The sequence below is a fragment of the Cuculus canorus genome, chromosome 2 (genome assembly GCF_017976375.1).
Source record: "Cuculus canorus isolate bCucCan1 chromosome 2, bCucCan1.pri, whole genome shotgun sequence".
NCBI lineage: Eukaryota > Metazoa > Chordata > Aves > Cuculiformes > Cuculidae > Cuculus > Cuculus canorus.
The window spans coordinates 27,383,627-27,527,805 of NC_071402.1; the positions used below are offsets into that span (position 1 = coordinate 27,383,627).

General features: G+C 39.4%; 3 protein-coding genes across 7 annotated transcripts; 2 read left to right on the forward strand and 1 right to left on the reverse strand.

Moving 5' to 3' along the window:
* The first annotated feature begins 6,826 nt into the window (after positions 1 to 6,826).
* PIP4P2 (phosphatidylinositol-4,5-bisphosphate 4-phosphatase 2) lies at positions 6,827 to 30,747 on the forward strand. Of its 2 annotated transcripts, none has more exons than XM_054058603.1 (7): positions 6,827 to 7,196; positions 12,946 to 13,091; positions 14,495 to 14,601; positions 16,382 to 16,505; positions 21,976 to 22,028; positions 27,974 to 28,064; positions 29,164 to 30,747. In XM_054058603.1, the coding sequence occupies exons 1-7, from the start codon at positions 7,091 to 7,093 to the stop codon at positions 29,305 to 29,307; spliced, it is 771 nt and encodes a 256-aa protein (XP_053914578.1). In that variant the 5' UTR covers positions 6,827 to 7,090; the 3' UTR covers positions 29,308 to 30,747. The 2 variants fall into 2 exon arrangements, with proteins under 2 accessions (XP_053914578.1, XP_053914577.1); XM_054058602.1 differs by having other exon boundaries at positions 6,832 to 7,196; positions 12,943 to 13,091; positions 29,164 to 30,744.
* NECAB1 (N-terminal EF-hand calcium binding protein 1) lies at positions 22,044 to 118,737 on the reverse strand. 4 transcript variants are annotated; one of them, XM_054058598.1, is made up of 15 exons: positions 118,516 to 118,737; positions 115,021 to 115,045; positions 113,438 to 113,617; positions 103,194 to 103,302; positions 89,260 to 89,285; positions 86,951 to 87,048; positions 75,012 to 75,148; positions 72,852 to 72,964; positions 70,393 to 70,469; positions 65,793 to 65,846; positions 64,788 to 64,900; positions 62,689 to 62,766; positions 61,024 to 61,115; positions 25,666 to 25,685; positions 22,044 to 23,915 (listed from the first exon to the last, which is right to left on the reverse strand). In XM_054058598.1, the coding sequence occupies exons 3-15, from the start codon at positions 113,562 to 113,564 to the stop codon at positions 23,913 to 23,915; spliced, it is 1,047 nt and encodes a 348-aa protein (XP_053914573.1). In that variant the 5' UTR covers positions 113,565 to 113,617; positions 115,021 to 115,045; positions 118,516 to 118,737; the 3' UTR covers positions 22,044 to 23,912. The 4 variants fall into 4 exon arrangements, with proteins under 4 accessions (XP_053914573.1, XP_053914572.1, XP_053914574.1 ...); XM_054058597.1 differs by lacking the exons at positions 22,044 to 23,915; positions 25,666 to 25,685 and adding an exon at positions 58,169 to 59,561 and having other exon boundaries at positions 118,516 to 118,734; XM_054058600.1 differs by lacking the exons at positions 22,044 to 23,915; positions 25,666 to 25,685; positions 113,438 to 113,617 and adding exons at positions 58,250 to 59,561; positions 117,802 to 117,823 and having other exon boundaries at positions 118,516 to 118,733.
* Positions 48,443 to 57,973, forward strand: C2H8orf88 (chromosome 2 C8orf88 homolog). The gene is made up of 6 exons (XM_054058604.1): positions 48,443 to 49,086; positions 50,423 to 50,509; positions 51,320 to 51,396; positions 52,038 to 52,122; positions 54,854 to 54,960; positions 56,693 to 57,973. Exons 2-6 carry the CDS (start codon positions 50,437 to 50,439, stop codon positions 56,729 to 56,731), a joined length of 381 nt encoding a protein of 126 aa, XP_053914579.1. The 5' UTR covers positions 48,443 to 49,086; positions 50,423 to 50,436; the 3' UTR covers positions 56,732 to 57,973.
* Positions 118,738 to 144,179: the final 25,442 nt, after the last annotated feature.

Below are 144,179 nucleotides of genomic sequence, written 5' to 3' on the forward strand. Positions count from 1 at the left end.
GTGAAGAAGGCTGGTCATTGAGAGTAAAATGGCAAAGAGAATTCAAGTCAGACCAGTAATCATCCAAACTGGAGTTCCAACAAGATGCTGCTTCTTGTGATATGAGTCATGGGACAGCTCACCATTAAAACTGTTGTAACTTTGACTTCAGTTTTAAGCTTGGTTCCTTATACGTTGTCTCCATTTGGTACCAGGAGGGTACAGCAGCTCCACTCTTCCTCAGGGTAAAGGGTGCTATCTACTGAAGCACCAGGAGTAACTTTAGGTCTTCGCTTGTTTTACTTTGATATCTCTTATCTAGGCATTGACTAAGTCTGATATTGCTTAGTTGCATGACCCAAGACTCAAGAGGTATTTCTGGCTAAAAAATAACTCCAATTGAGACTGAAAAAAAATGTTCAAATGAAAATATAAATCCACTTTTTCCCTGTTGTCTCCCCCAAGTCCCCACTCTCAGAACTAAAAATTTGAGATTGAATGAAAATTATGTATGATGCCAACATTTAGAAGTGTCTACAAATTTAGAAGCATCTAATTATCTCTGTAATATATCCATTCAGGAATAGAAAAGTAGGAATGAAGGAAATAAATGGTTATTTAAAAGCTACCAGTATGATACCATTTGACTGACATTAGCAAAGAAATGGAATGATTTTACAGAAGGAAAGCATCTAGACACTGATATATATTAAGTAGCAACCTCTGACAAATAATAAAGGAAGGAACCTTCAGTATATGTAATGTGATTAGAAGGAGATGAATATATTAAATTAAGATTTTTTGAAAGCAGCTAGTGTCTTCAAGAGGACCAAGAAAGTGCTCAGATGATATGGAGCTGGGATGGAAAGGAATTTAAAACCCATGAACAATTTTCCTGCCAATCAAGATTAGATTTTCCAATGTGAACTGCTTCCAAATTGAGACTGAAAATTTCTCCATTATTCTAAAAATAAGGTTAGCTAAGACATAGCACCTAGTCTGTAAAAGAAATGACAGATGTGCAATCAGGGAAAGATGATAACAAGAATAAGCTTTACAAGAATTGCAATTCCAGTTAGGAATACAGAAGAGGTCTCTTTTTATGTAAATGTAGACATCTTTACCATTACAATTTCTGTCACAATCCACTGTAGTAAAATTTATGCAATCCAGTAAATTGCAGCAGTCTCCATACATACATTTGCATGAGTGCTCTGTAATGACAGGAGAAGAATATATGGGATAAAAAGTTACCAAAAATAGACTCGTTGAGTCACTGGCTAGATGCTACCCATCACATTTGGAAACAGAGGGTAGCAACAAGCAGAGGCTGTCAGTGCAGTGAGCATGACCCTACCTGCTGCTCTCGTGTGCTGCTCTCCTGCCTTTATAGCCCTGCAGGTGGGAAGGAGTGGGTTGGAAAGAACAATCACTTTCTGCAACATTAGTTGTTGTCAGCCTCCTAAGTCATCGCCGAAAAACATCATCTTCTTTGCCTTTATTTTGCCAGTGGGAGGCTGACTGATCTAATGGGACGAGCAGTGTTGATGGAACTAGAGATAAAATTCTTCTGCACATAAGAGGTTCATATTTAATTCCTGTGCTCTGTAGATATACCATCTAATTTCTGCTGTATGGGGAGGAATCAGCCTTTTCCCAAGTACAGATAAATATGGAACTGCGTGATGTTCCCATTTTCATGGTTCTTGCATAATTTCCCACGTGACTAAATGACAAACACATATATTAAAAAAAACCCACAAAACAATTAAACATCCAACATAGTAACAGTTCCAGAGGTTATCACATGGTTGTGCATATCCATGCCAATTTACAATCCTATCTGGAGTCAGAGCTAGGTTGTGACACAGCACAAACGACGTAAGTGAGATGTGTTTTCAAAAGACTTGCCAATCTATCAAAATATGTGCTCAAATACTATCCTGCATACTTTATTGTAGATATGATATTAGGTTATGTTGCATGACCTTACCTGAAACCACAGATGCAAACCTATAACTTGCTATTTTTATAACTGGTGCTAATTATTATATTCTATATTTCTTACTATACTAAACAATGTTATTACATTTTTCAGATTGTGTAAGGTACAAAGTTTTATCTTCTTATAGACTTAATCTTGCAGCACAGGATACCTATGCTAATGAAAATCCTGAGAGGCTTTTGTGTATATGGTATATGCTGCTCCTACGTACTCTATATTACAATTTAAAAATATAAGCCAGGTCTTGTGTTATCTTACCGTGCCTCTCTCTAGGGCAGTGGATCTGCAAAAATGTAAGAATAAGCACTTTTTCTTCTATTTTTATTCAATATCCTTGCCAAATAGCAGAAGAGAAATTAATGTATTTCAGTAACACAGGAAAAGAGACAGAAATCAATCTCAGAAAGCTTTAGTCCAATTTACCTTCTCCTTCCCAGCATGGCTATATTCAATATTTGACACCTCCAGAAATTCATATATTATAACAGTTACCTGCAGACAACAGCCAGATCCTTCAAAAACTATTTGAACTGGCAAAAATTATGCAAACTTGTTAAAGCAGATTTGTATTGTTCTTTTGTGCTGTCTTACTCACTATAAAACCTGGCAGTACATGGGCTTTTCATTGTTTTCAGCCATTCTCAAGTAAGATTGCACAATCCAAAGGTCTGGACATATGATACAACTTTAATTTCTGTCTACTTAGGTTATTATACTCTTTGCGTAGCATCTGAAAACTGTGGTCAGGCTATGCTGTGGCACGGAGCTGCGCCATGTGTGAGACAAACAATCCTAGGCTTTTCTTTACTCTTCATTCAGACATAAGGAAGAAACTTGGTTGAGCAAATAGCCCTTTGACTGGACCTGAGAAAAAACACACTCCATTTCTTACGCTACTAGTGAGTTATTACGGGAATTTACATAACCTGTATTATGTTTGAATATTTTTTCTTCTTTTTTTTTATCTTTTAAATGGTCAGGGTATTCGGCAGTGTCTTTGAAAAGCTCCTGTCATAGAGGATTCAGTCTCTTAGCATTGTTATGAAAATAAAACTAATAGACAGATAAAAGGTGATTATTGGAGGTTATTTTTCTTAAATACAACACATAAATTTACTAGGTTACCTGAAATAAAGTCTAGAGAACACAAACAAGACTCTATGCTATATTTTTTTGCACTTACTACTTATTAAAAAGAGGCAAGATTAACAAAGAGCTGTAGCTATCTGTAGTATTGGTACACTAATATTCTGCACGTGACAATAAGCATCAACATTTGCAGTGTTTTTTCTCACACTAAACTAATTTGATTCTTTCTTTCAACTAGGGACAATAAAAAACAGTGGGGATGATAATATGGACTCAAAATACTGAAAGCCAGGCAGGTAACTGAACTATTACCTAATTTCTGCCAAATAGACTGTTCAGCAGCTCAGGTAGGTGACTATAAGTTTTAACGGACTCTGACAAGTCAAACACAGGGAGTGGAAGAATGCATTTTTTCTTTAATCCTGAATGGGTACTTTGATGACAATCGTATTCCTAAGAATAGGTCAGCATGCTGGGATGCTTAGTGACAATAATTCTCAGCTGTATGGGCAATGCTGAGCTGTCAGGCTGAGTTGTGAAGTACAGTCCACTGGGAGTAACTGGAGGGTTTTCAGTCTTCTGAGGCACAGAACAGCGGTTCAGTGGAAAAGGAGGTCCCACACAGACAATCGACTGTAATGGCAGCAGGAAGGACCACACGTTGGTGGAACTCAGTCCTGCCTAGTTGGCAGCTTTAACAAGACACAAAATCTTTTCTCCTTGTCCAAACAAGAGAAATAGTAAAGAAACGTGGTTGCAAATGCCAGTTCTTGCAGTAGGACACCAAAAGAAAGCCTAGGGCTCTGTACTGGCTGAAAATATGATAGCACAACTGTGGGCTGAAGGTGCGCTTGAAGATACATCCTGAGTAGCAATATTAAGGATTTTCTTTTGAGCTGCCAAATGTCAGCCTCACAGTACCTCAGCAAGATGAAGGATTTGGGGGCACAAAACACACTGAGGCCTAAAAATCCTCAAAAAAAAACAAACCAAAAAACTTTTAAGTATTGATTTGAGCCTGAGAGAGTTTTTTTAAGCTGACTAGAAACTGAAAGCTCCATCTAATTTATACCAAAAAAATCATCTTCCAGGTTAGTTGCCACATTTTCCAAGGGAAGAGCAGTTTGACACGGCATAACTGCATTTCTTGCATTATGAAGACAGTTGGTGTAACACAACCAGCTGCCTTGTAGCGTACTATTCCTTACGTGGTAGCACCAGAGCTCACTGAAATTTGGAGTTTATTTCTGCAAGAAACAACAATGTTCAAACCCACAATTTAACCCAAGTGAGAAAAAATTAACTATTTCAAAATTTCCTTCAAAATAAAAACTTTTTAAAAAACATTAAAATAATCTATGAAATTTGTTTTGCCATCACAGTATTGCCATAGCTTATTAATTCCATATTATAAAGTAAAAAGGAATAATTTAAATCTTACAGAAATAAAATACATCAGCCTCTATTTAATGCATTGTTTATTTCTTCCTGACCCTGACATCAATCTGTTTTTGTAGAACAGTGTGATTTCCTAGATTAAAAATCTTTTGGTGAAAAACAGCTCCCACAGAAAATATTCAACATGATACAAGAAATACCATTTTATTTTATAGAATATATTATTAAAGAAATATGACAAATTTCTTCACTGCGATAGTGGTGAGGCACTGGCAAAGGTTGCCCAGAGAAGTTGTGGATGCTCCATCCGCAGAGGTGTTCAGGTTGGATGGAGCCTTGGGCAGCCTGATCTAGTGGGATGTCCCTGCCCATGGCAGGGTGTTGGAACTAGATGATCTTCAAGGTCCCTTCCAACCCAAACTATTCTATGAGTCTATGATTCTAAGATGTAGCTGGTTTAGGTCAAGCGATGACCTGTCTTAGGGCTACAAGAATTTATTGACGTGCTTAATTGATTTGTGAGATACAGTTGTCTTGGGTCAGGAGTTAACCGGAATGGAGTCTCCAGACATGGCTGGATATCCTAAAACTAAGACATTCTTTGAGGACTTACACAGTTCTTTGTCTATAACTAGTATACATACCTAGTGCTTTTGTAAGACAGGATGCCCTTTTTAGAAGGGCATCTGATTCAGTGCTGAATTGTAAAATAAAAATATTATTGCCTTTGCTTCAAAGATTTTGTCCTTTTCAATATTTTAATGGTGAATATGTGTTTCTCACATAAATAAGGCATACCACCTTACAAAAGCAGTAGGTACATATACTAGTTTTAGACAAAGAACCGTGTAAGTCCTCAAAGAATGTTTATTTATTTAGGTTATCCAACCATGTCTGGAGACTCCCTTCAGGTTATCTCTCGACCTAAGAGAACTACATCTTCCAAGGCAATTAAGCATATCAATAAATTCTTGCAACTCTAAGAGTGTTTATTCTTTCTGGTTATTCATCCATGTCTGGAGATTGCCTGCACATTATCTCTTGATGCTAGACAGATTTATATTACAAGATAAGTAAACATGCAAAACAGCTGCAGCAAAACTTATCAATTAATTCTCACACCAACAAGACAAGGGAAGGGATCACCTCCCTATACTTAGTCCTGGTGATACCGCACCTGGCAGGGCGATTGGAACTGGATGATCTTTAAGGCCCCTTCCAACCCAAACTATTCTATAAATCTATGATTCTACGATCAGCTTGTAAACTCTCAGGCCACGATCTCATCTTTACCCAGTTCTTATGAAAACATCTGCCAACCTTCCACGTCCCGCGGCTTAAGAAGTAGCTTGGTGCTGTGTAACTGTGCCGTGGGAATTCCGGGTGGCACTTTGGGCAGTCATGTCTGCTTCTGTACACAGTAACTGCTTATCTTCTAGTATTACAACAGCTTGGCAATCTCTGACCTATGGACGATGGAATAGAATACACACAGGTGACAAACATCTGTCTTACGTCAGTAGAAACTGAAAAATTCACCAGGGAAGGCTATTTTCTCTCATTGCTGGAGACCTCCAGATGATGCCTGAGCCGGCTGCCTAGCAGAAGGAAATTAAATCCTTACATCCTCAGGGAACTCAGCGACACCAGGGGAGAGATTTCTCAGCTGAGCAGCAGATGTGACAATGCGTGGACGCATCTCCTCGCGTTTAGAGTGGCTTTAAGTGTTGCCACCGTCCTCAGAGCCCGGTGCGTCCCGACGCCTTAGCGAGTCCGTCACTGCGCTCTGCACCCTCAGAGCCCCGGAAAAGCCGACTGGTAGCAGTAAAACCGAATACAGCACCTTCCTGGCACCCGAATTTGTAAACACAGAGTTTCAGATAACAGCAAAATAAACAAGAAGTCCTTTATTTGAAAAGAGGTTGTTGCGTTTCCCCTCCCGACCGCCGAACGCGCCCTCGAACGCCGCCTCCGACCTGCGGCTCACGGGGGGCGAGGGGCGATCCGCACTACGCCGCCTCGCTCCGCACCGCACAGCGCTGCCCCGCACCACACCACACCGCACCGCACCGTACAGCAAAGCATCGCCCCACACTACCTCGCTCCGCATGCATCGCGCCGCTCTGCGCCGCTCCCCTTCGTCCCGCACCCGCTTCGCACCGCCCCGTTCTGTGCCGCACCCGCGCCGTTCCGCCCCGCAACGCCCCACCTCACTCCATCCCGCAACACTGCGCCGCTCCGCGCCGCTGCCCTCCGTCTCCCGCCCGCCCCGCGCCCTACCGCTCCACGCGGCTCTGCACCGCCCCGCCCCGCGCAGCCCCGCCCCCTACCGCTCCTCTCCGCTCCCCTCCACCGCGCTCTGCGCTCGTACCCTACCGCTTCGCTCCGCCCCGGCGGCGCTGCGGCTGCCGGTAGGCGGCAGGGAGGCTCCGGGCCCGGGGGTCGCCGCGGCGCTGCCCGCTCGCCCCGCTCATTCATCGCCCCGCGGCTGCAGCCTCGCCCCGCCCCTGCTCCCATTCATTCCCAGCCCCTTCCTCTGCGCTCCTTCCCCGGCGCTGCCGGACCGGCCGCTGCCTCCGCGAGATCCCGGCAGCGAGAAGGGCCCCTGGCGCCGCAACCATGGCCGCAGAGGGGGTGGATGAGCGCTCCCCGCTGCTCTCCGCGCCCGGCTCCGGCAAAGTCACCCCCACCGCGCCGCCCTACCTGCCGGACAGCAGCCCGCGAGGTGAGCGGGGGGCACTGCTCACGGGGGCCTCCTTTCCTCCCTTCTTCTCGGCATTCCATCCCTCCCCTCTCCCCTTCCCCTCTCCCCTTCCCCTCTCCCCTTCCCCTCTCCCCTTCCCCTCTCCCCTTCCCCTCTCCCCTTCCCTCTCCCCTTCCCTTCTCCCCTTCCCCTCTCCCCTTCCCCTCTCCCCTTCCCCTCTCCCCTTCCCCTCTCCCCTTCCCCTCTCCCCTTCCCCTCTCCCCTTCCCCTCTCCCCTTCCCCTCTCCCCTTCCCTCTCTGGGGGCCCGGAGCTGGGGGAGGAACAACAGGTCCCGCTGCGCAGGGCCGGGTGGGCCGAGCTCCGCGGCGAACTCTGCGCAAGGGGAAGGGGGGGAATAAATAAAGCATTAAAACAGTGGTTCGCAGCGGGGGAACAAGCCCGAGCCGCTCTGCTCGTTGCAGCAGCGCGTTCCCATGTCGGAGCCCGCAGGGCGATGGTGGGGTTGGGGTTCCCTGGTCTTTAGGAGCGGGATTAACCAGGCGAGGTTCGGTGCCTGCCCCAGCGGATCGGGTTCCGGCAGCCCAGGGGCTCTGCGCCGTGCGGTTGCCGGAGCCGCTGGGATGTCCTTGCAGACGCGTTTCAAGGCCATCGCTGGTTTCGGCTCTATCTCTAAAGCAAGGCAGATACTGGGCTTGCAAATCTCGAATCGTGGCCTAACGATATGGGATTAACTTTCTCTAACAGGTTTAGGAAAATAATCTTGTTCATCAGTACTGAATATTTAATAACTAGGTGAAAATGTTTTTCTTAGAAAATATAAATCAGGACACTTACAAAACATATTAGTACATAGTTGTTGGTTTTTTCCACTTAAGCATTTTAGAGCAGGAAGGGAGTGGAGAGAGAGCTGAACAAATCAAGACTGAATAAGATTACTGTAGCTTTGCTGGCAGTAGCTTTTAAGATGTAAGATTACAGCCCTGATCTCACTGGCTCCAGTGTGTTAGCCCTTTCTTAAAGATTTTTGTGTAATTGTGTAGTTATGTTACATATGTATGTAACTAGAATGCTGCTAGTAAGCATCTGTCAGCTTTGAGTAAAATTAAGACCTGTAGAAAGCCAGTCCTCTTTGCCTTGATATGAAAATGTATTTCGATTAGTGTTATTCGCTTTCAGTTGGCTGTCCGCTTTCATTTGAATTGCACAAATGATTATCAGCCTGAAAAACAGTAAAAGGTTTGGTTTGTTTAATCCAATTATGTAGAATTGGTATCACCCCTTCAGTTTTGTAGTTAAGAAAATCCAGAAATCCTTAGTTTAAATTCTGGTATTTGATGTTTTTATTCTTAGTAGTCCTTACTTCTGTGTCCACTTCCAATTTATTTCTAAGAAAGTCTTTATGGTTTTAAAAAAATCATGAAAATGCATTGGATCAGTGACTCTTGTTTGAGTGCAGGGTGTATAACTTGTGACCTGGAACCAAACTGGGCCCCAAATGCTCATTTCAGTTGGTAACTGTGTCCTGCTGTGCCTTCAGCCCATGCTGGTAACTCCTGTTAACCGGTTTGGCACCAGTGGTGCCGAGTGGCCCTTGAGATAAGTGGCTCACTCCGGAAAGTCAGGAGGAACCATGGAGCTTTTCTAAAGTGAAATATCTTTGCAAGTCGAGGTTCTCTTGTTTAATTGGTCCACAGGCAAGCATGCTAGGTAGCACTTCAAAACTGCTCTACAGAACTTAGAAAAAGGTATCTGCGGAACAAAATTTTGCGCAGTTTCGACATAGACTGGGTAGCTCTAGTTTCCTTGCTCTGGGAGTTTTCCTTAGTGAAAGGATCTCAGCAAGCTAAACTGCCTTTTTAGCTAACGGGCAGTCTTTATCTCTCCCCTTAAACTCAAGTCTAGACTTAGAGGGAGGAAGCGTTCTGGCAGGGAGATGGGGTTTGCTTCCAAACCTCAGCTTTCTGCAGTGGTTCCTTGCTCAACATCACTTGACTGGTCTGGAGCTGCAGAGGAAGGAGGAAGCAGCCCTTTGCCCTCCAAACTACCACCTGAATGTACATTAATAGACTTATCCCTGTAATTATCTACTTTGCCCAATATGTCATCCTGAGCTTCAAATTAGAGAGGCCATGGTTTGAAAGTAGCTGCCTTTTACCCATCTGGGCTGCAGCTGAGACCCAGCTGACCCTTTTCAGGGTAAGCTGGTGTGTGGTTGAATCTTGATAATAGTTTGATGGCTCGTTATTTGTTCCTAGTGATGGAAGCAAGCAAGAAAAATCTTTTCCATGTGGACACTGGGCACAGTAACTTTGCTTAAACAAAGAGTAGGACAATCAACTCTGTTCCCTGTAGTAAGGTGGTTATTCAGCGCGCTTTTTTAGTTTCTCGACGTCTATCTAAGTTCTTAACTACCTGTTTCTGGCACAGATCACTCTTTTTCTTTCCCTCGCTGAACCCCTCCCAAATCAGGCTAAAGAATCTTCTTCCTTCTTTAATCCAATAAACAAAATTAACCCCAAAACAAACTCATTTCTGTTTGACCCTGGTAAGCCTTAGAGTAGTTCAGTGTGCTTTCTGCCCTTCCCGTACATGGGGAGGAAATGCATTTCTGACGTTGAATTGTGATATTTCTGTCCTGTGGTGATGAGGAGGGAATCATAGGTTAGAGTCAGGTGTACTGCATGGTAGGATGCTCTGCTAATTTTGCTGAACTAATTAGTGTTGGAGTTTACTTTTTTTAAAGAAAACCTGATATAACTGTAATCTGGTGTGTCATCCGCAGGAAATCAGTATTATACATGTGGTGAAACCTCTGATGTGTGTGTGAAAGTAGCCTACCATCCAGTCACATCCAACATTATGGACCTTTCAGCCTGAAATTCAAGCTGTCAAAAAAAGTCATACCGAAGTATGTTAATGTGCTTTGAAACCTTTTTATTAAGCGGTAATGAGCAGCAAACTCTGAGACAATACCTCTATTTTCCCCTTCACCCCCCTCCCCCCAATATTTCTGAACGTTTCCCCCTCCCCCTAATATTTTTCTTTCAACTTAATTTTGGTGGCTTTTGCTGGTTTGTTTTTTGGAGGTTTTCCAAATGCACTTTTTCTTTAAGCATGAAGGTTGATTCTTTAAGCCAAGATACCTCTGGCTTTCTGCTCCACAGCAAGTGTTATTTGCTGCAGCACCACTCTGAAAAGCAGCCATTATTTGCTTGCTCTCTGAAAATTGCTGAGCCAGCAGGACAGGAACAGAGTCTGCTTACCTGGAAGCTGAGCAGCTTCAGTAGGAGGTGTGAGAAGTGGCTGGTGCTGTCTGCAGGTGTTCACACACCTTGTTTAACTAACTTTCAGAATCCTAGGAATGGGCACTTACAAGTAGGATATGGAATTTTCCAAATGTCTAGAAGGGGATAGTTGCCAGTTCTTGAAATATTGCAGGAGCGTGGAGAGCTGGAAGGTGGGAGGGGTGTTGTGTCTCTCTTTTAATTCCTGGTACCCTTCAAGGTGCTGCTTGCCTTTCCATAGTACAGCTGCCCTGTGCCCAGCTGCTAAGAGTTGAGAAGTCACAGTTTAAATGCAGAGGACAAAGCAAAGAAGTTTGGTAACATGATTGAGGTTGCTTTTCTGAAAAGCAACAAAACTGGGATTTAGCCAAAGGGGTTTCTTGACAGGTAGTTTGGTGTTCCGTCTGCTGGACATGCCTTTTGCTTTAGGGCTACCTGTTCTCGCCAGAAAGTGCGTCAGCTGCTTGTGGCAGGAGCACTTAAGCAGGGTGCTTGCAGCCAACCTCCTCTTGCAGCAGTCTTGGCTTTGCCACTCGCAGCTAAGACCCTGCTGTTCCCGTCAGCTGAATCTCATACCTGTTTGCTGCAGGAAACTAGGAGGCTTGAGATTGCTTCCAGTTGCTAAAGTGTGTGTGTGTGGGGGGGGGTGGTGGTTTGGGGTTTTGTCTTGTGTTTGTTTTGTTTGTTAATATCTTGTAGTATCTCCTCTCACATGTGGCAGTCTTGTACTGAAGAGAAGGTGTCACAGTACTGCAACATTTTGTTATTCTTAAGAATTTTTTACTGGATGCTCTATTCTCTCAGAATGTAGTTCCTCAGAAACAAAAAATCAAAACAACACTCTTAAGTAACTTGATATTTCTTAAGGAAGTTGGTTTCTGCAACTGATACATCAAAGCTGAGGATGTGAAGTTCATTTGCTCAAATAACAGAGCATTGGTTTATGATGACTTCAGAATTGCATTGCATCAGATAAGTTTATTTTGTTTGTGTGAAATAATTAATGTATATTGGCTATAATTCTGAGACCCTCAAAGTGTCCACTTTCCCTATGTGACCCCTGCAAGTTAAAATCAAGTATGGGTCCAGATCATTTGTACACCAAGCAGCAAAGAGTGCACTGAACAGCAATGCTGCTCCAAAGGTTTGTGATGCTTTTTTTGGATTTGAAGGGCAGGCAGATTTTCTTATATCCCTCCAGCCTATGACAATCACTTTAAAACAGCGTGAAGGAGTGATGAGTGCTTTCTCATAGGTTTACATCTAATACTTGTGCTTGTCAGCTTTGATAGAAGCCTGTGATTTCCCTCTCCACCCCTCCAGCAGATCCTGTTCAGTGCTGTTTGTAAACTGAAAGTAGGTTGATTTCTCGTTGATTTCTCATTGCTTCCCTGGAGATTATGTTGGCTTCTTGGATGAAATTATGAAATAATTTATTAAAGTCCAAGGCTAATAATTTCAAAGTATCACTATTATTCAATTACTAGTACGAAAAAAGCTAACAGTGAGCTACTAAATATACCCATTCTTTGTTTGCTTACCTGAACAACCCTGAACTTCATGATGAAATAAAAACTAGTGCTACTAAACACCAAATAGTTGTAGTAATAAGCTCATGAGAGATTGCTTGGCTGAATTGTTTTCATTCCATGGATTCTTAAACCAAGAAGCATCTTGAGTGTTTCCTCCCTAGTTTGCCATGGGCAAAGCTGAAATCTCCTTTTCCACAGGGTCCTGAGGCCTCTCCCTTGTGTTAGCCTATCTTAAGTGACTAAAACTGTCCTTGTCCATCTGTGCTTTGGTTCTTGGAAAGCAAAAATATTTAGAACCGTTAAAAGATTAAGCTCTGATGGTTCTGTTGGTCTTTATTTCTTCAAGATAGCATAAATTTGCTGTTGTTGCACTCAAAAAAGAAACGGGTTGTGCCACCTCCCATCTAAGACCTGTTTCTTTAGGAGGACTTTTCTGCATCTTTGCCTGTAGTATTTGATACTAAATGATAAATAGTTGACTGTTTCAGTCATGTTTGAAAATGCTGTTATGGCTCTTCTGCCTACCCATGTCTTCTTTTATCTTATATTATTCCTTCAGAAGCCAGTCTCTAGTTGCTACTTATCTGTGGTGGGTTTGGGGTTTGTTTGGGTTCCTTTTCTCCCCTTTTCTGAAGATGGGAAAAAGTTGGTTTGAAAATACAGTTGCATAGATGAGTCTTTTGTCTGATTCACTTTTCTGGGATGATTTACAGTCTGGTTGTGATACTGGTATGCTTTATATACAACTAGAGCTGATGTCTGGGTACACAGAAGTTGCAGGGAAGGGGAAAGCAGACTTACTTCTGTCTTATGTTTATACTAATTATTAACTTCTTAAAAAATATTTTTTTCTTTTTTTGAGGCTGTGACTGTTGGAAACAATCTTTGCTGATGGCGTTTTAGGATCCTCTGTTTAGTTTTTTCAACTGAGATTTCCTGATCTCTTGCAGCAGAGCTTCCTCCGCCCTATACTGCCATTGCAAGTCCAGATGCCAGCGGTGTTCCTGTTATAAACTGCCGTGTGTGCCAATCGCTAATCAATTTGGATGGCAAGCTACACCAACATGTTGTTAAGTGCACAGTTTGCAATGAAGCTACGGTAAAACAGATTTTCAGCATTTTCTTTATCAGAAGGGAGGTGGGAAGGAGGTTGAAGTATGCCTTAGGTAGAATTCATGTTCATACCCATGAAGAGTGAGTCCCTTCCTGCCGTCCCTGCAAAGAACCTGTTGGTGCAACTGGCTGCTGGTGCAACTGGCTGCTAGTGCAACTAGTGTGCAAGTTCAAGGGTTGCTGACATAAGGATTGCTGACATAAGGATTGCCGTGAGCAGCAGGAATGAATCTTTGTGCTGTTGATGAGACTGCACAAGACTTTTTCCTTCCGAGGCAGAGAACAAAACGCAAAGATGCTGGTTAAGTAATTACCCTACTGTAAAAGAGGGTGAAACTGGTTGTGGTGGGATGAAGAGAAATGAATTGAATTACTTCGACTGAAAGAAACAATAACTAACTCACACCCTTCCCTGGATGTGTGCTTACCTGCTGCACTGCTATTTAGTCAATTTGTTAGCTTGCTAACAAACCACACTGATTTTGAAATGCAGAAATTGTAGGTTCTGTTTTTGTGATCACAGACCTCTTTGCTCTTCCTTGCCTTTTCTTAATTCATCTTCAGCTTTTGGCCTCCTGCTTCTATTTTTTTTTCCTTCCTGCCGGTTTTAGTTTTGGGATCTAATACAACAACCCTCCACAGCTGGGAGCATTTGCATGAAAAACACTGGATTTGATTTGGTTTGTGAAAAGAACTTTAAATTGTATTTAGAAAACAGGAAACCTTATATCTGTAGGAAAACATTTTCTTTTTTTTCACTTAAAAGAGAGAGTGGAGAACTTGCTATTAATACTCTCTATCCCTGCCGACTTACTTTGTTTGGCCTGAAACATTATATCTTGCAGCTTTTGAAACTTGTGATTTGTTGTATGAAAGAGACTCAGAAACTTGACTCCCAGGTTGCAGAAAGATAGTTTCAGTACAGCTTAAAATAAGACTACAGTTCAGTGATGTCTACATACTCTCTTAGTGATCGAAAGCCAGACTCTGATCCTTTCATTGTTGAATAAAACCATTGTACCAGGCATGGAGGCTTGTTTTATGTTTTAACTGTTTAGGGTTTTTTAGGTGTATGACTACTTAACCTCACGTTAAAAAAAAATACTAAACTAAGGCCTTGACTTGCTGAAATATGAATGTTTTTTCTATTAGTTTGCAGAATCTTTTGTGTGTTCTGGTGATAAAATTTGCACTTCTTTCTCTGGGCAGAGAGAAAATTTCTAATTTTGTCTTGACTCTCAAGTTTCCTTGGTAAGAGGAACTGTATTTCTCTGTTAGCAAGAACTTATCACTGAAGTTGTTCTGCTTTGTCATACTGTTACAAGGGAAAAAGGGAATTGCTCTGACTTATGTGTGTTCTCTGGTGTGTTTTTTTTTTGTTCTGTTTAGCCAATCAAAAACCCTCCTTCAGGGAAGAAGTATGTTAGATGTCAGTGTAATTGTCTCCTTATCTGTAAGGATACATCTCGGAAAATAGGCTGTCCAAGACCTAACTGGTAAGAATACAAAACTGTAAGTGCCTTGAAATGGTTTTCTTTAAAGCAACGCTGCTCTTTGTGTATTTCAAACTAAAAGAGGTTCAAGCCTTGGTCTCTCTATAGGGACACTTACCAAGTGTTACCGAGTTTCTGCAGAGACAGGTTGTATTAAAGTCAAGTTTAAAATTTTTTATTAAGATTAAATTTAAAAAAGAAAAAATTCTATTTCTGTACTTGGTGGTAGTCTCTAATGTATGTTCCTGTTTTAGGTATGTTATAAGGAACAAACAAAATAAAAAATGGAGAAGAAAATCACTTCTTGTTTCTGGGATTTAAGGTTCATAATTTATTGCAGATCTAATTATTGTAAACACACAGGTTCAGCAATTTGCCTGGTTCAGAGTGGGGACTTCAAAATGAAACGGGAGAGGGAGCAGCAGGTTGTCGTTAGTCCCTTCTTTGATATGCTGCATTTTCAACTTCTCTCAGCCCTTGACTTTAATGTAACAGCAAATGGGTAAATTAATAAGCACAATTGACACGTTGATTATTCTTACTGTTGACCTTAGGGTGTTAAAGATCCTGCTGAGGTAGGAGTAATTTGATTGTAAGTGATGCAGCTCTAACAGGAGAAACAGATGGAAGCTAGATCTGTGACTGCTGTGACTGCTTGAATGGAAGCTCTACCACACTAAGTACCCTAGTCACCACAATATCCACACCTGTTGGATATTCTGGTCTTGAAACATTTTGTTCATCCTTTCAAAATTTTGTTTATTTTTTTTTGCTAATGGAGTATTGGGGAAAACTTCAAAACATTCCACATATTTTCACTGAGTGAAAAAATGTTCAGGAGATACTTCAGTTGTAATGCATCACATGGTTGATAACCAAGCGGAATCAGAAACTCTGTAATTTTGTTAAAATCTCAAAAACATGCATCTCTACAGTTTCCCTAAGACAACCTATGTATTTGCCTTACTAAAAGATGGGCAAAACTGGGATACTTTGAAGCCGAGTGGTGGGAGTATGCCTGAAATGGAAGGCTCCAGACTGAAGGGAGTCCTAGAATACAGTTTTGGTTGTGTATGGAGATCGATGCAGTGAGTTAAATAATGCTTAAATTTTTATCTTCACTTTTTTCGTGCTAGATAGTCTGATCTTCGTTCTGCTTTGGGTTGGTTAATTTGAGTACTGTCATTTTGAACAGAGAAATTGTATAACGAAACTGGAAATACACTGAACATAAAAGCAAATACTTGCAAACTGTTTTTCAAATTAAATTGATTGCATTTAGTCAGCCTTGGGTGGTTTTCTGTTTTTTAGTTCATTCAATTTGAATGGAATTTTTACTATACAAATGTGGATGTGTTGCTTATATTGACATAGTTGTCAGTAGTGTGGGAAGGAGTAGTATCTGACTTTAGAAGAACTAGGTTATGGGAGAGTCCTTGCTCTTCATGTTTCACGTGGGTATGTACATTACAGTTCACAGGTTGGCTCAGTCTAGGTATAAAGACTGTTTTCCTGAGGAGTGTTTCTACCATGTGATGGCAGGTCTTTGATCTCCACATGGTTCTGGCTTACATGGCTGATCTTACAGTGAAAGAGGATGTTTTCCAAAATGAAAAGGAAAGCACTTTGGAGGGAGAGTAAAACTGGGTGCACCTTCTGTTTAAAAAGCAGATTATAGTTTGAAAGTGTAAAATATTTGGTAATGGCTGAGCTAATTGCTTAAACGCATTGTGCTTCTCTTTTGCTAGCTTAATTACATGTACATCTAATGTTCTTAACACAGTAGACGCATCATTACCCTTGGTCCAGTAATGCTGATCCCAGAAGAGCAGCCAGCTCAGCCTGCTTTGCCAGTTCAACCAGATGGAACTAGAGTGGTATGTGGGCACTGTGGAAATACGTTCCTTGTAAGTAAAGCATCTGATTCTTCTTCTCACGCTTAAACTATTGGTTGTAAGCAATTTAAGGGCTTGTTGCCTTACTCTGTTGCTTTATAGGAAGTAAAGCTGCTCTGTGCTATGGATGTATGGTCTATATTTTGTTATCTTTAAATGCATTTCAAGAAATCTTTTCAGTGTTTTTCTGTGCGTGCATGGATAAAGCCCAAAGCTAATTTTATTGCTTAGTGATTTGGTGCTGGAAAAGATAGGCTTCTAGGTTCTCTTTAGGCACAGTGATGGTTATGTTCTGCCATTGCTGTACAGATCCCTGAAAGCTCTTCATTAAAGCATTTATCATTAGCATATCTGTTACAGAATTAGAGATTTTGGGTTATATGCAAGGCTGACAGTTGAGCCATTTTCTTGCATCCTTCAATTTCAAAATACTTTTTGTTGAACTGCTTACAGCCTCTTTACATGGCTAAGGGGCTGCCATACTTGAGTTTTGATTTAGGAACAGTCTCTGCAATACACAAGTTAGTTAGCTTTAGCTTCATTGTCTAGCAATGCTTGTATGTTTGTCAGGCTAAGAGTTATAAGAAATGGCTTAGATAAGTGGTACTGCTGAAGGACCTGCGTAGTCACCAGGGTGGTGTTACATTCCTAAAACAAAGGATTGTCGGATACATAAAGGCTAGAGAATGTGAAAGTGCATTCTGTGAAAGGAAAAAGAAGGCCCAGGGGATGGCAGTTCACATTGGTGTGTATCAGCAGTGAGAAAAAGGTTTGCTTGTGAATGGCTGTGATGGAATAGACTTGTTTGTTTAGCTCTTTACTTCAGGTTTATGGAACAGTGAGGTAGGCAACAATGGCTTAACTGCTATAGCAGGTGATGAATGCAGGGAGCCGGAGATGGCTCTTACACCTTTTTTTCAAAAGGGAAACTAAGAATTTGGTTATGAATTTACAAGTAATGTGGGATCTGAGAAACCATTAGAGGTGCTTAAGAAATAGTCTGTCTACTAATTCTCTCTGTATATTTAAAGAAATACATATATTCCTACTATACCGCTTGCTGAAGAACAGTAAGCTGTAACTGGAGATAGCTGAAGTGGGTTTTGTTTGTTTTTTTTAAATGCAAGCCTATGACTTTAACTAGTGAGAATGTCGTATGCAATATAGAATAATGTTACTAACAAAGCTACTGGATCTACAGAAGTAAAAGGCCATCTCGAGTACATATTCTAAGTCAGGGAGCTTTTATTAAAGTTTGCCTTTTCTTTTAGCTTTTTTCTTTTTAAATATAATAGCGCGTTACAAACTGTTAAGTACCTGCATGAACGCTCTAGTTTGGTACAGTGTCATAATTTAATTCTTAATGCAATTACGCTTATTAGCACAGCTCTAAAACTGCACATAACTGTAGTCTTAACACAAAAGGCTATCTATACTATATGCGTTAATCTTTTTTTTTGGTTTTTTTTGTTTTTCCTCAGGGACAATCAGTGTTATGAAGTAAAATTCTCATTGCTAAATTATTGACCTATCTTTGGGGGCTTTCAGCAGCATGGGAGTTTTATTTATCTTTATGCCTTTACTTTCTATAAATGCAGCCCAAAATAGTTTTGTAGTTTACATTATGAACCTCTTTAGGTGAAGATAAGGAAAAAACCCACAAACCCATAAAGGCTGATTTTGCCCATAACTACTATGCACTGCTTTAAAAGGCAAAATTTTCTAATTTGGAATTTGTGTCTGTGGCTTCAGATCTGATGGTTGCTTTAAGGAACTGCATCATTTTGAACTTCATAGTCCTGTCTCCCAGTAAGACCAATTTACCACTTTACAGTACATGGAAAAGAAACAATCATTGGAAATTTGAAGCTCATGTTCTTTTATGTTATCAAGAAACAAACACTTTCTTGCTTTACACAGCTTTCTTACCACTCTCTTGCTTCTGCCTTTTTCTTTTACTAAGTCCGAGATTCTTCAAGTAATTTTTTTAATTAAGAAAAATCAGAAAACTGTCTGTTTTTGAGAGTGAGCAGGGAGGCAAAACCAAGAGCTCTAGCCAACCTGGAAACTTAGCTTCTGCGAGGGTATTTCTGCCCTTTGATATCTCGCCACTGTAAAGCAAATATGTAATGCTAGATGCATGTCTCAGCAACTCAGTAAGGTATCTCCTTTACTTTACTTGGCAGTTATAAATAAAATAGACAGGCAAAGCTAGAATTCCTGGGGTAGAAAGTTCACATTGTCAGTTGCTTGTTCTGTGCTCTTTTAAGAGTATCAACTTGTTCACCACCTTGCCAAGGTGTTTTTTTTTTTTTTTAATCTGAAAGCATAAGTACAAACTGTGCTTTCCCTGCCTCTGTGTGGAGGGGCAATTTACAATAATTTACAAATTATTAAAAATGTGCTTCATGCTATGGAGTACCTTAAAGTTTCTCTGTCTCAGCTGGGTAATGATTTAGTACTGAACTATTACTAGTTATTCACATTTTGTTCATCAGATTATTTTTTTTCCTTGGGTAACCTGGTAAGAGTTTCTTCTGTATTAAAGTTTCCGCTATTTCTGGCAGATTTGAAGTTCAGACAAGTGGAAAAAGTGGTAGAACAAAAAAGGAGGGCAGACGAGAGTTTAACTGTCCTGCTGAATCACAGTCTGATCTGGTTTGGGCTTTTTTGAGAGCTTCTGGACATGGGCTGTGGCTGAGCTACTGTTTCTGCCAGTAGTAAGTCATTCACCACAACCCCTCTCCCAGGGGACTCTTCCTGTGATGATTTGTAGCTGTTTAAGGCTAAGTTGCCTTTGGAGATGGTGGCAGACAGGGGAGGGTGTCCCTGTGTTCCTTTTCATCCTTCTGCTACTGTCCTGCTGTTGGACACCCTCAAGGACAAGAAGTCAGGAGCAGGATATGTGAGGTACAGGCTGTAGGCTGAGCACTGTGGTTTGTCAGTTATGCTCTGTCAGTTTTATTTTTTTTAAAACTAATCAAATATGAAAAGTATTTCTTCTAAAATAACTGAATAGAAAGCCTTTTAAGTTCTTTAGAAAACTGAGAAATATTTTAATCTGCGCAAGTATTTTACTTTCCCAAAGAACCTGGAGGGGAGCATTCGGTAAGATGAGAAGTTCTTTTTTAACTATTTAGGCTCAGTAGGAAGGAACTTTGACATATTTTTCTAGTAAATCCCTTGGTAAATGTCTGTTTTCAACTGTCCACAGTTGAAACATTTAAGTGTTTTCAGAAATCCTCATCTGTGTTTCAGTACCTTTTTCCCCAGGATTTGGACTGTTGTTAATTGTATTGTTTCAATGGGAAAAATACAGTTTGTATTGTCAGCAGGGAGCTAAATTTCATGTAACTGTCAAGTTTTCATGTCAAGTTCTCTTAACAACGTGAAACAAGATTTGGTAGTGTAAAGCACCTCTGGAATGTGAGTAAAAATACCAGCTTTAAGCGTGATCTAAACTACCTGTTAAACCCATCAAAACTCCAAGAATTAGAAAATAACCTTTCCTCACTGTGCTAACATGATCTGAATTCTTGTGGTTTGAATGTCTTGTTGCATTTTTTCTTTTTCTGCAAATATTTCCAGTGTGGGCAGAAGGAATCATAACAGTTAGTGCTTCTCTTACTTCCAGCTATTTCTCAATGAAAACAGATAACCAGTGCCTTTCTGTTTTTCACAATATTTAGAGCCGAAGTGCATTTCAATTTGTATCCATTAATAATTATGGCTAATAAGAAATCTTAAATAAAACTCTAGAAAGATCATTAATGAGTAACTTCGGAAATGGAGTTGCCTACCCTGGAATAAAATTAGTGTACAGAAATTAAGTTGAATTATGAATACATAAAATGTTATGTCCTGGATTTAGATTTACTTTTATTTCTACAGCTGCAGTTTAATAAGCTGGAAGAAGAGCCCTGAAGAGGCCTGTCTCCATCCCCTCTACTGACAACCACACCTTATCCCACTTCTACTCTGTAGCACTAAGCGAACCTGAGTAGTTTTTGACAGGGATGCAGGCAAATAGCTAACTTTGTCCTCTGGAAGGAATGTGAAAATAGAATTGATGTTTCTAAATGCATTACTCAGGAGTGGAGTATTGTAGAAGCTTTCATTTTATTAAGGGATAAAATACAACCATGCCAAATCAGTTTGGCCAAGTCTTTGTAAACAAATAAATTTTGAAGAACAGCTATCTAAAATGTACTGTAATTGCATAGTTCAGAATGAGTTAAAAGATAATGAATTTCTTCTTAGTGGAGATTTAGCCCTATTGGATCTAAATAAAACCCAAGGAGACCTTAAAGAGGTGGGAGAGTGCTCTCTAAATACTACAGATCAGAACCGTACTCACAGCAAAACCTGCTCATGTTCTTTCTTTGCACATCAAATCATAAGTTTATTCTCAGTGTTTAAATGGTTCTGTGCTGTAGGTGGGTCCTGTTTTGTGTAAAAGGATGGCTTCTGATTTTGATTTGTGTTGGGAGTAATTACAACAACACTACTCACTTAAGTAGACTGACTTCTGTTTTTCTTACAGAGATAAGGAGGGTCAGAGTGGAGGCACTGTGGTCTCTGCTGTGGATTCTTCCCCTGCTAGTAATAAGCAGTGTGACTTTTGCGTAAATTAAGAGGAGAGGGGAGAAGAGAATTATGTTTAACCAGGAAACCATGCTAACTACCTCCATTTGGGAAAGGCAGCAGAAGAGAGATGCAATTACAATATAACTGCTTGCAGAGTGAAGAACAATAACTTTACCCCTTGTTCAAGGCAAAGGTGTTTAAAATGTTTGTTTTCTATTTATTATGGAATGAAATTTGACAAAACTTGCTGGGTTTTAAGTGAGTATATGACTCTGTATCCTCTGGTTGAGATGATTCTAGAGATTAATTTCACCAAGGCTGCTTCCCAGATAAGTTTTAGTCTGTGCTTTGAAGGTTATGACTACGTGATGTACAGTTTTATATATCACCTTTTAAAATGTCATATAGCCTATAGCAGTCTCTATGGATATAAAACTTGTACAGACATCTACTATCTAAAATATTATTTAGCTAATGTTTCTGTGTACACTTAACTTGTTTTTCACAAATGATGCAAGAGTTGGGGAAAGATGAGAAAATGCATCTATTTGTAATTCTGCCAAAGAAAACACATCTATTTTTGATTCGAGATATAGTCATGGTCATGGAAGTTAGAGAAAAAACTGTATTAATGTTGCCCGTACTGCGCCTGTGGCTGAAACCACATTACGTCAAGTGAATCTTGTAATAGTGAGGCAAGCCATGGGAAATGTTCACATGGAAATCCCAGTCCTGTGTTGACACTGACAAAGGGCATCCCATTTACGGAAGAAAGCAAGAAACAAGTCAAAGAAAGCCTGAGAAGCAAAATGTTTTTGCAGTGACATTTAGCATGAAGTACAACAAACATTTTATTAGGCCAGTTTTTCAACCTTTTTATTTTTTCTTTTTACAGTGGATGGAACTGAGGTTTAACACACTAGCAAAATGCCCGCACTGCAAAAAAATGTAAGTTCTCAGAAAGCAAGATTACGTAAATTAACTGTTGCAGAAGTTGCCTGTGTTTCTCCTATAGAAGTTTTTGGAGTAAAATGTGTCTGCTGTGCTAATTATTTTGCCATACTCATCTGAATTTGAAGGCTAAGGAACATGTTATGTGCACATGAATTCCCCACTCTTTATGCACAAATCAGTAACTTTGACAAATCCAACCTCCATTTACTAAAGTACTGTGGTTAAATTGCTAGAGGCAAAAAAAAAAAAAAGCTGCTAACAATAGACAGTAGAAGGCTGCTAAAATTAACAACTTATGTCCTTGAATTTTTACCACTTCTTGCAGTTAATCAGATGTCATGTAAATGTCAAACTTGAATTGCCTTATTGTAAAAGGAGGAAAGGGAATAATCTTGTATTAAATTGAAAGAGATTTTATTGATTTCATAAACTCAACAACTATTTTTTGTTACGCATCTTAATGCGTTAGCTTGTTTAATGTTTCTGAATTACTGTGGAATAACTTGTCTACTCGTCTAGTATTACTTCAATAAGAAAGAAAACAGAATACAAGAGCTGTAAGAGTGTTTTGTCTTTTGTTAGGGGCTTTTTTTGCGTACTTGTTTGGCATTTCTTATGTGCGGCCGGGAATACATAGTTTGAAGTGTTGTTAAAATTTGTATGAAATCACAACCACAGGATGTGAAATAGATACTTTCTTGTCCTGCTGATGTATTTAAATATTTGTCTTCCCTTGATAGGCAAGTGTGACTTCCAGTTAAAGGAGCAAATGTGTTTTCCACTGGGAGTGGAAAACCACAGCTGTGTTGCATGTTGTAGGAAAACCAGCAGGTCCCTTAGGAAGCAGAAGGCTTAGGATAAATGTAAAGGTGTTGGCATGGCCTGGCCTTCAACAGTGATTGCAATATTTTACTGGAGTATTTGGTAGAAGTCAGTCTAGTGGCAGGGTTAACCTTAGGAGTGTAGCCCATTGGGTATGGAGTAGTGGATGCGTTTGCCTGTGTCGAATAAACTTACAATTTTGATGTGATGTTGCTTTGCAGGGTTTTACTGACTGTAATCGCATTCAGTCCTAGGGGAGGGGTTGGTGTTCTGTGGTTTGGTTTGTTTGTTTTTTAAACTAATTGCAGTTGTTTTGTATTTTATCATGTCATGCTTTGTAGCTGGCCTCAGCTTTTTCCTTGACTCTCTTTAGGTACAAAATTGTTTGCTGTTTAACCATAAAAAAACCAATGCAAACAATGAGAAAAGAAACCACTCCAAGCAACAGTCCGAAAGTAATACCTTGTGATCTTTTGGTCTGAATTTTCTTGATTTATGTTGCTTTTAATTTAAATATCCACATGGAGCCAGAGGATTTCTTGGTATTTTTGTCTTCAAAATGCAAAGCATGCCAGCTGTATGCAATAAAACGAAGCACCTCTGCAGTGCAATTTGTGAGAATTACAACTTTAGTGGCAACACAGTTGCAGAATACAAAACAAATGTTAACAAATGGGAATTTCTGCCCTTGGGCTTCCGATGCAAACTATGGAATATTGTAATTTAAGCCTCGAATAGGTTGCGTGGTGTCTTCTTTGCACTTGAGATGTGTTGGTCAGGAGTTCCGCACTTCCAGCGGCATAAACGTTTCTAAAGCATGGATTTAGGGCACAGCACAAGTAAGGCGGAGCTTTGAATTGTAATGATGGAATAGGAAGCAGCAGGTCACTGCAGTTATTTCTGCCCATTGTCAGAGGCTGTCCTACCTGGAGCCAAGTAGTCAGAAGGGAATGTGGGGTTCTTTATTTCAGCTTATTAATGCAAAGCTTCTGTCATTGACACTGACTAGTCAGATGCAAAACTATTAATTCCTTCTGTTGACTCAGTTGATGATTGTCACTGAAAGAAATATAATGTAGAGTGAGGCAAAAGGCACCTTGAATCACTGCAGCAGTAGGTATTTCAAGGAGATCTCAGCTGAGACTTTGATTCTCAAATAATTTTTGTTATTTTGTTTAAGCATTTTTAGAAGTGCAATGAGTCTCTGCAGATAGCTTGTTTGTGACCACCTATTTTGTTGGCGGAGACTAGACCTTAATATTAAGAGTGGCTTGTAAAACTGCAGGGAAGTTAGGAGCTATCTCACAAAACGGTCAGTAACAAAACATTCAGTGAAAATAAAGCAATTGTGCCCTAGAGTACATAAGCAAAGGAATTATTTCATATCTTGATGTTGGGGAAAATGTATCTAAGGCTTCTAGTTTGTTTTTAATCCCATTTACCTGCTACTTACTTTGTGACATCCTTTTTTTACATCTGTGTTAACCTGTGTTTGCCTGTCTCCCACCCCAGGTAATTTTTTTGAGAAATATAGGAAATTAGTTGTGATGAAGAAAATAAAATTACTTGGTAAATGGCCAAACCTCTTTGGAAATGGACTACAAACCTGGTCATGCCAGTATAGGCAAGGTGTTTGCAGAAGACCTACTGAGGCATAGTGGTTCTGCCTGACGTAGGCCCTTAATTGCACGTTATTTACAGCACTGGGAAAACAAATGTAGTTAATGAGAAAATTGTTGCAATATTGTTTTATTTTCTAGTGTAGAGAATGACACTTGGAAATGAGGAAGAAGCTGTTTCTTTTTTTACTGTTTTAGTGTTCTGTGTTTCAAAATGCAAGATACCAGGTGTTTATCAGCCCATTTCCCAAACTATTGAGAGGTTTAAGGAAAGTGGCTGATGCTTTTCCCATTAAATGAAGGAGAAGCAGGAACTATTTTTTGTATGCTGCTGTTACCCAAGCTGTATATTAAATCATCTAGAAACTTCAGGATCATGAATTCAGTTACTAGGAAAAGAATTGAAGGGTATAAATCTTCATTTCAGAACTCCAAATATCTTTTTTTTTTTTTTCTTTAGAGCCTACTTATTTTTATTTTTAAGGCCTGACAAACAATGAACCCACTGTGTTTATAACACTTTTGCCCCATAAAGTCTGCAGGAGATGTTGGAACCTCTGGCACTACCGTGGAGGTGGATTTCATCAGTGCTATTCACCTTCAAAATACTAGCGTTTTGATTTTTTTTTTTAAATCCCTTCTAAAAGCATGTCTGAAATCCTAGCAATACTAGGAATTCTTTGGAGCACCCTGCATTCTTTCCTGTGCTACTCCTTTAATAGCCTCTGTCCCTTGTAGCAATTTTCCCCTCTTCTAATTACTACCTGATGCTAAATTGGCCTTGGTGTCTTTTGTGTCTACTGCCTCTGCCCAGAGGTCTGGCAGGTGCCTTTGCAGCTCGGAAAGAAAGAACCGCTGCCTTCCAAATAGCTTTGTAGTGAGTTTGTCCTCTTCAGTCTTGCAATGGGACAATCTGCTTCTGCAATGTAAAAATGTTCTTTTCGCTGCAAGTTTTATTGTTTCTGAATGAGCCTGTCAAAGTTGCTGCAGTTGGTAGGTTTTTGGGGTAGGGTTTCAGCTGTCTTTATTCAAAGCTAGCTTGAGTTTTTATGTATAATTTGAGGTGGGTAGAAGGAAACCTGACTATTTAGCATGGCCCAGTAGCTAATATCACTGTCAGGAGAGGAAAAATAAATTATGATTTATTAGGATTGCTAAATATTTGTAAGTCTGTTATGTGGAAAACTTACGTTTACTTCATCTTTGCTTTCTGTGGAAAGAAAAAGTCAGTTAAATCAAAACAATCTTTAAATTTGCTTTTTGTGGTACTTGAAGTGATGGTTTCTTCCCCAGCCTTTCTTATTAGGTAGGAGGGGACAGAGCTTGAGAGAAATATGGATGGAAAATACACAGGGCACCTGCAATAAAATGTGGTTACAAAATCAAGATCCTAAGTCAGATAGCTCTGAAAGTGAAGGTCTCTTTCCCAAAATGAACTTTGTCTCCATGTGAAATACACAGTGCAGTAAACATCATGCGTGTTTTATGTGTATTGAACACGACGTTTTTACTAGCTTATCTTCAGGTATCCAGCTCTGTAATAGAATTAACTTTCTAAGTACATAGCCAGGAAATCCTGCAAAGGAGGGAACCTAAGGTCAGTTTGGCAAGCACGGTGCTCATCAGTTCAGGTTTTGGACAAGTCTTTTCCATGTCCCCTTTTATAAAACTTCTGTTTTGTTTGTTTTTTTTCCATCGTGTAACTTGGAATCAGATAACAAATTCATCTTATCAAATGGTTGTGGAAGCATTTAGAGTGGCTTTCTGGGGAGAAGGGTGAGTGAGGAGGGAGGGTGGTAAGATACCCTTATTTCCTCAACTGGTAATTCTCCTGCCTTAATCACTCCCACCCCCAATCCTAACCCAAGTGTGTATGGGTAGGCTTTTGGTAAGTAGTAATTTCCCCATAGGTATCATAAGCAGAACAATTTTGGGACCTTTCCTCCTCTGAAAATACGTAACAGATGGCTTGTGATTGGTCGCTGTATTTAGCCCTCGCCTTGTTCAGATGAAGCTCAGCATGTGAGCTTGAGGACCGTTTGGGCTTTTTCTTTTTTTTCAGAAATTCCTTGTAAAGAAATAACATTGGAGTAAAGCTGCTTAAACCAGTCTATTTGAAGGCTTTCTAAGATGAATGCTTAAAAAATTCTAGTCACATGCTAAGCATGAGGCCTTACTATGTGGTTAATTAACTGGAGCCAGAAATTTGGTCAGTCATATGACCAATGTACTGCTTCAATAGTTCAACAGTGCTTTCTTTTGTTTATATATTCATCTTTAATATATTGAACTATCATGAAATGATAATTACTTTCCCTTGCATCTTTGAACACAGAGTATAAGCTTCCCAGTATTTCCAAAGGTGTGTTGATCTCACAGAGCGGGATGAAGTGCTTAGTTAATGATAGCATGTTTTGGGATGCTTCAAAATTACCTCTGAGATAAATGGTACATATTTCATAAAAGCACCTCTGCCAGTGTCGTATTTTCAATGGACCTGTGCGTTCACTGGGTTTCAATAGAATTAAGTGTTCCTATTTTTCTCATTAGTACAGCTGTATGTGATTGCAGATGTGACTCAAGATGCATTTGCTAAACAGTGCCAAGCCTCTGGAATATTTCTTCTAACCTGTAGTAGAGAATGTAATGTTTTATTTGCATTTTATATTCACTTTGACTGAAGTGCTGTAATAGTTAGCTTAATGCAGAAGGTAGAGACCAAGCTGTCTTGGAGTTTATAGTGTAGATGTCGGGTGACAGAACGTCCAAAGGATTTATTTACCTGGGTTGTCAGCAGTGATTTGTGCAGCTCATGTAACTTGTGGTAGAATTCTAAAAAGAACTTGTGATGTTTTAGGTTACTAAAACTGACTTAAATGTGTCTGAAGAATTTCAGTCTTTGGAAGTGTTGAATGTGAAAAATTTTTCGTGTTTGTGACTGAAACAGTTTGGGTTTTTTATCTTCAAGGAGTGGGGTATCATCTTAGCTGCTAAACAATATTGAGTGGACTATTAGGAAATAGTGCAGATTGTTATTAATATTTAGGGGTGCTAGAAGCAATTTCCAGTTACTGAGATGCAGTGAATATATTCGAGTCATGTACTGATGTATTAAAAATCTAAAGATTGTCTTACAACCTACACAAAAGCTGCAAAGCAAACTTGAGGTTTGCGGTCCAGAGGCTATTCGTGATACTTACCTGGATGCAGTGGGGATATAGGAGGCACACTCAAACTGTAGGTGTAACACCACTCTTTGTAAGCACCTATATTTTTAGATACTACATAATCTTCACCAATAGTTGCCCTTTAAAAGAAACGTGGACTCTGTCTTTTACTGCTTGGTATAATTGTAGACTTTGCCTACAACTTTATAAACTTAAGGTTGTGTATGTGTATTGCTATTCTCTTCCCCTCCCCCCATTTAGACTGATTAGTTACTATTTATGTAGTTTGTTTGTTTTCTTTAAGTTTAAAATACCATTTATTTTCCAACAGTTCTTCTGTTGGAAGTGCGCTGCCACGGAGACGCTGCTGTGCATATATTACAATTGGAATGATCTGCATCTTCATTGGAGTTGGATTAACTGTGAGTGATGTACTCTGATATACTTGCAACTGTGTACAGGGGTGTGTGTACAAAGGAGCTGCTTTGGTTGACCAGCTCTCCTTGCTCCAGCGTTTGAGTAAAATCTCCTAAGCTTGTGTGGGTTTTGTCACCTCTATTAAAACTATAGACTTAATCATCCGAGTTAGCCAGAAAAATGAAGTGTTCCTAAAAAAAAAAAAAAGAGTTCTGCCACCTTGAGAGGCTCCTCTTCCTGATATTAAATTTGACTCTTGATCTCTCTGATAACTTGAGTTTTATGAAAAATGGTTTTACTTCACTGTAGAAATACCAGAATATCTTGCTAAGGCTCTAAAAACTTGAGCGTTTCCAGAAATACATATTGCTGTATAGCCAGGACTGTAAGTTCCACTGCAGTGGAGGGGAATGGGATTCCTAAAGTTAGAAATATGTATATGCCCTTATTTTTACAAAATATAGAAGAAAACCAGATAATAAGCTGTTTACAAATTATAAGGCTCACATTGTTGTTACTCTATTACTTGGAAAACTATTTGGCTTGCTTGGCTCTGAAGTATCCGGTACTGATTCCTAGAGCCAAGTTGCTACCTGGCAGTGCCAGCAAACTACATATGAGGAAATACCTGTAGTTGAATTCATATGTGTTATTCTCGTTATACTGGTAACTTACGTTATAAACTGAATAAGTTGGGGTTTTGTTGTGAGCTTACATGAGTTAGAGAATAATTTTCCAGTGGAACTGAGAGACAGCTTTCTCTTTGTATTTTTTTAACAGCCTTACTGAGTTTGAAAATGATGAAAATGTTTTGGCATGAGGTGTGCCAACTCCTTGGAGGTTTTTGGTACCCAGCTGGGTTAAGACCCTGGGCAACTTGGTCTGACCTTAGAGTTGACCCTGCTTTGATCCAGGCAGTTGTCGCTAGAGACCCCCTTGTGTCCCTTCCCAGGTCATTTATCTTACAATTGTGTAAAATTAAACTAATAAAATACCTGATTTATTCTTAAGAGAGTAAAAAGTAGCGCCTAAATGGTTCCCCTTAATGTATTTGGCTCATACAGATAGAGCTGTATGTTTGACATGTTTGTTTTCTCTTTGTAGGTTGGTACACAGGATTTCGCCAGGCGATTTCACGCAACCTATGTTTCTTGGGCTGTCGCTTATCTTTTAGGTTTAATCTGCCTCATTCGAGCGTGCTACTGGGGAGCCATTAAAGTCAGTTATCCAGAGCACAGTTTTGCATAGAGAAATCGTTAGCTTAGAGCCGATGGATATCTAGAAAAGCTGAATATTACATCTTGGACACTTTTAAAAACCTTTCCTGTAAGGATTCCATTCTGTTCAAAGTAGTTTTAAGGCTGGGGGTCTCTAAGAACAAATGTTCATTGCACTACATAATATGCAAATAGTTTGTTTTGCTGCTAGATTCCCTAGCTCTGAATACTAAAGCTGTGTTTACATGTTCATAACTCTGTCTTTATAGGTGTTGGATTTTATTTCAACAGACAGTATTAAGTTTTACATTTCCTTTATTATGTTAAAAACCTGTCTGCCATTTTTCTAGATGATCAGTAAGAAGTCAAAAGCAAGAGTGTTTATAAGTGTTTCTACAGTAGCTTCCCATTTGTACGTAACATTTTAACTAAAATTAAAGTGGCTTGCTTTAAAACCTAAGCAATAAGCATTTTGCTTGAACTGCTTACTGTATCTTTTGCCTAAGATCGTAGTGACCTTATTCAGGAAATGAAAGGTTTGAGTGTACTTTTAACAACTGACAATGTTGCTAGAGAGACATTTGTAAACACTGTATGCTTTGAGATTTTTCAGGTAGAGAGATGCTATTTTGGTAGTCAAAATAAATTTCCCTTTATCCAAGGTTGGAGTTCAGTTAGGATAAATGCTTTCTTCTTCGGGATCCTGGGACTTAGGTGTTTGGGTGGGGTTTTTTTTCATTTTTTTTTTTTTTAAAACTGGCAAATTCTAAAAGCCATGCTCGGATTATGGAACTTAACTCTGGTTATTCGTACAAGTTCCTTTACAGGGTCTAAGGGAAGCATTTCATATGACTTGTTTTGTAATACTCAATGTCAAGTAGGTAACAATAAGATGGTGATGGGTTGCCTCTTACTTTCCTCTGATCATGTCAGATTTTCCCTGTTTGGGGAGAGTTATGCGCAGGTCACTGCAAAGGGAGACACTGTAAATTCACGCTAACTGCTGTAATAAGAAAATGGGTAAACTATTACTTGGACCATTCCATCAAAATACATCTAGTCAATTTAGCACTGACTTGCCAAGAGAATACGGAAACAGAAAGCTTCTTCTAATGATGTATTCACAAAAGATTGAGGGACCAGTTCTTGCACTGCCCGTCGTTATAGTTTTAAACAAGTTTTTGCTAAATTCGGAAGGAATGTCCTGGGTGATTTAGACAACTGTAGTAATTTAGATAAAGGGGTCAGATGGGTAAATTAATGTGGATGTTTCAGGGATACATGTAATTTAAATTATGTATGTTCCTGCTACAACAAAATGATATTCAGATAAGGATTTTGGAGCACAATAAATGTAAATGATCAAACTGTAAATGATCTGTCTTTGTACGATGCTAAATGTATAAAAGCAGTAGCTCAGGATTACAATGTACCTTTTACAAATAAACTAATAAAGAAATAAAGATTATTATTCAAACTTAATATATTTTATTTATATGTAAATAAAAATACACAAGTGGAAGAATTTCCTAGCATTATACAGGAACAACAAAGGGATTGTGTGGCAGGGGTGGGCTCTGCATTTTTGCCAAATAGCAGCCTCAGGAATATAAGGAGCAAGAGCCAATTGCTGTTTTATTGACATTTTGGGAAGAATGAGTCTGTAAACAAGGGATGAGACCAACTTTTAGGATTATGTTTTATGTTAATGGCTTATTGAGGAAATATGGTAGTATGCACTCTTCCTAATGCTATTTACATCACTTCACTGTGGGGATTTGCTGTGCTTGTTTACATCTTAAACTTCTGAATGCTCTTTCCAGTTGTCTTGTATTTCAAAATACTCTCTGCACTTCCCATCCTGAAATAAAGTAGGCTGGGGCTGTACAGAAAAATCATCCACTGCATTTGTAACTTTAAGCTGTGGGAGGAGGCAGCAAGGGAGCCTGTGTATCATCTTATATTAATGAATCAAAGGAATTCGTGCTTTTTCTCCATATGTTAAGCTGTACCTTATTGCCTGTTTTGTGTTTCTCCTTTTTCTTCTCAACCTTTTTGAGCGGAAGGGAAGATTAAGGAACAAAGTCATTATCTTTTTCTGGATCAAGATAATGGGATCAAGATATTTGCTACTGCTTCCTTTTACAAAGTGAACCATGGAAGTTTATTTCTATAAAATATAAAATTATATTATATCGTTACTTTTTATCCACTTCTGGGTACATACAAATAATTTAAACTGCAAGAAAATTAATGGTAGAATCTGAAGGGCCTCTACAAGGGATTGGAATAGGTCTGGCTACTTGTGGAACAGGCTTCTTTGCAGACAGTCATGACATTCTGTCCTGGGCTGCTTCTCAATCCATTAAACTTCTCTAAACTTTAAGTTAAAGAAAATATAATGCTGGCCTGTGCGTACTGACCACCAGGAGAATTATCAGCTTTTATAATCACTCATTTATTTTGTTGCTTTTTAATGAACTTTTCCTCGAGGTATTACTTTTGCGTTAGATGAGGGACGGACCTATCTGAATTAATAGTGAAGGGCTTCTGCCCTTTGAAGTTTTAGCTTCCCCTTTCCCTCCTCTTCTTCCCCTTCTTCCCATGAAAGATTTTTTATATAAACTAAGTGGTTTTGATTAGGAAACACTTCACACCTTAAACTGTGTTTTATTTTTTAATTACAAACCTACTGAAGAGTGTCTTACTGGTTTTGTTTGTACTCCTCATACATGTTATGTTGTCTTTGGAAAAAAAGACTGGAGGGTGGGTAGTGTTTCTGAAAATTAAATTATCAGGAAGTCTTTGTCATGAGTAGCATGTTGTAAGAAGCTAGAGGTTTCAAATTGGCCTGATAAGAATTCAACCATGAAGTGCTTGGAAAAGATGCTGAAGTAACCATGAAGCCATTAGTGATTATTGCTGGGAAATGAATGATAAATAATACTTGTTTGAAAGACCAGGAAAAAGTATAGTGTACATCTTTACAAACAGAAGGAAAGCCAAGGTAGCACCTTAACATCAAGTACTAGAAAATTTCTGCAACTAACTAGAAGGACTTGAATAATCAAGTGAATAGCAGCAAAGATGATTTGTCATATTAGATCAGTCTAACTGCCTTTTTCTGACAGGGCAAAAATACTGCCTTGCACGCAATATGCCCTCTAAAAATGTTTGTGAAATGTTCTTCCAGCAAAGGGTGAGGAAGACATCAGTAAAATTATTCAAAGATAGGGGTTACCAGACTGGAAGATATAGTAAATTCATGCCAGCTATTTGAAACTATTTAGTATTTTTATAAAGTCAGTGTGTAGTTTACTGCATCTGTTTCACTTCTAGGTGACAGAAACTGAGAGCAAGCTGAAAGACTGGATTAAATTAACCCATCCTGTTTTCCTACTTCTTCGTATATAATTCAGATTTGTAATACTAGGGCCTGAGCTTTGCCTTGCAAAAAAAAAATGTGGACAAGTAGATCAGTGTTAAAGACATGCTACTTGCAACAGAAAATTGTAATCATAATATTTAGTGTAGCGCAGTGTCTGAAAATTGGACTCTCGTCATATTAAATACTCCTTTATGCCAAAGATTTTCTGTATAATAGAGTTATAAACCACGTTTGTCAAGGTAGCTATATCATATTAAGATGTCCCCATTACTCAGTCTTTCCCTAAACCACAGCTTGGCAGCGGAGCTGTACTACTGCAGTGCGAGCAGCCACACTGTGCACCCATCAATGCAGGGTTAAAAGCCTGCTTGAAAATAAAAAGTGCCTCCTTAATTCAGATTTGCTTCAGTGGTTTTATTGGCACAATTGATGTGCAATAGATTACGTGAAGGTGAAGGAACAAAAGAGTTTGTGAAGGAGAGGGAGAGAGGAATTTAATCAGATTTAAGTTATTTACAAGATTTCTTTTTTTTTAATGGTTATTTGAGCCAACAGGAAAAGAATATCTAGGCTCTGTTTCCTACAGCTTTATCCACAAAAGGGCTTTTATTTTACAACAATAAACCTACTTGTTACCTGATTAGCTAGCACCTCATCCTGTTACACTTCACTGGAAGCTGGAAAACTATACCAGGGAGGTATCCCTGTATCACTTTGTCTACTTTTATATTCATCTTTCAGTGTTCATTGTTGGCTGGTTTTGGAAAAAAGGATGTTGGGCTAACATCCTGTATAGTTGGATCTGGTCCTGTATAGTGCTTTTTATGATTCCTTTCTTAACAGATTAGTGTATTTAGCTAAATCGTGTGAACAAAAGTAACAAATAGGACCCAATACGGACTGGAAATTGTTGATCCAGATGACAAGTTTTACGTCATTGCAACAATTTAGTGAAATTATTAGCAAATGGATTTAGGAATATTTATTATAAATAATGGCTAAAAGATAAAAATCAATAAGATATATGGATTTGTTTATTATGGTTTTATCAATACATGTACATTGTAATGGAGAAACAAATTATTTTACTAGTTCTTTTGCATAGCTATATCAGTCTGTAATGACGTGTTTATATTAACAGCTTACTTGAATTCAAGTGTGCTGCTTAGTGTTTATAAAAAAATTGGGGGAGGGACAAAGAAGCTGAGGTTAGAAAAACACCTCTGAGGGCATGCTGCTTATTTTTCTTGCAATATTTACTACGGAAAATAATGTGGCTGATGAAATTTAAAGACTGCTTTGAGTAAAAAAAACTGTGTAAAAAGATGCTCTCAGGCTTAGGAGCCCAGGCCAAATGATACATAGCATGTTATCTTCATAGAAATATCAGAATGAATTTCTAGTATTTCCAAAGCAATATCTTTAACCTTTCACTGTTATTTAATGAAGTCTCTTACCCATGTATAATATGAATTTCTTGTCATAATTTTAGTTCGTTTAAAAAGTTAGCTCAGTTGCCTATATAGGAAATAGGTAGGAAATTTGATTATATTATTTGCTTAAAAATTTTGCATATGTAGTACTACTGGAGTATTTGAGTCTTCTTTATTTTGGTAATGGGATTATCATATTTTTCTTCAGGTGTTTATGTCTGTAACTGATACTACTGTGAGTAGTATCTGCCAGTTTCTCAAGTTTAAACTTTTGAAAGACTTAAAACTCTTGCATTTACAACACACTGAATATAATTTCTAACCATTCCTGTGATAAAACATAAAGCATCTTGAAGAAATTAATATTTTAATAACAAAATTTCTACTGAATATAATTTTGAAAGGTGTTATATGCCTCCTGTGGAGCTCTGTGAGCTTGGCACCTCTCATACTGAGCAAGCTGTGTGGCAAGGAACCCCAAAAACCCATCAGATGAGCCAGTGGAGGGAATGCAGGTTTTCACAGCAGTCCTCTGGCTGTATTTCATTGAAAATGCAGTCACCCTAAGAGGCTTCACTCCAGAAGTCAGTTTGGCAAACTGGCATTCTCTGATTTCTCTTCCCAGCCCCCTGTCAAAACATTACTCAGCCAGCTCTAATCAGTGCTGAAAGTCTACAGCACTCTGTGTACTCTCCTTATTCAGGAGTAAGAAAACAGTACTTTACATTCCCTTTAACATAAATGCACACTATTTTTTTTTTGATGGAAAGGTCAATGAACTAGAAACCGTGCTTTAAAAATTTAACTCACCTAATGTTTCAATTCTCTGAGCTTTACTTGTTTCTTATTTCCGTTTTGGTGCTTCTAATATCAAGCATATCTTTTAGATCAAAAATTTCTGTGCTGTGTCTGTCTTGGGCATAGTTTCTGTGCAGTTTCAGTTTAAATAGTACTGTTTTTTTCAGGAATGAGAGCAGGGTATAAACTGTTTATTTGTTTATGCTTAAATAAAGCCACAAAGTCAGAAAATTCCAGCTCTCTCTGCCCCATGCCTTGGATCAGTCTGGCAGGACCACCTGGCATTAGGTCAGATGCATTTTATCAGCTGTCCTGTCAAGTGAGCTGAACGACTACTAAGTTATGAGACTTGGATAAAATTTCACCTATATGTTCTCAGCACATGTTTGTTAGAAGTGTTGGATCCAAATTTATACTGGACATCTCCTGTTTCCTCTGAACTGGTCAAATGAGTATCTTCATTCTGGAGGTGCAGGAAATGCACGTGACTTCCCAGTAACTCCTGTGTGTGAAAGAAGAAAAGTACTGCCTCCTACTGCTGCGGGCCCTTTTGCTTGCAATTGGGCAACAGGAAGGAAGGAAAAGGCAAACAAACGAGTGCCAGGGTGAAGAAGCTGCCTAGAGGGGGACAGTGATCCAAAAGCAGGCAGAAATCACAATCTGTAAGAAATGTGGGGAATGACACTATGGAAAATGATAGGTGCTTTGAGTGCTCATCATTTTCCATCTGATTTCACAGCAAAATGATGAGGATGGAGGGAATCATAGAATCACAGAATGGTCTGAGTCAGAAGGGACCTTTTAAAGGTCATCTAGTACAACCCACCTGCAGTGAGCAGGGACATCTTCAACCTGAGCCCTGTCCAACCTGATCTGGAACTTTTCCACTGTCTGCACAAATCTACACCGTGTCAGGTAATAGGAGCTGGAAGACCTTTAGAAGCAAGAAGTTACTCTCTGAGATTAAGAGTTTACTTTGATCCCTACAAGTTCCAGGAGGAGGGGGAGACAGTATGAACTTCAGAGTTAAATTCATCCCCAAATGGCCAAAACAACTAAGAAACAAGAATTACAAGGGCAATCTTAATTTTTGTGTTTTAAAAATTATAAATGAGTAAACGTCACTTACAAAGCAGTTGCATTTCATGTTATATTTAGATTGTCTAAATTGGGCATTAGAAAGCTAATGGAGCTAAGAAAAAAAATTAAAAAATGCGTGTATGGTGCTATAAACAACAACAATAATAAAACCCCACACAGCCTGCTATGAAATAGCTTAGATTTTCCTCAGAGATCTGGCTCACAAAAAAAAAAAAAAAAAAATTCTCATCCTTATACATTGATCTTTTACTAAGTTTGTGTGCAGTCAGCCCTCTTTACCAGTGCTGACAAAGTTGATGAAACACTCATCACTATTAGCATCACTGTGTACCTACTGTCTTATACAGTGCTAACATGAGAAGTGTCCCGGAATTCATGGATTTTATATTAATTTGAAAAATGCTAAAATTTACATATTGCTGAACAGAATAGATGCTGTGAAAATTCTGAGAAATCATTATAAGCTGAATTTCTATTCAAAACACTTCTGGTTTTGTTTAAAATGCCCTGTCATCAGTATCAGAAGTGGTATGCAATAGACTTCATTGACTACTAGGCTTGCAGCAAATTAAAACATTTTGTGACTGTTTACAGCCAGAAGATTACACAGCCTTACAAATAGGTTTTCTTTCCAAATGTGGAAAATATAATGTAGCAGCTATTATAATAAAAACACAAATGTACACACATACTGTAATATACTTTGCAAAGGCAAAAATGGCATAGACATAAGATACTATATAGTTCTAGTATGACATCTGTGGCAGGAAGCTTAACAAGAATGCTTTTCCAGTTTACCAAAGTAAAAAATTGCGCGAATAAACCTTTTTTCTTCATCTTTGTTTTAGAGTAAAAAGCAGAAAACATAGTTGGTTAAATATAGTGATTAACTAATGATATTTAACTGGACAAAATCACTCTGTAGCCTTTCTGTTTCAATTTAATTTAAAACAATTTTTTTTAGAAATCTAATTGAAAGCTCGATATATGTCTAATTTTAGGAGACAGTAAATGAAAGCTTTCCATTATTTCCTTCTTGACGAGTTAAAGAAAGAATAGTGTTGCCTCTAATTCAGGCTTTGTCAAACAAACTATTGAGTTTTCCTACACTTGTAGCATTAGGAAGACAGAGCAGGTCAAGAATGTGGAAATCTCAATGTTGTGCTTCATTGCATGTGGAAAAAGAAATGTTTCTGTCATATACAAACAGTGTGGCACTGTGTTGGGTCCAAGACTGCCCTTCTCTACACCAGAGAAGCAGCCTGGTTATAAACACTAGCTGGCCATGAGTACAGTGACAGCAGGAAGAATTTCTATCGCTGACAGAAAAAAACAGTATGACCATAGCTCAGTGTATGATTGTTACATTCAGAACAGCTCATGTATTTCTAATACAGCATTAAGTGTACTGGACTGTTGCTAATACTGATTTGCTTTCTGAGAGAAGACAAGAGGAATAATAAAGTGATAAAATTTACAATTTAAATGTTTATGTTTGTGAAATTTAATTTACTTCCCTGCTAGGATTATCTGCTTTTAGTTTCACAGTTTTAAGCTCACGGGCTGGCTGAGCTAGAAAGCTTGAATGGAATTTTCAAATAACAGCAGATCCTAATCTTAGCTTGAAGGAAAGCCTTGGTGTGAGCTGACTGAACCTGAAGTTTCCTGTTTTGTTATTATTCATGGAATCTCTGTCATTCTGAGTCTATAATCTTTACTTGAATTGACAAGGAATATGTGCTTTAATGAATGTAACCGTTCATTTCTCTTTGATACTACCTGACTAGAGTGGTAACATTTTCTGCTCAGTACAGAGTCCCTATAATAGTTTCAACGATGGCCATATTGCTAACTTGATTGGATTCAAGACATCAAAAGTTAGGATATACTTATCTTGCAAAAAAATGGTATTGCTGATAAGAGACTGTGATACCACTGTAGTGCTTGGAAGTCCCTTTCCATAAATGAGATCAGACTGAACAACAAATTCCTCCCTCAGAGCAGCAGATGTTTAATGTTTTGAATGGGATACTGACGTTCCTGTTTAACTTCCAAACTAAGTGTATCAAACTATGCATATCTCCTCAGGGCAGGGAGGGGAAGGGTGGCGAGGAGAAAGGGTTGCAGCAGATCACAACCTGTTTCACTTCTCATTGAAACTGATTTTCAAAGATTACTAATAGACTTCAGCAAAGACTGGCTGGCAAGACTCCTTTCAAAACTTCAGCTTCCTAAATGCTTTCGTGCTTAATTAGAAACTTTGGATTAAAAACTAAATGAATTGGAAAACAGGTTATATTTCTAGATTAAACTGCAGTTAATATATTATTGAAAAGACTATTCCAGAAAAATTCAGGTTTTGCAGAAACCTTGGTTTTAATTGGCAGTGTCAGTTAAAAGCCAGCAGGAAAAGTAAAAGACTTGCCTAAAATCTTTTTTATGTTTACAACCTTTGAGAAAATATATAATTTTTTTGCTACATCCTATATAAGCAGAAGCTTTTTTTTCTAAAATTTCTTTCACTACACTTATATGATAAACATTAAATCTGGATTAAAGCTGTTTATAAAAATATCCCAAATTTTTTAAAACTAATAACATACACTGTAATAGAAAAGATACTATATACTGGTATAAATTTGTTCCAGACCAAGGCACAGTAGTATTGCTATACTTCTAAAGCCCTAGAAAATAAGATTTATAAATTAAAGGAATACCTGTAACCACCTTATTGGTCCAAATGCCTCTGTTAGCATATACTCAGAGAAGGGACTGATTAACGAACAATAACTCCTACATAGAAATGAGAACTTTATCTATTCTTTTTTATGTTTCTTGGCATTATCTTTGCATTTTTTCTTGTGGGTTTTGTTTTACTTAATTCTGTTTCATAAATGTCAGCAATAATTCTTCTGTTTATGGCCTTCTCTTGTTCCTTTCTCTCGTTTGCTGTTTGGTGACCTTTGCTTTTTCCCTACCTTTGTCAGTGTTTAAGAGGCGCACACTAAATAAGAACTAGAGCATCTGGCTGAGAAAAAACACCTTCTTGGCCAGAACAGCCTACTGTCCTGGGTTACATAAACAGCTGAAATTTGATGGGTCTATTGATACAATCAAGCGGCAAGCTTAGATAACAGAGTAAGTAAACGATGAGTGTATTGGAACATAAACTGTACAGTTTCTGGCTTCTGTTAGCAGGGTAATCTCTAGTAGGCAATGCCAAGCCAAGTCTCACAATGCTCAGTTTAGTGCGTGCCAGTGCAAGTCTCCACTTGCCAGAGCCTTCCTACATCTGGCAATTAGTTTCTATTGCAAGGAGTCTCTGCCCAGGCAGGAGTTATTTCACTAACTCTATCAAACTGCTGTTTCTGGCAGAGGAAAGGCAGCAGCTAAGTGTATAGGTTAAACTTCTAGTGCTAGATGTTCTTTCTCTATTTCTCTTAACTGCTATTTCTCAGATCACTTCAATGCACTATCTTGGTTCTCTTGTGCTAGTCTACATGGCCAAAAATTGCAATTCCATGCAGTGAAGCACAGAAAGATGTTCTGGCATTTTCACCATCTTTAACAGTACACACAGCAGCCAGACAGTCTCGATGCTGGAGGTAGGTGCGTGCATCACTCTGTTAGGACAAGATTAAGGCTTGTCCCCTGCTTCTTCCTGGTCCTGCTTCCAGAGGGAACGGAGTGTAAACTGCAAAGAAGTTGCAGTAGTTCTCCCTGTCCTTTTTTCAGTTATAATGTCTGCTGGACAATATATGAAGCATTATCTGCATATATATACAGGTGCAAAGACAGAAAGGGCTGGAAAGCAAATTTGCTGTACAAAGCTTTCTAAACCCTGATACAAGTGACCAGAGAAGAACACAGAAATGGAGATGTCACATTACATAGTTCACCATTACAAGCTTTTAGATACACACTACCACCTGGACAAACAGAGTGAACTGACTTAATAAGACAGATACTAACTGAAAAAATATAGAAATATTAAGATCTTTCTTCTGTAAGCAAATTAAAATTTAAATGGCAATATAAGTAAGGAAATTTATTCTATTCCTTAATTTTCCCTTAGGTCATTCTTACCCTTATATGTATACACACACATCTGAACACATAGAGGTTTTATTATCTTGAAATCATATTTCCTATTTGGCATGTAAATGAAAATTGTCAACAATTTTTATAACAATTTTTCCCCACAGCTGTGACATAAACAGATTCTTATCGCAATCCAGAGAAACATGAATGCATAGTTTTAATGTGTAATCTTTATAATCACTACTTTTTTGTACAGCTAATATGCGTTTCCTTGTGCCACATTCCAGACTTTGGGGTTATTATTCTGTTACTCCCTTGGTCATGACTCTTCTATCCCCATTTTACTCTATTTATGACCACAGGTTGAATCATACTGATTTACTCTGAATCTAAAGGTGGCAATGTCTTAGTCATAAGACTCTAGATATAGTCCTGGTATTAAGAGCTATGACAACAATCTCAAACAGTGTAAGAACTAAACACAATCCCATGACTGAAATACTGGTAAGTGAAATTCTGCATGCTGTTGGAGCATAAGCTAATTTCTCTCAAACTTTTTCAGATTCAGAGACTAACTCCAGCATATATAAAGATTTTTAGGTCTTATAATTCAACTATGATAGATATATCAGATGTAAGAATTCAGATTAAAGGAATCTACAGCAATAACAGGAGAAATCCTGGCCCAAACCCAGGAAAAAAAAAGTGCAAAACTTGCACTAAATTCATTAAGGCATGATTTCAAAATTCTATTTTTGAAACTGAACTCTCCTAGGATATTATTATCAACTACTAAATGTGCGAGTCCCTTTCCCTGTGCATATATAAAAACATACAAGAGAAATATATATGGGGGTTTTGTCTACTAGGAAGTGTACATGTACATAGATTAAAGAACTTTGTTGTTCTGCATGATAGATAAGCACAAATTTTTATTGACTGATTCATGTAGGACCACAAATCTTTCCTAATTTCTTTTTCTTATGCTTTTGCTAATATAAAAAATAAGCAAACAGTTGATATTTCAACAGTTCATGATATCCTCCTTCATATACAAGTTAGATCATCAAGCTATTAGTGGTAATCTAGCAGTTTTCCTTCTCTAGGGATCAGTCATCCTATGGCATCTTCCACTACTAGTCAATGCAATCACAGCAAAATAAAGCTCTGTATCTGATGTGTGCCCTCCACATGCTAGTTTCTTCAGCAGAGGCACAGTTTAGCCTATCAAAACCAAGAGGACAACTCTGAGGAGCATGCAGTGCCCATCCTAGTCCAGGCAGTAAGACACACCCTGTTACCAAGGTAAAACCTCTCTGACATAACACAGCCTACAGGTTCTGTGGGTTGTTTCTGCTTTTTAATCCTCCTGCCAGTAGCTTCTGGGATCCCCTTTAAGAAGCAGGACATGCAGGCTGTTTTTCAGAAATTACAAAATTAGGTCAGTTGAAATGTTAGTGTCTGCAGTTATAGAGACTATTCAGTACATACGTCCTGAATGCACCGTTCAGTTTAGGCGCAGTAATTAACCTCTGCAATTCAGTCCTGCCATCTCTCAGTGAAGAGAGACCAGCAAGGTAGCAAGGTAGCCTTCCCCCAAAACAATGAATGTTTAATTTTTGTATGTTTTTAATATATCTATTTCTACAATTCTTTTAATTTGCTATTTGGGGATTTTCTGGTACTTGTATGGCACCTTTGAGCCATGTTGTTGAGATTTTTCTCCGCATTCACAGAAATCAAAAATTTTGAAGAAAAAATGTTGTGAATCTGTTACAACTAATGGTCCCAGAAAACTAATAGTAAAGAAAAAACTGAAATCCTTGTCCAAGAGAAGGCTGACAGCTGACAGAAGAGAAAGATGTTTTGTATGTGAAGAAAATATATTTGCATATATTAATATACATAGTATTTCATGCTGATCATAAACATTCAGATATCTTTTAGTTATACACGTTACGTGCTTAATACAGCAATAGCTTCCTACTTTTAATTCAAAAGTTCCTTGAAACAAAAAGAACAAGATTAATACTAATTATTAATTTTCTGAATTCTCAAATATATTGAAAGCACAGCATCTGTACAGTAAATAGTTCAACTTCAGGAAAAGGCAAGGGGTAGAAAAGCTTTTGCATTCTTTCCCTCTGCTGCCGTCACAGGACAAGTCACTAATTTAGCTGAAGCAGGCACCTCATAAACATGCAACTAAAATATTCTGTGTGCACTCCTATAAAATACATATATATTCTTGTCTCTCAGTGCTCTGGCTGGCTGACTAATAAAGCATACAACATTGAAAATAATTTGTTTTTTCGCTTTGTGATGAAATTAATTTGGAAGTGGCTTTAGGGAAAAAAAAAAGTCTCCCAAAAAAAGTAAATAAATCACAATTACATATGCAAATAGGCTGATTACATTTGTCTGAACAACTGAATAACAAATTATACTGAAAATGGCTTTTTAAACTTGCAACTACAAGTCTGCCCTCAGGCTGACCCAAGGGTTCTTTCGTGTCAGTACAAAGCCATTACTTTGCTATTAAGTGCCATCAATTACAAAACTAAAATCATGTGCAATTACAATTACATGCTCACTTAGATGTGCAATTGCTCATTTTTGCACGTACAATATTGATATTGTCTTTCATAAATGTTTTATGCTTTCCCAAACCATATCTAGTAAAGGGAGTGAGTGTGACCGTGTGGCTTTCTGCAATCTCCAGCCTTCAGGAGCACAAGCAGTAGGTTGAAAAAAAAGGAAATAATTTCTCTGGTTAATTAACCAAGTAGAAAAAAACAGTTGTTTTGGGTTTTTATTTTTTCCTACATGTAGGCATTTTGTTCACACAGCAATAAAACCTTTAATATTTATATTTTGCTAGACTCTTGCCTAGAGCTGTCATTGGCTCTTTAAATTAGATATTGTCTATATTATGTATTTCAGAGAACACTGGATTATCATCATGTAATATAGGAACATAAACAATACCAACTGAAGGAGAAATTTCAAACAGAGTAATCACCAGCATCAGCAAATTGGGATAGAACTGATAAAGTAGAAAAAAAATGTTACCTTATGTTTTCATTGTATTTCAATTCACAACCAAAAGCAGTATTCTCTCTAGGCACAGGCAAAGTTGTTTAAGACGGCAGGTTGCTGGATCAGCTAAATGGCTGCAGTCCAGTGCTCTCTCTACCTATGCCAGAATGCTGGAAAGCTGACCTCACAGCTACTGATGCTATTGCCAGCTCATGGGTGGCAGTGTGTGAGGTGATAACTGTTCCTGCTGTGATGGTCAGCATCTCAAAAAATAGCCATTACCAGCCCTAATATTCCCATTTTCCCAGCAGGCCCAGGAGCCATAAGCTTTCAAAATATCTGGCACACTCCATTCCTATTTCTGCTCCTGCCTTTTCTCCTTCCCTTATATATTAAAAGTAGCAGCCCAATCTACAACCCCTTTGAAATATACAAGTGAGGGGTTTTTACCGTTTAATTCATCCTTAGCATTACTTATGTAATTATTTAATGTAATTCTACATCACTGCACATGGTATCATTCTGATATGTTTACGACAAAAAGGATTGTGTTGATCCTGTGCAAATCTGGTTTGCAGCACCTGGTACGCTTCTTTCATAAACCACAACAGCCCCATGAAAACCATGCCTTTGCCTTGGTTGCCCCATTGACTTCCTGTCATTAACTGCTCTGGAGTTGCAACAGGCATTTAATATTTATGTGCACTTCCATATTAATAATTGATAATTCGTGCTGTTTTAGCTAAGAGAAATGGTTGACATGAATAGAGGAGTAACTGTTTTACATGATAGTCTTGCGAGAATAGATGACGGGTCAGGAGAAACATGATCTGTCTGAGCGTAAACTAACTTGGGAGAAACTGCTTCAATTGGACTTTAAGTGGCAGCAAGTGAGTTAGTGAGTATGCAGATGTACTGCATCAGTGTCTGCAAAAACCATGTGATTGAGCACCATGCAGGAACAGTTCAGGAAACTAACTGGAAGATGATGTGTTATGAGAAAAGACTGTAGATCTATATAATAGTCTCTATTTCAAGGACTGTATTCAACTCTGCATACCTGATTTAACAAAATTCAGAGATCACTGCAAAGAACTAAGACGTTTGGTGGAACAAAAAGTCTTTAAATATGACAAACTAGCAGTATAAATCTCAATGCTGGATATAAATAATTAAATGCCTATTATTTAAGAACTTGCCATTAATATAATTGTTATATACTTGATGTTATCTACCTCTTCTGAACCTCTGGAGTCAGAGTCATTAAGTGTTATGAAATACTAAGAAGACCAAAAAAAAAACCAGAAAAATAAGGACTTTTCGTTAACATCGTGAACTGAAGTAAAGTAAGTAAGATGACTATCTGGAATCCAGCAAATTAACTTCTGGGAATTTTAGTCTGCCCTTTTGGGAATAAGCAAGGTGTACCCATTGTTAGTGCTATTACAAGTTGTAAGAAAAAAAAATTTTAATTTCCAAAACATGCAGGATGCTGTCACACAAATGAAAGGCTAGTGCCCATTCTCTGGTCCCTCATAGCCATGTAACTGGTTGGTGCAATTTAGCACATTGGCAAGGGCTGTTTTCTGATTCACAAACCACACCTGACACCTTTTCCAGGCCTGTGTATTTTCCTTTTCTTTCCTCATGAGTCCAGTTGTAGAGGTTTCACAGTTGTGTTGAAAAGTCATTTAGATTCTCTGAATTTCCACTGTAATGCTCGGATGAAACATGACTACACTTTCTGGGATGGAGGAATAGTTTTAATGATAGACTTAATTTTTGAAAAACTGGGGAGTTCTCAAAGCTACCAGCAAAGGTAGAGAGGAAGTGTATGTGGAGAAGTGATTTCTGTTCAGCCAGTAAATCACCCAGATGCAAGCTGACTCCTAAATTGTGCCTTTTATGGTTGTTATAGTGATGGAGATCAGAAACCTCTCAAGGGTGTCTCAGAGTAAGTGCCCACGCTGTACCACCCCTCCCTCATACAGACCCCAGGGTTCTCCCTCATTCCTGGGGAAGGGGCTTTGCCTCTTGACACACAGCGGAAAAAATAATCATAGAACCACAGAAGTTGGAAAAGACCTCTAAGATCGAGTCCAACTGTCAGCCCACCACCACCATGCCTACTAAACCATGTCATGAAGTGCCGCATCTACGTGCTTTTCTGAATACCTCCAGGGATGGTGGCTCAACAACTTCCCTGGGCAGGCTGTTCCAATACTTCACCACTGTTTCAGTACAAAAACCCCAACATATAAATCTTATATCCAATCTAAACCTCTCCTGACACAAGTTGAAGCTGCTTCATGTCATCCTATCACTTGTTACTTTGGAGAAGAGACTATCACCTGCCTCACTACAAATTCCTTTTAGGTAAGAGAATATTGTAACCAACGAGGATGTTGGATTAGCCCTTAGAATTTATTCTCTTATTTCTACAGAATATGGAGTGAAAACACTTTCAAAGGAATCCCCTCAGCTTCCTCTTCTCGAGACTGAAGAATTCCACTTCCCTCAGTCCCTCCTCATAATACTTGTGCTCCAGATCCTTCACCAGCTTTGTTGCTCTCCTCTGAACATGCTCCAGCAGCTCAGTATCTTTCTTATACTGAGGGGTCCAAACCTGAACATAGTGTTCCAGGTGTGGCATGACCAGGGCTGAGTACAAGGGGATGATGCCTTCCCTTGTCTTGCTGCTGTTAATTGATAAGTTTTGCTGGTTTGTATGTTTAATTATCTTGTAATATAAATCTGTCTTGCATCAAGAGATAATATGCAGACGATCTCCAGACATGGATGAATAACCTTAAAGAATAAACACTCTCTTAGAGTTGCAAGAATTTTTTGATATGCTCTTGGAAGATGTAGTTGCCTTAGGTCAAGAGATAAGCTGAAGGGAGTCTCCAGACATGACTGGATAACCTAAAAAAAATAAACAGTCTTTGAGGACTTACACGGTTCTTTGTCTAAAACTAGTATATATACCTACTGCTTTTGTAAGGTGGTATGCTTTATTTATGTGAGAAACACATATTCACTGGTAAAATATTAAAAAAGACAAAGTCTTCGAAGAAAAGGGAATAATATTTTTATTTTACAATTCAGCACTAAATTGGATAACCTTCTAAAAAGCAGTAGGTATATTTACTAGTTATAGACAAAGAACTGTGTAAGTCCTCAAAGAACGTTTATTAGTTTTAGGTTATCCAACCATGTCTGGAGACTGTCTTCAGGTTATCTCCTGACCCAAGACAACTATATCTCACAAATCAATTAAGCATGTCAATAAATTCTTGCAGCCCTAAGACGGGTCATCTCTTGACCTAAACCAGCTACATCTTAGAATCATAGACTCATAGAATAGTTTGGGTTGGAAGGGACCTTGAAGATCATCTAGTTCCAACCTCCCACTAGATCAGGCTGCCCAAGGCCCCATCCAGCCTGGCCTTGAACATCTCCAGGGATGGGGCATCCACAGTTTCCCTGGGAAACCTATGCCAGTGCCTCACCACTCTCATAGTGAAGAAATCCCTCCTTATGCCTAGCCTAAATCTGCCCCTCTCCAGTGTATACCCATTCCCCCTCGTCCTGTCACTACAAGCCTCTGTGAACAGTCCCTCCCCAGCTTTCCTGTAGCTCCTTCAGGTACTGGAAGGTCGCTATAAAATCTCCTTGGAGCCTTCTCTTCTCCAGGCTAAATAACCCCAACTCTCTCAGCCTGTCCTTATGTGTGATGTGCTCCAGCCCTCTAATCATCTTTGTAGTCCTCCTCTGGGCCTATTCCAACACTTCCATATCCTTCTTATGTTGAGGATTCCAAAACTGGACACAGTACTCCAGATGAGGTCTCACAAGAGAAGAACAGAGACAAGTAAGTGTATCAATAAATTCTTGCAACTCTAAGAGAGTGTTTATTCTTTCAGGTTATTCATCCATGTCTGAAGATTGTCTGTGTATTATTTCTTGATACAGGACAGATTTATATTACAGGACAATTAAACATACAAACCAGCTGCAGCAAAACTCATGAACTAATTCTCACATTGAGAAGGGCATCCATTTCAGCGCTGGATTGTAAAATAAAAATTTCATATAATCATAGAATCACTAGGTTGGAAAAGACCATTAAGGTCATCAAGCCAAATCTGCACTGAGTGCTTCCCGTTGTGGGAATGGAATGGATGGGAAGTTAATCAAACCCTGGTATGGCAAAAGGAAAAATAGCAAGACATTCTGGACATTACCAGGCAAGGAAACTTTGCAGTGGGCTGGGTAGCTTATCACCAGTGAAAAAACACCCCTTATATGTCAGTGTATATCATTGCCTTTACTTCAAAGACTTTGTCCTTTCCAATATTTGACCAGTGAATGAGTGTTTCTTACCCTATTTCTGATACAAGCGAGGATGCTATTGGCCCTCTCAGCCACCTGGGCTCATTGCTGGCTCACGTTAAGCCTCTGGCTCACGTTAAGCCTGCTATTGACCAGCATTACTCGACAGCATTACTTGACAGCTGCAGGTCCCCGGAGGTTATTCTGCCCGTGGTGAGACCGCATCTCGAATCCTGTGTTCATTTCTGGGCCCCTCGCTACAAGAAGGATGTTGAGCCTCTGGAACATGTCCAGAGAAGAGCAACTAAGCTGGTGAAGGGGCTGGAGAACAAGTCTTATGAGGAGCGGCTGAGGGAACCGGGGTTGTTTAGTCTGGAGAAGAGGAGGCTGAGGGGAGACCTTATTCTCTACAACTACCTGACAGGAGGTTGTGAAGAGGAGGGAGCTGGGCTCTTCTCCCAAGTGACAGGGGACAGGAGAAGGGGGAATGGCCTCAAGCTGCACCAGGGGAGGTTCAGACTGGATAGCAGGAAAAAATTTTTCACTGAAAGGGTCATGGGGCACTGGCAGAGGCTGCCCAGGGAGGTGGTGGAGTCAACATCCCTGGAAGGGTTTAAAAGACGGGCAGACGAGGTGCTCAGAGACACGGTTTAGTGGCAGACAGAAATGGTTGGACTCGATGATCCAAGAGGTCTTTTCCAACCTGGTGATTCTATGATCCCAAGACAAACGACTCCCCCTTTACTCCCAGCCCTCCCGCCCCGACACAGGCGGCCCCGCCCAAGCCCCGCCGCGAGCCGGCGCGTGGCCGCAGCCCCCGAGCCGCGGCGCGAGGCCGGGCCTGACAGGGAGGGCGGGAGGCGCCCGGGACGTCGTTCGGGGAGCGGGGCTGCCCGAGGCGGGGAGTGGGGCTGCCTGAGGCGGGGACCGGGGCTGCCTGAGGCGGGGAGCGGTTGGAGGTGGGACCGGCAGGGCTGAGGGTGGGAGGGCAGAGTGGCTCTGGTGTCCTGGGCGGCGTGTTGGGGGCTTCGAGTGACACGGGGCTGTCCCCGGGGCGGTTCTGGTGGGCCCCCGTAAGCCATGTCCTCTGAGGGTTGGAATTGTTAAGATGCTCAGAGCAAAACAGATGGTGGAGAAATCCTGTGGGGCCTGCTGGGCACCAGAAGGGTTGGTGTCTGCTGGGCACCAGTCACAGCTGCCCTGAGCAGCTCTGTGGTCTTTGTGAGGGGAGTTCTCGGGGGTGCAAGAAGTGCCCGAGCAATAGTTGTCTCTCCGGGGCGCAGGTTTTTTTTCAGCAATTAAAACTAATCTTTCTTCACTTTCCTTGGTATTAGTCACATGGAACAAACTATTGATCCAGAAGTTTGGGCAGGATGACCTGTTGAGACCTTTTCTAGATGCTTTCTTCGACTTAAAGGAGGAATTGGAGCTGTTACAACATTGTACTTGATTTCATCCCTGTTCCAAATCCCATTTTCCTCTCATATTTTTTGAATTATGTGCTGTCTTAGACATTCTCCCCATGGAAATTGGGGTGGTGGGGTGGTGGTGTGTTGTTTTCCTGTCATCACAAGTCATCTTGTTATTATCAACAGGAGAATTCTTGAAAAAATACTGGTGCGCTACATTCTAGAAGCTAGGCAGCCTCTTAAACAGTTTGTCCTGTTTTTAAAAGGTGTGCATATCATTTGCATATTGAGTATGGAGGAAAACTTGTTTCTATTTTTACTTCCAGTGCCAATACTATTACCATATTGCTTTATGTGGAAATTTAGTATGTTGTATAAATACGGTTTAAACAAGTGTTCCTAATCTGGATAAAATGACATGTCATCCATGTCAGGTAGTCTCAGTTCATTCAACTGCAGGCAATTTCATTGTTGCTTTTGACTACAGTTTCTAAGTCTGTCTTTTTTTTTTTTTTTGGTTGAATAGGTAGAAAAAACCAGGGAATCAAACTAGAACTTTGTTTCTAGCTTTTACTTAACTGTTCTAATTTTGGTTTCTAGACCTGAGTGGGTTTAGACTGGCTATGGTGGAAAGCAGGAAATTTGTTGGAAAATTAGTTCAGCGCTCAAAAGATTGTAGTGTAGTAAATGGATGAATTTTTTTTTCTGTAACGTAAAGATCAGTTAAAGTGGGGAGTGATACTGGATTGTATTTTAAATAGCCTAACTTCTCTTTTCGTGTTCCATGCTGGAATTGGATCATAATCTCTGATTTGAACTCTTGAAGTCATGACAGTTTCCTTTGAATCTTTTTTTTACAACTGTTCTTTCCTTGTTTCTTAAAGAAAAGAGAATTTTGGTACCATGGTTACTGTGTTTATTCTGCTATTATTTTTCTCTAAAAGAAGCTGAAATTCTTTCAAATGACGAACTCTCCCAGTTGACAAAGGGGATATGGGCAGGAAGCGGAATTAAAATACAAATACGAATTAAGATACTGACTGATGGTTTACTTAGAGTAGTTTTGTCAACCTAGCACCACCTTAGCAGAATTTGGTGCTTCTGTAGCAGCCTGGGTGGGAAGATGCAAAAATGTATTAATTTAACTGAAGTAGATATTAAAAAACAATTATGTAAGTTTATGTAGGTAGATATAAGGAACTCCTCTGCAGCCAGTAGACTGTACACTGATGTTAATTAAAACCCTATTAGATTAACTTAGAAAATACCTCCATTTCTATCATGTATCCCCATCTCCTTTCTCCAGGTGTACAGATATATGTACAGGAAAAAAAAATCTTTTAGGGAAGAAGTTACTTATCACTCAGTTGGAAGGAAAAATGAGAGAGGGGTCTGATTCTGTCTTTATGCAAATTTTATCCAGCATATTCTGTCATCTAAGAAAACTCTTGTGTAGGGCCTTCTCTTTCCTGCCTGGATACAGAATAATAGTGTATCCTCTTGTCAGATGCAACTGACCAATTGTAGACAGACTGCTTTTCTGACTTAACATCTGTATCTGAAACTGAATGTTCTGTGTTTATTTCTGCTGCTTTTTTTAAGTGTGATGCTTCACAATGTTAACTAAAAAGTTTATTGGTAAATCCCTTCAGCCGGCACGACCTGTGCAGCATCTGTCTTCAAAACAAGGTGAGTTGGCTAAGATGGCTAACATATGTTCATTTTTTTCCAAAGCTTCAGTTGCTTTTAAGCAAATAAGAAGTACGTGTAAGGTGACTGGGATTTTTCTTTAATGTCTTCATTCAAAGTACAGTGGCATGTGAATATCTCGCTGTGTGCTGATCTTACTATATTATCTCTGCAATAAAATCTGAATTTAAACTACATTAGGTTTATGCAGAACTCTTTTTGGTGTTGTTCAACCTCAGTATCTGAAATTCTGACTTCAGAAAGCTGGATCAGGCTTCTGTATTAAACTGGGATTTCTTGAGTTAGTTGACACCTACTGAAAATATAAAATACATGTAGTTTAACTAATAGATTATTTCTTAGGTTTTATTGCAAGTATGATATACTGCGCAGTACTGTTCTTATCTAGCCTTCATACAAATTTAAAACAAATGAAAAAAGGCCTCATTTGAAAAATGCGATATTTATGTCACGTGTGTATATTTTGGGTTTGTCTTTAGATTTCTGTATGCCTTATAGATATTGCTGTATTACAGCTATCATTTACTGTTAAGCTAGAAATTTTTGGTGGCCAGAGAAATAATGAGAGTAGTGTTGATGTGGACAGAAACTAAGCAACATGATAAGTTTCAGTTTCTTTAAAATTCTTGGAAAAATGGTCCTTTGGCACTTTAGAGCTTTTAAGTTGTGAGTGAATGCCCATATAACCTCCTTGTAATTGGATTTCAGTAGTGGTGTTGTGGCAAGTATAACAAAATAAACGCATGGATTCCTTTTAAAATACTTAATGTTTTCTCTTCTCTTCATCAGCATCAGCTATTGCAATAAACTTTCAGACTGAATTACCTAGCAGCCCTGAAGTATGTTTGCAGAGTAAGGTTGACTGGGTGAGTATTGAGTAAATAGTAGATGACACAGTTGATGGAGTGTGTTCTAGAGTGCTCTAAATTGGAGGTCCCTGAATCTCTGATGTTACCAACTGAAAACTAAACTGTATTTCCGGCTAGGAGCGTCTTTGAATCCCTGTGTTATAAACCAGCAATGTCAGAAGAGTTAAAAAGAAGTTTCAGGAATGCTTTTCCCTGCTTTTTTCATGCACTAATAGTGGAAAAATACATCTTATGAGTTACTTATATAACAGTCTTGAGAAAGTCTGCATGGTGTTTCTTTAGTCTTCACTGAATTTATGACTATTTTAAACTTAAAGTACACATATTCAGTCTTTGCTTATTATTTATCAATAACATTGGAAATATTTATACTGCAAAGAATTATTATTCAATTGCAAGGAGTAGAAAAAATGAACAGAATCCAGTTTTCTTCATGCACAGAAAGTATTAATTGTCCAAAATCTTGAAGACTGGTGAAAGTAAAATTTTCAATAACTGAAACTGTGCTGCAACCTTTATTTTTAACTAAGGAACCCAGAAACTTATGTCCTTGCTTTATACGCTTAAGGGAAAAATGCTTCATACCTTAATTTTGTGGAATATATGAAAAATATTTAACTCTTTCCTCCCTATTTTAGTTATCTGAAATGACTGAAGTGAAGATCTTAACTCAAACTATGATGCCTTGCCAACCAAACCAGCATGAATCAGAAGCAAAAAAAGGTAAAATATTGAATGGAAATCTGTGCCAGTGCTGTATTTTCTGTATGGAAGACAGCTGAACTTTGGACATAAGTGGGCTGCGTGTTATTTTTTCTGATTAGCATGGCTTAATCCCAGCTGGCAACTAAGCAGCACATAGCTGCTAACTTCCTTTCCCCCAGCAGGTTAAGATGGAAGAGAACTGGAAAGGAAAAAGTGAGGGGAAAACTCATGGGCTAAGAACAGTTTGATAGCTGAAATAAAATAGCAATAATAATAATAATGATGATGATAATAAATTGAAAGGGAAAATCATAGAATGCTTTGGGTTGGAAGGGACCTTGAAGATCCCTTAAAAGGGACCTTAAAACCTTCCTGCCATGGACAGGGACACCTCCCACTAGAACAGACAGCTCAAGGCCTCATCCAACCTGGCCTTGAACACCTCCAGGGAGGGAGCATCCAAAACTTCCCTCAGGAACCTGTTCTAGTGCCTCACCACTCTCATCATGAAGAATTTCTTCCCAATATATAATCTAAATTTTTCCCCTTCCAGTTTAAGAACACTCACTCTTGTTCTATCACTACATTTCCTTGTGAAAAGTCCCTCCCCAGCTTTCTTGTAGGTCCCCTTTGGGTACTGGAAGGTCGCTGTAATGTCTCCCTCATAGCAGGGGTGCTCCAGCCCTCTGGTCATCTTTGTGGCCCTTCTCTGGACCTGTTCCAACGCTTCTATAGCCTTACATTGGACATTCCAGAACTGGAATAGTCCACGTGGGGTTTCACAAGAGGGCAGTAGAGGGTGAGAATCACCTCCCTTGACCTGCTGGCCATGCTTCTTTTGATGCAGCACAAGACACAGTTGGCCTTCTGGGCTGTGAGCACATATTTCTGGCTCATGTTGAGCTTCTCATCGACCAGCATCCCCAAGTCCTTCTCTGCAGGGCTGCTCTTAATCACGTCATCCCCCATGCTGTAATGAAACTGTGGATTGCCCTTACCCAGGTCTAGGACTTTGCACATGGCCTTGTTGAACCTCATGACATTCTCTCAGGCCCACTTCTCCAGCTTGTCTAGGTCCTTCTGAATGCTATCCTGTCCTTCTGGTGTGATGACTGCACTGCTCAGCTTGGTGTCATCTGCAGACTTTCTGGGGGTGTACTCTATCTTCCTGTTGATATCACTGATGTAGATATTAAACAGTACTTGTCCCATTATGGACCCCTGAGGGACACGTCTTGTCATTGATCTCCATCTGGATATCGAGCTGTTGACTGCTACTCTCTGAATGCAAGCATGCAACCAATTCCTTATTCACCAAACAGTCCACTCATTAAATCCATATCTCTCCAATTTAGAGAGAACTGTTTTGTGGAGAGCCGTGTCAAAGACCATTGCCTCAGTCTTTTATTCTCACCCGTAAGTTTTCAACCTGTTCATGGCTATTCTTCAACAACAGCTTTTCACATTCTATCTGTTCCCTGATATAGGGGGCCACGCCTCCACCCCTCCTTCCTGGTCTGTCCCTTCTGAGCAGCCTGTAGCCATTGGTAGCAACAGTCCAGTCAAGGGATTCATCCTACCAGTCTTAGTAATGGCAGTCAGGTCATAGCTTTCTAGCAGCACAGTAGCTTCCAGCCTCTCCTGTTTTTTGCCCAAGTTGCGTGCATTTGTGTAGAGGCACTTCATCAGGGCTGTTGGCCATATCACCTTTATAGCAGAATACCTTTGATTTCCCTTAAGGTGTTCCATGGAAGTTAAATAACAAGGAGAGAGAAATGAAACCCAGGAACACAACTGATGCAAATAAAAATAATTGCTTGCTACTAACCGACTGATGCCCACTCAGGAGCTGAACAGTGGCCCCTCCAGCCAGCTCTCCCTCTAGTTTCTTCTCTTCCATCACACTGTGAAATTGCCACTGGAACTCTATTTTTATCTCCAGCTGTACCTTAAGTTGTAGAAAGTCATTTCCAATTGATGCCAGTTCAGTGGTGGTATGGTTTCAATTATCTGTCTTGGCAATTCTTAATTGTTTTTTACTACTATCTCAGTCAATTCCTTGCTTTCTCTTAGAGTCATAGAATGGTTTGGGTTGGAAAGGACATGGATAGACTTACAATATCTGAGGCTATGCTGATGTAAACGTAGTGATACAAACTTGAATAACATGCATGTTCTAACAAAGCCTGTGACTCTTGTTGATTCAGTGTAAAACCCTCAAAACTGTTTCATTGGTGAAAATTTGTTTGCCAGTTTACATGCAGCAGCTGTCATAATTACTTGTAGCTGTTGAACCTAATAGCTCCAAGAGACACTAATTTTTTATTATCTGTCCTATAGAAACATGTGCCACTTTGTTGTGAGATAGAAATAGATTTTCTTCCATGGTTTCAAGATAAGTTTGAGGTGTTTCTGTTAATTAGAACAAGATATCAGGAGTCCGTCTCTAGTGTGAGGTTGGATTCACCTTTCGTGTTCTTTTGTATTAAAACAACAAAGCTTATTAGCTTGGAATAATTCTCAGTATTTACCAGGTCAGTTTGATAGAGTTAAAATTAAATGCTCTATAATTTACTCCAAATTGTCATGATGCAAGGTCAGACTTAAATTGCTGTTGCTTTTAAAATTGATTTTTATATTCTACAGGCAGCATTTCTGCTATTCTAGAAGAAACAAATCAGTTCTCTGAATTCCCAACCTTAATGCCTTAAACAACAATGTTGAACTTTGTGATTTTGTATATTAACAGAAAGGATCAAATACAGCAGAGATTTCCTTTTGAAGCTTTCAAGTGTTTCTCTTTCTCAGAAGAAGCCAGAGTTTCTTCCTGATCATCCAGTTGTACTTGAAAAGCCAGTAAGCTCGTTTTTCATTTTAAGTGAAGTTATAAAAATAGTCATAGAGGCTTTGACAACACATTTGATAGGAAACATTTTTCTTCAGACTAGCCTGCCAAATTGATAAAACTTTGAAAAGACAGATTTTGTAGTTCAGCTCTGTTAATTTTGTGCATAACTTCCCTAGTTGGTATTTGGCAGCTTACCATGGCAAGTACCAGATAAAGGAAAAGGGTTTCCCTTTGTTTTCAGGAAAAAGGTCAGGTATGTTTACAAATTTAAAGTCAGTGTGAAATCACATTAATGCTTTCTACTATGAAGTCACAGTACATAGCTTTGGTATTCTATGTGAATTCCACCTGAACAGTCTTGATAAATTTCGGCTTGGTCCATGTCTGGTTCTAGTAAGTTGCCCGTGCATTTGTGTCCACTACAAAACTGTTAGTGAGCTTAATCCAGTTTATGTCATCACTGTCTTTGGTCTGTGTTGTGGGGGAGAAATGAGTAGCAATGAATGATGAATGTGAAGGATACCTAGGAGTGCCACCTTAACCTTTGAGATTAAATAATTTCTCAAATACTTGAAAAAAAATCTAATGGCTCACATTCCACACACCAAATGTGGGAAGATGTTCTTGGGCCATTATAATACATTATCGTATCAACTCAAACTACATCCTAAGCTGCTTTTGAGGCCATCATAGTGTAGTTCTTCTAGAAATAGGATTCCTAACCTGGACAAGTATGCCCAAATGACTGCTGTGTTGGCTACAATTCAACACAATTTTACACATTTAAAATTTCTGTTCTTTGGAAAAACAAACTTAAAGTAATATATGACAGTTATCAGCCTTCCCTGATCTTACTTTTTACAAGTTTCTATTTGTCCTCAGGATGAAAGCTTTACTTGTCTGAGACCCTGTCTGCAGACAGGGAAGTTTCAACTCTTGAATGTCCTAACTTTTTCCTCTTCTCTGTGTTAGCTATCATTGGTGTCTTAAGTACAAAGTATGGATAGTTGAGTAGGAAGCTAAAGGAAAAAAATCTTGTTTTCAGTAAAAGAAAGCAAAAGCTCGTGAATTTGCTGCATAATCGTGGAGACAGTGTTGAAAAGGGTTTTGCAAGTATTCTGGACTGATTAGTATGTAAAGGTGATATCAGCTTGCAAGTCATACTTCAGAAGTTAGTTCCACGTTATAAGTATGAAACTTGGTCAGTGTTAGTCTGTATTTTTTTCTGAATTGACTAGAATAAATGAGCTTGTATTTAGGAGCAGGTGGTTATCAACTGTTTGGCTGCTGAATTGAATATTCATGTGATTCTTATACATCTTAAGACTTCCCTAGTTCTGAATTTTTGAGGTCATGCTGGAGTATATGCCTATCTATGTGTGAAAGCTGTGTTTTCATATGGAAAGCTTTCTGGAGTGGCTTGTACAAGGGATATACTGTTGTTACTGTTGGTGATCTCTGGGTTGCATTTCTCCTGAAAGACATTGGGGGTTTTTTGATATGTGGGGCTCAGGCCTACCTATACATAGCTCAGCATTTGAAGTGAACTGACATTACGATGTTGACAAAGTCTACTAGAAACATTTCAGATTAAGTCTCTATGATTAATGAAAGTAGAATGTTTGCATCAATGAAAAAAATATCAAATTGTTAAATGTACATGGAATAGAGAAGGATTACAAGCAGACCCATGAAAACTTTTATATACCTGAAGTAATTAGAGGTTTGTTTGTCTTACAGGAAAAAAGCAACCCTTTTATTGACATATGCAGGAAGTGACAGGTCGTTCGGAAGGTGAGAAATCTATCGATGAAGGACCTACATATGATGTAGCTCTTGAAGATTTTTGGAGGTACTTGGGTGTCTACAGATGAAAAAGTAGGACCCCGTGAAACTTATGGAAACACCTGTTTATTTCTGTAATTGCCTGAATGCTCTGAAAGTCAAACCTTTAATTTGTAATACCTGAGAGGGTAGTACAGTTACAGTGAAAATAAAGAATTTTACATTTTGCTGTGACAGAATTTTGTCCTTGAATTATCTGTGTTATGTAACCATATAGTTTGCCTGACCATAAACTCTAAACAAATACTTGACTGGGGCTTTTTGCTTGCTCCAACATTACCTCCTTAGCAGTTAATAATGGAATAACACATACTGGCTGCATCAAATCTCAGATATCTTAGGGCATGAACTCCTAGCTTAATGGTTTTGGTTGTTTTGGGTTTTGTTTGTTTGTTTTGTTATTGGTGGGTTTTTTTCCCTCAAAACATGACTAGCTTGATTTCTTCTGGTGAAACCACACCTCAAATACTGTTTTCAGTTCTGGGCCCCTCACTACAAGAAGGATATTGAGGCTCTGGAGTGTGTCCAGAGAAGGGCAACGAGGCTGATGAAGGGACTGGAGAACAAGTTTTACGAGGAGTAGCTGAGACAGCTGGGGTTGTTTAGCTTAGAGAAGAGGAGGCTGAAGGGAGTCATTATTGCTCTCTACAACTAACTGAAAGGAGGTTGTAGAGAGGAGGATGCTGGCCTCTTCTCCCAAGTGACAGGGGACAGGACAAGGGGGAATGGCCTCAAGCTGCACCAGGGGAGGTTCAGACTGGATACCAGGAAAACATTTTTCACAGAAAGGGTCATTGGGCACTGGCAAAGGCTGCCCTGCCCAGGAAGGTGGTGGAGTCACCATCCCTGGACGTATTTAAAAGATGGGTGCTCAGGGACATGGTTTAGTGGCAGATAGGAATGGTTGGACTCAATGATTCAAGAGGTCTTTTCCAACCTAGTAATTCTATGATTTTTCACTTGAAATCTCCATCTTGACACAATAGATTCCTTACCACTTTGCAGATACATACCTTCTTTCAAGGTATGAAGTCTCCTGTTACTAGCGGTTTCACTAAAATGAGGACTGTGTAATGGGCAAAAAGTAATGGGCAAAATTGAGGAACAAGACAGATTTTAATCATATCTTACAAGGGTAAATGGGTATTGCCACACATAGTTAATTCTGTATTTCTTTTTCTTAAATTAGAATAGTATTTAATAGTGAAGTGGAAAGCAGTAGTTTAAATGTTTCCTGAAAGTATCCTTCAGTTGGCCAGCATCTGTAATATTTTTGTATTTTGTATGAATATGATTACCTTCGAAACCTGTATGCAGACCTGCAATAACGTCATTTGGGCACTGAAGGCAAATTTTTAACTTCTGTCACAAATGATAATATGAAGCTATATGAGAATGTGTTGAGTGGTAATTGCAATAGTGCAGAAAATTTTGAAGTTACATTTGATGGAAGCTAGATTTCTTTCCCTGAACTATGCAAATAAACTTGTTTGAATTAAATTTCTTTTATGTTTAGCAGCAGTTAGTCAATTCAAGTAAGCTTGCAAGTATATTCTGTTCTTATGTTGTTTATGAGGGGCTGGCAAAAATGACACACAACTATTGGGTAACGTGCAGGTACCTAAATGTGGCGTCTTTCTTCCTCTTGAGTTTCTTCCTCATGGTTTCTGGACTACTGAACCTTACTGCAGTGTAGATTGCTCATTTGTAGTCTAAATTCCCCCCTTTTAATGGTATATGGTAATGTGCTGGTCAAGTTGAAAAAAAAACCAGATAAATTCTACAGTGAAGAAGATATTTGATTATGTGTGACTTTTAACTTATTTTTTGGGTAGTGTTTGTAACCTTGGACTACTAGATGAGTGAAAAGAGTGGTCATTTAACGTCTAGAGCTGGTCAGCCTGTCATATAGTTGTGAAGTTACAGTAGTCACTTGCCTTTTATGCTTGGGCTGGAGGACACACCTACTGCTCAGATGCAGGGGAGAACAGCAAGACTTCTTAAGGAAGGAAGTATTTCTGCTTCCAGAGTTTATGGTTATTTATGCTTTAGCATTTTTTTCCCTAATGACTTTTCAGCGAGCAGTCACTGATCTAATGAAAATATTTTCCTAGAGTTCAGGACATAGGATTCAAAGCAAATTGACTATGAAATGTTGAGTCTGGATCCAAAGTGACTCGACGGGCAGGCAGACATTTTTCCTATTGCGAGGGTAGGGTCTAGAGGCTGTGAGAAGTTCTTCTTGTGGGTAGAATATTTCATATATGAGCGAAGTTCTGTATTAACTCAAGAAGTTGTCCTAACGTTTATTCTCCTAATTAACAACTTGCAGCCTCTCTGAAGCATAACATATTTAAGAAAATGTGTATTCGTGTTCATACCTGTTTCTTCTGTAAAAGGAGAAAGCAGCAGCATTAAGTAGCAATTGTGTATTAAGTTAGGAGTAAAACTTTTCACAAATATTTATTTATACCAATTAAGACATACTATTTTTTGTGACAGTTTGAATAGACAGTTTAGCATATTGTCTTATTTCAGCTTTTAGAATGTATCATTTCACTAAACTAGTCACAATATATGCAAAATTTTTCATACTTTAAAGTGGAAAAGATCACATCCATAATAACAAATACTATAACATCATAACTTGATAACCCAGGAAACGTGTACATGCCATATGAATGTTATTGTAATGAAAAACAATGCAACATTAACGTTACTTGGAACCACAGCTTCTAGTTGTTATTGAGGACCCACCATGATGCTGAAAGAGAGGAGAATTTTATTTGTGTAATTTGTTAATTTGTTTTTTCTCCTGATTTTACAGTGCTATCACTTTGTAGTATCTAAAATTCTTTCATAAAGTATACTGGTATCATTCCAGCCATCATGTTTTACTTCATTAGCATTTTCTGTCCTACAAATACAAATACGATTTGCACAGATCAAACATGGGAAGTACTTCCCATGAAACAAAAGTTCAAATGTCTGTACAGATTTCTAAATTACAGATAATATCTAAAATTGTAAAAATAACTGTGAGTACATTACTTGCCCTTGCTGCCTGTCTCCCCCTTCCCCTCCAAGGAGTGCACAGTGAGAAATGTTGTTTCTATGGCAACTGTCTGCCAGGATAGAGTGCGGCAGACTGAAATCCTTAGCAGACAGAGACAATGCTTTAATGAGCAGTTTCAGACACTTCTGTATTTAGGCATTTATAAATTATGTTTTCATTTTATCTTATATTGATCGTACTTTAGGCGTGAGTAAAACATTCCTGGAACACTCCTAGGTCATACCCAGTCTAGCTCTTGGACACAAAGAAGTTTGTGGAAAGGCCATGTTATTTCCTACAGCCAAGTTTGTGTTAAATCTAGCAATTTCCCTGTAAGACACAAGATTTAAAGGGATTGTTGGTTCATTAAGTGCAACCTCCTGATACTGTAAGAATCCCTGACATGTAATTGCAAGTACAGATAAGGCTTGTGATGTCTGAAAATTGTGGCTGGTTTCTTTTAAGGAGAAACCCCAGGTTTAGGACTGTATTTTTTTTTCTAATAGGTGGGATTTTATTATTTTAAATATAGGAGGAATTAGGATATCATTGTAGTAGATCTACCTAAGATAAAAGTTTTGTTGTCCTCCCCCTGTAAATGTGGGAGTGATGCTGGCTTTGCATCATCCTGCATTGTCTCTTTTAACTATCATTTCTCTGAGAAAGATGATGTGGCATGCTTATGGGTTTGTATTAGAAACAGTAATTTGGAATCATTAACAACTTGCTTTTTCAAAGCAGTTTGTTTTTTCTCTCTTTTAACATAGCAGGAAGCCTGTATAATAAATTGGTTAGTAAACATCAACTATTAGTAATTAAAACTCGCATCGTTCAATGTAAGTGTGATTAAACTGAAGTCCTCATTAGCAAGCAAGTTTTTACCTGAAAATCTTAAACAGGTCTATTTTAGTGTTCACAAATAGTGTTGTTTATTCTAGATATTTCTTTAAATAGTATATGCTAGCATAACTTTGTACCATATAAAATAAGGTATTAAAGGGTCTTGTTCTTACTGATACAATTTACATTTCTGTTCATAAAATAAAAACATTTTGAGCCCTTTTCTCTATCTAAAGGTGATACTATGCAGTGGTCCTACATATGTGACACACTAATATGGCAAAATTATTGACATGGAACAACTGAAATACTGTGAGAAATTGATATTTACCAGGTACTAGCATTGTTGTGATGAGCTCTGGAGTTTCCAAGAAGTCCACATTACTTCTTTGGAATGTCTTGCTGTAATTCATTTGAAGGTGGCTAAATAATTGTAAAAAAAATAAGGATGTAGAATCATAGAATCATAGAATGGTTTGGGTTGGAAGGAATCTTAAAGATGACCTAGTTCCAACCCCCCTGCCGTGGGCAGGGACATCCCACTAAATCAGGCTGCCCAAGGCCCCATCCAGCCTAGCCTCAAACAGCTCCAGGGATGGGGCATCCACAGCTTCCCTGGGCAACCTGTGCCAGTGTCTCACCACTCTCATAGTGAAGAAATCCCTCCTTATATCTAGCCCATATCTGCCCCTCTCCAGTTTATACTCATTCCCCCTGGTCCTATCCCCACAAGCCTTTACTAATAGCCCCCCTCCAGCTTTCCTATAGGCCCCCTTCAGGTACTGGAAGGTCGCTATAAGATCTCCTCTGAGTCTTCTCTTCACCAGGCTGAACAAGCCCAACTCCCTCAGCCTGTCCTCATAGGGAAGGTGCTCCAGCCCTCTGATCATCTTTGTAGCCCTCCTCTGGACCCATTCCAACAGCTCCCTATCCTTCTTACGTTGAGGATTCCAGAACTGGACACACTCTTCCAGATGAGGTCTCACAAGAGAGGAATAGAGAGGCAGAATCACTTCCCTTGATTCCTCTCTTGTGAGACCTCATCTGGAATACTGTAAATGTCAGTTTTTTAAAGGGGCTAAATTTTTTATGAGCATCAGAAATGTTACAAGTAATGTTGTAGCTGATTTTATGCTTCAAAACTTAGGCAGTGATGACAGTGGGAGAGAACATGAGATGAGCTATGAAGTGCTTCCGTGTTATATTAAACACAGGTTTTCTTCTGTATGGTTAACTGTTACCCTGATACTCATCTCCTGGTTGAGATCCAGTGTAGTGTGTTACTAGTGTTCTTGAGTCTTTATGGAACTGGGGTTTTGTTCAGCAGGAAAGAAACTAATCTTAAGAGACTTCTTTCTTCATTCAGTATGATTTCTGTCTACAGATTCAGGATCACACAGTTTGCCTGGGGTTTTTTATTAGTTAAGGAAAATCTGTACTCAACTTCTTAGCCATCTGCTTACTGCAGGCTAGAGTTTGTCTAGTAAGACTTTTAGCCACTACAAATTCTATTTCGGGCCCAAAAGCCATTCTGGAAGTCTATGAGGTAGGTTTTTGTGAACTCGGGAAGATCTGTGGGAGTTCCCCATGACTGTTTCCATCCTTCAGTGTGTTGCTGGATGGCACACCTCCTGTCGCACTCACTACCTCCTTTTGTTTCTTTGTCATTAAACTGTGGTAATATTTCTGTTCCCCAAATCTTTTGTCGCTGATCAGCCAATATCCATCTGATGCCACACCTTTCTATAATAGCTCTGACATTTTGTATTCTTTTCAAATTAGCTCTGTCTTTCTGACATTGTTATTTATATGTTTCAGTATATTTTAGTCTTTAGCAAATGAAATATTGTTCTTAAGTATTAATTGTGATATATTTAGCAAGAGATTGATTAGCAGTATGTAATTTGTATTATGTCCTTCTAACAATTGCTTTCTAACCTTCAAAACTTTCTGTATTACGATAAAACACCAAACACACCAAACCCCCAAAACTTACCTATTCCAGGCATTGCTGTTCTCCCAGAACTCGTAAACGATGAAGCGGGAATCACTTGGAAGCTTCTGTATGGAAACACTGAGGATTGTAGGATAGAACTCAATCAAATGTGACAAAGTTATGTGATATATACATCTTATTCGAAATTGCTTATGAGTAAGAGCCAAAGGCAGTGATTTTTGAAAGAAACCCAACCCATACAATAAATGTAAGAAATAAGTGATCACATACTGTAAATTATCTAAGCTTTTTTTTTTTTTTTTAAATAAAACCCTCTTGGAGTAGTCTAATTTTTTTTATTCATTCATAATTTATAGTACTACATTTATGATGGAATCTTACTTATGAAACTCATTTTTCATATTGCTTTAATAGTGTAATTTATGTAAAATCAGTAACACAGAAAATTAATCAAATAACTGGCTCAGACAAAATCAGCTAATAGAGCATATTACACAGAACAGTTCAAATAAGTTTATAGACTAACTTCTACTGTTTTGTTGAAGAACTGCACTGTGAGAAGTCATCCTTTTGTATGAGAAATGCATCAAAGCAGCATAGAGTATAGATACTTTGAAAGCAAATATTGATGAAGTATAAAGCCGAATAGGCTGATATCTGCTGCAGGTGCACTGTTTAAATCATACTTTTGGGTACTATTTACTTATTCTTATGCTATTCAGCTAACAATTTATCATGGGAGAAAAATGACCTTCATAATATCATCTAACCCTCTACACAGAATCATCCTGCTTATTATCTTGATCATAAAAGCTTTGTAGCATTTAGTGTAGTTACACATTTGGGTACTCAAACTGGTTTTTAGGTACATAGCACAAAAAGTATATATATGTATTTCCCTGAGTACCCAAGCGTGAAATTGCTGATCTGGCTACTGATGTACTTGCAAATTGCTATCAGGTTAAATTTCATAGAGTAATAAGCAATAATTCATGTGATTTATAATTTTCTCCCCTTCTGTATGTGAAAGCAGATTGTAAAAAGTAAAAATACTAAGAACTGTTGGTAAAGTCAATGTAATGAACAACTACTGTAAAAACCAGTCAGTAGGTGGCATTGCAGACTTACCAACTGCCTGTTAACTTGGGAAAGTAACTTTTTTGCCATCATTTAAGTCGCATTCTGAAGTCATGTAAGCTGTCTCCCCTGATAAGGCTGCAGTGACTGCAGCGTTCTGCTGGATGTTCGTTTTTGGGAGGGGTCTGGGGATCTTCTCAGTTTTCTCCAGGCCTTAACCCACAAGAGAATTTTATTTTTTTAATCAGTCTGCCTTTACAAGTGAACCACTGCAAAAAGGTCACTCTTCTTCCAGCTCAACTTACTTTTTCTGGTCTGCTTAAACACTACTGATATGATCATAAGTGTGATAATCATAAATTAGGGATGTGATAGGCAGCCTTTGAAGCCTTTGAATATATTGGAAGATACTCTATTGTGTACACATTATAAAAGTATTTATTTCATAATGGTCTGTAGTGTATACAGTAGTAGCTTTCTCATGTACATTAAATTAAGAAATTTAGAATGGAGGTGAGTCATTAAAATTTATTCTTAACCCAGTTCTAATGTTTTATTTAATTCTAAAAGGAGCAAAACAGAAAGACACTTTAATTAAAAATTTTGCTTTTTATTTTTTCCCAGTCTTTATTATGAATGAAACTTTTAAAATTACAGTCTAAAGGGAAGATTTCACAAGCTTCCAAACAGAGAATGGAGGAACAAGTTGGTAAGTTGCTCATTTGCCCAGTGAGCACAAATGAAGTACAGCAAATGAGTTTTCCAATAGAAACAGCCTAGGAGCTTCCAAAGCCATGAATTGATTGCCTGCAGAGCTGACAAGTCTTAAAAAATTATTTAGCATAGCCTCTGACACTACTCACAGTCTGCACATATACTCTGACATCTCTTTCTGGTTTTAGTTGTCTTTAAGGTCTCTGTCTTACACGCATGCTTAACAAGCCAGGAAAGATGATGTTACAGGTTTTCTTTACATAAGTAATCTGGCTCCACTTGAAAGTTAATCAAGAATTCAGACTACATTCCATTCTTCAGCCCAAAGACAGTAACACTGTACTTACTGCAAGCAGCCACCCTGAGAAGAAGCACATTCCACATACTGCTTCAGAGCAAGCCGGAATTCCTTGATTTCTTCCTTTATCACAGACATTTGACGTTGAACAATCATTATGTGCTGATACAAAAACATGACTATTACTACCATATCATCCTCTGAATTCCTTGCACTTTAAACTCAGGAAAATCTATCATAACAAAATAAATACAACAATCAAACAAATCTGACAGAAGTTCCTTCAAAGTTTGCCTGTTTTGGTGTGCAGGAGAAGAAATGCTTGAGTGTGGCTTTTATGTCTAGTCAGGATGAGGCACAGAATGGAAACACCCAAAGTAAGTGCCCATCCTAGAGAAACTGGGAGTTGTCTGAAGGTGGGATAAGAGGGTCTTTATGGAAAAGTGCAAAGCAAATTTTGATCTTTGAAATATTCAATAATAAAGTCGGCATGTTTTCTTGGATGAATCCGTGTGCAAGTGGGTGTAAGGTTTCAGATGAGAGCATATTCCCAGAATCTACACTGAGTGCAATGTTACTTTCATTGAGGTGCTCTCATAGTCTTTGAACTTTCAGAGCTTTGACTCACACCTGAATGAGATGCCTAAGGTAGCCCATGTTAAATGGTGAATAGAGAATGGTTTTTTCCTCCATCTTTCTGCAAAAAATGAACAGTCTTCAAAAAGGGGACTATGGAAACATTTGGCAGCACAGAAGGCCTGTTTATCCTGAATTACTATGATAGTCATTTAGCAAATGTATGTAGTTTACATATTGATTCATCCACTGAAGCTTATCAGCTTTACTAATGAAATATTTGAAGGAATACCACATACTCTTGTATGGGTTTTCAATTTGTTTCTGCTGAGATTATTGGTACTGTTGTCTCATGCATCATCCCTTCTTCATAAGTAGTCTGTCTAGCAATCTGTATAATGTCATTTCAAAAGAAAAAATCTAATACAATCTCCATGATGAAATAAGGAATTGGATCATTATCTTGAAAAGCACTTACAGATTTTGCATTTTCTTCCAAAACTTCCTCTTCAAATGGCTCAAGCTTTAGGTCCTTTCAGGCAGTTGAAAAGAAAATAGAAATAGGAGGCTATACTACAACTGTATTATTCTGATCTTACATTTTAAACAAACTATTCCAATAGCTACGTTCTGTTGTCTCTCCAGCAGTTAATTAAATTCCTTCTTTATTAGCTATAAGTCAAACACAAGCATTGTTTGCAGAATCTTGCATGTTTAAGTGGTTAAATCCAACCCAGACTGTTCTGTGAAGATGTAATTATAATGCTGAGCAGGTAATTTTTCATTTGCAATAAAGCTGTATGTTGGACTTAAATCAGAAAAGACAGGTGCCTGTTCCAATTGTCACGTGGACTATGGACATGAGTAGAGATGGTAATTCAAAATGAACTATCAGCTGTGATTACAACATCATAAAACTTTAAACAGAAGAAACTTCTCGGGGCAGGTATAGTTGCAAGGGACTGCTTTCTAGCATTGGAAAGGATGTGCATGCTGCTCCCAAGTCAGGTTTCTGAACTTCTGCACTTGCTTCTGAGGACAGATCAGGCAGCAGCAAACAGATGCTTGCTTAACACCCAAACTGGATGTGCACTTTGTGAATCAGTGGCTCATGCAAACACCATCTCGTAATGCACACAAAATTATCACTTCCATGCTAGACACATGAAGTACCCTCTAACCCAGTGCCATATGGATATTCTGAAAAGTATCCAAATGCCTGAAAAAAAAAGCAGAGCAATTGGCAACAAGTAACTGAGGATAAATGCACTGTTTGTTAGTGGTACTTCACTTCTCATTGCAAACAATTCTTGTGTAACAAAGGTTGCAGCTAGATGAGCATTATTTAACCTAAGGTAGCAATATTTGCCAGCACAAATACTGTACTTGCTGAAAAGCCAGCAAGGGGTGTGCAGTTGGCCGGAGGAAAGCAGGAGTGGAGGAGCAGCCACACAGTGACACTGCTGTGTAGCTGTTCCTCTCCTGCAGAACGTGCATAGAAAAGCAGGAAAAGATGAGGGAAAGATGCAGATCTAATAACTTATTTGTCAGTGCAGACACTTCAGATAGAAACCTTGAGGGAAAATGCACTTCCTGAGGTTTTTTTCCATATTTTCAGTGCAATTTCTTTCTAGGCAAATGTATAGAAAAAGAAAAAGAGGAAATAAATGACTTGAGTTGTACTGCAGACTCTCTCTCATAGTAGCAAGAAAAGAATTTTTTTCCAGTATATATAACTTCAGCACTTGAGAAAAAAAAGAGATGACTTACAAGACCAATTAATTGTTAAATTCACCTTTGACAGAAGAAGGCAGAAGAGTTAGACAACACTAAATCAACAATTCAGTAGGCAGTTTTCCAGTAGGAATCACTGATGAATAACTACCTGGCATCCTCAAGAAGTTAAAAATAATCTGTCCAAGTTCTTCAGTAATATTATGTCATTATACAGGGCATGACTACACAGATGAGGTTAAGGCTGCACAGACAGCTTGCTGTGACCTTGGAGCACGCACTTAAACATAGTCCTCACCCACACAGAAAGAGTGTTCAGGCACTGCCTGACTCAACATTGAGCATGAGTGAAGTAGCCCAATCCAGATAGAAAAGCTCCCGTCAGACAGTTATTGTGCGGTCTGGAAATGAAATATGACCAAGACTGCAGCTCAGAGCTGAGGCTTTGCAATGCCTCTTCAGTATTACCTCACCTGAGAAGTGGTAGCTTCTAAAATTGCCTCGTGTGTGATTGTTTGATTCTTCTAATCTTCTTGAGGGCAATATCAAAAGAAGAGCTTTAGTAGCTGCTGAGAGACAGCTAAAATGTAACACTTAGTTGGATGTGCTGGATTAACCGGGAACATATCTGGGCTAAAAATTATTTAAGTTACTGCTGAGAGACAGCATATGTAAGGGCTTCATCCCAGGTGGGAAGTTGTCACCACTTTATGTTTCTGTCTGATACTTTGCTTTTTCTTGACTTTGCCTTTTTTTCACTTTGCTTTGGAAAACAATCCCTACTGCTAAGAGGCACCAGCATTCTTTTTGCATTAGGTGCCTGTCCTAGTCGTGACTCAGACACTGTTTTGCTACATGCTTTTAAAACATGGATCACAGGGAGCTTTTCTTACTGTAATGAAGTGTAAGATATAATAAAATGAGGACAAGAGAGAGTGTCATCCATATAAAAGAATTCTCACAGTCTTTTTAATATGCCATAGATACTTTATAGTCTGTCTATTGGCAAAAGTAGGATTGTCTAATTGCTATGTTTTATTAAACAAGTTTTTAATCAATTATTTTCATAAGGAGATAGTTATGGAAGGTCTATGCCTTGCGTTGTTTCCCTTTCGCACTGAGCTCTTTTTCAAACTGAGGGTCTCTGTCAATTATCTGTAGCAGATTTGATCACTTTTATAACATTCTTGCTCTAAGTTTATGAACTGTGAAATGGCTGTCTGCTTTCTGTAACAATAGCATTGCATTATTGCGTATGCTAAGTTTCTTTTTTTCAGTAACATTCTTTCAAATATTAAGTTTCTTAAGCTCATTTGGCATCAGTCTGTGTTGGCAGGTCACTGCAGCAGGCTAGCAAGCTGCTGCTTCCAAAGCAAAGCTGGGAGTAAAGCTGGAGCAAAAGCAAGAGTTACATTTCATGACCGACTTTGACATTTCAAAATCCTTTTTATAGCTATTCCGAAAACATCAAGTTACTATTAAAATGTCATTAATGTGGAAAATGCTATGTAATTGCTTTTCTCATACAGAAGTGACCTCTGGGAGGAAGCTGTTGTTTGCAGGCGGATGAGTATGCCCTGGCCAGAGGCTTAATGGACTGAGCAGAGCATGAGGACCTGCTGAGCATAGCAAGGAACAAAGTAAGAAGCTGGCAGAAGTTACAGACAGTGGCAGAAGGAACGGCCGAATCTCACAGCTGGTCAAGAAGAAGTGATGTGAGAGACTGTCCCTCAGGGATAACCAAAGGGAGTACTCAGCTCCTTTACAGAAGATTCGTCTAACAAGGCCATCAGTGCTAGGAGTGACCGTATTGGTAATGCAGCTTGTCAGTAATAAAGTTGAGATAACAGAAATACCAAATTTTGGTCCCAAACTGGGACCAAAAAGGAAAATTAATTAGGGCCACTATGTTAATTTGGGAGGGAGTAATGGCCAAGGAAGGTTAATGTGCTTGCCTTGCTGAGCCCTGTGCCAGATCCCCGCTGTTGACTCTGTCTTTTTGTTAAATCTCTTACTTGACTACTTTCTAGGTATATAATTTGCTACTGAACTCAAGTTGGACTAGCAGGTGAGTAGGAGGAGAGACTTGTCTGCCAGGACCAAAGGTCTGAGCCCATGCCTAGGTAAAGGAGATGGTTCAGCCACAGATACTAGATGGACTTGAAGCCCATGATAACATTCATGGGGGAACATCCATCCTGATCAGAAAGAAGGAACAGAATCAGGCTGTTGCATGCTCATGTTTCCATGAGTGCTGCCTGTCTGTTTGAAGGTGCTGGTGAAGGCACTCATGCTGGTGTGCATGGATCCGTGTCTTTGGAGTACCTGCACAGCCTTGCTGCTGGTGAGCACTGATCTGCAAGGAGAGGCAGCATCAGCTACACTGAGACTGGAGCAACTCCTGCATCTGTGAGCGCATCAGCTGAAACCTCGTCTCTAGTGGATCAGGAGGAAGAAATCCTGTGGGTCCCTAAATCCTCTGAATTCAGCCAGTCTCTTAGCATCCATCTGAAATCATCTGTGTATCCTTCAAAAGGGACACCTTATGTAGAGAACAACACAGGAATTTATACCTTATTTTTCCTTCTGCTCTTCTTCAAATAAAGAAGTTACCTCACACAGATGTAAACAAACTTTTAAAACCCAGGGTAGCAATAAATCAGATTGAAAAGCAAAGAATAGATATTTTCTGTACAGATAGATGTTATTGAGTTTTTTTTTACAAACCCTGAGAAACCTTAATATCATTGGATCAGGTGGGTCATTTGTCAGACTCCTGGAAGGCTCAGCTCTGGTGTGGGAACTGCAGGCAGTCTCAGGGGCGGCTCCCACGGCTCCCAGGCAGGATGGTGGGATTTGCATCAGCTTTTGGTTGAACTGTGCTTATTAGGAAAGTGTTTTAATCTTTATAAATTAGTATCCTCTGATGGGGAAGGAGGAAACAAAACTTTCTGTCAGCTTTAGTGGAAAAGTTGGGAGAGGAAGAGAAAAAAAATCAGATGCCTAAAAGAAAGGTTTGTCCCATGTTCCCCCAAACAAACATAACTGAATACAGTGACATCCTGCAGTCATAGAATAATGTGACTTTTCTGATCTTCATGAAAAGCTGGATATGCGGTGGTGGGAAGGGGAAAGAAGATCTTAAGAAAAACATTTCAGGCTGTCATGAAAAGGGAAAGAAGGTGAAAGGAATATGTAGGTATTTTATAAGTTTAAGTCTCTTAGGTGATGTTGAAGTTTCACTCAGTATTGATTGGAAAGACTGGGAGTGGGATATGGAAAGCATTTGTGGTTTAAGGATTCCTTTTCTGAAAATGAGAGAAGAGTTCAAAAGAATTGCACACCTTCCTTTCCAGCCTGTCAATCAGCTTTTGGAGTCTCGTTATCTGGGTCGTCCACTGGCTGTCTTCTTCAATCCAACCTTGCAAAATATAGATAAAGAACACTTATAAAATGTTACTAAATGCTGGAACATAGTGTATTCATTTATTTTATATAAATTTAGCTTAGTTTGGAATTTATTTTGCTTCTGGAATATTGTGCTGCAACTGGTTCAATGTTCATTTAGTGGTAACTAATGAACTAACTAATGAAGTAAATGTTCATTTAAGTGTAACTAATGAACTAAAGGAAAGCATAATTTTGACTTTATGAATTATTTTCTTTCTTTTAAGACAGAATAGAAATTCAATACAGAATGAAAACTACATTCTAGATTAACGTCAGTGCTTTTGAAATCATGCTGATACCTGAAGAAAGGAATGCTCTCCTCTGTAGATGGAACCAGCTCATAACCTTAGCACTTTCTGCTCAAAATGTAAAATCAGCTTCACTCTCTGTGTGTGTCAAAGCTTTCTCTGTCTTAATATTTTTCTTAGTTTGCCATTTCTAAATCATATTTATGTGAAAGTTTCTGTAAAAATACCAGTCAGTTCTGCTGCATAGCACGTCTGGGTTTGGGATTCCAGGGAGAATATGGTTTCAAAATGAATGCAATATGATTATTAGGACTGATCCTTCCTATACTAGATTTTTCTAGAATGAGATTTTGGGTTGTGACATGTCGTTTATACCTGTGGTGACTGCAAATTTTGACCAACTCAGAATTGAGTAAGTTCCCTCATAATAACTTTCCTATGTGTATTCTTCTCCCAAGTCATGGAATTCAGCAGCAGAGGAAAGACTAAAGACACTAGATGTTAACTATGTCTTGTCTCTTTATATGGAAAAGACATGACCCTGTCAGAAGATTTCCTAGCTTTCCATCTCTATTGCTGTCCTACTTGTGACTGTATAATAATCTAATGTCACATAGCAAAGGTGAAGCTAGAAAATATTGTTCCACAAAGGCAAAAGCATCTCTGAGCCTCTCTAAAGTCTCTGGAAAATTTTGCTTTGCTAATGACTCCAGGAAATTGTCTATCAGTTGGAAAGGATAATACTCAAGGAAACAGGTATGTGCATTATGAGAGCAGTTCCTGGCATCATCCACAGTGTGAATGTGTACATAAGTGTTTTCTCTGAGAGAGGAATGTTGTTTATCAGATACTGGAGATTTTTCAACACATGCTCTTGATAAATACATTCATTAGCCAGCTTATTTTCCGGCTGACAGTTCCTGTGGCATTTGGACTATGTTTTGACCCAACAAAGAAATCCTAATGCTGGGGACATACCACAGGTATGATATGTAGAGGAGGCAGAGTGTGGCTCTACCTGAACAAGTATAAAAGCTAAAGAAATGCTGACTTGAGTGTTGACTACGTATATGCATGTTACTGTGCATGTGGGCAGCAGGCACTAAGGATGAAGACCAAGTGCCAAGACAAACACAAATCTTTTCTAGGAAAGTGGACAGATTTTAGAATAGCTATGGAGAAAGATGTTAGTGCTTTAGAATTGCATTAATGCAGTACGTGGACTTGGTACAGCTTGCATATATTTGGGTTCCTTCTGAACTCTGTGAATTAGGAGTGCAGCAACAAGGCTATGGGACCTTCCTTGTTATGAACACCAGCAACTCACAGCAAAGGACCAAACTTCATCCTGCATCACTGCGCTGACTGAACAGCGCAATTTGGTATGTGGCAGAAGGTGAGTCATGAATGTGAGTGACAGAAGGGTCTTCAAAAGAGAGTCAAAAAGGAAGAGGTAAGTACATGGCTGCAAGCAGTGAGATCTGAATGACTGGTCAAGAAGTGCTCTTGACCCATCACGTGTTTCAGTTATCTTCATGCCTTGATTCCGACAGACATCACTTAGCCTGAAGATACCTTCATTGCAGCCTCCTGCTTAATGACAATGCTTCTAAGGTATCCCCTTTACTGAAATGCCTTCTCATGTTTTCCGTAGCAGAAATGCTGTTTCAGATTTTTTTTTTTTATGATCTTAAAGGAAGTTTTTGTTCCTTCAGTTTTTGTATTTTCTCTCTATTTCTTGTTTATTCCCCTCAGCTGGGATGTAGGTAACAACAGAGAACTTAGTTCTCTGTAAGTTACAGCCTTTAGCTTTTTCTCTTTATCTCCTTATCTGCAAGCTACAAATATTGCATAAGAAATGCTGAATGAATCCACAGCCCCAAAACAATATCAGAGTTTGTCCCATAATTATGTATTTTTTTTATCAATTCAGACTTATAGTTTGAGCTAATACCTTCTATATTAAACTGAAGATTGGTTTCCATCAGTATATTATCTTGGTTAGCATGTCTAAATTAAATTTTTGAGCGAAAGATAAATGTATATTTTTCTGTATATGTGTGTGTATGCACGTTTTAATATCTTTAAAATGTGAAATACCATACCTGTGCTGAAATGAGGGCTATTTGGCAACAACCTGTTGTTCCTCTGAAGCCTTCGAGCTGAGCGTTTTCCTGGCCATTCAATTGAGAGCACTTCTGGTTTTGTTGGGGTTTGTCTGCACAGAAACATAGAAGACTTCATGAAGTAAAACGTGGGAGAGCTCTCCTCTCTCTGTTCTCAAAAAATGTGCCTATATGCATATAATGTTTCATTTTATGTGAGTAAAAATTAAGTTCGTATTTCATTTTTTTAATTAAAAAATGAGAAATACCCATTGACACCACTGAATTATTTTCCAGGTTTCCACTATTACTTATTAGTAAGCTGGCATAAACCTATCTTTCAGGGAGAGAAAACTCGAGGTCAGTGTCCATCCATGATGTGGGTCTGGCCTGGCCTATTCACACTATTTCTTCATTCACGGGAGTACCGTAACATTTCTGCAGAGGAACTGGGGTCACAAGAACAGCTAAAAGTGAGATATGCACTTTAAACACTGACCTCTGCAGCTTAAAGACTGGAGAATAAACAGCAACGTGTATCTGCTAAGAAGGAAAACGTATGAGAGTTAGCTAATATTAGAGGGAGGAGAGATACATTTCTGAGACCGGTACTGAAATACAGCTTATGTTTATGCTGCAGTGACAGAGTCATTGAAACTTGAGAGTCTGTGTGAGGACTGAAGGCTGTCTTTACATGGTTGTTGTTCATCATCCAGCAGGAGAGCAATGAAGGACCAGGACTACGGTTAGTTTTGAACAGTTAGTTGGATGGGTGGTTGCAAAGAATATTAGGCAGTAGTCCAAACAATTCAGTAAATAATTCCCAAGTCTCTGCTTTGGCAAGCTCCCTGGTCTCCTGAAGCACAGAATGAAGGCTTACCAAAAATTCACAAACCATGTTAAGGAGATGTTTTAGGGTGGTATTTTCTGCATCATAACATCCCTCTACAGTAAGCCAAATTATGGCAGTTCCACACTGTGAACTCTCTTCGGTTAGTTTAAGAGTGTCAGTAGGATTTTGATTTATACATTTTGCCCCAAGTTAAGTTAAACATAATTGAAAATGATCTTACATAGGGACTGGGACATCTGCACTAGGAACTAACTGATTTTCTCCAAAATATCTCTAGTTAAGTGCTGAGTTTGCCTAGCTTTACCATTGCTACCTCAGAAAATGGGGAAGATGGTATTTGGCTTAACAATGTCACATCTCTTTCTCATTATTGTTGCCATAAACTAAATTGACCATCCAAGACATTATTTATGAACAACTGTACTGATAAAACAAGAGAAAGATGTTTCGACAATGCCCTACCAGAGAGTCAATACACACAACAAAGCTGGCAGCAAAAGGGATGTTCATATTACCCAATTCTAATTCTACACACCCAAGTGAATAGTTTCAGTTACTCAGATGATCCTAACCTAAGTTAGGCTCCAGCTCTTAACTGGCCATTCCAGACTTATATCTCTCCTTGGCATAGATGTGAACAGAAAGGTATGTATACTGTGCATACTTGGTGCACCCTCAGCATTCGAAAACCTGCTTGATTTCTGCAGTCAGGCTGTTAAAACAAACCCCCTATGTGTTATTCATGTACTTCAGGTTTCTCAAAACTAGCAACAAAACAAACAAGAAAATGACATTTCTGAAAGAAAGTATTGAAAAGCAACACATTTTAAAGCATATGAAATGTTGAGATCTTCTTTGTCGGTGAAACACAACAGCTTATACTTTGCTTTCCCCGTCATCTTTAACAATAACATACTGAGGATTGAAAAAAAAATTATAAAGCTGGAAGAAACAAACACAGAGACAATGAATGGTCTTGGTAATTTCAGAGCTCTTCACATTGTCTGGTTTCCGCATTTGATAATAAATGATCAGTGGATTGAAAAAGAAGTTAAAGGAGCAGAGCTTAGGATGTAACAAATGGTCTTCCTACATGCAACACATCACAGGATCAGATCACAACCTGCTTGTATTAAGTTTCAGGAAGCCTCCTGTTAGTGAGTTCCTATGCGGAATAAAAAGTGTATCATTATTTTTTCTGCAATTCCCTACATTAGGTTGTTGGGTGAAATGTAAAATGGTTTTGGGGATTCACAGTGATCCCACTCATCACCCTCTTCACTGCAACTGGCAGAAGGTTTGCTCACCTCTCCTGCCGAGTCTGCTCCTCCGTGGTTTCCATGGCACACTCGAGGGAGCTCTGGAGGGACTGAAGCTGGTTCAGTGTTTCCTTCAAAAGAAAGCGAGTCACAAACTGCTCCAAATTAGAAGCTTCCTGGTAATCCTAAAAAATGTATGGAAAAGAAAAAAAGATAAGGATTTGCCTACAATGCTAGATATGTGAGGGAAGATTTAGATTTAGTTCAGAAAGGAAGCAACTTCGATGTTTTTGTGCCTGCAAACCAGATAACCAACCTTTATGTTTCTGGACAAAAAGACCTCTGAATTTCCAGGTATAGACTGAGGCTGAGAGAGGCCCAAGTATGTATCGTATTTTCTACTCAAAAGAACCCCTTTTTCTTACATTACTTAACTCCAGTAGATGGCATATGGAAAAGCCAAGATACAATTGACAACTGCAGAACTGACCATTTCTTGTAAGTTTTTGAATACTAAAGTGATCTCACAAGAAGAGGAATAAAGACTACAGAGACCTCCACAGAGCTTCCTGTTAATAGTCGTGGTAAATCTGACACTGGCATGCTGAATTGCAACTTAAAATGTACATCAGTACTGTTTCATTCCACAAACTGTTCAGGTAGGCCCTTGCTGATGGGAGATCATAGAAACAATAGCTGTGTAATACTTGCTGCTCCTCTGAGGGTGGCTGCTTCTTTGACTCCTTCAGAAATGTCTTCTTGCATCTGAAAGTTATTAAGGTTTTTTTTTCACCAGAACTACTCCAAGTTTGTGCTTTGCACCAGAATTTAGCCTTATTTTCTTCCTGTTCTGTTGTCCATAAGCTCTGTATTTAAAAGCTTCCCTGTGGAAAAGGTCCTCATGATCTTTAAATATGGCTTAGATTTACCTTATCAGCTACACAGAGCTTTTTTATAAAAATGGGCTAGGCAAGCAGGATGCTAACATCATCTGCGGGAGACTAGAATTATCAAAGACACTTTCATTGTGTGAATTTTACCCAAATATTGGTGTTTACAACTCATCTACATGGAATTATTTAACTCATTCAATGCATCCCATGGGGCAAATAGCCAGTCAATACTTTTCTTTAAATAATGGCCCTGAGGACAGCAATTCTGAACTCACAGCAATGTTGGGCAACCCTGACTCCTGTCCACTGAAAGATAACGACTCCTACCCATCCTTCTAATCTTCTTCAAGGATCACAGAAGAAGGTATTCAGCATATATAAATTATCAGCATTATTATAATTTAAGTCATGGAGGGAAAAATATTGTCTGTTACAATCCAACTTAAACCTCAGCTCCAACTCGCAGCATTGCAGAATTATCAGCCATATTTTGTTATAATTTCACCACTCTACTTGCTACAGAAAAGTGCCTTCCTTTGCATTTCACTAATGTCACACTGGCAAAAGATTTCACTAGAAAAAAAGAATGTTAATTCTGAATTAAGAAAATTGTGTATCAATTTAGTAAGTGCATATTATGGTAGAATTAGCTTAACTGGAATGCCCTGCATTTGTATTGTGAGTATAATGTACTACCAATTGATAATGGGATCCACTGATGACATCTGTATGTAAACTAGAACAATGACCTGTTTCTTGAATTTCATTAGCTGTAAATCACTTTACATTAGCATATACATTATACTGCACAGCAATTAGGGCAGTCCAGATGAAATATCACTGTGTTAACATGTCATTCTACTTGTTAGTGTTACTGATTGTGAGTGAATGAGGGTAATTTTGCATGTCTTCCTCATCAAGACAAATGTGACTTTTGTGAGCAGCTAAGAGTTGAGTTTCCACAAATGCAACAGAATATAGTGACTTCCCTATGGAAAAGGTCACTATAGTCTTTAAAACTGGCTTATCGCTATCTTAAAAGGTGCAGAAGAGATTCTCCTTTATAAAGGTAGAGGAGGCAGGGCTTAGGTTATCTCCTAAGGGAGTTCACACCTCGGGGCTGCTAAAGGTTCAGGACTTTCTTGATCCTTCCTCTCTAGCCCTGATACCAGCTCTGATTCCCTCCCCTTGGGTGACCCGATACCACACTGATCCACCTATCAGAAGAGAAGCTCTTTGAGATCGGCAGGAAGGGAGACACCTGTGTTCACTTGGGGCAAGGAAACTGACTTGGTTGAGACAAAAAAAATAACCCTGAAGCCTCTCAGAAAGGGAGGGAGCTTAGGCAAGAGCTCCACAAACTTCATGGGAAAGGATATCTGCCTGTCATCTAGTCCAACCCCCTGTTCAGAACAGGGCCAAGTTCAGTTCAGGCTCTCTGGGGACATGTCAGCTGAGTTCGGAACAACTCCAAGGATGGTGATTACACCATCACTCTGTTCCTCTGTTGCACCACCTTCTCTGTGCAAAGTGTTTTCCATATGTCTAATCAGCATTTTCCCCTCGGCAATGCAGCCATTGCCTCTTGTGCTTTAGCTGTGCACCTCAGCAAAAGCCGGTGTTGTTTTGCCTTCTCTATAATCCGTCTTTAAACAGTAGAATATCTTGTTATTTTACTATATGTTGGTTTATGTTATATAACACTTTATAACTTACTCATTTCTACTTTATTTGTGACATTACTTATAATATTTATTTATTTAATACTGTTACATTACTTTGTAGTTTTCTGATTCCTATTTTATATGTCATATTGAATTAATTTCAGAAAACACCTCCAAGGCAACTGAAAAGTAGTTATCATTGAGTAAAACTCAGTAAGGAATAATCTATTTAAATTTATCTTGATCATGAAATGTCTCCTGTGGCTTTAGATCCTACATTATATGGACAACGCCCTGGGTTACAGCTTAAAATTGAGGATATAAAATTAGTCAGAATAACTGTACTAAAATGAAAAAGAATTCAAGCGTTTTTCCATTTCAGACACTAATTCCTCAGACTGTGCGATGGAGCCAGAGTACAGTTAGAATAAGATCATAATTTCAACAGAAGCCATATCTAGAGATGCTCACTGCTTTGACTTCACACAAATGCAACTTTTACAGCATCCACATTGTTAGAGTGAGCAAAGGTTTAACATAACAAACTATTAAATAGATTCAATTTTTGAATGTGGCACAAATAAACAAGTTTTTTTGAAGTATTACATTTGGAATAAATTATGAGTTCATTTTTTTCCTAGAGAACTGGACACAGTGACAGATTCTACTAACCACTTACAATGGTGAGATGAGAACAATGAAATAAAATAGGCAGTCATAGGCATCTATAGGAGAATATTGAGACACATTTGTAATAACATCCATCAGAACAGCACAGAAGAATTCATGGATAAAAAGTAACTCCTATTTAACTGCTATTAAGTGCACCATGTCACTATGTTTTGGCTGTGGTTTCTATCAGCAGATAGCAGGGATATGTATAATGCCATTGATCCTGGGATCAATGCTGTAAGAATACAAGGAAACCATCAAAGATGTTGGTGGTTTCGATAGATATCAACAGGAGGATGGGTAGCTTAAATGCTTCTGCTGTGAAGTTATTTCTATTCACTTTTATGTTTAAAATTTGGATATTAATGTAATTAAGGTTATGATTGGGATTTTTTTTCTTTTGAAGTTCTGACTGTGTAACATATTTTCTGTGCTACCAGCAAAATTTGAGCACTGCCTTTTTCTGAACCAGTAGGTATAAGACTTCCAGAGAAAAGATCAAAGAAGTTCCCAAGAGTTTTCATTACTCTCATAAGGAGCTTGGAGGAGAGGAAAGGGACTGATCTCTGGAATGTCCTTGCATGACTGCTCGGAATTCATCATTCGAGATTTTTGAATTTATCTGCATTTGGATTGACTTGCACTAATAGTCATCATCTTAAATAAATTTTAAAGACAGAAAATTCTATGCAATGAAATTCCAGAATTTAATCTAATAACATCCCTAGACACTAGTTGGTTGGGTATAGGGTTCTCTCTGCCCTGTGGCAGGGTGCAGCTGGTGGTATATTTAGCAGTGTCGCCGGCATGCCTCTCTTTAGATGAGTTTACAGCAGAAAGATGAATAGTTGACTACATGGATTTATGTGTGGAATCTTTTTAGGAATTTACAGACTGTGTAGAATCAGTTTTATTATAGCTAGAAAAACAGACTATCAGAAACAACTATGCCTGCAAATAGAGACAGTTCTTAAAAGCCTAGAGCAGCTAGAAATTAATACCAGTTCATTTATTACTCCAATATTTTATTGTCACTACCGTTTATCCCTTTGTCATGTTCTGATTAGTCAAAAAGGATTAGTTGACAAATTCCTGCCAAAATTTTAACTTGATAATATTTGGTAAGTTTTGTCTTTAAACAATACAAAAAATGCATTGAAGGCATTTGCTTCACTCCACTTTGTTGCGTTTTTCAGAATTTAGTAAAAAAAGTCCAGTCTTTAGGACTTTCTTCAAAAATTGCTTTAGAATCCTCTCTCATTTTGCAGATCTAACTATGAACACTATTAATATTTTAGAGGGATATGTTTGGTCTGACATTAGAGAAGAATGAAATGCATGAGAGGTGAGAGCAGCACCATACCTGTCATTTTTTTGAATGAACGGTATGTATGAATTTTTGAAATTATTGCTGGTTTTTTCCTTAGTATGAAAAATGGGAATATTTTAAGACTGAAAGAATCCTATTTTGTTTTTCTTTTGGTTTTCTGGCTTTGTCTCTCGTTTGTCTTCTCTGTGAAAAGCATGAATTTACAGCAAATCTTTCAACCTTCATTCTCCTCCACAGCATTAACTTATGACACCCATGGAAGTGGCACATAGGCAGTAAAGGCACCTGAAGAGAGCTGCTGTGATGTGAAAACAGGCCATTAGTGTTAGAAAGACAAATCCTGAGTCTGCAGTCTGCTTAACTGTCTGGATTACAAATATTCTGAGAGGATGTTTCTGAGGTGGAATTCAGAAAGTACTCTTCCTGAAGCTCTCCTCATCTATCATATTTTAATTACTGGTTTACACCTTCTAAATAGTTATGGGGATCAAACCTCTAGTTACTGTAATGGAAGGATATACAATGTAAGCCCAATTAAACTAGTGCAATAGAGTTAACTGTCATGGAATGACAGCCCAAAGCAATCAAATATGCAGGAATAATTAACTGTGGACACATAAGAAATACATGAGATTGCAGTATTTTTGTCAGTGGGCTTACAATAGTAATTATTGATCATTACATGCTACAGTATGTACCACTTCTGCTCATTATATTTTGAATTTTATCTGCCTGCCTTCAGTGCCTACTCTGAACAGACTTCTAGTTCTTTATAGGAAATGATACAAATAATAACTCCTTTTTGTTCTTGCCTTTCATTTCCAGTGGAATCTGGATATTTTGTCTACTTTAAAACATCAGGATAGGAGATGGTTATGGTACTTTAGACTGATGATGACCTGAACAACCTTAGTGATGAATGCAAGGAAAAAACTGAATGGATTCAATCTTCAAGCCAACGCATAAAGATTAATAATCGGGATAAACTGAGTAATACCTGCATTAAGTTATTATCTCTCAGCAGCTATTCATTACATGAATTCTGCAAAGCATACATTTGTAAAAAGTGCAATTTCAAAGACAATAACACTAAGATCTGTGGAAACTGCGAATAAATTCTAATTGTGCAAAAAGTGGTATCAGCCAACTTAACACAGATTTTGAGAAGACAATAAAAATATCTCAATTTAAAACTTCATTTTTTTGCCCTAGCAGAATGTTACCTGTGGAACTTTATTGTTGACACACTCTTGTCTAGCTTCTTTTGCAGTTTTGTTTTATGATATAATTTACATAATCTCTACCGTTACTATTCCTCAAATATGCAATTAAAGAAATCTAGGTATGGTGGTTTATAATGAATATGAGCCCTCCAGAGTGCAGCAATTTACATAATTATTATAAATGCACCCTCAGTAGCTAAATTGCATGTCCCTGTGTTACTCTTTCAGCTCCTATAATCTTCTCTTATTTTGACTGGCTGCTATTTTTAGACTACTCAGGACATTTTCCAATAATAATGAAGCCGCATTAACTTCACTTAGATTTTGGTTTTTTGAGCAAAGCAGAAGAATGAATGATTTTATAGGAGGAAAGAATTAGACATGCTGTGTCGGCCACTGAGCCCACCAGCATTCTGTTGCACACTACCCACAACCCTTTCTAAATTTTTGCAAGCAACATGTAAAATACAATTAGGGTTTTTTTGCCTAAACGTTTGGAAGACTAATGTAGAACTTGATTGCTCTATTGAATAAGAATTATATTTAATTTCCACCCTAAAATTAATATGTTTATGTTCTGCATACTTAAATGCTGGGTACAAACCAGTAGGGGTTACTGCTGTTTAAGTAGTGTTTGCTAGTTAAGCAAGTCTAGTCCCCAGCTATCACAGACAGATCATTTGGTGGCCTTCATAAAAGAGTTGCAAAGGAGGGAAGAGAGTCCCTCCAAAGTAAAGCTCATGAGACTTTAGAGTCTGAAAAGGAGTAACTTTGCAGTGTCCCACTCCTTGTTTCCTACATCTGCCTGCTATTCCTTTCCATGGGAGCCTGCAGTCCTTTTGTCTCCAAAAGAGCTGTCCCTCTGCATTGACGGGAGGACGGGGCACTCAGAGGTCATCTCTCTCAATGCAGTTTTGAAAAAGTGTGTGTTAACTACTCCTGCTAAAGCACTTCCTGACTTTTATCTATGGAAGAAAGATCTTGCTGTGTTTTTGAGGAAGGAAAGATATGTAAATAAATGGAATGAGGACAATGAAACAAGAATGCTTAAAAGATGACACCAAAGAACAGATTAAGGGGAGATATTCAGTATTTGTTTAAACAATTTCCTACAGTGGTGACAGTCCTTCTTGGTTATTTTGCTGTTCCCTTTACTTTAGATTTTAATTTATCATTTTGCTGTTCATAAATGCTTTCTATTTGCTGTACAGAAGTCCTACCCAAGTGCATCCAGGAGGCTGCTGTTGCATTATGGTTATTGTATTTGTGCTTCAGATATAGAATCATTTAGGCTGGAATAGATCTTTAAGATCATCAGATCCAACCATTAACCTAACACTAAGAAGTTCACCGCTAAACCATACTCCTAAGTGCCACATACAGTTGTCTTTTAAATATCTCCAGGTATGGTGAGTCAACCACTTCTTGATAATGCTTAACAACTTTTTCATAAGGAAATATTTCCTAACATCCAATCTAAACCTCCCCTGGTGAAACCTGAGGCCACTTCCTCTCATCCTATCACTTGTTACTTGTGAGAAGAGGCCAGCACCCACCTCATTACAACCTCCTTTCACGTAGTTGTAGAGAGCGATAAGGTCTCCTTGACCTTCTTTTCTCCAGACTAAAGAACCCCAGTTCCCTCAGCCACTCCTCATAAGATTTGTGCTCTAATCCATTCACCAGCTTCATTGCTCTTCTCTGGACATCCTCCAGTACCTCTATGTCTTTCTCGTATTGAGGAGTCCAAAACTGAACACAGTATTCCAGGTACAGCCTCACCAATGCCGAGTACAGCGAGGAAATCGCTTCTCTGATCCTGCTGGTCATGCTATTTCTGATACAAGCCAGGATGCTACTGGCCTTCTTTGCCACCTGGGCACATTGCTGGATCATACTCCGCTGGCTATCAGCCAATACTCCCTGTTCCTTTTCCACCAGGCAGGTTTACATCTATTCATCCCCAGTCCTGTAGTATTGCATAGGGTTGTTGCAACCAAGTGCAGTACCCAGCACTAAGCCTTGTTGGACAGTTAGCCTTGGCCCATCAATCCAGCCTGTGCAGATCCCTCTGCAGAGCCTTTCTACCCACAAGTGGATCAACACTCCTGCCCAGCTTGGTGACACCTGCTTCTGTGTTTTACTATAAGAGATGTCAGAAAAATAATGCTTAAGCAAGACATCTGATGCCTTTGTAAAGTTTTGCTGAGTCTTTAATTTTTAATGCTTTCTGTATATAAGATAAAGAAGAAATGAGATAAACAGAACTATCTCAGCTTGTGCTTTGATCAGGAAAACAGCAACCTGGCAGGTACAAGAAAAACAACCGATACCGGTAATTAATCTGTCCTCTTCAATCCTGTAAAAGCATCTCATGTAGACTCTCCATCCTAAGGAAAGAAATGATCAAATATCAAATGCCACAAAAGGAAGTCTGGCTTCAGTTTCTTGAACCTGTTTATATCCTGGAACATTTTCTCCCATAGATGATCAATATTTTCACTTGCAGATAGCACAGGACTGGGAGAGTGGAGAAAAGCTCAGTTCAGGAAAGCTATGTCAACAACACTTTCAAAGAACAAAGGGCAATAAAGTACACAAAAATTATGCTGCATTTAACTTGCAGGAGTCAGTTATCTGCTAACCTGTTGGGTTAACAATATTTAGACATGGAAATTATTTGAAGTGACAGGGACAATTTGGTTGATCTTGATTTAAATCCAAGAGATTGTAGCCAAGCCAAACTCCAATTTGGCTCTTTGTAAGACATCTTTCTGACTAAAGGCTGAACAGATTGGAAATATTTATAAACAATATTTACAAACAAACTTTATTTGTTCATTAATGCATGTGATTTTCAAAACTGAAACAAGAGAGCATGAAAAGTCAGAACTATTTCATGTTCAAAAGTTACTTGGTGCATACTTTTGTACTAAATTTAGAGACAGTAGTCAAATAATGCTACTCACATCAGTGTTATCAAACTTATGTACACTCAAAAGTAAAGAAAAGTGCATTAAACTACATTTAGGGTTTTTTTCAAATCTCTGATTCTGTTTATATTTGGAAAAAGGAAGTTCTGTACAGTAGGTATTTAGATTTTTCAGACTTTCTGATGCACTGTTCAGCTTTTCGTTGAAGACTGATCCACTTCCTTTCTCTGAAATTTCCTTGGAAACTGAAGTTGAATGTTTCTTCTAGGGTTCCAATTCCACAGCTGCCTCTTGTGCAAAGTACCTACCGAGTGCGGTCAACAGTAACTGGGAAGAAAGCAGAGATTTTCTATAGGAAGGACTGAGTGGTGATTTTTTATCTGACTCTAAATTGGATAAATAAAATTAATGAACTACCAAGTTGCTCCTTATCCCCACCCCCTAAACATTTAAGACTGAATGAGCTGCCCTCTGAAGTGGCAGACACTCTGGGAAAGTTTAGATAAGACTGATAGAGGTGCTGAGCTTTCTCCAATCTACGAAAACTTAGAGGGGATGGAAAGCTCACAGCAACCTTGAGGACTGAGTCTGTAGTGATGCCCATGCTCTGCAGGGTGGAGTTAAGGTTCAGTCTGAGTGGCTTTTACTTTTGATTTTTAATAGGAGAATTTGATCCTTGGAAATTTAGTCCTGGTCATTGGAAACTGACTCAGCTGCTGTAGATACACAATGCCATTGTAGCTCTCTGAGTGTAGATATTCACTTCTGAGCTTTTTTTCTATATATAAGTTTTCCCACTAGATGATGGCTTGGAAAACGACAATAAATGCTTCCATTACTCAGTGGCTATTTAAGGGACTAGATGGCTGCAGTGGCAGAGCAATGACAAAGTTTTGTTCTCTAGAAGGGAAAACCCAAGCCTTGCTCTGCTTATATACCAATGGCCATTCACAACCAGACCACAACACATCTAGTGTGCGTCACTGGTGATGAACATCATTTATCCATGCTGTCTCAATATCCCAACTATCTTTTGCTCCACCTCCAGCTCTGATCTTAGGTGTATATATATCCCATCCATAAAAGCTTGGATTATTTAAGATGGAAATTTTACTATTTGCACTACAATGATTTATCAGGTAGTCAGGTCACCTAACCTGTCTCCTGAGAGCTGAGTTCCTCTTGGGAATAGTCACAATTTTGAACTGAGAATTTGATTCCCATACAAAGCTATAGTTGCTGGCCATATCCTTGCCTGAAAGCTTTGTTTTACTGTATTCACACACTGTGTCTACTAATTGCAATTAGAAGCACTTTTTCCACTGTTAGCCTTGCTCTAGTTCTGCCACCTCTAATGAATAGTCCATTGGGATATTCCTGAAAGAGAGAAAACTGATTAGGCTTGAATTCTCATTCAGGAAAATAAAATTGAAAGAAATTCTGGTGGTGCTTGGTGGTTTTTTTTTGGTTTTGGGGTTTTTTTTTTGTTTTTTATTTTTTATTTTAAGGTGGGTTCTTCAAGCAGACAAACAAATCTCTTCTTAACATTTCTTATCCATTTTCTAGTCAGGCCAATGGTTACTTGTTATGACTCTGATCAGTCTACCGCAACTCCTCCTCTGTAATCAACTTCTGAAGTAACTCTTAAGCGCCATGTTTCATTTGCTTCCAGTAGTTATCAGATGTCATGTCCTGTATTTGATACACATGGCCAATTTCTTTTTTAAATTATGCATGGCTAGAATAAACTAAGTTGTTGCTTTTCAGTGTCCAGACCAATAAGGCAGTGAGCATACAGTCACCTCGCTAGGAGTGGAAGAACAGAGCATGAACAGAGAGACATTTTGCTTACTGACTCAAGCTTTACAAAATAAACTACACTTTCAGGTTTTTATTTTGGCAGTTCATGTAAAATGTATGAGTACTGCACTACTTCAAACACCTGGATGCCAGAAGTAACAACTTTGCTAGAGAAGCACAGATTTCTCCCCATTGATCTCTCCACTGATTGACTGAAAAAAATCAAGTTTTTTTTCCCCTGCATAGGATCTCACCGAATACTTTTGGCTGAAGTTCCTGTTGTTGACAGCTCAGCTTCCAGTTAATAGCATTGTGGTGCAGATCTAGGGCTGTGTTTGGAGGATCTAGGTTCATTTCTTTCCCTGTTTAGTGTTTTCACTCAAATTTTGAAGTTGTTTCACCTTGCACAGAATATTTAACTGTTTAGCCAGGGAAAAGGAGCATATTGTCCAGTGTCTTAATGCACTTCGGATCAGACTTTGAGCTGGGACGTGGTATGAATGAGCAGGTATGACCGCAGTTAATTGAATGCCAAGTGGATCAGCTGCCTACCATGTCCTGTAGCACAGCTACATCCACATCAGACAGATAGAGAAACCAAGCTTCTCCTCCTGAGAAACATCTCCTCCCTCCAGGGTGAACGCCTCCTTGTTCACTGTGCTAGCGGGCAACAGCCCTACTATTTCCTCTTTGCTGACTCTGAGCGCACTGTTTTTGTTTAAAATGCCTGAACTGAAAATGAAATCTTGTTCTCTATCAGGATGTTTCACTCAACCCAAATTTCTGTCTTCTGTTGTTATTATCAGAAATATTTTTAAGTGATTTACCTTGGCCAATTACATCTGGGGACTATAGTTAGGATGCACAGCTGCTGCCCACCATATGGTTTAATAACAACAAAAGTTCATCTGGGTATCAGCTTCAGGGAATATGAGGAGAGATGTTACAGCCCTTTTTAATGTTTTTCAACTATCCTAGAATCTATATATAACAATAACATAAATACAACTACCCAACGCGTCTCCAGATGACTTGTGCCTACATCCTTTAAGGGCTACCATTAATATAGTTGAAGTCACTAGCATCTTTTACTAACACATTTTCTACTTCAAAAATTTGGATTATTTTTTAAAATTCAGACTATTTTGAAAATTTGATATGTTCATAATACTTACCCACATTTGGCATAGGACATGGGACCCTCTCTTGGTGTGAAAATATGAAGAACATTCTTCAGATCATTTGCAAAGACAATTTTGGCTATATCCACTCTGTAATACTTTGCAGATTGAGCTTTACAGCCTTGACACTCAACCATTTTGACAAGCTTTTTCCTCCTGGACTTTAGCTACAAACATGTATTTAAAGAAGAACTTAAATACAAATCAGTAACTTTATCTAGATAACAAAAATATTGGATACATATTTAAATAAACAAAATATACAATGTAAATTTTACAATTTTTACTTACTTTCTTTGTTTTGTCCATTGCCTTTAGTATAGTTAGGTTTAAGTTTTCCAACACAGATAGAACATTTCCATACTCTCCTAAGTGCTGGGAAAAATATTCTAAAAGAAGAAGGAAATCCACTTCACCTACTAATGACCTGAAAAATCAATATTTCATTAAATATCAATTTTATCAATTCTGAATACAGTTATGGTATTATTAACTATCGAAATATTTAACATGAACAAGAGTTACAATGAAAATAATTATTTGTTTTAAAATTCTGGTTTATTTCCCCAAAAATCATTCCTGGAGTACTTGAAATACTCAAATCAGTGTTTCAAAACATCTTTCAATAAACAAGTTGCCAACTTGACAAAAATTTAAGTATCAGTTTGAGAGCTGGAACAGACCTATTTTGACAATATCTATGTTTTCCTTCTAAACTGGATTTTCAGCCTAATAGTCTACCATACAGTCACTAGGAGAAAAAACCCCAAACATGTCTATACTAAATCAGAATATATCGATATATAAATGACTAATTCCAGTAAAGATCTTAGGGGAGATAAGATCAAGTAGTGGCTGTTGTGAGTCAGGGTCCACCAAGACAAGTTGTTTCTTTCTGAGACATGAAGCGACCCTGAGTTGGCTAGATAAGCTTCTAGTCCCAGGTACTGTGATTGCATTTTCAACAAATGAGGCATAAAAAAACATTTTTAACAGATAAATCATGAAAATAACAGAAGTTGTGAGATGTCCTTATGTAGCCGCTCAAAGCAAAGGAGAATTTAAGAGACACGGGCGATGTAAAATCAGGAGGCTTAATTCAATCAGATGGATTACAGTCAGGGGAGGGGGAAAACCTGGGAAATCATGACCCAGGAGTCCATTTGGTCAATGTGGTGAAATACAGTAAAGGGAAGCACAGGAGGGAAAAAGTATGGAAAAGACAGAAAGAAAATTCTATTAATACTAGAGGCTGTGTTAGAGCATTTAGACATCAGATAACCTGGAAGAGTGTGAAAAACAAGGTATTGCTGAGAGACTGAATGAAATGACTGCAGATCAAAATATGTTGTCGATTAGTATCCTGGAAGTGAAGCTTCGTTTCTGAGAACGACCAAGATGACTCAGAAAGAGCTGTATAATCAGTAGTTTAAACATGTGCCCAGTAAATTCAGTACTGAATTCACAGACAAGAAGCACCCCAGTGACAAGCTATGAAGGATTTAAAAGGCAGCTGAAGCAGACCATATTTAGTCAAAATAGTCAGCAAATAGAGCCAGTGCCGGGCTGAGAGCACCTCAGTCCTCTGGCCAGCCTGAGGTAGCTAGTGGGGTCGGGTACAAAGCAAACCTGCGAGCCTCCAGTGCAACATCAACAGCACTAAAGTCCTTGTAGAAAAAAATTCCCTGTCTTCCCTGGCCAGGTATATATAATTTTGAACAGATTCTCACCCAGCAGAAGTCATCACAGCTCAGTCCACTTCAGCGAAGTCTCTTGTTATATAACTATAAGGAATAGGCTGAGGTGCCTCGCAGTGGCTTCTTGGCCATGGGTAGAGTCACTCGCTCGGTAAGTGAGCTGGCACTGAACTTAACAGTATTTTCAGCTTTTATGGGTATTCAGTGTTACCGGTCATTGGAAAATATTTGGGTTTTTTATATTTTGTGTGAGGATTGGCAGAAGTTTTCTGTGAATTGTCTAATGCTGCAAGCAGCATTCCTAAATCCCGTTCTCTAAATTCATCTGGGGAGCAAACAGGGTTATGGGGAAACTACTCAGTTTAGGGTAGGGCACAGAAAAGGGTAACTGGGCCGAAATCTAAGCCTTGTAGGATTTTTATTTTAATTTATTTTTATTTTTTGTGATGAAGGATGACAGAACTTGTCAAACTGCTGTACTTACTGGGTCAAGTTAGAAAAAAGTGATGAACTTTTCTCCACTGGGATACTAAAAAGACATTTTTTTCAAAATTGTCAAAACACTCATAATTTTGAAAGTGAGGAACTAGCTAGGCAAAAAATCTCACTTGAAAGGGAAATAAGATAAAAGTTATCTATCTATTTTTACATCAGAAGAGATCTTGAAGCTCAGGGAATGTGAAGTATTGAATAGGAGAAATATTTTCGAAGTAATTTCTGTATGTGTGGATGACAGAGCCTGAAAAGATTATAAGGCATCTGCATTCTCCCAGGATTTCTTCTAATGGAAATTATTTTCTGTTTGAGCAACAAAGATTGAAAAAAAATCATACCACAGGATATATTTAATTGCATGAGGCTGCTGTAGGCATACATTAGGCTTTTGCCCAAAAATGAACTTACCACAGAGCTCTTCTGTGTCAAGATTGCTGGAAAGAAAAGAGAACAGGGTTAGATGAGCTCAGGTACTGTTTTCTGTTGGATTGGTAAATAGTAGGACTAAAAGATTAGCCTGACTGGGATATGAAGTCTCCCTGCCCATGCTGTCACAGGAGATGTGAGCGGCTGGCCCTTGCTAGCCTTGCTCTGTTGCCTTAGGGGGTCTTGTCCTAAGCTGAAGGCTGTAGCTGTACCAAAGCCTTGCTGTAGGTGGCTGCAGGTGCATCTTCCCTTCCCAATCAACTTCCAGCTCAAAAGCACCTTCTTTTGGAATTCCTCACATAGCCTTTATGCATAATGGTGCACAGTCACTGCTCCTCAGGCTTTACGAACTTGGTCCTGGTGCTGGCAGAAATCCATCTAAACATCAGAAATTGTTATTTTTCACCTTTTCTGCCTGCATTCCTCTTCTGTGGCTGTCATGTTGGATGGGATGGCTCAAAAAGCTCAGCCCTCCATGTTAAAGGATGAGAAAAGCAGATCTCTCCTGTTTGCAGTCTTCACTGGGCAGTAATGCTCCACAGGAAAGACAGTAGAGCAGGATAATAAAACTAGACATCAGCATGCATAATTTCGAAGTCTTTCTAACCATACAAACAGTTTCACCAGTAATAACTGCAGCAAAATTAGTGACATGAAAAAAAAAGCTCTATTGCAATATTCCCATGCCAAGATTAAATAAAAATGTAAGTGTATGCAAGTATTCTATATATTTCAAAACTGTTCATTTCAAACAGATTTAATCTTGTTTAACTCTTAAGCAGTATTTTTCTCTCTGAGGCTTTAATAGTCAAAAGATAAACCATTTCACACAATACTCAATTCTGAAAGTTAGCATATTGACTTTCCTCCAAGGAGGAGAAGAAAGTGATTATTAAGGAAACTTAAAAGCATGAACACTCTTTTTAAATCTTGCTGAGGGATGAATATTGAATAGTTGATTGCACTTAGGATTTTCTCACTTATCTTTTTAATGGGCTTTTTTCTTGACCTTTAAATAAAATGATGACACAGTATTATCTTAAAATGACTTTCACCAATGCTAGCTTCATCTGGCTTTAATTTCATGAGAGAGAGGAGACAGAAATTGCAGGATCCTAGGTTGTCACAAATTTGCATACTCAGGGCTGTAACTTTTAGTTGATGATGTAAACGAGATTTCCCCATAACTTTTATTAACTAAAGGTGACCTTATCTGCATTTGATCAGGCCAACTTGGATTGCTGTAAATCAGTCTTGGATCTCATATTTCCAATGACCTTGGTGGTAGGTACAATGAAGCAGTCTGTGAGCATTGATGCTGAAGCCTGAGAAACTCAACTCTTAGGTCAACGAACTAAGTGATGAGAAGTGTCTGTGACTCCTTAAGGCACATATTACTATGGCATCAATGATAAATGTGTCTGACCAATCACTTCTGCTGTTCAGCAGTCATTTCTGAAAAGCCTAGATGCTCACTCCTTGAATGCTAACTGAAATCCTGAAAGCTGGAAAATTGCCTGAATCAAAAAGCAGTGACAGAATATGATGGTGTTAAACGGCAGCAGTTTGCTGTTATGATGACTACTCTTCATTATTTGTCCTTACATTTTCTGCTCCATCACATGATCTGCTCTAATGTCTTCTCTTTGTAAAAGACATTTCTGCATTTCTTAAGGTACAGCTTGATAACTGCACTTATAAGGCCTTTCATATTGTTAACCAGTGAAATTCACGCCCCCTTTTAAAATTTTATCTCAAAATCCATTCTGGTCTTTGTTCTTCTGCATTATCCTCAGCACTGTGGTAGATACAGTGAGATAGAGGCTCAGAGGCTTTCAGCATGGCTGTCATCAGAACATCACTGTTAGTCCTAATGACAGATGTGATGCAGCTGCAAATGGACTATGAGTAAAATGGAAAAGTATTTGGGTGCTGAATTAACTTTCAGTTGGAATTGAGCACCTGAATAATGAGAAAATTATTGTCCAAAAGCATTTGTGCAGCAGCTTTCAGAAAGCCTGTGGCTTAACATAGAAATGACATAGACTATGGATTTCAGTCTAAAATATTCAATTTTCTACTCTATTATAAACACACTCTGAGGCTTGATTGTTCCTGGCACCCTATTTGAAGGATGCTATTTTAGGCAAGGAAACTATAATTTTGTGTCACTGATTATTTCGTTCTCTCAGAAATAATAACATGATGCTCCAAACAAAGTCGTGAACAAACACAGAAACTCTTTTTCTATATAAATGCAAATCTGAGCACTCTGCAGAGTGCTAGAGAAGTAATTAAAGAGGTCTGGAATATATTTCATAGTACAGGAATGAAGTGCACACCACAGGGCAGTTTCTGTAAATCCATACTCAGGTTTATAGTGGGCACCTGTTCATTATTTCAGTGGGTATGTACGCCAAGGAAGATTCTGCTTAGATCTTTAATCTCACAACACCGAACATGTTATTTGCAATATTTGCTGGATGCCAGCACTCCACTCCTGATAAGCACCTGAAGCATAAGGTGCAGCCAAATGCATTCAGAATTACTTTTTAATCTTCTGCTCTCAATTCACTTTCTGACTACTAAATGCAGTACTTTTTACATGTCTGACTTTGTGTCTAAAATGTTCCCTACCTAATAACATGAGCTATTTTTAAAGGACCATTACAAATACTCCACTGAGCAGTCCTTATCACTGTGAAGTTGATCTTACCTGTTGTTCAGTGACAGAAACATAAGCACATCCACTTATACTAAATGTGGCAAATTGCTTATTTGTGGTATCTCTGAAAGTCGCCCAAAACTAGGAGTGCACAGTTGCTATGATCACGCTCTAGTTCTGCCCACAACAGTCAGCTGTGGACTGGGGTCAGCCAGGGAGGAGGGAAGTTTAAAGCTGTTCCACCCATCCACAGCCCCCTCTGCTGACCTGACACATCCCAGCCTCTTGGACAAAAGGCATCTTGAGGCAGAGGTACCAGCAGAAGATCTGCATATTTTCCTTGGATCACAAGAAGAGGCAATGACATCTCTTCAGTACAGGAATTACATATAATATACGTCTAAAGCAGTTGTGTTGCTTAAGAATCCAATACTATATGAAAGACTTTACAAACTAACTTAATTCAGGAAATTCCTTGCCATAACTATCATAGCTGGAGGAAGATAATGCTTTCTTTTTCAGATCTCTCTTCACTCTCAGATATGAGAAGGATTTATTTCAGAGGCTTGAACCAATTCTATTTTGGATCGCATCTGCATGTCTGTCTGCTAAACTTGGTTCTGGGGCGGAGAATTTGAGCTGCTATTTCCTATTGTTAAGTAGAAACATATAATTTGTGACTGAAAGGAATTAGATGTTGCTTAGACTACGCAAGGGTAACTGAATAGTCATCCGTGAACAATCTCAGCGAGAACACTGTAAGCTCTTGGCAACAAGGAAGCCTGCATACCATCTCACTTTAAGTCAGCAAAATGAGAAGTGCTCCAACCCTACAGAGGTTGTTGTGCAAAAGCCTTATGTGTGCACTTTCATTTTAAAGGTATTCTGCTTCACAGCTCCTTTGCATCAGAAAAGACCTTTTGGCTCAGGTTTGTTCAAGGTTTCTCATCGGTGGAGGCAAAATTGATTTTTGCCATCAGGTTGTGGTGTTGGGACAAGCCCAGACAATGGCCTCTTGCCACAAAAAAAGGGAGAAGAAGAGGCAAAAGTGGGACAGAGTTCCCAGGGCTGGTCCCTGGAAGCCAAACCTCTCACGACCCTGAGGACACTGCTGCTTTTCAGCCCAGGGCTAGCTGGCCTGGGCACCTTCTGGCCTTTCAAAGGCAGCAGCCAGCTTGGCTCTCTGGGCTCCGATGCAGGCAGTGGGGTCATGACGGTTTTAATGTCCCACATTTTGCTGCACTAAATAATTCCCCACTGTACTTATGCTTAGCTCCAAGCTAAGTGATAACTTCAGAATTGTCACTTACTGCTCTGCGGGTGGCAGAACTACTGGAGAGAATAAAGGTTTTTTTACTGACTAACAACTCATCTGAAAAACAAGAAACCCCTGTAGCCTTTTGCATTAGGCAATGACTCACAGGGATGCAATGACTGCATAGCAGGCTAGACAACTTAATCATCCCAACTATAACAGTCTCTGCGTTGCTACAAAAGCCTTAATGTTACTATTAATGGTTGTTGTGTATGCTAAAATCTGCAAAGTACTGTCCAAGGGCTTCAGAGCATTGATTTTTCATCAGTCTGAATCACACCAACCTAAACAAGGAGATGAGAGGTAACATCATGGTGGCTTTTTTTGCCACAAGAAGCCAAATTCAGAGTTTTCACCCCATAGAAGATGATAATGGTTTAACTTCTGGTTTTGTCCCCAAATGATTTTTTTTAAAAAAACCCCTGAGATTAAATTATTTATTGTTACATAAAATAAAATGTTTATTATGGTTTATTAAACTTGGAAATGCACATGTTGATAGAGATGCCAAAGCTGCTGTGGTTCCCTGGGAAACCCATATTATGGAAGGGACTAGGCTCTCAGACTACACTGACTATTAAGCAATGAGCTCACCGCTGGAAAGCTGATGATATTTTCTGGAGAATTGAACTGAACTGAAATGTTCCAGGTGAGCTCCATTTGTCAATGCAACTGAAACTACTCATTATTGTTTGATTTTCCCACCGTAAGTGATTCTAATGTTTTTATGCAGAAAGCTGAATTTCCCATTGAAAATAACCATCCATATAGAAAATTTCCAAGCAAGTCTATTTGCAGTTTGCCTGTCTGGCCAGAGGATCCATTAGCATCAGGACTGTGTAAATGATTCTCAGTGAACGTGTTTTGTTCAGTCACGAATGTTAATCTGTATAATCAGCTCATTCTGACCAGTATCTTGCCTTATTCTTTGTATTTCATTTCTGAACTGATTTCTGTAGCTATTGTCTTGAAAAGTGTGAGAGTTAAAGCCAACAGCTGCAATTAATTCTCTTAAATAGTAGCAAACACATGTTTCTGATGCCAGTGCTACACCAGGTGACTGGAATTCTTATTTAATCTAAAAGATCTAGTTTAAAAAAATGGTCAAACCCCAATGTATTATATTTCTCTTGCAGATTTTTTTCATTCAGTAATTCCTTTTTAGAAAAAAATACTTTATACTCATATGCAGTTCATCTAATTAAAGAGCTTGTCTGTAACTCATGGTATTTTAATAAATTAGTTTTCCCTTGTACTTAGAAGTACATGATTTTTTTGCTTTGTGCTTGTATTGAACCATGATAGGTCAGCAATCTCATGAAACCAAAATATGCCTTCCAACTGAAACAAAACTATTCAAGGCATATATAATTACTATCCTTAGATTACTGTTAAACTACTGAGGATTTGTTGTTACTATTTTTACAATCAGAGTCCTGAGGAAATGCTGTGGTGCCATGTAACATGCATTTCATTTTATTACCTGAAAGGAGGTTGTGGAGAGGAGGGAGCTGGGCTCTTCTCCCAAGTGACAGGGGACAGGACAAGGGGGAATGACCTCAAGCTCTGCCGGGGGAGGTTCAGGCTGGATATCAGAAAAAAATTCTTCACGGAAAGAGTAACCAGGCACTGGAACAGGCTGCCCAGGGAGGTGGTCGAGTCACCTTCCCTGGAGGTGTTTAAGGAATGGGTTGATGAAGTGCTCAGGGACATGGTTTAAGGGAGTGTTAGGAATGGTTGGACTCAATGATCCAGTGGGTCCTTTCCAACCTGGTGATTCTATGATGATTCTATGATCTCAAAGGCCTTACACCTGGGCAACAGTGCTGAAGGCTGTATAAGCAGTATTATTTCTTAGGTGACTTCATTGACTATAAGGGAGCCTTAGACATGCTGCTGATAATACCCATGCAAAAGTGGATATCTCTCCATAGTGCAAAGTCCTATTCCTACATGTGCAGTACAGGCAGCATGAGAGACTTGCGCATAGTTTATCTTCTTTAACTCATGTCACATGCAAAGGCTTAATGGGATAACTGCCTTTGGGAGGTCGATGGTTCCCCCAGTCTGTCTCAATAGTTCCAGCACCTGTCCTGCCTTGTAACTGAGTTCCTGGCTGAGGACCTCTCATTGGCTTTTACCAATGAGAAAAGTGAGAAAAACAAGTCTGATTCCCCACAGACTCATATGAGTCAGTAATCAGTGAAGCATCTATCGCTCTTCAGCAGTGCTGCAGACTGAATCCCCTTGAGATCTACTGCATATCTCTGTTTGTAACTTTGCCAGGTCTTCTCATTATCTTCTAACACCTTTCCCTGAGGATGCTATTATGCAAAAACAATTTCCATGAAACTTATGAGTGGAGGGAGGGAAGGGAAAAGGATAAAAGTAAAAGGTTTACATTTGCAATGACTGTGAAAAACCTATTCACTAAACCATTAACCATGTCAACAATTCTTGCTCTGCTGAAAACATGGGCTCATCAGAGCTAACATTAAAATTAAGCAGCTGCAGATTTACCAAAGTCATGAGCTATAAAAGCACTCACCCCATAAGGCACAAATTTCTAACTTCTCCTGCGTACTTGTCTCCATCTATAAAAAGACCTGTGCTGTTGACACTTTTCTGTACTTTCAGTACAATTATTCAGGCAATAACACATGTAAACAAATCGACTGCAGTTCCGCCAAACTACCTCCTCTGAGGCTGAACTGTGCTGCAATACTGTCTTGCATGCAAGCTGTTTAGCATTCAGTAAAGGCAGGTGTGAAGTCCAGGTAAGGAAAACTATTGTTTAGAGAGTGCTAACCCCATAAATTAGGATTTTCTGTGTTGGGATTATTAGGATTCTAAATAGCTTCTTCAGCAGTATTACGAACTCCAGGCAGCTGCATTGAACATATGCACATATCAGATTTAGAAATCAGATGAGAGCTCATAGAAATACTAAGATACAAACAACGCAGTAGGAATAATGCATGAAGTTTATGACCAATGACATGAGGTTTAACAAGGCCAAATGCCGGGTCCTGCACTTGGGGCACAACAACCCTATGCAGTGCTACAGACTAGGAGAAGTCTGGCTAGAAAGCTGCCTGGAGGAGAGGGACCTGGGGGTGTTGGTTGGCAGCTGACTGAACATGAGCCAGCAGTGTGCCCAGGTGGCCAAGAAGGCCAATGGCATCTTGGCTTGGATCAGAAACGGTGTGACCAGCAGGTCCAGGGAGGTTATTCTCCCTCTGTACTCAGCACTGGTGAGACCGCACCTCGAGTACTGTGTTCAGTTCTGGGCCTCTTACTACAAGAAGGATATTGAGGCTCTGGAGCGTGTCCAGAGAAGAGCAACGAAGCTGGTGAGGGGGCTGGAGAACAAGTCTTATGAGAAGTGGCTGAGAGAGCTGGGGATTGTTTAGCCTGGAGAAGAGGAGACTGAGGGGAGACCTTATTGCTCTCTACAACTACCTGAAAGGAGATTGTGGAGAGGAGAGAGCTGGGCTCTTCTCCCAAGTGACAGGGGACAGGACAAGGAGGAATGGCCTGAAGCTCCACCAGGGGAGGTTCAGGCTGGGCATCAGGAAAAAATTTTTCACAGAAAGGGTCATTGGGCACTGGCAGAGGCTGCCCAGGGAGGTGGTTGAGTCACCTTCCCTGGAGGTGTTTAAGGGACAGGTGGATGAGGTGCTGAGGGACATGGTTTAGGGATTGATAGGAATGATTGGACTCGATGCCCCAGTGGGTCCTTTCCAACCTAGTGATTCTATGATTCTATGATTCTGTGATTCTATGATTCTATGACTCTATTATATTGGCTTATGGTTCAGTGTACAGAAGACCTCTCCACAAATATAATTATTTACAATTTATCTTTTTGATCACCAGCTCTTATAAATATAATTCTTCTATTAAAGCTCCTTCAAGAAAGGTAAAACATTTTAATAATACTAAAATATGAGGACACAATACTTCTTCTTCTGCATGGACACACTAATTTCACCTAATACGGCAGTCTAGATAGTGATAACATTGTTACTAATCTATTTTGTACCTGATGTATATTCATTTATACATTTGTTTCAGGCTATATCAGAAGGAAAAAGGAATGGAAGTTAACAAAATCAAGCAATCAATTTGTATGGTGTGTCTTTATTGGTATTTATTTAATATTTAAAATGTTATAAAAAGGTTAATGTAGATTTATGAATTAGAAAGAAAAACCAGCCAGCTGACATGTAAGTACATTCATAGATTGCAAAGTATATGTCCAAATGATGTACTAAGGAAAGATTCTTAGCTAATGCAAATGTTCAGTAAAAGCAATTATCTACCCTCAATGAATAACGTGTGCTTTAGCATCTAGACAAATTGTAAATATAAATTAACCCTGTCACGATGCACTCCTATTCCACCCATGTTTTCAAAACTTTATGTGGTGGTAACTAATTTTTACTCATCTTTTTTTTCCTGTTGATTATGGCCACTGCAGGACCAAATGACTCTTCCTTTACTTTGTATAAAGTTAACACCTGTCTGCACCACGCAGCAAGCTGCAGAGATCATAGTCAGTCAGGCAGACACAACCTTAATTACTGAGAAGTTAAACTCCCTATTATTTGTCCTGCTATCACATCGGAAACGGTAATTGCTCATTTTAGCAGTCTTCTATCTCCTATCTGCTCTGTTACAGGTGTGTTACATTAGCTCAGCCTGGTCTTTTTAGAAGTTAAGAATCTTCTAAATCTCTCTTCAACAAGACCGACATTAGGACCCATGTAAAAGCATTTTTTAGTACCTGGTTTATTTAGTTCCTCTAAAAGTCTTAAGCCAAGGTAAGCCCTTATGCTTTGGATATTTTTATGAAAGACTGCTGCAACAAAGCTAATAAACCAATTCAGATTTCCTCAGCCTGTGGCCCATGGAGATCACCCCAAGGCAACCTCTCCTTTTTTTCTTCAGGCTTTGAAGTGCAAAGACTTGGGCACACAGACAGGGAGGTTTTGAATGCTGCCAGAGCTAGAAGATTGTATGCGGGTGGAAGCAACCCAAAGTCTGCTCCTGTGACAAGCTGGGTATGAAAACTTGAGGTACTCCAAGAAATGATCTAGCGGATCATGACATGCTTCCCTAGCCATCTGTCCCAGGCATTTACATGTAAATCATTGCACAACCTCAACATTTGGGAAATATTTCTGGGACAGGGGACTAGAGTCTGCGTTTCATAAACAGTGAAGTGAAGCAGACAGAAAATAAATGATTTGCCCAGAGTTTAACAGTCTGTATTTTAACTGGATAAGAAAGACAAATTAATTGTGCAAATCTTCTCCTCATATATACATAACTGAGTAGAATTTTTTACCTTCCCCTGCTAAAAACAGCCGTAAACTACTTGGGAATTATAGGCAAAACCCATGATTTTAATTTCATTCCCTTGGGTAATTTGCAAGGGAAACATAACAAAATAGGTGGTTTGGTGATTGTTTGATAAGAAAATTATTCTCCCAATGGTTGCATTACAAAACTTCTCAAGGTTCAGTGAACCTTTTGCTGCTTTTCTTAGCCAGCTGATTAATTTGAGACATTTTACATAACCTGCCCTTTTCAGCAAATGCCAGCCAGTAAAGTTGTTGCCTTCTTATTATATCTGCTTCATGTGATTTTTGCTGGAAATCTATACCAACAAAGAGTTTCTATTACACCATCCAAGCTGTCTCTTGTTGCTATATCCATCTGATATTTGGCATGCTCCATCTTGCTGCCTGCCTAATGACAGGGTTCTCAAAAGCTTTCAAAGGTGCTAAGGAAAAGCCTGTATTTCTCTCTGTTAAAGAGAAAGGTCAAACAGCGTTGAATACTTTTTAGCTGCAAAGTCAGGCACTAAGCCTTTTACCAGTTAAAGACTTCATGAAAAAACTAAAAGCTTCTTGTTGCTGTATGAAATAGAATCTCTAAGTGTATTTTCTTATTACCTACACCCAGGTACTACTCTCTAACAAATGTTAACCAATGTCAACCTTTTCTTCTGTTTCAAAAAGGTAATTTAGAGGTTTTCTTAGTTTTATCTTCAGTTCCCTGAAATACATGAAAATACGGTCATTCACAACACCTATTCACTGTGTCATATGTGTCCTACTTTTCCCCAGGCTTTTCCTGGACACTGAGAATGATCTCTCTCTCAGAGAGCTGCTGGGCCAGTTTCTCTACCTGTTCTCAGCTCGTAACGGTAGCATTTGACAAAGTCCCACCATTCTTCAGGTAAGCCTATCTCCCAGGAGAAAAAATATAATGTTATTCAGACTTTTCTACATACTCTCCAGATCTAGATATTCTCTGGTAAAGAGAAAAGCTATACAAACAATAGGAATAAAAAAAAATCACAAATAAAACTATTCTGCAAATAGGATATTAAGAAACCTGAGGAAATTAAAACGTTACACTTATTTCTCCTGTACACAGCGCCTATTTTTTTATCAATACTTCTGCAACTTTCTGCTTTGAATTTATAGTGAGTAAGTACTTTTGACAAATTAGGGAAATATGGGAAATCACGGAAGTAATGGCAGCTTTCTCTTCTTTTCTTATGATAAGAGTTGACTTATTTATATCACTGCTTCTCCTGTGTCATCTGTTAAAGAGAATTATATTGCAGAAAATCCTGTTTCTCTGTCTTTGTTGCATCCTACTACCAAGTCTTCAATACAAGATGGTTTACTGGATGCTTTAAGATGCTTTGGGGATTAAGAGTCCAATTGCACGCTTTCGTTTTGTGCTGGCTTAAATCTAATGATCCTGGGTGAGTTATGCCTGATTTACAGAAACATAAGTAAGATCAGAGCAGAAAAAAACCCCAAATCCATGGAGTTATTTAGGCATTTACTCTCAGGAGATACATTCCTCTGTTTGTATGAATTAGGTGCTTTTACAGCTGCAGAGGACAGATGTAAAAGAGGATTCCTACCTGTAGGCTTTTCATGGCCCCATATCATCACACAAACAATAACACTCATGAAAACTACTTCATGCACCTTTATAAACAAGAAACTGCACTCTTACAACACCAAAGAACTCTGGTTTTGTGTATAGACTATGTATTTAAATGGCTTGAAACAAGAAACACTTTGGATAGTTAGCAAGACTTTGAGTAGTTGACATCTGAATTTATTGAGTTATTAATATTTTACAAAAAATATTTGTATATTTGCTAATGAAAACCTATAAATGCTTTTAAAATTTTGATGTTTTTCTTCCTGTAATACGTTCATAGATCATAAAGAGAGATGCATGTTCTCTAGCACACAATTGCACAGTACTGATCCGATTTCAGACTTCAATTGATTTATTTTCATTCTTCACACTTTCTGGAAAAGGGAAAGTGGTTTATTATTACATCTAAACTGCATGGAGACAAAATTTGCAAGGAGAGAGAATATATTCATTAGACTAGCTGACAACCGTGGAAAACACAGACAAGCTTCCAAGCATGCAAGGTCTTCTGTGAGACTCCTTCAGAAAAATGAACTTTGAGATGGTTCCTGAAAACACCTTGGGCTGGACTTCCAGGCCTTCTGCTGCAAGGGTAGTTGTCATATCAATGGTCATGGACAATGGTCATGGGCCTGGGGTCAGGTCAGCGTTTGAGGCTGACAAAACATAACTATCATGAGAACTGGATGTGGCAGGAACTGAGGAAGAGAGAAACAAGGAAGAGCGTGATGCTGTGGCACAAACATCCAGACTACAAAAAGCTATAGGAGAGTCACTGTCAAGAAGAACTGACCAAGGAAAAGGACTGTCTACAGCTACCTGGGATAATGGATAAGTCCTATAATGCTAAGGTGATGGCCAAATTCATGTGTCTGATAAACAAGGCTGCTAATATCGTAGTGTGTGTTGGTGTTTGGGTGTTGATGTAGTAGATAAAACACAAAAGAAGAGGGCTTTTTTTTTTTCCCTGTTGGAGATAAAAAAAACATCAGAGACCCAAGGGAGTTTGGCATTGGCTTAGATAAGATCCTGTTACACTGCTACCTGGGAGCAGAGCTGTGATAGCATCTTAATGCTTGTTTCTCCACTGTATGCAGCTGAGAAAACCAATACTGACCTACTGTGTACTTGCTCCTTGTAGATATAATCCATGCCATGATTGCTACACTATGTCTTCATAACCTCATAGCAAAAGCAATAGCAATAAATGGCCTCTCACCAGGACCTACCCCAGGAATAGTCCCATTTAAAAAACACTAGCTTAGTAACACCCTCCTAATTCACAGTAAATGAGAGACCTGCTGTGAATAACTGCTGATGGCTAGAAAGCGAATAAAAAGGAAATTAATTATATTCTTCAGTCATGAGATCATGGGATGGCTGAGATTTGAAGGGACCTCTGAAGTTCATGCTCAAGCAGGGCTACCTAGAGGCAGTTGCCCAGGACTGTGTACAGATGGCTTTTCAATATTTTCAAGGATGGAGACTCCATTATCTCTCTGGGCAACCTGTGCCATTGCCTGGTCAGCCTCACAGTAAAAATGTGTTTCCTGAAGTTCAGAGGGAGCTTCCTTTGTTTCAGTTTGTGCCCATTGTCTCTAGTCTTGTCACTGGGCACCACTCAAAACAGCCTGGCTCCACCCACTTTGCAACCCTCCTCCTTACAGGAATTTGTACATATTGATGACGTCCCCCTTGAACCTTTTCTTCTCTAGGCTTCTCACAGTTCTCCCATCCTTTCCTCAAAGGAGAGATGCTCCAATCTCCTATAACCTTCGTGGCCCATCATTGGACTCTCTCCATTATGTCCATGTCTCTCTTGTACTGAGGAACCCAGAACTGGACACTACTCCAGGTGTGGCCTCACCAATCCTAAACAGAGAGGAAGGATCTCCTCCCTCGACCTACTAGCAATACTTTGTTTCATGCAGCCCAGAATACCGTTTGCCTTCTTTGCAGCAAGAGCATATCGCCGGTTCATGTTTGCCTTCGAGTCCACAAGAACCCCTATTTTCTGCCAAGACGATTTCCAGCAGAGTGGCCCCCAGTGTATATTGATGCATGAGGTTGTTCCCTCCCAGGTGAAGACCTTCACACTTCTGGTTGAAATTCATGAATTTCCCATTAGCTCATTTCCCCAGGTCACTCTGAATGGCAGCATGACTTTCTAGCATATCAGACATTCATCCCCGTTTTATGTCAGCAGTAAACTTGCTGAGGGTACACTGTGACCCATCATCCAGACCATTAATGAAGATATTAAGCAGGATTGGACCCACAAGTTCCTTGCCTCTATCTAGACTGTGTGCTACTGATCACCACTGGCCATTCATCCAATTTTCAGTCCACCTTAATCACTGTAGATAAGGAAAAGTTAGCTTAAGAAAGCATGCAATAGCACAAGTTTGGCTCTCTTGAAAGCAATAAGTAAGGTTCTTCATACCCTCAACCTGTGGCCTTGTTAAGCAAAACTGTAACGTGGATGTCCAAACAGCCTAAGTGACAACATCAACACAACTACGACACCAGGATCAGACAGGATGGCTTTTTCTGCTCTTTACTATGACTGCTTAATTTATTTTTTACCATGCTCAACCTCTGCTCCAAGTATCCATCTCAGGTAGTGAATCAGTGAAGAGAACTCAAGAATTAAGGAACTCATATTTAAGCACCAAGGAAGTCACAGACCCTTTTCCTTACTATCATGGGTGGGTGACATGGAAGGTATCCAGTTTCCACTCTCTGTTCTCAGGACTAACATGACATTTACTGGAACATGCAAGTATTTCTACAAGGTTTAGAAACACTTCACTTGTACAGTCTAGAGCCATTTGACACAGCGTAGCTCCACAAAGCAACTTTTTAAACTTGTTTTCTAAAATCAACATGCTATCTGTTTTTTCCGTTCTTCGGTACAGAGAGTAGCACACACTCTGACTGTAAGAAGGAGCCACTTACTCAGTATTGTGTGTATCAATCATGTGAAAAAGTTCATGCAGTTCTTCTCCACTCAGAACTCCATCAGCAAAGTAAGCTTTGAATTCATCAAAGGATAGTTTTCCATCATCTGAAACAAAGAAAAAATAGAAGATGCCTTAGTTTCCTTTATGGTTTTACTTTATGTAGTATAAGAAGAGAAACATAGCTCTTCAAATTAAGCGTAGAAATTTTGCATATTTGATGAATACACATAATGGATGTGATGTTAAATGCATCAGTTGTATCAGAGTTCTCAGTTTGCCTCGTAACTCTGTTATTTTTGGTTCTTCCATCTTTTGAGCAAACATAGAAGGCTTTGGTAAGTCTCTACTGACAAATACATCAATACAATCCTGTCTTTGCCCTGATCCCATTCACTGAGGCTTCTCTCTCTCTTACCCTATGCTTCCCCTATTTGTTCCCTGCCAGTGTCCTCACCTCCGCATGGAAGATCAGTTATGTGACCTAAGACTGAGGGGGTAGGGAAAATTGAGGGAAATGCAAAAGTAAGCATTTGTTTAAAGAACATGTTAGTGCAGTGAAAATTTCTTCAGCCAACTAGAATTATCTATTAATTTCCCTTTCCTTTTCCTCCTCTTCCCTTTCTCTGCTCTCTGCCTCCCACATGGGAGACTGATACTCCAGTGAACAATTCAATAGCAGGAGGGATCTGACCGTGGCACTCCTCTCTAGCTCAGGACACTAATCAATGCACTGCACTGATTCACAGCATAAAACACATCTTTCTCAAAAAGCTCTATGTTGCTGTGAAATTAACAAAAAAAAAAAAAAAAGAGTTTTACTTTCATGGAATGGAAATCCAGCTTTGTGTCATCTTCCACTGGAAAGAAATTCAGCTCATTTTCTTAGTCAGCATAGAAAAGAAATTTCCGTTTGTCAGCATATAATTAATGTGGAGATTACACCAAAATCTAGGAATGAGAAAACTGTTCTGTATATATATATCAGAGGTCAGTCAAAATCCTTAGGTGGATTTTCGGATGGAGTTTGGATTGGCCATCTAATATACAGCAAAGCTCAACTACGAAGAAATTGACTTTATCTTCTAAGTACCTGCTGTTCTTATTTGTTTAGAACAAAACTGATCATCACCACATGGGTACTCTCATCATCAATAACATGTTCATGTAGTTAGGAAGTGCCTATGAGACTAATGGGATTCAGAGGGAGGGGTAGCACCATTCGGTAAGGGTTATATATGAATAAAGGAGGAGTAAGTCTTTATTACAATCTACACTACATTATTTAGTGGAGTCTGTTTCACCTGTTAATTTTCCTTTAATTATAGTAAGCCCTTGACTACATGAAGCAAAATCCTTAAGCGAAAATGTGTTAAACAGAGATTAATTATTCTGATATTTTCAGAACGTTACTACTTCAGACTGAAACTTTATCCTTCTTTTGTCAGATCAAACTCTGCACAGCCATCAATGCTTTCTAGAGGGTATTCCAACAAATATTACAATGTTTCATTGTATTTGTAACTTGCCTCTTGTACAAGTCTGAAAATCCCAGAGAAGGTGCAGACTTCCTATGTTTGGGGTTTTTTTTTTGATAAGTGACATCATAAATGGATAAAATTGGGAAATTTAGACACCTTGTCCCACCCATAGGGTGGCTGTGGATGAGTGACAGAAACTGAAGACTTGGGCTATTGTTTGTTTGTGAAAGAAGGACATGGAGCATTAGACTCTGCTAACTCTGTCCTCTAAGCATATCACAACGACTATTTAAACAACATAAGACAGTCAACACAACTCATTTGTTCCTGTGTATAAACTGAGTGTGCAAGTGGACACTTTGGAAGGACAAGCCACCCTGCAGGAAGATCTGAATAGGCTGGAAGGGTGGGCTAACACAAAACTTATGAAGTTCAAGAAGGACAAGTGTAAGGTCTTGCACCTAGGAAAACATAATCCAGCAGCGCAGCACAGGTTGGGATCTACCTGGCTGGAAAGCAGCTCTGTGGAAAGGCACCTGGGGGTTGGGGTGGACAAAAAGCTTGATATGCTGGGTTGAATCCACGTGTGCAGAGATGGAGTCATCTTCCCACTCTACTCAGTGCTTGTCAGGCCACACCTGGACTACTGTGTTCAGTTTTAGGCACTGCTATACAAGAAAGATGTGGACAGGCTGAGAGGGTCCAGAGAAGGGCCACAAAGATGATGGACGCACTGTGAAGCCTGGCATCTGAGGAAAGGCTAAGAGAACTGCGTTTGCTCAGCCTCGAGAAAAGAAGGCTTAGGGGAGACCTTAACAGCATGTTCCAGTATATAAAGGGTGGCTACTCCTTTTCATGAGGAGTCACATGGAAAAGACAAGGGGCAATGGGTACAAGTTACTCCTCCAGAGATTCTAACTGGACACAGGTGGAAAATTTTTCACCGTAAGAACAATCAGCCATTGGAATAATCTCCCCAGAGATGGATTTCCCAACACTGGCCATTTTTAAGATTCAGCTGGACAGGGTACGGAGCCATCATGTCTAGACCTTGCTTTTGTCAAGAAAGGGTGAACCAGATGATCCCGTAGGTCCCTTCCACCTTGGTATTCTATTATTCTATGATATGAATTGGGGCGGAGGAGAAGGAATCAATTAAAAGAAACATAAGATAATTCTGTTTGCTGAAATGAGCTACAGCCTGGATGGGGCTTGGAATGACATTTTGAAGAAGGTGATACAAGAAGCCAACCAATGTTTGTCAGCAGGATGTTAAAAAAGTGAGAGAAGTAAGTCTGTAAATAGAAAGCTGACCCCACAGAAGTCCATGAGATTTCATCAGGGATCCATCAACAATAGCTGACATTCAGTTCTGTCCTGAAGAATAAGTGTCCGCTTTTCTTTGTTGTACTTGCATGACTTCAAACGAAGTGCATGAGTCAGGATGTGGCAAGACCTTAAGTCCAGTAAAATAGTTACGGCAATTTGTTCCTCATTCACTAGTGTTTATGAGTGAGTTTTAAATGCAAGCCAAAAGAAAAAAGATCCAACTTTTCCTTTTACTTAGAAGTCGGAATGGTTAAATAGTAGTTAAGTAATAATTTACCTAAACTGTTTGACCCTTTGCATGAAGCATAGATAAATTTTCAGAGCCTAACACCGTGTAACTCTGTTTTAGGTAGCACTAAATCTAAGTTCACATTACTCTTTCTATTCCTTCAGTAACATACTGAATAACTCATAGGGCACTGAATAACTGTAGAGGGTGTCCTAAGCACCGCACAAATCTACAGCATATCATGGCCCGATTTTGTAGGGGTGAAGTATCTACTATAAAGGCAGTAAATGAATCCTGTAACTACGTGCTGTACTACAGCATACAGATCTTAAGAGCAGAGCTGAGGAGATTTCTCACCCTTGTACTTGCTTTTATTTAATGTCTTTGATTTGAATATATGGCTTCAAATACGTAATCTTCAAGAGGTTTCAAAATTGGACAAACAGGAAGTCTGCTTCAACAAAAACATTTTGAAATGTTTAATATGAAAAGACAGATTGTGGCTGGAGATAGTCATCATTATGATCAAAATTTAATGTCAGGATTTAAAAGAGGTAAAAACCAAGATTGCACAATATCGTGTTGAAGGTAGGCAATTTTCTTTGACAGAACTGCCATGATTACCTAATTAAGAATCTAAATGCATCTGCCATGTGGCACTGGTTACAGAGAAGGAATATCTAATATTGAGCATGTAAAAATAAACTTCTTTTTACAGCTATAATTCCTTTGGCTCATCAAGATAGACTACATTGTTTAATCAAACTGACTCTGCACCTTTAGCCTCTGGTGGGAAGAGTGATTTGCATGCAAGTTATACACATAGTCAAGAAACTAGTGATTTCTGGCAACTTTCCTGAGATAAACATATTAAGAGTATACTCATAGAACAGTTTGGGCATGACACAAGACCTGAACTATCTTTCTGTTTATCTCTCCTCTTCATGATCATTGGCTTTACATCAGTCCAGGAATTCAATGATCTGCCAATAGATGGATTTGGCCATTTATCTGTTTTCTTTGAATTTTATCACAGAAGAGCAGACATTGACTTTTGCTTCTTTGATTTTTATTCTCAATAACATTTTGAGTGTTATTGACAATGACTGACAAATCACTAAGCTCGTTGCCGGCAAAATCCAAGGAAGCTTGAACCTATGCAGTTACTTACAGACTTCATACAGTTATATTTACTGAAAAAGCTCTGATTCTCCACAGCATTTATCTGATTTTGTATAACTGTTTTGCTAGAGCAGCTGGGGATTTAGCCACCAGAGGCCCAGGCCACCCTTGCATCTCCTTGGTGCTCAGAAAAAGCTCATATCCAAACCCTAACAAGTGCTCTTTGTGCTGTTTAACTGGAGACACGTTTGCCTACCCAGCGTTTTATTCAAGTGCCAAGAATATTTTTTACTTTAAGGGCTATGTTATGTATTTTCTGCACTGCCTTCCTGGGACACACTTCAATGCCCCTGGAGCATCAAGATAAACACTGTCTGCTTTAAGTGCTTCTGAGCAGCTGAGTAGCTCTGTTATAGGTGCTTCAATTCTTGTCACCTGTAAAGCCACAGAGGATGGATGATTCATGGAAGACAAACTTCTCTGAAGTCATGCACCCCTCAGGCAAATCAACCTTCAGCAACATTTGCCTTGGCAACGTTATCTTAAATAAGCTTTTTTTCCAAGCCTTTCTTGCTTTTGTTTATCTTCTCTGACATCTTTCAAAACCACAGTTTCTTCAAAAACAGGTACATTTGCTCATCATACTTGGAGCCAAAACATTCCTGACTGGTAGACAAAAATACAGGCAATAAATTAGTCTCCCTACATAACATTTGCAATTTTAGATATATATTTGTATGAGGGTTTTGAGCCTTCCTTTGGGTTACAATTGCATTCTAATGCTTATTTCAGTAGAATTCACCTCTCTGTTGAGTAGATGATTTATATGTAAAATAGACCCAAGTGATATCCCCAAGCCCGTCTGCTGCAGAAACACTAGTAGTCTCTAGGAGACATTCTGGATACCTTATAACTTAATAGACATATAACAGCATATCTGACAAAGAAAAGTCACATGCATCGTCTCTTTTTCAGTTGAAAAATGAACTCAATGAGTGAAAAGAAATCAACCAAATAATGAACAAAGGCACTTCTGTATTTGGAGTCTCTGTGCCCAAAGATGACTGCCAATGGTGAGTCTGCAGCCAGCGAAGGCTTCTTATTAGGACTGTGATCCTTTCCTAGCAGTGAAACGTGCCTGTGGGCTCCGCAGAGGACCACCAAAGCCATGTTCCCACAGCAGGAGCCACACCAGGTGGAGCTGGTATGGCTAAATGACAGCCCTAGGGCTTATGGCTATTTGAAGAGCCACATGGAAAAATCGCACTAGGCTAAAGCTCATCCTGAGGTTCACTTTGGTGGGATGAGATTTGGAAAGCAGAGACCATGGCACTGGCACCCTCTGGCCCAAGCAGATGGTGCCCAGCCTACCTCCAGGCTGGAAACATGCACACTGCCAGGGCAGTTGGGTTATTTTAGGGTGTCAAAACAAAGCTGTCACTTCTGCCACGGGAAAGACAAGGGCTGAAACTTTAGCCCCATCCAGACCCCACAGTTCTCAATGGAAGCTGACTTCCTAAATCCTTCATGGGATTTGTGACAGTCCTTTATGTTTTTTTTAAATCTGTCTGCCTTTGGAGAACTTAAAGCCTTGAAGTGAATCATAGAACATGGAATCACCAGGTTGGAAAGGACCCACTGGATCATCGAGTCCAACCGTTCCTAACACTCCCTTAAACCATGTCCCTAAGCACTTCATCCACCCTTTCCTTAAACACCTCCAGGGAAGGTGACTCAACCACCTCCCTGGGCAGCCTGTTCCAGTGCCCGATGACTGTTTCTGTGAAGAATGTTTTCCTCGTATCCGTCCTGCTTCTGGCCTGGACGGGCGCACACTCTCCTGGGTGGAAAACCGTTTGGATGGCCGGGCCCAGAGAGTGGTAGTCAAGTGGGGTTCCTCAGCGCTCAGTACTGGGTCCATCCCTGTTCAATGTCTTTATCAATGACCTGGATGAAGGCATTGAGTGCACCCTCAGCAAGTTTGCGGATGACACTAAGCTGGGAGGAAGTGTGGATCTGCTGGAGGGTAGGGAGGCTCTGCAAAGGGATCTGAACAGGCTGGACCGCTGGGCTGAGATCAATGGCATGAGGTTTAACAAGGGCAAATGTTGGGTCCTGCACTTGGTGCACAAGAACCCTGTGCAGCTACAGACTCGGGGAAGAGTGGCTAAAAAGCTGCCCGGAGGAGAAGGACCTGGGATGTTGATTGACAGCGACTGAAGATGAGCCAGCAGTGTGCCCAGGTGGCCAAGAAGGCAAATGGCATTTTGGCTTGTATCAGAAACGGCATGACCAACAGTTTCAGGGAGGTTATTCTGCCTCTGCATTTGGCATTGGCGAGACCGCACCTTGAATACTGTGTTCGGTTCTGGGCCCCTCACTACAAGGATGTTGAGGCTCTGGAGCGTGTCCAGAGAAGAGCAACGAAGGTGGTGAAGGGGCTGGAGAACAAGTCTTATGAGGAGCTGCTGAGGGACCTGGGGTTGTTTAGCCTGGAGAAGAGGAGGTTGAGGGTAGACCTTATTGCTCTTAACAACTACCTGAAAGGAAGTTGTAGGGAGAAGGGTGCAGGCCTTTCCCAAGTGACAGGAGACAGGACAAGGGGGAATGGCCTCAAGCTGTGCCAGGAAAGGTTCAGACTGGATGTCAGGAAAAAAATTTTCTCAGAAAAGGTCATCGGGTACTGGAACAGGCTGCCCGGGAAGTTGGTGGACTCACCATCCCTGGAGGTGTTTAAAAGACAGGTCAATGAAGTGCTCAGGGCCATTGTTTAGTGGCAGATAGGAATGCCACTATGGACTCAATGATCTAAAAGGTCTTTTCCAACTTGGTGATTCTATGAAATCAGCACTACGGGCTACAAGCTGGAGCCACTGAGAATTCACAATCTAAGGACTGTACTGATGCAGCTATCAACCTGCCAGATCACACCTGAAGAAACAGGAGAAGATGTAGTGGCTAGAAGACTCACCTGCAAAGTCAGTTTATCCTGCAATGGCGCTGTCAATAAGTAATGAAAACACCTATTTTGTTCCCTGCAAAACTGACTCTAGACTGAGCATTGCAAGATCTCCTCTTCATCATTGTACAGGTACAGCTGAGTGGCTTTTTGGTTATTTTGTGGACATCTTGTTGGCTGACTCAAATGTGTATGACCTGTGGGTCAATCGCTTTAGTCACTGACATTAGCAGAAGTGATAGCAGGCTACTGCTGCACTTGCCTTATTTTAAAAAATCCTTTATCTATGATCCACAGTTGTTTGCCAGGCAAATTTCTTTGCATAGTGTTAGAGCTGGGCTGAAATCCCCAGATCACTGCAATCAACTACAATTTTACTACCGCTTGTATTATCATGCTATTTTATACAGTTTTAGAATTCTACACTTAAAAGTGTGATGTCCCTGCTCTGTGTCATGGATATCAGGGGTGCTGAATGAAGATGTGTGACAGAATGAGAAGATTAGTCACATCTGACTGTGTCTTTCCTTTTACAGATTCTATTATAGTTCACTGACATCACAAAAGATATTTATTTTTGGGGGTGAAAGAGGCTTTAAGTGAGTGCTTGTTTGAAATGTCAGAGAAAAAATGAAACCAGTTCTGGCATAATATTTTGTTGGTGGCCTGTACTGGGCTTTTGATATTCAGGTTTGACCATCTTTGGAGGTTTAGTCTTTTTTTACTTAGTCAGTTTTTAAATTTTCCCTCATCTGGTGGCAATCAATCCTGACTGCCTGCAGCATCATGTTTACTGTGTTCCTTATGGTTAAGACTTTTAAGGATGTTTAAGATACAGCTTAAACTCAGTGCTTTTTCACAACAGCTGACTTCTATTTGCAAACCAATGACGGCATCTACATACAAACCATCTTTTCTAAACCTGTCATATTAAAGCTACCCTTTTTAGAGGGTACTGCTTGGAGTTGACCCGAGAGTTTTGGGGCAGGAACTGTAAGTTTGGAACATGCACATAATCAACTACCTGTTCTAGATTTGTGGAGGACAGAGACAGCCGAGAAGTCCTACTTCTGGAGAATGTTGCTGGGTGTCCCTTCTCCCTCAAGGATTGAATACATGGCTATTTCCACACTGAAATATGCTAAGGGGAGTGTTAAACACCAGGGCGTGCCATGATCCCAGAACAGGAGAGGAGGCCCATGCCTTAAAGGGTGCCTGTTGTGCTGGTGAATACACTTAGAGTCCACAGCCAAACCACTGTGCTCAGAGTAATTTGTTTCCACCACGATAAGAGAACAGATCTGAAGTATGTCCCTCCTAGCACATTGGAAGGTAAGAGAAACACCTCATGCAGACATGCAGGAGAACAAGTATCTACAAGTGCTGTAGTCATTGCAGGGGGTAAACACTGTTGCTGGTGAGATGAGAGAAGCAAAAAAATTTCTGGATTAGGAAAGACTGCATTTGGCAGTTCCAGTTTCTTGTATTTCTTTACTTTCCTCCCTGCAGGATAGGGACAGAATTTTACTTTTTGAAAGGAATTTAATGAGTTTGATTTTGTTTTAAATAGCAAAAGTAATACAATAGATGAAGAACTTTCCTTTTAGCAGTATTTTTTCTAAATTAGTTCTGTGATGAATCTACATGCTTTCCTTTGAACACACGGAGTTTTGTAAAGTAAACCTGACCAGAACTTCATTTTGACATGCAAACCTGAAACTTCTCTCCAAAAAGGTCAATACGCAACATTTTACTTTCATGAAATTACTTTTTTCCCTCAGGTTTTCTGTTGCTTTTGCAAATATTATGAATATATATTTTTTAGAACTGAGATATCCCTTCCATTGTCCTCCCTCTAAGAAAATCACACATCCTTTTCAGTTATGGGAGGAGCGTGAGTCCGATCCATACAGAGTGGAATTGCTCAGCCATGAAATAAGAATTATAGATAAGAGTTTATGAAGCTGATCCTCTTGTGGAAGCTGTGCACAGCTGATATTTTCAGAAATGAAAGGGTAATGGAATAACATACATACCTGAGCTGGCAAGGAAAGAAGCCACCACCCCAAAAGAAACATCATTTGCATGGCTTCTTTCAAACAGGGAAATGACTCTTTGATGAAGAAGTTTCTCAAATAACCTCAGCTGTCACAAATCATTGTACTATTTTTGAGCAACACCAATTCACCAGTCTCTTTCGAGCTCTTATTTTAAATTGTCTCTGCAAGAATAGTTGGTTTTCCCTATTGTGAAGGCTAATGGGAAGTCCCACAATCCCTAAATTCATAGTAAGAATGTTATCCCCTATAATAACTTTATTTTTCATCCATCTTTTTTGATGAATATTTTTCTGGATGTTAAAAGCATATGGTAGAGCTTCACAGGACCATGTCATGGACAGATAATCTAGCATTTGTTACTTTAAGCCAATACACGTTTTTCCCATAGCATGGAAAGGTGTCACTGAAAGTATCCTAGTCATTAAAAAAGCTAATAATATGTGTTGACAACAGTGTAAACATGTTAGATAAGCGTTCCCACATCCAATAACCTTTGTGAGAAGGTACTTAACTTCCCAGCCTTAAAACAAATCTGCTACCTATTAATGTGGCACAAGCTCGTGTACTAGATTAGCAAAGTGGAGTCCCATAGGTGATTGATGGCTGAGCAAACACAGTTAAGCACATAAGAGCTGAAAAAATTGCATGTTCATGGACTTAAATTAATAGAAATAAAGTGACCGAACTTGGCCACTTTACTCCCAGTAATATATTGTAAAGCTTCCATACATAGTAATGAATGGCACTGATAAAAGGGCTGACGGGGTTTCATGTTGCTCTGTAACAAGCAAGGGTGTCACTGATCACGTGAGCTGTTTCTCTTATTTTAATAGCAATGTGTAAGCAATAAGCTGTGGGGTAATCCCAATAAGGACTGGAAGTCTTTCTAACCACCAAAATGCTGTGGATCCACCAGGACTGGGACAGAGCATTTGTTCAAAACCCGGGACAGGAACATGAAGCGGTAAGGGCTCTTTCTGACTCAGGGCTGGGGCAGACAACCTGCTGCTCTGCACCATGCACTGTGACTCTCATCAGTCTTCAGGGTAGACACATAATCACCTTTTCCAAACACCATGAGGAGGTCCATGGGGGACACCAGTAAAGCTTGGTTCTGGCTGATCTGTAGCGAAGCTGGAAAGGCATTGCTGAAGGGAAAGGTCCTTCTTCTCCTCACCTCACTCCTCATCTTGGAATTCAACTTGCACCATTACTGCCTTTTGCAAGCCACTGGCAAGCTGACTGAGGAAGATAACAGAAACACTACTGATGATGGATTCTGTGGCCCCCGAGCTCTTTGAAGAAGACTGCTGTTGTTTCACGGGAAGTGCCAGTTGCCAAACATGAGCTGTGGCAGGAATATGCAGCTGGAGGTGGGCTGTGGGGTGGGATTGCCCACCCAGCAACAGCAAACAGTGGTTCAGCAGGCTCAGCTATACCACCAAACCATATGGTAGCCCTTTACTGTCCAACAGTTGTTTCTTGAAAGTTATTCTCTCTAATTTTCTCAATGGCATCTATTTGCCTTCAGATACCTAAGAGAACTCTTCTTTGAACCTGCACAATACCTGTTTTCTGTGGATTGACGGGGAATTTCTTGTCAGGGTTAAACCTGTCTGAGCTGTGGGTTTGACATTGCTCAATGCTTTCAGGAAAAGACTGAAGTCTGGCAACTTCTGCAAGAAGTTACCTCTCCTTCTTTCCATTCTTTGTATTACAGCGCTAACAACTGCAAGCTTGTGTTTCCTTCCCATCCTGTGAGGTCTAAGTCTGGTTATCTGACTTAAGTATAAATACCGTTACAGCAACTGCAGAGCTACAGAAGCTCTTCATAGCCTCAAGCATATCAAATCTCACGTTCTGTGATGCAGGGAAGTGGTAGCGGCTTAATTTCTCTAGTGGGATATGTGTCATAAATATGAAAATGTAACTTATCCACAATCGTGCAGCAATTCCGAGACAGGAAAAGGTGTTAAAGTCAGGTTCAAAACCAAGAATATGAATACCAGCAGCTAACTTTGTGGTCCTTACAGCAAGGCCATGCCGTGGCCAAAATGGGAGCATTTGTTAAGCCTTACAGTACTACGCCCCAACTTACCGAATTTAACTAAGGGGAAAAAATATATTTGGAAGGAAAATCATTCGGTAGTACGAGGGCAAAACTTTGATTAAGAACATAGTAAAAAAAAAACCCATGGCTTGTGTGTTATAAATATGTGAGTTGAATTCAAGGCTTTATTTTGCCTATCGACACACCAAATATATGACTGCAAAATTAGGAAACAAGTCTGTTTGCTAAATGTAGTCTATGGTATCTTTAAAAAGTAATGAGATGGAGCTACTAACAAATATTTCAAGCTTTCTTGTGAACACAATGTTGCTAAGAAAACACCCACATGCACCCAAAGTGCAAATCAAACACACATGCCAAATCTTGAAAGCGCAAGATCTGCCCTTAAAGAACCCATAGTGAGGACCAGTGCACAAAAAAATAACATTGCATTGAACCTTTAGAAAACATAAAATGACATGAGAATGGTTAGTTTTCCCATCAGGATGTTTAAAGTGTGATTTAAAATGCTGAATCAATGATGGATTTATTTTTTTTTCCAAAGGGAGGGGGGAAGACATATGACTGGTCTTACCGTTCTTGTCTGCTCTTCTTAGTATCTACAGAGAAAGAGAGAGAGAACGGAATCATTCTTTTGTTGTATGGGTTAAGAGCACACAATGCTACATTTAGTGGACATTTATAGTTTAGGCTCTGTATTGTATTTTCACAGTACTGTATAAAATTTGAAAAGTTCTGAGTATGTCTCCATCCTTCCCTTGGAGTATTGCTTTCTTAACGCCTCCTGCACTGTGTCCACAGAAAACCAAGGCCATAACAAACACACACATAATAACACATAATAACCAGATTTATTTCCTAGTTCGTGCATGGCTTTTAAGGATGATATTCAGTCACAAAACCTGATACCTTATGGCTACTACATTACTGGATTCCCTCTGAGAGAAGTGATTTAAAAAAAGCAGAGCAAGGATGGTAGCTGGGAGGATGCACTGAGCATCTGAGATGCAGAGAAAGAGTCAGGGCTTGTGTGGGTGGAGGAAGCAGGGGATAAGTCAGGAGAAGAGCCAGGTGGCGTGAAGGGATCAGACTGGATGTGGGAGGCAGTGAGATCAGATGTGTGGGAGCAAATTTCAGGATTGCTCTGATAGCAAATAGAAACCAAATACAGAAGAAAGAGGAGCAGGAAAACATATGGGTTTATAAGTTGGGAAATATGTGAAATTTAGAGAGGGAGGAGAAACGCAATGTTCTGAGATCTACTGGATTTCTTCTGCCCAGTTACACCCAATAAAAGGGAACAGTGGTTGCCCCCAAGCAGATGCATATTACAGGGGAGCACTGAAACCCCACTCCTCATCTCACAGATGCCTGGGCTCTGCTGCAAACCCTTAGCACATGCATAAGCACGTCTGATCCATAAGGGCACGGTGCACTTCAGCGAGGTGATAAATACAGCCAGCAACATTAACCCACGGCCGGTGACTTTTGCCACGAGTGGAGAGGGCCCATGCAGAGCCACACCGGTGTTATAGCCACACCAGGTGACACAGCCTACAACTTGTGCAAGGCTTCTATGCAAGCAAGAGCACTCGCTGCTCAGGCTTGGCTTAGGGATGCATAGTGCTGGGACAGCTATAGTAGTTTCAATCAACTAGGAGTACCCTGTAAATATGAGTTAAGGATGGCAAAAGTTTCTGCAGTATTTTTTCTTCTTTTTAAAGAAAATAAATTATTTTCTATGTAGTTATTAAATTATTGATTATTATTTAAATTTTGGATTCATTAAATTTAATTAATTAAATAAACACTAAAGGAAATGTTAAAATCCTTCAGACAATTGATAGGGACTTTGACATAAAACCATGGAGGAGGCTGCATTAGAAACCTGGTCTCGCTCTCATTAGGTCTCTGCCTATCTCCCACTGGGACCTGGACAACAGAGCCTGCACTTTATGTGCAGCCTTACAGTCAATCTCTTGCTGCTTTGTTTAATTTACTGTTAAGTGTTTATGCATTTGGAGGTACTTCACTAATGGATAATCACAGAACTGCACATCCCGAAATATCTGTGACATGAGTGTATTTTCACAGCAGAAAGGATCCCAGGGTGTAGTCCCTGCGCTGAAGCAGGCAGAGATAAGGTTTGAATTTAAGATTCTCCTCAAAATGTAAGAGCAGAAGTATGGCAGCAGCCCCCCTCCCTCCTTCTTCCCCAGTTCTGTTAAATGCATCTGCTTTTCTATAAATATGAACCTGACCCTGGTTTAAGAAATTGTTGAAAATCAAACAAATCATTTTCATTTGAATTTTTTTACCTTGGGTGAAATCAAAAGTTGTCAGTTTACCAGATATTCTGATCACATGCAGCTTCCTAACCCAATGTCCTGAGTTAAACTGGGGAGTTGGCTCCGTTTAATGTTTTTTTAACTCTTTCCTGGCAACTTAGACTTCTCTTTTGTCTTTGAAATGTATGCTTAGAAGTGGTATTTGTAAGATGAAAAAAAAAGCTGCATTTTCATTATAAACTTGAATGGAAATAATAAAAGTCAACAAAGAGCCTAATTTAAATGCTTTCTCATGAAGTCTAGAAAAATCAGGAGATGAGCAGATGCGAGCTGCTCGAAATAATTTGAGAAAAAGTTCGGAGAGTTAATGTGAGCACATTAGAGAAGATAGCTAGATAAAGGGTCCTTTAATATAGAACTTGTAATTTCCAGTTGATATTATGGACTAACCCTGGTATAAGAGTTGGTCTAAAGTAGATCAGAGTTGGTAGTGGAGCTGGTCTGTATTTGTAGGTCTCATCAAGGCCAGGAGATGCTTTGGAGATCTTTGGGTGGGAGTTTGCCTTTTATCAGGACTTGCCTTGGACCAAAGCAATGTTCTCTGCAAGGCAAGTTCACGCAAAAAACTTTACAGCTGCATTTTGTGAGATGCTGAGGCTTTGGTGATGGTTGATAAATCATGCTAGTGGTATTTAAATAGCTTCTTCAGCGTGTCCCAAACTGCTCTGCTCCTAGACGTGAAACCAAATGAGAAACCCAAGGATCCAGGTGCCAAGCTCAGCACCCCTAAGGAGTAGGATAGCCAGGTGTATAGGAGGCTCCCTCTCAAAGGGCTGAGGGGTTCAAGGTTGCTTTGCTCATCATCTCTGGGCATGTCAATCCATCACAGTCTAATGGCATGTGAGGGAGCCTGCATAGTTTGAGAAAAAATAAACTTGTAGGGCTGAAAAACTCTTCAGTGAAAATCCTGGGAAAAATATGAAATCATAAAAATCTAAGCAATGTACTTTGAAAAGTGACAGCGTTTTCACCCCAGCCACCTCTCTTAACCACCCACAATTACTAACCTGCTCTCCTCACACATGCTTGCTATTGGAAGCAAACTCTTGTTAACATTTTAAATGCCAAAAACACTTGGGAAAAAAGGAAAGGGGGCAGAAAAGAGAAGGAGAAGGAGAAGGAGAAGGAGAAGGAGAAGGAGAAGGAGAAGGAGAAGGAGAAAGAAGGAGAAGGAGAAGAAGGAGGGGAAGGAGAAGAAGGAGGGGAAGGAGAAGCAGAAGGAGAAGCAGAAGGAGAAGGAGAAGGAGAAGGAGAAGGAGAAGGAGAAGGAGAAGGAGAAGGAGAAGGAGAAGAAGGAGGGGAAGGAGAAGGAGAAGGAGAAGGAGAAGGAGAAGGAGAAGGAGAAGGAGAAGGAGAAGGAGAAGGAGAAGGAGAAGGAGAAGGAGAAGGAGAAGGAGAAGGAGAAGGAGAAGGGAAAAGGAAAGGGAAAGACTCAGAGCTTCAATTGACTTCATCCCCTTCTACCCCAAGGAGGGAATCACCACTCCAGTGGGAAAAAAAAAAAAAAAAAAAGAAAAAAAAAAAGAAAAGAAGAAGGAAAAAAAGAGAGAAATTAAAAAAAAAAAAGAAATTAAAAGGGGGGGGGGGGGAGGAGGGAGAAAAAATACAAGAAAAGAAGGCAAAACAGAAAAAATAACCCGACACCCCCTACCCCAGCCCTCTCCCCCTCCTCAAACGCCTGCCGTCGCTGCCTCTGCGGAGGGAGCGCTTGGCGTACTCACATCGCGGAAGATGCGCATCCCCGCTCCCAGCCCCGCCATCCGCGCAGCGCCCGCAGCGGGAACCGCACCGGGGATGCCGGCGCTGCCTGGGGCCGAGCCGCACGCCCCGCCTCTCCCGTGTCTGGAAAACTGCCCCCAAGGAGGCTGGAGAAGAGGCTGCTGTTGCGCCTCCTCGCCCTTGAGGGTACGGGGAAGAGTTTGTCTCGTTCTGCTCTGCGGTCATCTCGTTGCATCTTTCAAGCGTGTTCGTGCTTTCTCTCCATGAATGAAACTCGGTTCTTGCAGTCTTTGTCAGATCAATTTTTCATCATCATTTTAGCTGATTTCCCCTTCAATACGGTCATTCAGAGGAGATGATGCTGTTAAAACCCAGACTTAATAATCAATGCCAATTTGATTATTAAGTAAGGTATTCTTCAACGCGACGTGGGGCATGCAGGGGAGAGCTCCACCTGATGTGCGTGCAACTTCCAGTACAATTCACAAAGGCTACATACAATCAAAGCATACATATTCACCACTTTTCCTGGAACAAGTGTGTCTATCATATTCAGTTCCCAGAATTTATTTACATTAGTTTCCTCTCCCTGGCGCACGTGCTCTGCCCTCTGGGGGTCTTCTTCAGGGGTGTCTGGATGAAGGTCGTAGTTCTTCCTTACAGCTGAACTTTTCAATTCTCCTTCTTGCACGTGCTCTTAGACTCCTTGGGCACCTCTTCAAGTTTGCATCTGATCCTAGCTGGTTCTTCCTTTTCTTATCATCGTGCTAGTCCTTGTTATCTGGCTTAATTAGATACAGCCACATTCTTCTCCATTCTTTCTAACTACAACCTTGTTAAAATTCCTTATTTAAGCATAAGTATCCAGGCACAGACTAGCTAAAAGTTATTATTCAAGCCAATCCTATATTGTAGTTCTAAAATCACAAAAACTATACATAATATTCGAACATATAATAGGTTAACAACTTATAACAAATCATTTCTTCCTTCAGAGATCTTTCTTAAACCACAAGAACCCAGAATGAACATGCTTTGAAGTCTCAGCAGTCTGGAACGGTGATAGGGCATAATTGTACTTTCACGTGGCTGATAGAGGTGTCACTATAAGCTGTGGTCTCCAAAAGCACCTCTGGCTTCAAACTAAGGTCATTAAATATGATATACACCTCAAGGTGGCCTGGCCAAAAATCAGGGGCTGAGGGGACCTGAGGGTGATGGTGTTTCTGGAGGGAAGCAAGTGGGCAACTATGGGATGGGGCAGAAGCAGGCTCTGCGGGGTGAGGGCAAGTGAGGAGGAGAATGGCAGTGTGAGGAGGAGAGCAGCTCAGAGGGAAACTCCCCATCTCATGTCGGTTCAGATGTGTGTCAAGAGTAATCATTTTTAGAGACTAATTTTCAGGTTCAGATGAGCAAACAAATCTGTGAGCAAAGTAGATGCACAACTTACTGGTGATACTTTTTATATCACTTTAAAAGTATCTGGAGTGATATCTCAATTTTAACAACATGAGCAGGATGAAAGCTCTGAATTTTACCTGCCTCCCTGTTTATTCAATGATTTCCCTCTGTCTCTAAGCAAGAGGCTGTGAGGTGGAGGAGAGGGGAACATGGCAGCGTGTCTCCTCATGATGTGGCAGTACAAGTGTAGCACTTGCTTCCTAAATGAGACAGCGATGGCTTTGTGAAATATCCAGGTGAGGCTAACAGAGGTCAGCACTCAGTGATACGCTCACTTCTGCAGCCACAGACCTGTGCTCTCATAATCTGTTACAAGTAATAAAGTTGTTTTGTGAGTGTATGATTAAAACTGCTTTTTTTCTTACAGTGTGTCAAATCATTAAACTTTTGTTTAGAAACCAGCCTAGTGTACCAACATCTTTGCTCATGTTAAATGAAATGGGCAGCCACTACTTTATGATTTTGCCCTTTTATCTAGGAAAAATAAACAAATGAAAACTGGCAGTAAGAGCTACCTTACACTTAACTGTGCAGTGAGCTGTGCGACAAAAGACATCAGTGTTGAAATAAACAGACAGCAAAGCTTTCTTTTGACTGAGGAAATCCAAACTGCCTAACTGTCTAATCAGGTTTCTAAATTATTCCATGATGGTTAGCTATGCGTGTTGTCTCTAAATGACAGGAAAAACACTGTATAATGCTTATGTCAAAATATAACCTTTCTGGCAGAAGAATGGCTTGCACACTTGAGTACCCCTGGGCCTGGAGTGAAAAGCATTATTTGCCCTTTGTCTAAGGAAATGGTTCCACTTCATGGTCCTTTTTTCACCATAGGATTTGAGTTGGCATAATATGATGTCTTCAGCTCTCAAAAGTACAGTGTTTTGTCAAGGTTTGACCACCTGGTCTGGTGTTCTTTAGGCCAGCCCCCAACCAGCCTCTGATTTGAGTACTCAAACGCTGCCCGCCCTGTAATAGCTCCCTCATGACTTTTATTGATCATAACCTATAAAACCAGAAATTTCAGGGTTAGTATGTAAGCAGTAACAGAGGATGCTAGAGGCCACCTTTCTTTTCCATCACCTTGTGTCTTGCACATGGACTAATCTGACCCAAGTGCAGAGCCAGTATCTTTGCACCTGTATTTCTACAAATGGGATTGTGAGGATGGAAAAGTGAGTCACCCTCCATATGGTATCTGTGCCAGTGACAGCAAGGGCAGATGTACTAAATCCCAAAAGGAGAGAGAGTGTGCCTGGAAAAACATTGAGTCAACTATTATATCTGTACATGGAGTGTGTGGCTATGTCTAGTTCATTGGTTGAAAATCACTTTAAAGTCCTCAGCTCTGGGAGCTCACCTTACTGCCATTCTGATGCCTCCTGGGCAAGATCTGAGTCTGCTCTCAGGCCCTTCCTGCTTTGCTTCTTTCCCCCTGGCCCCATACCCGCTGTTTGGTGGAAAGGAAACCCATGCTAGACTGGAGACACAGCGTGGTCCAATGGCATTCCAGTGTAGACAACTGGGATGGAGGATACACTGGTGAACCTGGACGCAGTTTGTGTACATTGGAGCTCTTTTCTTAACCACCAGAAAAAGAAAAGTAATGTGAAGTCATAATTACACATGACGAACTCAGGGAGATGCTGGCTTCTATGTTTTTAAGAGCTCGTGCAAGAAGAAGCTACAAAGCTTGCACTAGAACATGATTTTGGTTTTTTTTTTGTTTATTTGTATGCTTTTCCTATAGATGTCTAGGAGAATCACTGAAGACCTACTCATTCAATGTAGTTTCCATGTAGGTTCTCAAGCCAAATTTTTCTTAATAACTTGGTGCCTTTTACAGGATCTCCCCAGTCATTGGGGAATACAAAGCCTGTCATCTTTTGGCATCTAAAACAGTCTTTAGACCAGCAGCTATGAACCTTTCTCTTACCAGCCCCCTTTCTGTCTGAAGGGGACACATAATACTCCTAGGACGCAAAGTATCATTATGAAGACAAACATAGTACAGAAGGAACAGTTCTAGGCCAGTAATGCACAGTGGTGCAATAGAAGTCCCTAAGTAAACTATACAGACATCCCTGTACGCAGAGTACTGTTTGTTCCTTGCAAGATGCAACACACTTTTTTTTTTTTTTTAATATGCTCTCTCATGTAGGTTGACACAGTTTGGTAGATTTTAGGACAACTTTTTAGGGGCACGTGACATGCATAAGATATGTAATGATATTTAATATATGGCATATATTCTTCTATGCACATGAATCTGGAAGAAGTCTCTCAAGTTCATTGCAATGGCTAGATTTAAGAAAATTTGAAAGATTTTTTTAAAAAAATTGTATTATTCCCATGGTTTTGTGAAATGAAGAATTTTCTTTCCACCTTTCCCAGGCTGCCACTGCTCCCGAGGTACACATCTCCCATGAAGTAGTGCCTGACGTGACAATGCCAGCTCTTTGCTTTGCTTTTGAGTTTGAAAACTCCTGGCAGTTGTTGAAATTCTCCTCTCAGAAACGGCCACCTGTGTTATTCCAGCTCAGTGATCTCATCACTTACTGCCATGCTTACGGAGACTGCAGGCAATCCCCTCTTCCTTTGATGGGCAATGCCTACGGCTTGGTGGCACATCTCCGGGTACTTCTAACCTGAAGGAAACGCAAGGGCTTGTCAAGGCCTTTTTGACTGATATTTGTGATCACATTGTTACAACTGTAGCTGATATCTGTTTTGCTTTCAGAAGATTTTTTTTTCAGGGACTGAATTCTTGCAGAAAAAGCAGATTTGCAACTGTCTTATTTCAAGGAAATCTCTTGCAACTTTATATTGCCAGAGCATTCCATGACAAGCACTCTGTTAGCTCCCCAGCTGTTATCGTGTTCAGTTCTAGGCTAAGGAGAGTAATGCAACAACATTAAAAAATGAGGTGGGGATTAGGATGTGTTTTGCTAGGTTACTGATTTTAACAATAATTAATACAATTACTAGCTCAATAATTAATAGGTGACTACTTAAAATAAAAATTCAGTTCTGTTCAATGTCAGAACCAAAACTTTTAATCCAAATAGAGTGCAGTTTTGGAGTCGTTTCTATCCAAATGCAGCTCTGCACTAGAAAACAAGATAATTTCCAGTAATGAATGTTGAAGCTTTGGCCTGCTTCTAAATATTGTGCTTCTTTGGAGAAATTATCCATAAAATATCCCCAAAGAAGTTCTGCTTACAGGTGGGATTTGAGATTGATAATAGCAGTAAGTGATCTGGATCATCCCACTAATGCTGTCATTATCCCAGAGCCAGGCCTGTTCAGCACCACACAATTAAATTCCTGGACAGACTTTCTGTAGGGTCCTAGACAAATAATTTAGTAGCACTGGTGTGACTAGGAGGTACACTTAGTGCCCCCGTGGTACACCACTAGTGAAATGGTCTCCAGTTGGCCTGGAGAGGCTGAGAGAGCTGGGACTGGTTAGCCTGGAGAAGCGAATGCTCCAGGGGAACCTTATCAGTATATATAAATAGACAGGGGCAGGAAATAAAGTATATATAAAGTATATTTAAACAGATAGGGGCAGGCAGGAAGAAAATTCTACAGAGAAGCATATAATCTCAAAATGTAGTCACTCACTGCAATAATAACAGGGAACCGTAAACAAGACTTTAGGATGTGTATTCTCTAAAAGAGGCCAAAATACACAAACTGAAAAATCAAAAGATGCAATAAAACAACAAGGACATTGTATGTGTTTCACTGAGAGGCATTTTTAACATTCAAGGTTTGATTGTACAAATCAAAGTAAAATGAATGGAAATTGCAAGACAGAGTTTTCTACATGGAACACACATCTTCTCTGTGAAATTTTAAAGCCTCTTTATTACCCTCAGTTAAAAAAATGAGGACAGTTTATACGTTTATGGTTTGTTTCTGTACTGAGTTATATTAATATAAGAAAAGAATGATTGTGTTCTTTGGCATCAGTCTGTTGAGCTCCAGAGAGCCCCTAAAGCAATGCTGGTGGTGTGACTAGAGGATCTAACAGTATGTGATAAGATTTCTCCTTTCATTTCAGGTAGCATAACAGCTGTAGGAATCAATCACCATTTCTTCTATCATTTTCCTTTTCACATTTTCCTCTTTCTCTTCCTTTTCTTCCTTCTTTCTTTTTTGCTACAGAGCTCTATAGTGTTCATTCCTTCCCTGGGAAAGACTTTTATCTGAAGACTCAGCCCCCCATATAATTATGGGCTTCCTGGAACTGTGTTCTGTGTTTGGAGGATTGAGCCCTGAAGTAAGTACAGTACTGCAGTGGGTGATAACGACAGAACTATGGGAAAAATGAAAGGAGGAAGAACATTATGTATTCAAATCCCTTGGGCTGTTTTGAAAATCATATCTATGATTATTAGTGAATGTCAGTAACTTAAATTCTTATTAGGACATTCCTTATAAATATTGTCAGGCATAGCAAGAATAGTCACAGGCATCTCCCAGTTTTAAAATAAGGAAGACTGTCAACCCAAACAAAAAACTTGCTAATTAAAGTTATCAGACCTTATTTTTTAAAATACAGGCTTTTAAAAATCTCTTCACTGTCCAACTCAGAGAACAGTTTGCCTGGATGAAATGTAGCAGTTCTGGAAAGGCTAGTGTTTTATTTGGATGCTAATCAGGAATTCTGATTTACTACAAGAGGACCTCTCTAATAAAGTTGTTATTTTCCTCCCCTTTTATAGATTAGATTATTAGATATAGGTATTTCTGATAGACGTAAATCAGTCTTTAGAAGAGTTTATACTTAGATTTTGATTATTCTGCCGTAATGGGTCATCTCCAAATCCCTGGCATTTGTCACAAGAATTGACAAATATGGCAGTACATATATTTATAGAAAACAATATTTTTATTGCAGACACTCCTAGAAATCTTAGTCATGGGTTATACCCGGTTACGCTGGATGCTGAACAGCTGCAGGACAAATGGCAAAACTCATTGGCGAATGATCCAAATCACATAAAAAAAATCCCACAATATAAACATAATCAAATTCCACGTCCTTATACAGTCCTCTATAGATGTCTCCTTCTCTTTACATCAAATCATCTCCTCAGCTGTCAGGGGATAAGAAAAGCCAGTATCCAGGAGGCAATATACCTATGCTGTGCAGTTCCTCGTGGTATGCTGACAGAGTAATAATTGGGTTAAATTTCCATACCTTCTAGGTCATTCAGAGCAGTGAATCTGAATCCCATAAATCCTATTAATAACATTAATAACAAAGTGCATTCATTGCCTTCTGGATTGTACCATAAAAAGTCTGTTTTCAAAAGGTCATTGGTATCTGACATCTAAATAGGGACTGTTCTCAAGCTCTTTTGCTATTCAAAAACTGAAAGTGGTTGCAAATGAAATTGTCTGTAGGATAGAGAGAGTTTGTAAGTATTAAAGAATTTTCCAGCTTAAAAAACCAGATCACGGAAAATCTATTCCACAATCATACTAACATTCAGCTGAAAAGACTCTAAAATCAGAGGATTCTATTAAATCTCAGGCAAAACTGGTTTCCTTTTTTTTCAAGTCTTTTTTCATTGAAATGTTATTTTTTTTGTGAATACATAAACAGTTGATTATTGAAAATAAAAGATTTCATCATTGTATGTTACTTATAGGCTCAGAGAACACTGCTCTTTAATTAGAAATAAGAGCTTTTTCACTAGAATAGGATATTTGCGGGATAAATTTATTATTCCTCCCCCCCAATCTCTAATTGATATTAAATATGATGCTAATTTTTATTTTTAATCTGTTCATGACGGGCTTCCTTATCCAGTTCTCTGTACCTACTACAGCTGTGCCATCTTGTGGTCTGCACAAAGCTTGTACTGTTTAGTAGCTTGGCTATTAATCAGAAGTGTAGAACCTTGTCATCAGCCACAGCCAACGCAGCACGAATCAAATGACACACCCGTAACCAATAGTCCAACCACTCTATTAAGTAGAATTTACCATGTGGCTCACCACATGTCCAAAACAATGATTCAAGTCAGTAGGGTGCTGGCTTGGTCATCAGGGAGAGAGCAATGGCTGCCATTATGATAATGTCCAGACTGTTTCACTACTGAGATATAGGTATATCCTACTTGGAGTCTCAATAATTCATAGCAATAGCGTATGCAAGTCCTGCATTTTTTTCCAAAGCAGAGAATTTATAACCAACCCTCTGCTACCACAGTCCAGCATAGACTGTGGATCTGAATATTGGTTGAAGTTATTTACCGTGGGCTTGATGGTCTTCTTGCTGCCACCTTTGTTTTAAGGAGCAGTAGCAGGTCAGTCTACAGGGCTAAAAAGAGTTGACTCCAGTTTCACTTATAACTCCAGAGCAAGTTGCTTTTTTTGATATAGGACTGGCCTTTTAATCCCAGTGTTAATATCCAGTGGTTAGATAGCAGTTTCTCCTGTTGAGAGGAGAAGAGGTAGTTTTACTTACTGCTATGTGATTTGGTATTCCTTGGGCTTCCATTTATCCATCTTCAAACTAGAAGCGCCTTATGGCTAATTTTTCCTACTGTAGGATGGCACTGTTTAAGGTGGTCCTTCCACATGCTGATTAGGTGCTGTCCTAAAATTGCATAAACTTTCATATGCCTCTTCTGGGAGACCTTCACCCTCATAATTAAAAAATCTTCTCCTATTTCCAGCCTAAACATATTCATATCCAGTTTATTCCCATGTATTACTATAAAGTCTTTTTCCTTCTCTGACATTTGGTCTTGATATCTTTACAGACAATAATTGCTTCCTCTTTCAGCCTTGATTTTGCTAGACTAACTAAACTAAACTAAACTAAACCGTTTAATGTTCCACTCATTAAGAGAAGCTGTCAGTTTCTTAGTCATATCTGCTTCCTCTGCATTTGTTCACATTTGCTTGTTTTTCAAAGCAAGGGACAAGTACTTTATGCTCTCTTCCAGAAGTAGCTCACAACAAAAATGTTGTTATATGTTTCTTTACTAGAAGTAGCTCAAACAATACTTCCTAAGTATGTTTGCTTTTTTGCAAACGTATCCTGAGTTAGACAATAAACTCCAGTCTGTAACACAAATCTTATTGTAGGTCCAAAGGGCCTTATATTTGATAGAAGCTCATTGCACTGCTGTGACATCATGCCCTAAGGTCCTCTAATTCCTCCTGAAAGATATTGTAGTCTTCTGCTTTGTCATGTGTGCAATTTCAATTAAAAGTAGCATTTTAAGGTTAAGAATGAAAGCTCTTTCTGGGTTCATTGCTTGCTTCCAACCAACATGGGAGCCTATTTCCTTTACCAGTTGAAAGCTGACCTGACAGTGCTATCAATTGGACTTGAGTCCAGAATATTTTGAGGTGTTTGTGTGGCCCTACAGAGCTCTTCTAAAAGTATCCATGCTTGAGGAAAGTGAGAGGTGTCACCCCCTCCTGCACTTGCTGAGTTCTGAAGCTCTCCTCTGAGCTTGCAGTCCAGGCGAGGATTTCCAGAGGAAGAAAGGAAAGGGCTTGTGATATGGGCTTCCACCTGCTGGCTGATGCAGCTCAGGGTCCAGGGGAGCATTGCGTTTGTTTACTGAGCAGCCCTGGAGCATCTGGTAAAAGAAACTCAGAAACCTACAGGGCTGGGGAAGGACGAACCGTGTAACTACTGTTAATGAAGATGACTGAACCCACAACAAACTCTCAAGGATCTAACTAACCTTCTTCCAGCACAGTCATTTTCCTTTCAACAGAATCAGGTTGTCATCTGCCCTGTTCCAAACCTCATGCACTTTTACAGTTCTTTTACTAGTTCCTTTCTAATTCATCTAACAGATATGGTCCCAAAGTGGCAGCACATTAAACGTTTTCCTGAAGTTCAGATAGATGAGATCTACATTTCCTATTCAGATCTGTTAGCACATCAAAGAATCTTAGTCTAGCATGATCTACCATTGGTAAACACATGCTGCCTTTGATCTCATTTTCTATTAACCTCTATGAGCTAAAATTATAATAGATGTGCAGTGTTTCTAATTAGAAATCAGAGTTCCCACAAGTTCAATTTTTATTTCTACTTTAATGGTTTCCTTTTGTTTCCTTCACATTGCTTTTACATTCATGAGTATCAATGTCAGTATAAATAAATATACATACCATGTTCCTGAAAAGTGCAAGATTGGGCTCGCTGAACTCCATTAATCTACAGCACCGGCTATAGCCTTAGGAAGTGCTGTGCTCACATCTGCCACAGACTGCACTAGAGAAGTCAGGACAAAAGTATCACCAGCAAAGTGCCTAGAACTAGGAGTCTGCATGTATCAAACTGGCAGCCATGGGCTGTCCTCAGGCCAAAGAAGCAAATGCTCGGCCTCCAATGGGATCCACTATTGCATCTCTGAATAAGTATGTGGCTTTCAGATTTTTATTTTTCTGTTAAATAGTCTATTTTTCTCTTAAATCTCAAAGATCTGTTATTTTTCTCTTCTCACCTGTTGCAATTTTGCTGTTAAAGCATACAAAACCCAAATAGATTTCAGCTTTTGAGCAAAATGACCCAGGCTGCAGGCGCACTCTGTTCTGAACTTTAATCTGCCATGGGAGAAGTGCTCCTCCTTTAATTTAGATTTTATTTTTTACACTGCAGCCTAATACTGTCTAGCCATAAGCTTCAGGGAATTTTCTCCACTGTCTCCTAATTAAAGTGCAAGAACAGCATGTTTTCAGCATGCATGACTCATTCTGGCTTTCAAACAGACTTGGTGGAATAAATAATAATATTTGAATAATCTTTCCAACTTTCCACATTAAAGTGTTTGCTCAGATCTAAACCAATAAATCATCAGAAATGCTTGTGAATAATGCATTTGACAAAGTTGTAAAACATTAAAATGTTATTGATGAATACTCAGATCACTCTGCCTTAAAATGTAAGAGGGACAAGAAATTTGTTACCGTTTCTAGAAAATAGTTTGTAAATCTCTAATTGATATTGTGAAGTACAAACACGATGCTTGTACTAATTTTCATTATTTTGAGCTTATATTTAAATAAAATCATAATTGTAACTTGATAAAACAGTGTGAAGACGGTTTGAGCAACATAATTTCTTTGGTTTCTTGGCTTTGTCATTCCTAGTGAGTTTCTGAAACTGAACACTTCAGAAATTTTGACACTTACCTACCAACTCACTAAAATAAGAGATTTAAAGCTGTGCAAACCCAGTCTCCTGTTTCCATCTGCATGACATTCAGCAATTTTGTTTAGTCTCTTGAAAGCTGTGGTGCATGGAAAGCAGTTTACCAGTCATGTCCGGGTCCTATCCTATATTCTTTTCTTTCCCTCCATTTTGCATTTAAATTCCTACAATTGAAAGCAAATGAACAGGTTAAATAACAACAGCAGAAATAAAATGCATACATGCACAACCTCATCTGCACTGAGAGCATTAAGCCTTCCTCATGGATAAGAATTTGGGAGTTAACAAAGGTTAGTTCCATTTGTGGTGTACTTATTAACCATCAAAGCAGTTAACAGGATAATGACCTAAGATACTTACTAATGGACTAAAAAACAATTTCTGCAAACCACAAATTAAAGGAAGGGAAGTGCTTGCACTGAGAGCACTCTCCCCATTGGCCACATGAAGACAAGCACTGTTTGCAGAAGCTGGCATGGATGCTCATTTCTCCTTAGTAGCACTCTCTGTTTAACTGGATCATCCTTAATAACTCAAACCTGTTGGCTCCTGATTCTGTTTCTCAAGGTGGAAAGTGATTTAATTATCAGAAGAGATTCTGAAGAGAGAGCTTTAATTCTGGTGAGTGTAGGAAACTCTGTGATGCATACAATGCACAAAAAAATTAAAGAAGTGCCTGGTTAAATCCTTTCCCCGTCTATCTTTACTCAGAACCTGATTTGTCAATGTGAATGTTCTTAGACAGGTTTCTTAGTTCAGAGGGTATTTAATGTCTGAAACCCTTGTATGAGATGTATAGCAGCTGTATTTTTGCTTTTGTATTGATTTATTTCTTAACATTTGCAGGATCCCAGCTGATGTCACTTTATCTAGAACAGACAAGATCCTCACAGTCCCTGGGCCCTGATCCAACGGAGTCTCTCTCTTCATCTGCCTCTGGAGTGGTGTTATCCCCATGCCAGCTTCCTTCCTGCAAACCTTCTTGCTTTGCGTTGTGCAAGGTATTGTACGGACTATACTGGACCTGACCATCCCACCTACGTGCTCAGCAGACATATGTGGAAAAGAGGAGTCTGCCTGGGAGGTGGCATGCACCAGAGGAACATCTACACTGAATATAAGGATAGCTGGTGAATGAGTTCTATAAACTATCCTTTCATTTTTTGTAGCTCACATTAAAATAGTCTGTGCTGTGCTCCTTGGTTCTCACATGTCACAATAAAATGGCCACTTATGTCCAAGTCCTTACCTCTCAGCATAGCCTTAATTAACAGCTAAGGTTTACCATTCCTTCTTGCTTCATGCTGTCAAGAATGAAGAATGGACAGGCTGTTGAAAAATAAACATAACTACTTATCAGGTGGATCTCACTGGAAAAGGAAGCAAATTGTCTAATGCACTTTTAAGCCATTAAAGCAGCCCTTAGTAAAAGAGCATCACCACTGCCTGCGGGAGCCTGGGAATAACTCCTCTGCTGACTTGGATGATCTGAAGTAAGGGCAAAGAAGCATATGCAAAAGATTAAAACCCTGGGTTTGCTGGAGAGGTTGTGGCCAGATCCTACACGTCACCAACACGGTGAGGTGCCAGAGCTGCAAAGAGGATGTTCACCCTCTCCAGCTCCCAAGGACAACATGTGTTATTCGTGACACACATGACACATGCACAGACAGAACGTGTCAGTCTCCCCTTTATAACCCTAGTGTACTTCAGCTGCTGCTTCTTCTAGCATCTTCCTTTGGTGGGAAAGCCATGTAGCCTGCAGTCTGTCTAATCATTTCCTCTTGCCAAAGGTCAGGTTTACACATGTGTGCTCAGTAATAAATGTCCTTAATCTCTGGCAAATAAGCCTTGATTCTTGCATTAGTATTTGCTTTACATTTGTTTATTTCTGGTCCTTCAGAACAGATGTTGGTTCCAAATTAACCAAAACGTGCCTGGCAAATTTTTGTCAGTGGTTACCTCTGACAGTTTCTCACCCACGAATCTTTTGCTTCAAATCCCTTTGGTCCTGCTGCATCCTGCCTGTACCTATAGCTGAGCCTTATTTCTTAGTTCCTTTCCCTGTCTTCAGGAAAATGGGTGGACAGCTAAAGCAAATCTCCATCCACCTCATTTGTACGAGCAGACAAGGAAATTACATAACAGGTCTGCAATGCGACTCTATCCTCTCTCTAATTCCATATCATCCTATAGAGAACCAATTAATTTTTTCACAATGCTCCAAGTACATCCGTTCTTTAGAAAGCTTCTTCCTGTTAATTGAGATACCGTCTGCGTATTTTGCAACTTCAAGTCTTAGTCTTCCCTCCTAATTTTTTAGTTAAGCTTCTTTTCCTAATCTACCCATTTCTCTCTGATCACTTCTTAGTAAGGCAGAAGGGCCTCATTTAGCTAGAACCCACTTCAAACATAAAAATACAGATTTAAAGCTGGGGTGTTGTGTAGATTTACAGCATTTACTGGTATAGTTTGGTCTCAGTAGTTAACCCTTAGACAATCTACAAACTATAAAATGGCATATACAGAGCTGTAATATCTATGGTGTAATACACTTCTGTACTGGCAGATGGAGTAAGAGATGCAGACCTAGGGAGAGATACTGGTAGTGATACAAGAGTCTGTCTTCAGAACTTTTATAATTCAGTTTCCAATGAACACAGTATATAAAGTAACAGATAAAATTATAAAGGTAAGAATTTACTATAGGAAAATTTCTCCTTTAGGACATGAATTTTCATTAAAAACTTCATTAAAATGCAATGCATTGCTTTTCATGAAATTCAATGATGAAAAGAATGGAAAAGCATTTTAACAACGTCAGTGTGATTAACTTTGATCCTTTTCAGAATAAATTGTCGTGTTTGAAACTCAAAGCTCTTTACTAGTTAATTACCTTAGGGTGATGCATTTCAAATTTCCTGAAACAGCATCTCCTCCAGAAATCTGTATTTTAAGAAAATACTGAAAGTTTATTTTCTTTTCATTCAGAATGAGCAAAACTTTCAGAGAGTCAGAATTTCCCTGCAAATTCTGATTGCTGAGCAGCTGAAAACAATCGGAATGATGTTATAGCAAAAGTAATTTGAGAGTTTCAGTGTTGACAACAATAAAGTTTAGAAATACTTAGGCTGGTGAATTGGTAGCTATATTCTCCCATCATTTCTGCCAATGTAAAATCTTGCAGAAAAGGTAATATTAATGTTTTTTGTCCTGGGTCTTTCCAGACAAAGCCAAGTGGTGTCTCATTCTCTTGCTGATGAAAATACCCACCAGTGGAATACATCACTAGAACATGTGTCAGAGCTAGATATTTCATTTTTAATCTCACAACCCACAAGTCACTTCTGTCCCTTATTGACCTTCTGACCACTTATTGTCACCCGTTAAAAATTCAGCATCCAGAAATCTGCTGATTCTGGGAACTTTACTAAAAGGTCATGAGGCAGAGTGAAACACTGGCTAGTTCTGCTGCCTGTACAGTTTTAACAAATGAAGTTGAAGCTTTGCTTTGTTTCAAAAATAACCACATTCAAGCAAACCTATAGAGAAGAAGGGTGATTAGTCTCTGATGATATTTGCACAAATTTCAATTGGGTTAGCATATCTCCATTTACATTGCAGACATAGGGAAAGACAATTATTTTTAGTTATCAAGATAATGATTCGTTATTATATATTATATAGCATTTACTAATGTTAGTGGCAACTGCATTGTTGGGATAATGTTTTCCTATTGCTCTGATCGCATCACCTCACCATACTTTGTTAAATCCATGCCAAAACAAGCCTCCTCTCTTCTCTGCACAACTCTGAAATTGCTTTTGTCTGGGTGCCATGGCTCTCCTCTGCTTCATTCCCCCCACAACTCTTCTACCATTATTCCTGTTAATATCCACCAAGAACAATACAATTCTTTGGAAAGAAATCGTTGAATGTTGCGTGCTCTTTCCAGCAGAAGTTTTTGCATCTGGACAGTACGTTTGTCTATGTCTTCTTTGAGACTTTCTTGTTTACTCAATGACTCTTTCCTTCTACTCACTTTATTGAGTAACTCATATAAGAAAACAGCAGTATATTGGAGAATACTGCCTAGTGAAAGAGTTTCCCAAGATGGCTTAGTTATTTGGCAGATGTGCTGATTTCAGTCAGGTATATCGCGCCAAATGCAAGTCCTTGTTCTATTTTTGTACTTAGGAAATAGCAGCCAGAGGTGTCCTTGGTGCTTATAAAGTGGTTTCCACAAATAAATTCTCTCTTCTCCATCCTTCACTTCCTTCCCTCTTCATTTCCCAGGTTCCACTGGCAAATCCTTTGTTTAACTATAACACACATAGTAGTCTAATCAGTACTAACTAACATCTCCATCTTTAGTTTGAAGGGTGAAAGTGGTTCTTGACCAGATAAGCAAGAGAAGATGAGGAAGGATCGTTATATGCAGAAGCTGAGGTCTGAGGCTGGGGCTGGGGAAATCTCTACACCCAGATATAAAATGGGCTGCACACACGAGTTTGGAAAAGCCAGCTTCAGAATTAGAGGGATGGCACTCCAATTCATCACCAAAATCCCTTGTAGTTAAGTTGTCACATTTCTGAAATACTGTAGTCAGCAGAGTATGAGTTTGGCAGCTGTTGAAACTTAAAAGAAAAGAATAAAGGTATTTGTACTTCCTTGTTGTACAGATCATTTTGCCATTGAAGCAGACAAGAGATTTTTATTCCCCCCTTTCCTTTGCTTTTGTGTATATATTGCAGGAACTACAGTTTATAGACTCTCAAATTCTCTGTAAACACTGAAGAAAAATCGTTTGTATGGTTTGGCAGAAGTTCTGAGAAAAAAGCAGCAGTGGAAAGGCATATGATGCACATTTGTTGGCAAAGCAGTAAATACAAACAAATGCATGGGAACATCTTCTCTGAGCAGGAAAACAGCATCAAGACACTCCATTTCACTTAGAATTTCATACTTAATCTGTGGAAAAATTACAGGAATATTCATTTTCTCCCTTGCTAAGGATATGACAAGGCTTCAGGCGTCCCTACCATTTGGCACTCCTGTGAGACGTGTTCTGCCCATCATTCCCAGCCGAGCAGTTCTTGAAGTCTCTCATGTTCATTGGCCAGAAATCCTGGTCTCTTGTAGGCTTCAAGTGGACCTAGAAATGCTTACAAACCCACTGCTGAGTATTCCAAGGATTTCTCAAAGCCTACTCTCCTGTCTTTTTCTTCATGACTTCCTTTTCCAGTGTCATTTATCATGAAGAATAAGTCTTAAAAATTTATTTTTGACAAGCAGTAAAGAGAACATTCCAGGTGCTGAATAACCTGCACTAATCAGATTATCATAAACATAAATGACAACAGAATCTAAACTAAAAACAAGCACATCTTTTATTCAATGTGCTATATTTACCTTGCTCTTTCTCTCAGGCTCTTTAACTCTTAATATTCCTATTTTCTTTTTCTTCAGTCCCCAGCACTAAAGCTGGCTGTATAAAGCTATATAGCCTATATACTTAGAAAGGGTGGACTTTCTAAAATGTGTCTATAGATGGGGAAGAGACTAAGGGTTTGTATCAAGGTCTCTTTTGTGGATGTCTCTGCTCATTATAGCCAAAATCTCTCTGGGTAATGAAATTAGAGCTCCTAATTCTCAGGGCTTTTCCCAGGAGGGAACTTGGCCTAATTCAGGGAGTGACTGAACTTCAGAGAGAGAAGTGTAAGCATAGTGCCATCCGCGGCAGTGTATGCATCCAACTACATGCCTGAAACTGGCTCAGACTTTGTCATAGGGAAGCCACTGTTGTGAGTGTAATTTACCCATCTTTTTGTATAGTTAATAGCATTTTCTCTCTCCTCCCCCCAAATTGTAAAGGAAATCATATTTTTTTCAGACATTTTTCCAGTTTCAGAAGATTCCACATTGCTAAGCCTTGGAAATTCATAAAGGATGGCTCCTGGACAGGATCCTGGGCTCATATTCATAGACTCATAGAATCATTTAGGCTGGAAAAGATTTTTAAGATCATGAAGTTCAACCCTTAATGTGGCACTGCCACGACACCACTAAACCATATCCCTAAGCACCACATCTACATGTCCTTTAAATACCTCCAGGGATGGTGACTGAACTGCTTCCCTGGCCAGCCTGTTTCAATGCTTTATAACATTTCTGGTGAAGAAATTTTTCCTAATATCCCATCTAAACCTTCCCTGATGCAACTTGAGGCCTTTTCCTATTGCCCTATTACTTGTTACTTGGGAGAAGAAATTGTCACTTACCTCTCTACAACCTTCTTTCAGGCAGTTGTAGAGAGCAATAAGGTCTCCTCTTAGCCTCCTTTCCTCCAGACTAAACAACCTCAGTTTCCTCAGCTGCTTCTCATAAGACTTGATCTCCAGACCCTTCACCAGCTTCGTTGCTCTTCTCTGGACACGCTCCAGCACCTCAATGTCTTTCTTGCAATAGAGGGCCCAAAACTGAACACGGTATTCGAGGCGCAGCCTCACCAGTGCTGAGTACAGGGGGATGATCACTTCACTAGTCCTGCTGGCAACACCATTTCTGATACAAGCCAGGATGCTGTTGGCCTTCTCGGTCAACTGGACACACTCCTGGGTCATATTAAGCCAGCTGTGAACCACCACCTGCAGGTCCTTCTCTGCTGGGCAGCTTTCTAGACATTCATCCCTAAGCCTGTAGCACTGCATGGGGTTGTTTTGTTTCGTATACAACACAGCTAAAACCAAGTCTTTGTTGTAAGGGGGAAAGATTAATAATATGCTTTCCGGGAAAATCTAGGTGGTGTGCTGCTATTCTGAACATTAGATGAGGACAGACAGTATAAATTTTTTCAGGGTCAGGTTGGCTTTAAGCAGATTAGTTTCCCTTTGGGCCTTTCCTAAAAGGTACGCGGCATCTTTAGATAGACTGACTTAATATTTTTAAAGGAGTCTTACTGCATGCTGAAGAGAGCTTGTCATGTGAGCTGCCAAGGACGTGACCTTCAAATTTACCTTTTGATTTTCATCCAGTTGTAAAACAAGTGCTTTTTCAGGAGTTGGCCTGTTTCAGATATCTAATAAAAGCTCTGGAAGTAAAAAATAGAAGAATATTTTCCTGTTTTATTTTTAACCTATCTCATTACTCAATTAACATCTTAATGATGATACATTCCTTGTTTTCTTTATTTTAGGTTACATACTTGGGCTGAAAATGATGTCTGTCCGAATAATCCCTTTCCAACTACTCCCCTTTGCTAGAGCTGCACAAGCAGTACAGGCTGTCTGACACAACTGCTAAAGCAACCTTCCAGTCTACAGCCGAGATTTACAAAAAGAGGGACCTCCATTTCTTGGGGCATATATTCCATTGATTCTACTGTCATCGTAGGGAGTTTTGTGTACAACATCAAGTGAATAACATCATCAGGTGGATCTGTGTGGTTTTTGTTGACAGCAGCGTTGCCAAGGAACTTGCAGCATCCAAGACATGAGGCTTCTGAAAAACCTCCAAGAGAGGGGAGTCCTTTGAGAAGGCTCAACTGTCACTTTGTTCTGCAGTAATTTTGGCCTGCTCTGCCCTGAAACAGGACTATTTTGTTCAGAAGGCTGACAAGATTATTTTCTTTACAGGAGGCTCTTCTGTCTTAAAATTAGGTTCATTATTTTAATTTTTCATTGCCTTGTTGAGGAAATATAGGAAATAAAGCATAACTGCTGCAGCAGAAACACTAGTTGCCCCGGTACGGAATGTGTTCCAATTTAATTATTAAAAAAACCCTGAAAACGGAGAATCATGTTTTTGTGGTAATCTATATCTTAAGGAGTAGGACTTAATGCAGGACTACATGTATACATCAGCAGTGAGGAGGAATCAGAAAGTCCACCTGCCTTCTGAGTTCCCCTGAAAGCAAAAAACTGATAGAGACGGCTGGATGGCTTTGCTCCAACATGACTTTCTTCTAATGTTCATACATGCTTGTCCTCCCCTCCCCAAGATCTTGGTATGAAGCGTCTCATCATCCCTTTGCACATTTTTATCTTGCTTGAGCTCTGAGAAAGGAGAAATGTCTTGGCTCTGTAGCCTGTCCCCTCAGCTGACCAGATCTTCCTCACTTTCTCCACATGGTAAAGCAGAGACGCTGTTCCAGACCACAAAGCTGTGAGGCTGCACCTTGAATACTGTGTTCAGTGTTGGGCCTCTCACTACAAGAAAGACCCTGAATTGCTGAAGTGTGTACAGAAAAAGGCAAGGAAGATGGTGATGGGTCTGGAGAACAAATCTTATTACAAGAGGCTGAGGGAACTGAGATTGTTATGTCTGGAGAAGAGGCTGAGGTAAGACTTTATTGCTCTTTACAAGTAGGTTGTATTGGGTTAGGTATTGGACTCTTCTTCCAAGCAGCAAGCGATAGGACAAGAAAACATGGTCTCAAGTTGTGCCAGGGGAGGTTTAGATTGGATATTAGGAAAAATTTATTTACTGAAAAAATGTTGAACAGGCTACCTTGGGAACTGGTGGAGTCACCATCCCTTGACATGTTCAAAAAACACGTAGATGTGGCACTTTGGGACACGATTTAGTAGGCATGATGGTGGTGGATTTAATGATCTTTGAAGCCTTCTCCAACCTTAATGATTCTATGATTCTACAATCTTTGCCACAGACACTCTGAATCTGCAAGTGTCTCATAGCAGCAGGGCAACATTTTTGCTTGTCTGCAGGACAGCAGGCACAGCAAACCCCGTTACCACAGTGAATGTTCCCCTCATGCTGTGTTGCTTTGAAGTAAGAACTTCCTTCTTCAATTTTGCTTCCAAACCACAGAGACTGTTAGAGCCTCTGCAAGGGCAGGAAACAGGTGGGGAAATATTTTGGGGCTTTTTACATGTGTTCTGCTCTGATCTAAATCTCGGCATGTGTAGGAGCAGTTTACTGTCCAGTCATACAGGGTACAGATCCACTTTCTCCAACCAAAGGTGACCTAGTCTACAGTTTCCTTAACAAACAGCTTGAAAACAGCTTGGTTTACATCATCAGAAGAAAATACAGGCTGGATACGTGAATCTTCTTTCTTAGGAGCTCTGGATGAGCAGTTATTTCCAGGGGTGGTAAGTGCAGCATTTTCACTTTCACACAGGAAGATGAGCCTTCTGCACTCTGAAATAACCTCGTCAAAATTGTGCAGATGAAAGTGTATCGTGAAGATATCGTGTGCTTTAGCAAAAAAAAAAAAAAAAAACAAAAAAAAAGAGAAAAAAAGGTGTGGGGGGGCAGAAATAGAATGCTTCTCTTAAAACTCTCATTTTCCTGAAGTTTCTCTCTGCTATATGCTTCCCTGGGACTTCTCATTATTTTCCCACTATCAGTCAATCATACGCCCCAGTGAATCAGCTCATCTACTCATCTTCAGCTCCCTGCAATTTTTCAACAACGTTAGCAACAGCAAATTGCTGTAACATTAAGTATAAACCTCAACCTTTTTATGACTTGGCTGTTGCTTATTTTTCTCTAGCGGATACCAATAAAACCAAAAGAGCTCCCTTGAGCAGCACATCTGAGAAGCTGGAACGCTTTTAAGTTTAACAGGTTAGAAGACATCTTCAGAGATCATCTCCAGTACTCTTTAAAAAGAACTCCCTGGGGGAAATATTAAATAAATCCTCATAATCAGAAACTTCATAATTGGTTGCAGCAGTTACAACTACTTTATTACCTCTGTTGTTGAAGCAGCCTTCTGTTACACTGAAGTCTAGGTAAGCCTGACTGCTTGTGTGTTTCCTGGCTTTTCTGCTCATGCAAAGCCTCTGATGTCAAGGAGGATAACTTGTGCTAGAGCTATTGTAATGCTCCATTGAATCAGATCAAGTCTTCAGCAATGTAACTACTTGCTGTATAGAGTTTTATTAATCTCCCTCCTTCAATTTGTTATCTTTTTACAGAAATAGTTCTTAATGAAAGGACAATACCCTGAAGGCAAAGTTTACTGGAAGAGGCAGGATAGCAGAAGGGAGGGGAAGACGGTAGAGGGGGGAGAGGGTAACAAGGGCCCTCAACCTTCTCCTTCTCCCTGTTCATCCTTCTCTAGCCTGTTCCAGTGTGGCAAACAGATTCAGACACATTGTGTGAAGGCTCACACGCAGCAGAGACCCGAGATCTGGGTCAGGGTTGGATCCAGCTCTGCTTGTGTTGCTGTTCATTCATGATGTTCAGTACTCATAGTACATATGCCATATCTTAAAATATTTGGTGAAAAAGGTGTAGCAGCAATAGAAATATACTCTGATTAAATACTTTCTGCATATTATCTAAAAGATGCACAGTGCAAATGAAGTCTTCTGAGAACATGAAGGAAAAGAAGGTGATAGTGAGAAGTCAGCATGGGTTTACCAAGGGTGCATCACGTCTGAGCAACTTGATTACCTTTGGTGAACTCCATTTGCGGTTTCTGAGATAAAGGAATAACAATGGGAAAGGGCTGCTCAAACTTAGCCAAGTAAAATGCTAATTAAAAATTAAGACAAGGAAAAATAAAAAAAAATCTTCATTAATTCCAAATGCTGATGTAATGAGATATTTCTGGATTTGGTATATCTGTGAAGGATAACTTTGCAAAAAGCTTCCAGTATCTCTTGGGCAGCTGCTGGGATTGATTTTATCACAACATACCAAGTTTATGATCAATTGTCTTAATTCTGAAGCAATCTCCAAAGGTATTACCGAAGAAACGTAGTTTACTTTCTGCCCATCAAGTTTTGGCCAAGTGGGCAAGTGAGTAGTAGTGGATATTGAACTAACATGAAGTATCTGAAGGGTTGAAAGATTAAAGTTCATGACAAATTTTAAAGGGAGAGGCAAATAGGAAACAAGGGGGTGAAATCACAAAGACCGAAGGTCTTATACAGATCCAAGATACTTGATCTCTGCTCTCAGAAGAAGCTTGACACATCACCTTCAGTTTTATTGCCAGCTTTCTGATTCTTTTAATCTGCTTCATGAGACTTCATTTCTACCTCCATGCCACAAAGAAGGGGAAAAAGAATCCAGGAAAAACAATAATAGCTACTGCAAACCCAACCAAACACAGAAACAAACAAACAAACAAAAACCAACAAAGCTTTTTAATGCCATGGATGCAAATACGAAAGACATGAACCTCTTCTATACTTATCAACCTCTATTAGCACATTAACCATGCATAAGCCAGACCTGTAGTTTGCATTCGTAACACAATTTTCCTTAGAATTAGCAAAACAAACGATATTACCTCTATTGAAGTGAGTCTTCACAGTTTGGGATATCTGCATATTTGTTGTCAGTGCTCCCATGGGTAGTACAGGTCCCGAGGGACAGTAAGTGCAGTTTGCCAATGAATTCACACTAGAGGTAATTTATATCACTGTCTTTACCGGAGTGTGTGACTATGATACAATTGATGAAGGTGATCTAGAAGGAAACAGTTCACATCATCGGTTTTGTGAGGAAGTAAAGGCTTTTGCAGTAACCCAGAAGTTCTCTTTAGGCACCTTGGATCAAGGAATGTGTTACAGAGAAAGTCTTTAGTCTTATAGGTCAAGATAAAACCCCTTTCTTAATGACTGCAATAAGCTATCATGGAACGGAGAGGCTCATAATAGAACAAGACATGATCTTAATCCAGCTATAATTAGCAAATAGCATATTAGTTCCTGTAAACCATAGAGTGTGTCTGAGAATATCATCAAAGTATATGTACTTGGTTTAGCAGTATAACTTGGTCTGTGCATTTTTCTGAAGGTTAATGTTGCTGTCATACACCATAACTGTTTGCTCAAAATATTAAATATCAAAGTCAACTCTAAATGTATTTTAATGACTTTCACCTTTTTTTCCCTGTGAAAGAATTATTTTATGGATTTTTTTTTGTGCATTTTAGAAAAGGTGAGGTCGACTTCACAACTTTAAAATGTAATTACTTCACAGCAAAAAGTTTTTAATATTTTTGTATGTCTTACTAGATATTAAACTAATCTGAAATGCCTGGACACACAAAGGAGAAAATTAGGAATACTTCAAATTAAGGCAAATTTTCTGCTTGAGTGGTGTGGAGTTACATTCAGAAGCCATGACAGAATTATACGTACGTGTACACTTAATAGCTCTTTAACATTTTCTTTGGTACAAAATTAGTCCTGGCTTACTGAGAATTACTAAACATATATAAAGAATAATGAAAGTAAATTTTAATTAAAAAAAAATAGTTAATTAGCTGATCCAGTTTCCAGTAAGGAATTTAATGGTGCTGCTGCTGAGGATGGAATGGTATCTCAGCTAGTCCTGGTTCAGGACTGGTGCCTGCTGTCCATCTGGCAGTAAAGTGATAAAGCTGCTAAGTGGCATGGAGAAATTAATTTGAAAAGATACGCATGCCCGGAAGAACTGGTATAACTGCTTGAAGAAGTAATATATGCCTGCTACCTCACGGCCATAGGCAGAATGCCAGTGAGGAGACAGAGGCGGAAGGAAAACACTGGTGAACCTCCCACTGCTCTCAACTGGAAACAGAATAAAGGATGACGTTAAGTGTTACCACTGGAACCATACATCATGACAAAAGCTAATATTTTCCTAAAGACGGAGCAGTATGAAGGGCTACAAAGGTGGCTATTTCACGAAGGAATACAAACTATGTTGAAACAGTGATTTCTGACTGAAGAAACTGTGAAGAACATGAGGAAATTTTTGGGAACATTTCTGCTGCACAAACTTACTTTTAGAGAAAAAATATGATCCTCTTCAATTTTTTTTAAGAGAAAATGAACTCACAAACATGCAAATTTGTATAAGAGAAGCAAAGATCTTCTGATTTCAAATTCCAGATTTTTATTGATGCCCTTTGTCTAGCTTAATCCTTTTGCTTTATTTCTGATCACAAGAAGTAAACAAACACGGGAACATGCTGCCTCCTATAAAGATGTTTTATAAATACAGACAGTTCAAGGTTGGAGAAAGCTTTTAAGGTGCTCTTCCACCTTAAAAGAACAGGTAGATTCTCTGCCTACCTTAGGTAGAGAATAAGAAATCCAGCCTTCTTTTCTCAAGGCTGAACAAACCCAGTTCTTTCAGCTTTTCCTCAGGTGCCAGGCTTCACAGTGCTTTCACCATCTTTGTGGCCCTTCTCTGGACTCTCTTCAGCCTCCCCACATCTTTTTTTGTACAGCAGGGATCAAAACTGAACACAGCAGTGGAGGTGCGGCCTGACAAGTGCTGAGTAGAGTGGGATGTCTTCTTGATCTCTGCTGGCGATGCCATTGTTGATGCATCCCAGCATCCTGTTGGCTTTCTTTGCCAGAGTAGTAGGCTGTTCACTCATATTGAGCCCCAGGTGCCTTTCCTCAGAGGTGCTAGCCAGCCAGGTAGATCCCAGCCTGCACTGCACTCCCATGTTGTTTTCCCAGGTGGAAGGCCATACACTTTTCCTTGCTGAATTTTACAATATTCTTATTAGCTTATTCTTCCAGCCTATCCAGGTGTTTCTGCAGGGTTGCTCTCCCTTCCAAAGTGTCCCTTACCCACTCAGCTTGGTATCACCTGCAAACTTCATCAGGGTACACTTGACGCCTTCATCCAGATCACTTAGGAAGTGTTGGCCCCAATATTGATCCCTGGGGGACCCTAGTTGTGGCAGATTGTCAGTTTGAAAATGAGCTTCAAGGGACAGATGGAAACAATAAATTCAACACAAAAACATTTATAGAGTGTTTTAGGATGCAAACTACAGGAGAGGCAGATAATTGAAACATTTGTCGCAGTCCAGTGAAAACTGTTGAAGTTTGAAACATGGCTCAGCCTCCTTACCAACCACCTTCAAAACTAAACTCTAAATCCAGGTAAGATCTGAGCTAAAGCTGTAAAGCATAACAATGAAATCCTCTGGATGATTTCATGTTTTGTGGATGTCTTTGACCAAACATGTCAACCAGTGCCACGTATAACTTTTCTGTGTGTTTAACAAGGCTCTATCCACTTGTTTACAACTTTCCTTTGGGTTTTATTTGCTGCAGAAAGGACTATTTTGCTCAGGATACAGTCAAAAGAACCAGATTAAAGTATTTTCTTGTATGACTAAAATCCATGTGCTGCTATCTCTTTGTATGACGAGATTTGGAAACCCTTTTCTAATTTTTTCTAACAATGTCATTTAAACCAGGTTTACTAAATAACTTCAATTTAAACACGTGCTTTTGAGTATCTGTTTGAGAACACTTTAAGTCAATCTCCAAGTCAATAAGTAGTTTCACCATGTCTAAATATTTTTAATGCAGCTACTCTGTCTCTGCTGAACCTACTAAAAGGTGCAGTTTGGAAATGTTTGTTTTCAAAAGTCCAAACTGCCGTGCACCTGGACTCCTACTTGCTTACGTTGGTTGCCTGGTAGCGATATGCTCTGCACACAGGCTTCATATTTAGCAAACATGGTAATCTCAATTACTGTGTGCAAGGTTGTCTGTTACAGCGTTAAAGGTTCCTCCTTCTTTTTATGAAAATGCTGCCCTCAAGTCCAGAAAATGGAACAAAGAGATTGCCTTGGACAGAGTGGTTTTCGGACTGGAGAGAGAAGGCTGTTTTACACACAGATCCTGCCCCCTCTATCCTGCTTCTTGTAGCTTCTCCTCTATAACTCCATTTAAGCCATACTCAGGGGCATTTTTATGTTTACAGGACCTCTTGTGACTTGAGAGAGGACACCACCTGAAAAGAACAGATAAACCTCTTTCATGTGGTTTCCTATCAACACATTTTCTTTAAATCATGTCAGCCCTCACAGTCTCATCTGGTCAATCCTTTGTTTGCACCCTGTGTTTGTCTCCTAAACTGCGTGATTTGGAGGAGCTCTTAGACGTCCTGGGTGCTTGCTAAGCCTGCTGAGGACTGCTGAATACTTCAAAAGAGAGACAAGACACTGCAAGCCTTTGGCAAATTCTTCATCGTGAGCTTAATGGACTGCTGCTCTTGCCACTA

Coding starts and splice junctions, on each gene's coding strand:
- PIP4P2 (XM_054058602.1), top strand. CDS start 7,091: ATGGCCGCAGAGGGGGTGGATGAGCGCTCCCCGCTGCTCTCCGCGCCC. Junction 13,092..14,494: donor CAGTTTGCAATGAAGCTACG/GTAAAACAGATT, acceptor TGTTCTGTTTAG/CCAATCAAAAACCCTCCTTC. Junction 28,065..29,163: donor TCATTGGAGTTGGATTAACT/GTGAGTGATGTA, acceptor TTCTCTTTGTAG/GTTGGTACACAGGATTTCGC.
- NECAB1 (XM_054058597.1), bottom strand. CDS start 113,564: ATGAGGAGTGAGGTGAGGAGAAGAAGGACCTTTCCCTTCAGCAATGCC. Junction 89,286..103,193: donor ATTGATACACACAATACTGA/GTAAGTGGCTCC, acceptor TTTTCTTTCCAG/CAATCTTGACACAGAAGAGC. Junction 72,965..75,011: donor GAGCAGACTCGGCAGGAGAG/GTGAGCAAACCT, acceptor GTTTCTGTGCAG/ACAAACCCCAACAAAACCAG.
- C2H8orf88 (XM_054058604.1), top strand. CDS start 50,437: ATGTTAACTAAAAAGTTTATTGGTAAATCCCTTCAGCCGGCACGACCT. Junction 50,510..51,319: donor GCATCTGTCTTCAAAACAAG/GTGAGTTGGCTA, acceptor TCTCTTCATCAG/CATCAGCTATTGCAATAAAC. Junction 52,123..54,853: donor TGAATCAGAAGCAAAAAAAG/GTAAAATATTGA, acceptor GTATATTAACAG/AAAGGATCAAATACAGCAGA.